This window comes from Bombina bombina, chromosome 4 (genome assembly GCF_027579735.1).
Source record: "Bombina bombina isolate aBomBom1 chromosome 4, aBomBom1.pri, whole genome shotgun sequence".
NCBI lineage: Eukaryota > Metazoa > Chordata > Amphibia > Anura > Bombinatoridae > Bombina > Bombina bombina.
The window spans coordinates 844,715,387-844,859,565 of NC_069502.1; the positions used below are offsets into that span (position 1 = coordinate 844,715,387).

The window sequence follows — 144,179 nt, forward strand, 5'->3', positions numbered from 1 at the left end:
TTAAGCTTACTAACTATATAGCCTCCTAGTAGGCTAACAATACAAAAGTTAAAATGGGGAGAGAGTAAGCGCTAAAAAGCTTAAAAGGCTAGTAAAAGGTACATTTTAATACATATAAAAATTTACAAATGGCAATCAGACGCATGGATCCATGTCTGACTTAACAAAAAAAAAATATATATATATAATAAACAAATCTAAAAATATCTAAAAATATCCAATGGAGTATAGCATGTGACGCTGACTTAGTGAGCCAGTGATGAGGAGTTAGGACATGTACATTCAATAATATAAACAACCTAAGTGAGTGATTGAGTGCACACAATAGCTTTCAACAAAGAAAAATAGCATTCACAAAAAATAGTGTTCACAAAAATTGGCGTACATAAAAAATGTTCAAATGTTCAACCGGTTATATGTAAGTGAATCCAGTAGTGTTTCCTCCAAAGTGACGTGTAGAAATATAACGTGAAGTCAATAATAGTAGAATGTAAACGTTGAGTGGGTCAAATTATTGTGGTTCAGCTGCTAAATTAAAAAATTGTAAATCCGTGAGGTGTATAAAGATAAAAATAAACATAACTTGTGAAAAAATCCACGTGGAAAACTTGAATTCAAATGATAAACAAAGGTCAAAAATCAAAAGACAAAAATCAAAAGACAAAAATATCAAAAGACAAAAATAGAAAATCAGTGATAATATTAAAAAGCACTAAAGATCTAGTGAAAACAAATCCTTAATTCAGATGTTAAAAATCCTTGGTAAGATCCATAACAAACAAATACATCGATAAAATACCTAAAAGGGAACAAAAGAGAAACAAATAGTGCAACACTATATATGATATATAATATAGGTAATTAAAACCAAGCTCACCAGTATGCCAACACGTTTCGGCCTAGACTAGGCCTTTCTCAAGACTATCATAGATAGTCTTGAGAAAGGCCTAGTCTAGGCCGAAACATGTTGGCATACTGGTGAGCTTGGTTTTAATTACCTATATTATATATCATATACAGTGTTGCACTATTTGTTTCTCTTTTGTTCCCTTTTAGGTATTTTATCGATGTATTTGTTTGTTATGGATCTTACCAAGGATTTTTAACATCTGAATTAAGGATTTGTTTTCACTAGATCTTTAGTGCTTTTTAATATTATCACTGATTTTCTATTTTTGTCTTTTGATATTTTTGTCTTTTGATTTTTGACCTTTGTTTATCATTTGAATTCAAGTTTTCCACGTGGATTTTTTCACAAGTTATTTTTATTTTTATACACCTCACGGATTTACAATTTTTTAATTTAGCAGCTGAACCACAATAATTTGACCCACTCAACGTTTACATTCTACTATTATTGACTTCACGTTATATGTCTACACGTCACTTTGGAGGAAACACTACTGGATTCACTTACATATAACCGGTTGAACATTTGAACATTTTTTATGTACGCCAATTTTTGTGAACACTATTTTTTGTGAATGCTATTTTTCTTTGTTGAAAGCTATTGTGTGCACTCAATCACTCACTTAGGACATGTACATTCAATAATATAAACAACCTAACTCCTCATCACTGGCTCACTAAGTCAGCGTCACATGCTATACTCCATTGGATATTTTTAGATTTGTTTATTATATATATATATATTTTTTTTTGTTAAGTCAGACATGGATCCATGCGTCTGATTGCCATTTGTAAATTTTTATATGTATTAAAATGTACCTTTTACTAGCCTTTTAAGCTTTTTAGCGCTTACTCTCTCCCCATTTTATCTTAACTTGTAGAACAATATAAGGTGGTTTAAAAATATAAATAGTACATAATATGGGTTTGAGACCTAAACCTTTATAAACCAAAACATAGCAAATGCCTCTAACATTTGAACCTAAGCATTAAGCCATAGAGGGGATACATCTTCTATGTGTCCATGACTAGGCATATTATGACATGGAGGTACAAACCTTACAGGTAACTAGGTCGCCAGCTAACTTTAATGGAAGTATTGTGTTTAACCTATGACACTAGGAAGCATAATGCCAGTATATACCAGGTTATAAAATAATTTTATTTATTATTATCTTAAAATAACCTCCAATTAAAATGTATATACGAAACAATTGAAATTAATATTTATTCCTTAATTCTTACATTAGTTAAATTTATATACACACTGAATTATACAGTTGTATGCAAACGTTTAGGCACCCCTGACAATTTCCATGATTTTCATTTATAAATAATTGGGTGTTTGGATCAGCAATTTCATTTTGATCTATCAAATAACTGAAGGACACAGTAATTTCTCCTGTTAAGTGTGGTCAGTCCACGGGTCATCATTACTTCTGGGATATTAACTCCTCCCCAACAGGAAGTGCAAGAGGATCACCCAGCAGAGCTGCTATATAGCTCCTCCCCTCTACGTCACACCCAGTCATTCTCTTGCACCCAACTAATAGATAGGATGTGTGAGAGGACTGTGGTGATAATACTTAGTTTTATACCTTCAATCAAAAGTTTGTTATTTTAAAACAGCACCGGAGTGTGTTGTTCCTTCTCAGGTAGAATTTGAAGAAGAATCTACCTGAGTTTTTGGATGATTTTAGCCGGCGTAGTTAAGATCATCTTGCTGTTCTCGGCCATCTGAGGAGTGAGGTAAACTTCAGATCAGGGGACAGCGGGCAGGTTAACCTGCAAGGAGGTATGTAGCAGCATATTATTTTCTGAGAATGGAATTGACTGAGAAAATACTGCCATACCGATATAATGTAAGTTCAGCCTTAAATGCAGTAGTAGCAACTGGTATCAGGCTGTCATGTATATATATTTACACTTCAGTATTCTGGGGAATGGCACTTCACTGGGATAATACTGTATGCATAAGACTTTAGCCTAACTTGCAGTGGGACTAGCAACAGGCTTTCTAATGACATTTCATTTATTTGATGTTAAACATTTTTGCTGGCATGTTAAAATCGTTTAATTATCTGAGGTACTGGGTGAAAAATTGTGTGGGCACTGTTTTTTTCCACTTGGCGGTCGTTTTATTTAATTTAAGACAGTTTACTGATCTCCTTCACTGTTGTGTGTGAGGGGGAGGGGCCTATTTTGGCGCTTTTGCTACGCATCAGAAAATTCAGTCACAAGTCTGTTTTCTTCCCTGCATGATCCGGTTCGTCTCTACAGAGCTCAGGGGTCTTCAAAAGTTAATTTGAGGGAGGTAATCACTCACAGCAGACCTGTGAGATTGTGCTTTGACTGTGATAAAAAACGTTTATATTCTGTACATTTTAAAAAACGTTTATATTCTGTACTTTTTTCTGCTATTCAGGGTTAGTTATCCATTGCTAATGGGGGCAATCCTTTGCTAAAATTGTGTTTTACCGGAAAGAATTTGATGTTATAGTTTCTCCGGTTTATTATTACTCAACTGTCATAACTTTTTTCTGTGCTTCTTAAAGGCACAGTACGGTTTTCATATTATTTGTAAATTGCTTTGAAAAGTATTTCCAAGTTGCTAGTTTAATTGCTAGTGTGTTAAACATGTCTGACTCAGAGGAATATCTCTGTGCTATATGTGCTAAAGCCAAAGTGGAGCCCAATAGAAATTTATGTACTAATTGCATTGATGCTACTTTAAATAAAAGTCAATCTGTACAAATTGAACATCATTCACCAAACAACGAGGGGAGAGTTATGCCGACTAACTTGCCTCACGTGTCAGTACCTGCATCTCCCGCTCGGGAGGTGCGTGATATTGTAGCGCCGAGTACATCAGGGCGGCCATTACAAATCACATTACAGGATATGGCTAATGTTATGACTGAAGTTTTGTCTAAATTACCAGAACTTAGAGGTAAGCGTGATCACTCTGGGGTGAGAACAGAGTGCGCTGTTAATAATAGGGCCATGTCTGATACTGCGTCACAGTATGCAGAACATGAGGACGGAGAGCTTCAATCTGCAGGTGACGGTTCTGATCCCAATAGAATGGATTCAGACATTTCTAATTTTAAGTTTAAACTCGAAAACCTCCGTGTACTGTTAGGGGAGGTATTAGCAGCTCTGAATGATTGTAACACCGTTGCAATCCCAGAGAAATTATGTAGGCTGGATAGATACTATGCGGTACCGGCGAGTACTGACGTATTTCCTATACCTAAGAGGCTTACAGAGATAATTACTAAGGAGTGGGATAGGCCCGGTGTACCCTTTTCCCCCCCTCCTGTGTTTAGAAAGATGTTCCCAATAGACGCCACCACACGGGACTTATGGCAGACGGTCCCTAAGGTGGAGGGAGCGGTTTCTACTCTGGCTAAGCGTACCACTATCCCGGTGGAGGATAGCTGTGCCTTTTCAGATCCAATGGATAAAAAATTAGAGGGTTACCTTAAGAAAATGTTTGTTCAACAAGGTTTTATATTGCAACCCCTTGCATGTGTTGCGTCTGTCTCGGCCGCGGCCGCTTTTTGGTCCGAGTCCCTGGAAGAGACTCTTGACTCAATAACTATAGATGAGATTTCAAACAAGCTTAAAACACTTAAGCTAGCTAATTCATTTGTTTCAGATGCCGCAGTACATTTAACAAAACTTACGGCTAAGAATTCCGGATTCGCCATTCAGGCGCGCAGAGCACTGTGGCTAAAATCCTGGTCAGCTGACGTTACTTCTAAATCTAAATTACTTAACATACCTTTCAAAGGGCAGACCTTATTTGGGCCCGGTTTGAAAGAGATTATCGCTGACATTACAGGAGGTAAAGGCATGCCCTGCCTCAAGACAGAGCCAAACCTAAGGCTAGACAGTCTAATTTTCGTTCCTTTCGTAATTTCAAGGCAGGAGCAGCATCTACTTCCTCTGCTCCAAAGCAGGAAGGAGCTGTTGCTCGCTACAGACAAGGCTGGAGACCTAACCAGTCCTGGAACAAGGGCAAGCAGGCCAGAAAACCTGCTGCTGCCCCTAAGACAGCATGAATCGAGGGCCCCCGATCCGGGAACGGATCTAGTGGGGGGCAGACTTTCTCTCTTCGCCCAGGCTTGGGCAAGAGATGTCCAGGATCCCTGGGCGTTAGAGATCATATCTCAGGGATATCTTCTGGACTTCAAATCCTCTCCCCCAAAAGGGAGATTTCATCTGTCAAGGTTGTCAACAAACCAAATAAAGAAAGAGGCGTTTCTACGCTGTGTACAAGATCTTTTACTAATGGGAGTGATCCATCCGGTTCCGCGGTCGGAACATGGACAGGGGTTTTACTCAAATCTGTTTGTGGTTCCCAAAAAAGAGGGAACCTTCAGGCCAATCTTGGATTTAAAGATCCTAAACAAATTCCTAAGAGTTCCATCGTTCAAAATGGAAACTATTCGGACAATCCTACCCATGATCCAAAAGGGTCAGTACATGACCACAGTGGATTTAAAGGATGCTTACCTTCACATACCGATTCACAAAGATCATTACCGGTATCTAAGGTTTGCCTTCCTAGACAGGCATTACCAGTTTGTAGCTCTTCCATTCGGATTGGCTACGGCTCCAAGAATCTTCACAAAGGTTCTGGGTGCTCTTCTGGCGGTACTAAGACCGCGAGGAATTTCGGTAGCTCCGTACCTAGACGACATTCTGATACAAGCTTCAAGCTTTCAAACTGCCAAGTCTCATACAGAGTTAGTACTGGCATTTCTAAAGTCGCATGGATGGAAGGTGAACGAAAAGAAGAGTTCTCTCTTTCCACTCACAAGAGTTCCCTTCTTAGGGACTCTTATAGATTCTGTAGAAATGAAGATCTACCTGACAGAAGACAGGTTAACAAAGCTTCAAAATGCATGCCGTGTCCTTCATTCCGTTCAACACCCGTCAGTGGCTCAATGCATGGAGGTGATCGGCTTAATGGTAGCGGCAATGGACATAGTACCCTTTGCACGCCTACATCTCAGACCGCTGCAATTGTGCATGCTAGGTCAGTGGAATGGGGATTACTCAGATTTGTCCCCTACTCTGAATCTGGATCAAGAGACCAGAAATTCTCTTCTATGGTGGCTTTCTCGGCCACATCTGTCCAGGGGATGCCATTCAGCAGGCCAGATTGGACAATTGTAACAACAGATGCCAGCCTACTAGGCTGGGGCGCTGTCTGGAATTCTCTGAAGGCTCAGGGATCATGGACTCAGGAGGAGAGTCTCCTACCGATAAACATTCTGGAATTGAGAGCAGTTCTCAATGCCCTTCTGGTTTGGCCCCAGTTAACAACTCGGGGGTTCATCAGGTTTCAGTCGGACAACATCACGACTGTAGCTTACATCAACCATCAAGGAGGGACAAGAAGCTCCCTAGCGATGATGGAAGTATCAAAGATAATTCGCTGGGCAGAGTCTCACTCTTGCCACCTGTCAGCAATCCACATCCCGGGAGTGGAGAACTGGGAGGCGGATTTCCTAAGTCGTCAGACTTTTCATCCGGGGGAGTGGGAACTTCATCCGGAGGTCTTTGCCCAAATACTTCGACGTTGGGGCAAACCAGAGATAGATCTCATGGCGTCTCGACAGAACGCCAAGCTTCCTTGTTACGGGTCCAGATCCAGGGATCCGGGAGCGGTCCTGATAGATGCCTTGACAGCACCTTGGACCTTCAGGATGGCTTATGTGTTTCCACCCTTCCCAATGCTTCCTCGATTGATTGCCAGAATCAAACAGGAGAGAGCATCTGTGATTCTAATAGCGCCTGCGTGGCCACGCAGGACTTGGTATGCAGATCTAGTGGACATGTCATCCTGTCCACCCTGGTCTCTGCCTCTAAGACAGGACCTTCTGATTCAGGGTCCCTTCAAACATCAAAATCTAATTTCTCTGAAGCTGACTGCTTGGAAATTGAACGCTTGATTTTATCAAAACGTGGTTTTTCTGAGCCAGTAATTGATACCTTAATACAGGCTAGGAAGCCTGTTACCAGAAAGATTTACCATAAAATATGGCGTAAATACTTATATTGGTGCGAATCCAAAAGTTACTCATGGAGTAAGGTTAGGATTCCTAGGATATTGTCTTTTCTACAAGAAGGTTTAGAAAAGGGTTTATCCGCTAGTTCCTTAAAGGGACAGATTTCAGCTCTGTCCATTCTTTTACACAAACGTCTGTCAGAGGTTCCAGACGTTCAGGCCTTTTGCCAGGCTTTGGCCAGGATTAAGCCTGTGTTTAAAACTGTTGCTCCACCATGGAGCTTAAATTTAGTTCTTAACGTTTTACAGGGTGTTCCGTTTGAACCCCTTCATTCCATTGATATCAAGCTGTTATCTTGGAAAGTTCTGTTTTTAATGGCTATTTCCTCGGCTCGTAGAGTCTCTGAGTTATCAGCCTTACATTGTGATTCTCCGTATCTGATTTTTCATTCAGATAAGGTAGTTCTGCGTACTAAACCTGGGTTCTTACCTAAGGTTGTCACTAATAAGAATATCAATCAAGAGATTGTTGTGCCATCATTGTGTCCGAATCCTTCTTCAAAGAAGGAACGACTTCTGCACAATCTAGATGTAGTCCGTGCCCTGAAATTTTATTTACAGGCAACTAAAGATTTTCGCCAAACTTCTTCCCTGTTTGTCGTTTATTCTGGACAGAGGAGAGGTCAAAAAGCTTCTGCTACCTCTCTCTCTTTTTGGCTTCGTAGCATAATACGTTTAGCCTATGAGACTGCTGGACAGCAGCCTCCTGAAAGAATTACAGCTCATTCCACTAGAGCTGTGGCTTCCACTTGGGCCTTTAAGAACGAGGCCTCTGTTGAACAGATTTGCAAGGCTGCAACTTGGTCTTCTCTTCATACTTTTTCCAAATTTTACAAATTTGACACTTTTGCTTCTTCGGAGGCTGTTTTTGGGAGAAAGGTTCTTCAGGCAGTGGTTCCTTCCGTATAAAGAGCCTGCCTGTCCCTCCCGTCATCCGTGTACTTTAGCTTTGGTATTGGTATCCCAGAAGTAATGATGACCCGTGGACTGACCACACTTAACAGGAGAAAACATAATTTATGCTTACCTGATAAATTCCTTTCTCCTGTAGTGTGGTCAGTCCACGGCCCGCCCTGTTTGTATGGCAGGTCTAAATTTTTTAAATTATACTCCAGTCACCACTGCACCCTTTGGCTTCTCCTTTCTCGTTGGTTCTCGGTCGAATGACTGGGTGTGACGTAGAGGGGAGGAGCTATATAGCAGCTCTGCTGGGTGATCCTCTTGCACTTCCTGTTGGGGAGGAGTTAATATCCCAGAAGTAATGATGACCCGTGGACTGACCACACTACAGGAGAAAGGAATTTATCAGGTAAGCATAAATTATGTTATTTCAGTAGTGAAATTAGGTTTATTGGATTAACAGAAAATGTGCAATATGCATCCAAACAAAATTAGACAGGTGCATAAATTTGGGCACCCTTGTCATTTTGTTGATTTGAATACCAGTAACTACCTAGCATTGATTAATTGGAACACACAATTGGTTTGGTGAGCCCATTTAGCCTTGAACTTCATAGACAGGTGCATCCAATCATGAGAAAAGGTGGCCAATAGCAATTTGATGTTCTCTTTGACTCTCCTCTGAAGAGTGGCAACACGGGGGCCTCAAAACAACTCTCAAATGACCTGAAAACAAAGATTGTTCAACATTATGTTTTAGGGGAAGGCTACAAAAAGCTATCACAGAGATTTAAACGGTCAGTGTCCACTGTGAAGAACATAGTGAGGAAAGATGATGGGCGTGGCCAAGGGGTGTAGGACTTGGTGTAACAACCATCGATAGTGGTCTTAATATTCTGCATTTGAAACAAAGTATCAGCATTTATTTCACCTTTTCCATAGCGCTTTTAGCAACAGAGATATTTTGTATAACCTAGGTGCAGTAAGCACTTATAAGCACGTATAAGCAGGATATAATATCCTGGTATACAACAAGCCCTGAAGGGAGATATTTGTTGAGCAGTGATCATTACAATAGCTTAAGCGCTCGAGAGCTATCCACTCCAATTAAAGTATCCAAGAGTGAGACACACTCATGCATATAAGTATCTGCACCTCGGTATAAGAGGAGAATTTTGATATATAATAGAAATAACAGTGTGACCGTTTAATAACGGTTGGTAGTATTTACTAAGTGTCTCATATTCAGTGAATAAGTGAACTGCTGAATGAACTTTGTTGTGTGTGAACTTAGAAATAGGTGAATAGCAAGCAATCGGCTGACTTTGTTCAATCAAAGCAGTACGCAGGCAGGAGGTTGCCTTTGAGCGCATAGTGTGTCTGCTACTTTGATATGATTTAATTGAACTAACATGAGTGTGATATATAGATAACCGATTTATATGCTTATGTCTACCCTTATATTTTAAGATCGTAACTCTCCCCTTGCCCACATAGCCCTTATGTTTTTATTTTTTATTCTTATGACATCTAACTTAGAGTATTGGAATAGTAAGGGGGGTGGAAGTAAAATGACCCATCCCTTAATACACCTCTTTAGTGTCAGAAATGTTTTGTCCTGTCCTTTTGCATATTTGTTTAATAAAGTGTTATTTTTTAATCATATATTTGATAATGTCAGTATATATCAGCTTATAAAATAATTTTATTTGTTATTATCTTAAAATAACCTCCAATTAAAATGTATATACGAAACAATTGAAATTAATATTTATTCTTAAAATCATATATTAGTTAAATTTATATACACACTGAATTATACAGTTGTATGCAAAAGTTTAGGCACCCCTGACAATTTCCATGATTTTCAGTTATAAATAATTGGGTGTTTGGATCAGCAATTTCATTTTGATCTATCAAACTGAAGGACACAGTAATATTTCAGTAGTGAAATGAGGTTTATTGGATTAACAGAAAATATGCAATATACATCCAAACAAAATTAGACAGGTGCATAAATTTGGGTACCCTTGTCATTTTGTTGATTTGAATACCTGTAACTACCTAGCACTGATTAATTGGAACACACAATTGGTTTGGTGAGCCCATTAAGCCTTGAACTTCATAGACAGGTGCATCCAATCATTAGAAAAGGTATTTAAGGTGGCCAATTGCAATTTGTTGTTCTCTTTGACTCTCCTTTGAAGAGTGGCAACATGGGGGCCTCAAAACAACTCTCAAATGACCTGAAAACAAAGATTATTCAACATTATGGTTTAGGGGAAGGCTACAAACAGCTATCGCAGAGATTTAAACTGTCAGTGTCTACTGTGAGGAACATAGTGAGGAAATGGAAGATCACAGCCACAGTTCTTGTTAAGGCCAGAAGTGGCAGGCCAAGTAAAATATCGGAGAGGCAAAGGATGGTAAGAACAGTCAAAAACAGCCCACCGATCACCTGCAAAGACCTACAACAACATCTTGCTGCAGATGGTGTCACTGTGCATCGTTAACAATTCAGCACACTTTGCACAAGGAGAAGCTGTATGGGAGTGTGATGCGGAAGAATCCTTTTCTGCACACACGCCACAAACAGTCGCTTGAGGTATGCAAACACACTTTCGACAAGCCAGCTTCATTTTGGAAGAAGGTGCTGTGGACTGAGGAAACAAAGATTGAGTTATTTGGTCATAACAAGGGGCGTTTTGCATGGCGGCAAAAGAACACAGCATTCCAAGACAAACACTTGCTACCCACAGTAAAATTTGGTGGATGTTCCATCATGCTTTGGGGCTGTGTGGCCAGTGCTGGTACTGGGAATCTTGTTAAAGTTGAGGGTTGCATGGATTCCACTCAATATCAGCAGATACTTAGGAATAATGTTGAGGAATCAGTCACAAAGTTGAAGTTACGCCGGGATGGATATTTCAACAAGACAACGACCCAAAAACACTGCTCAAAATCTACTCTGGCATTTATGCAGAGAAACAAGTACAATGTTCTGGAATGGCCACCCCAGTCCCCAGACCTGAATATCATTGAAAATCTGTGGGGTAATTTGAAGCGGGCTGTCCATGCTCGGCAACCATTACACCTAACTAAACTGGAGATGTTTTGCAAGGAGGAATGGTCCAAAATACCTTCATCCAGAATCCAGACACTCATTACAGGCTATAGGAAGCATCTAGAGGCTGTTATTTCTGCTAAAGGAGGCTCTACTAAATATTGATGCAATATTTCTGTTGGGGTGCCCAAATTTATGCACCTGTCTAATTTCATTTGGATACATATTAATCCAATAAACCTAATTTCACTACTGAAATATTACTGTGCCCTTCACTTATTTGATAGATCAAACTGAAATTGCTGATCCAAACACCCAATTATTTATAAATGAAAATCAATCTTGCAGAACAACTTGCCATGTTTGACTTGTTTGTTGTTAGTTTTCCGCATGCCATTTCTTTTCCAAGTTGGCAGGTATTCAACAAAATTGTCACGCACATAATTTAAGTCAGTAATGATCATAAATTCATGAATAACTTGTTCAATAACCATTTCAATGATTTTTAGAACAGCAGTGAGTTCTGCCACTTGACTGGATCTTGGTCCAATGTTGAAACCTACAGAAATATTTGGGAATCCATTTGCCCAAGTTATAGCAATGCCAGCGACTAATCGGCGCTCATTTTCAATAGTGGCATGGTAAGAACAACCATCAACATATACCCAAGGTAATGTTTGACAATGGTCCTCGTATATTTTATAAGGGGAAAGCAATTGTTCATCCAGGAAATCATCTTCTAATAACTTTTCCCCATGATCCTTAGCAGTACAGTCGTGGAGCTCAGCAAGCCTCTGTGCGACTGGATTCTTTTTATTTTGTTTGTAGCAAATTTCTAAATGCCAGTGTTGTAAGAAAAGAGTCCAAGCTGTTATGCGGCTATTAGACAAGTTCCCCTCTATTATTCTCTCACTTTTCAGGTATATCAAAGGCTGATGGGTCGTTTCTACAATGATTTTCTCACCCTGTATATAGCTGCCGAAATTTTGTAAAGCCCATACAGTAGAGAAGAGGGCTTATTCACAATCACTACATTTTATTTCTACTGGGGATAGAGTTTTGCTTGCATAAGCAATGACTTTGCTTAAATTATCATGTTTTTTTTGGTATAAAACAGCACTCCTGTTTATATCTGTGTAACCTGTCTATAAGTAGAAAGGTTTATCCCCTTTAGGGTACGCTAAGCAAGGTGGTTGAGTGAGTTTTCTCTTCAGCTCTCTGATGGCTGTCTCTTAATCTTCACTCCAGTGCCATTTCACATCCTTCTTTAGAAGAAGTAGCAGTGGTTTAGCTAATTCTGCACAATTATCAATACATTTGTGAGAATAATTTGTCATACCCAGGAATGATCTTAATTCCTTTAAGTTAGTTGGGTTCTTAGAATTTATTATAGCTTCCACCTTTTTCTTCTGAGGATTTAACCCTTCAGAAGTAACTTCATGTCCCAAGAAGTTTACGCGAGTGCGGCACCATTGAGCTTTTTGTAGGGATAATTTGACACCTGCCCTTTTAAGTTGGCTGAGGACGTGTTTAAAGGGACACTAAACCCAGATTTTGCCATTCAATATTCAAATAGTGCATGCAATTTTAAGCAACTTTCTAATTTACTCCTATTATTAATTTGTCTTCGTTCTCTTGCTATCTTTATATAAAAAGCAGGAATATGATGCATAGGAGCCGGCCTATTTTTGGTTGAGAACCTGGGTTATGCTTGCTTATTGGTGGGTAAATGTAAGTCTACAATAAGCAAGGGCTATCCATGGTGCTGAACCTAAAATGGGCTGGCTGCTAAGATTTACATTCCTGCTTTTAAAATAAAGATAGCAAGAGAACGAAGAAAAATTGATAATAAAGAGTAAATTAGAAAGTTGAATAAAATGTCATGCTCTATCTGAATCATGAAAGAAAAAATTTGGGTTCAGTGTCCCTTTAAGTTCTCTGATGTGTTTTTCAAAGTCTGTGCTTTTGACTAAAACATCATCAACAAAGTCCCCCTTTCTAGTGCATCAGGCATAGCCTAATACATGAATACAGCAAATTCATGTCCTGAATTTATGTATCCAAATGGGAGCCTTTGGAATGCATACTGGACCTTTTGGAATGAGAATGCGAGCTTATACTAGTCCTCCTCATGTACCTTTATGGTCCAATATCTCTGTGCACAATCAATGGCAGTGAATATTTTGGATCCCTGCATCTGCGCTAGGCACTATTCAATATATGGCACAGGCCAGCCAGACATGTATACTTGTTTGTTTAGCTGTCTTAAGTCAGCACACATGCGCCATTGTCCATTGGGCTTAAGAACACCTAGAATAGGATTGTTATAAGAGCTGTGCACCTGTCTGATGATACCTCTTTATTCCCGGTTCCTTATGATTTCTGCAAAAGAATCATATGAGGCTAAAGGAAGTCTGTATTATTTATCAAAGACAGGTGGTGCATTGGGATCTGTTTGTATTCTTGCAATGTTCAAGTCTGTAGTCCCACAGTCATAAGAATCCCTAGCAAAAAACAGAATTTATGTTTACCTGATAAATTACTTTCTCCAACGGTGTGTCCGGTCCACGGCGTCATCCTTACTTGTGGGATATTCTCTTCCCCAACAGGAAATGGCAAAGAGCCCAGCAAAGCTGGTCACATGATCCCTCCTAGGCTCCGCCTACCCCAGTCATTCGACCGACGTAAAGGAGGAATATTTGCATAGGAGAAACCATATGATACCGTGGTGACTGTAGTTAAAGAAAATAAATTATCAGACCTGATTAAAAAACCAGGGCGGGCCGTGGACCGGACACACCGTTGGAGAAAGTAATTTATCAGGTAAACATAAATTCTGTTTTCTCCAACATAGGTGTGTCCGGTCCACGGCGTCATCCTTACTTGTGGGAACCAATACCAAAGCTTTAGGACACGGATGAAGGGAGGGAGCAAATCAGGTCACCTAAATGGAAGGCACCACGGTTTGCAAAACCTTTCTCCCAAAAATAGCCTCAGAAGAAGCAAAAGTATCAAACTTGTAAAATTTGGTAAAAGTGTGCAGTGAAGACCAAGTCGCTGCCCTACATATCTGATCAACAGAAGCCTCGTTCTTGAAGGCCCATGTGGAAGCCACAGCCCTAGTGGAATGAGCTGTGATTCTTTCAGGAGGCTGCCGTCTGGCAGTCTCATAAGCCAATCTGATGATGCTTTTAATCCAAAAAGAGAGAGAGGTAGAAGTTGCTTTTTGACCTCTCCTTTTACCAGAATAAACAACAAACAAGGAAGATGTTTGTCTAAAATCCTTTGTAGCATCTAAATAGAATTTTAGAGCGCGAACAACATCCAAATTGTGCAACAAACGTTCCTTCTTTGAAACTGGATTCGGACACAAAGAAGGCACGACTATCTCCTGGTTAATGTTTTTGTTAGAAACAACTTTCGGAAGAAAACCAGGTTTAGTACGTAAAACCACCTTATCTGCATGGAAAACCAGATAAGGAGGAGAACACTGCAGAGCAGATAATTCTGAAACTCTTCTAGCAGAAGAAATTGCAACCAAAAACAAAACTTTCCAAGATAATAACTTAATATCAACGGAATGCAAGGGTTCAAACGGAACCCCCTGAAGAACTGAAAGAACTAAGTTGAGACTCCAAGGAGGAGTCAAAGGTTTGTAAACAGGCTTGATTCTAACCAGAGCCTGAACAAAGGCTTGAACATCTGGCACAGCTGCCAGCTTTTTGTGAAGTAACACAGACAAGGCAGAAATCTGTCCCTTCAAGGAACTTGCCGATAATCCTTTCTCCAATCCTTCTTGAAGAAAGGATAGAATCTTAGGAATCTTTACCTTGTTCCAAGGGAATCCTTTAGATTCACACCAACAGATATATTTTTTCCATATTTTGTGGTAAATTTTTCTAGTTACAGGCTTTCTGGCCTGAACAAGAGTATCAATAACAGAATCTGAGAACCCTCGTTTTGATAAGATCAAGCGTTCAATCTCCAAGCAGTCAGCTGGAGTGAGACCAGATTCGGATGTTCGAACGGACCTTGAACAAGAAGGTCTCGTCTCAAAGGTAGCTTCCAAGGTGGAGCCGATGACATATTCACCAGATCTGCATACCAAGTCCTGCGTGGCCACGCAGGAGCTATCAAGATCACCGACGCCCTCTCCTGATTGATCCTGGCTACCAGCCTGGGGATGAGAGGAAACGGCGGGAATACATAAGCTAGTTTGAAGGTCCAAGGTGCTACTAGTGCATCTACTAGAGTCGCCTTGGGATCCCTGGATCTGGACCCGTAGCAAGGAACCTTGAAGTTCTGACGAGAGGCCATCAGATCCATGTCTGGAATGCCCCACAATTGAGTAATTTGGGCAAAGATTTCCGGATGGAGTTCCCACTCCCCCGGATGTAATGTCTGACGACTCAGAAAATCCGCTTCCCAATTTTCCACCCCTGGAATGTGGATTGCAGACAGGTGGCAGGAGTGAGTCTCCGCCCATTGAATGATTTTGGTTACTTCTTCCATCGCCAGGGAACTCCTTGTTCCCCCCTGATGGTTGATGTACGCAACAGTCGTCATGTTGTCTGATTGAAACCGTATGAACTTGGCTTTCGCTAGCTGAGGCCAAGCCTTGAGAGCATTGAATATCGCTCTCAGTTCCAGAATATTTATCGGTAGAAGAGATTCTTCCCGAGACCAAAGACCCTGAGCTTTCAGGAGTCCCCAGACCGCGCCCCAGCCCATCAGACTGGCGTCGGTCGTGACAATGACCCACTCTGGTCTGCGGAAGGTCATCCCTTGTGACAGGTTGTCCAGGGACAGCCACCAACGGAGTGAGTCTCTGGTCCTCTGATTTACTTGAATCGTCGGAGACAAGTCTGTATAGTCCCCATTCCACTGACTGAGCATGCACAGTTGTAATGGTCTTAGATGAATGCGCGCAAAAGGAACTATGTCCATTGCCGCTACCATCAAACCTATTACTTCCATGCACTGCGCTATGGAAGGAAGAGGAACGGAATGAAGTGTTTGACAAGAGTTTAGAAGTTTTGTTTTTCTGGCCTCTGTCAGAAAAATCCTCATTTCTAAAGAGTCTATTATTGTTCCCAAGAAGGGAACCCTTGTTGACGGAGATAGAGAACTCTTTTCTACGTTCACTTTCCATCCGTGAGATCTGAGAAAGGCCAGGACTATGTCCGTGTGAGCCTTTGCTTGAGGAAGGGACGACGCTTGAATCAGAATGTCGTCCAAGTAAGGTACTACTGCAATGCCCCTTGGTCTTAGTACCGCTAGAAGGGACCCTAGTACCTTTGTGAAAATCCTTGGAGCAGTGGCTAATCCGAAAGGAAGTGCCACGAACTGGTAATGCTTGTCCAGGAATGCGAACCTTAGGAACCGATGATGTTCCTTGTGGATAGGAATATGTAGATACGCATCCTTTAAATCCACCGTGGTCATGAATTGACCTTCCTGGATGGAAGGAAGAATTGTTCGAATAGTTTCCATTTTGAACGATGGAACCTTGAGAAACTTGTTTAGGATCTTGAGATCCAAGATTGGTCTGAACGTTCCCTCTTTTTTGGGAACTACGAACAGATTGGAGTAGAACCCCATCCCTTGTTCTCCTAATGGAACAGGATGAATCACTCCCATTTTTAACAGGTCTTCTACACAATGCAAGAATGCCTGTCTCTTTATGTGGTCTGAAGACAATTGAGACCTGTGGAACCTCCCCCTTGGGGGAGGCCCCTTGAATTCCAGAAGATAACCTTGGGAGACTATTTCTAGTGCCCAAGGATCCAGAACATCTCTTGCCCAAGCCTGAGCGAAGAGAGAGAGTCTGCCCCCCACCAGATCCGGTCCCGGATCGGGGGCCAACATTTCATGCTGTCTTGGTAGCAGTGGCAGGCTTCTTGGCCTGCTTTCCCTTGTTCCAGCCTTGCATTGGTCTCCAGGCTGGCTTGGCTTGAGAAGTATTACCCTCTTGCTTAGAGGACGTAGCACTTGGGGCTGGTCCGTTTCTACGAAAGGGACGAAAATTAGGTTTATTTTTGGCCTTGAAAGACCTATCCTGAGGAAGGGCGTGGCCCTTACCCCCAGTGATATCAGAGATAATCTCTTTCAAGTCAGGGCCAAACAGCGTTTTCCCCTTGAAAGGAATGTTAAGCAATTTGTTCTTGGAAGACGCATCCGCTGACCAAGATTTCAACCAAAGCGCTCTGCGCGCCACAATAGCAAACCCAGAATTTTTCGCCGCTAACCTAGCCAATTGCAAAGTGGCGTCTAGGGTGAAAGAATTAGCCAATTTGAGAGCACGGATTCTGTCCATAATCTCCTCATAAGGAGGAGAATCACTATCGATCGCCTTTTCTAGCTCATCGAACCAGAAACACGCGGCTGTAGTGACAGGGACAATGCATGAAATTGGTTGTAGAAGGTAACCTTGCTGAACAAACATCTTTTTAAGCAAACCTTCTAATTTTTTATCCATAGGATCTTTGAAAGCACAACTATCTTCTATGGGTATAGTGGTGCGTTTGTTTAAAGTAGAAACCGCCCCCTCGACCTTGGGGACTGTCTGCCATAAGTCCTTTCTGGGGTCGACCATGGGAAACAATTTTTTAAATATGGGGGGAGGGACGAAAGGTATACCGGGCCTTTCCCATTCTTTATTTACAATGTCCGCCACCCGCTTGGGTATAGGAAAAGCTTCTGGAGGCCCCGGGACCTCTAGGAACTTGTCCATTTTACATAGTTTCTCTGGGATGATCAAATTCTCACAATCATCCAGAGTGGATAACACCTCCTTAAGCAGAGCGCGGAGATGTTCCAACTTAAATTTAAATGAAATCACATCGGGTTCAGCTTGTTGAGAAATTTTCCCTGAATCTGAAATTTCTCCCTCAGACAAAACCTCCCTGGCCCCCTCAGACTGGTGTAGGGGCATATCAGAACCATTATCATCAGCGTCCTCATGCTCTTCAGTATCTAAAACAGAGCAGTCGCGCTTACGCTGATAAGTGGGCATTTTGGCTAAAATGTTTTTGATAGAATTATCCATTACAGCCGTTAATTGTTGCATAGTAAGGAGTATTGGCGCGCTAGATGTACTAGGGGCCTCCTGAGTGGGCAAGACTGGTGTAGACGAAGGAGGGAATGATGCAGTACCATGCTTACTCCCCTCACTTGAGGAATCATCTTGGGCATCATTTTCAGTGTCACATAAATCACATCTATTTAAATGAGAAGGAACCTTGGCTTCCCCACATTCAGGACACAGTCTATCTGGTAGTTCAGACATGTTAAACAGGCATAAACTTGATAACAAAGTACAAAAAACGTTTTAAAATAAAACCGTTACTGTCACTTTAAATTTTAAACTGAACACACTTTATTACTGCAATTGCGAAAAAATATGAAGGAATTGTTCAAAATTCACCAAAATTTCACCACAGTGTCTTAAAGCCTTAAAAGTATTGCACACCAAATTTGGAAGCTTTAACCCTTAAAATAACGGAACCGGAGCCGTTTTTATCCTTAACCCCTTTACAGTCCCTGGTATCTGCTTTGCTGAGACCCAACCAAGCCCAAAGGGGAATACGATACCAAATGACGCCTTCAGAAAGTCTTTTTTATGTATCAGAGCTCCTCACACATGCGACTGCATGTCATGCTTCTCAAAAACAAGTGCGCAATACCGGCGCGAAAATGAGGCTCTGCCTATGATTAGGGAAAGCCCCTAGAGAATAAGGTGTCTAAAACAGTGCCTGCCGATATTATTTTACAAAAATACCCATATTAAATGATTCCTCAAGGCTAAATATGTTATATATGAATCGATTTAGCCCAGAAAATGTCTACAGTCTTAACAAGCCCTTGTGAGGCCCTTATTTACTCTGTAATAAAAATGGCTTACCGGATCCCATAGGGAAAATGACAGCTTCCAGCATTACATCGTCTTGTTAGAATGTGTCATACCTCAAGCAGCAAAAGTCTGCTCACTGTTCCCCCAACTGAAGTTAATTCCTCTCAACAGTCCTGTGTGGAACAGCCATCGATTTTAGTAACGGTTGCTAAAATCATTTTCCTCTTACAAACAGAAATCTTCATCTCTTTTCTGTTTCAGAGTAAATAGTACATACCAGCACTATTTTAAAATAACAAACTCTTGATTGAATAATAAAAACTACAGTTAAACACTAAAAAACTCTAAGCCATCTCCGTGGAGATGTTGCCTGTACAACGGCAAAGAGAATGACTGGGGTAGGCGGAGCCTAGGAGGGATCATGTGACCAGCTTTGCTGGGCTCTTTGCCATTTCCTGTTGGGGAAGAGAATATCCCACAAGTAAGGATGACGCCGTGGACCGGACACACCTATGTTGGAGAAATATCCTTGTACTCCATCAGGAGTTCTTGTAGCTGTCGGCGTTCATCATCACTGGAACAGCCATTAGCTAAGGAGATTTGCTCTTCGACTATTTGCTGAAATCCTGGAAAGATTTCAGGCTGTCCTATCTCATAGGCTTCTTCTAACCTAGAGGTGAGATCCCCTTGATTATAAATTTCATTGCCTCATGATTCTGGGTATTGGGGTATTCTTGCCCTTTGTTCAGCTCATCAAATACTAGGGAGGCTTCTTTAATTTAACAGATGCCTTATTCTGAGCTGAAGGGATAAATAGACTGAATTGTAAACAATCCCTCTGACATAGATGCAAAGGATTGTTCTGTTAACTGTTCTTTAGTTAAGTATCCTTCAGGTATTAGCCCAATTACAATATTCTTGAATTCAAAAGTATAGTAACTGGATTCTAGAGCATATCCTATGGTGGTTCCCTTGGACAGGGTTATATCCTGTGTGGTCATGTTATCCACAATAACATGTACTGGAATAGTTCCAATATTTACCATAGGAGTATGGGTCATTGTTATATCCAGGCTTTGCATTCTATGGGAGAGGCAAATTAGTGTTTAGAAGTTTTTAATTTCTGACCTCTTTTTACCTGTAAGGATAAGAGGATTTTACCAGCCCTAGCAGGGATTAAAACATTGTTGGACACCTGCATATTCACAGCATATGGCATATACCAGCTACCATCTAACAATCGGCTAGATTACGAGTTTTTCGGTATGAGGGGTGCGTTAATAACTTGCACATTATTGTCACCGCTCACTTTCCTACAGCGCTGGTATTACAGATTTTCATAAACCTGGCATCATTAGGCAAGAAGTGAGCGTAGAGCAAAATTGAGCTCCAGACCGCACTCCAATACCAGCGCTGCTGAAAAACGTACGTCTGGGAGATATGCTTCAGGAAAGTTCTTCTCTGTGAAAGGCACATGTTGAGCAAAAAGAGGCTGCTTCTTGGGTGGTAGCTAGCCCTAGAACAAGCTATTATGCTATTGTTCATTCCCAGGTTGAGCGCTTCTCTATTTTTATTTATGCAAATTATGACACTTAGGGAAGTCTCACTAAGTGTGATGCGGGAATCCAGACGTGGACCCGTTGCTCAGTGTGCCTAGAGGGATATGGCTGCACCTCACTGACGAGGCCCACAATAGGCTGGAATGTACGTCTGGGGTTTTGCTCTTTCTCTCGTTCAGAGAGGGATTGCCTGGTATTTCGGGGCTGTACTGTACTGTGCAGTCAGGATCAGACTGATATGCTTCTTGAAAGTTCTCTGTTAAAGGCACATGTTGAGCAAAAAGTGGCTGCTTCTTGGGTGGTAACTAGCCATAGAACAAACTATTATGCTATTGTTCGTTCCCAGGTTGAGCGCTTCTCTCTTTTTTTTTATGCTATTCATGTCATCTGTCTCTTCCTCTTCCTTCACATTTAATAGCCCAGTGCCCGGGTTTTCCTCTAGATGCCCTCCATGTGTATTTTGAAGGTCTAAGTCTTGGTTCTCAGTCTTGTTCAGCGAAACATGAATTTGTCAGATATTCTTATAATGTTTCTCCCTTACTGGCAAACGCAGTGACGTGTATTGTTATGTGATCTTCACAGTAACAGGAGCCTTTGTGAAACTGACATATTGGTTGCTGATAAACATCAAATATTTATATTTCTATATGTATAGTTAACAATGTTTAATATTATTGAAAGATTGATTTGAATCCCATTGAGACAATTTGTTCCTTACTTTGCTTATCATTTAAACGTTCAAGATTTTATTCTGAAGCCCCATAACTAAACTTCTGAAGTTGAAATAAATAAAGCTTTCTGCTGTTCATCAGAAACTATGGTATGGATAAAAGTATATTAATTGATTAATAGTGCCTTCCAAAAAAACTTGATAACATATTTAAAAATATATATATATCAATGAATAAAATAATAAAACAGAAATTGTATCATAAAATTGTGAATAAAATTAGAATAACATAAATCTAATTTTAAGTGAATTTACAAAGCAAAATAAATCTAATGTGTTTTAAGAATTTACTTCACTTACTATTATAGGTAAAACATAATTCTCTCCAAGCTTAGAGCTACAACTTTTAATTGACTGGATTAAGCGTGGCTTAATTAGTATATATCACATGCTAGATCCAATTAATAATAAAAGTTATTATTAAATTAAAAAAATTATAATTTAGTAATAAATTATTAAAATATGCACTTCTGGATAACCACATGTTTTACTTATTTACGAATAAACTTTATATAAACTTCATATAAATTATATTTTACGCTTGAACTTTAATAATTGGGAACCACTAGTTATTTTATTGGTGTCAAATTGTAAGTTTAATGAGTTGATAATTTGAGCATACTCATAGGGGTCTATTTATCTAACTCCGAAAGACCGCTGCTCCATAACCTGTCTGTCTGCTCTGAGGCGGCGGACAGAAATCAACCCGATCGAATAAGATCGGGTTGATTAACACCCCCTGCTAGCGGCCAATTGGCTGCGAATCTGCAGGGGGCGGTATTGCTATGATAAATGCTGACAGCGTATGCTATAGCGGATCATGTCCGTCCGCAGAATGATAAATTGACCCCGTAGGGTTAGTTCAACAGAGTTGTTATATAAAAGCAATAAAAAGTATAAAAGGTTTCCCTTTCTATGCAAGCTTGGGAGGAGCAAATTAAACTGTTAAAGGGACACTGAACCCAAATTTTTTCATTCGTGATTCAGATAGAGCATGCAATTTTAAGCAACTTTCTAATTTACTCCTATTATCAAATTTTCTTCATTCTCTTGGTATCTTTATTTGAAATGCAAGAATGTAAGTTTTGATGCTGGGCCATTTTTGGTGAACAACCTGGGTTCTTGCTGATTGGTGGATAAATTCATCCACCAATAAAAAAGTGCTGTCCACAGTTCTGAACCAAAAATAAAGCTTAGATGCCTTCTTTTTCAAATAAAGATAGCAAGAGAATGAAGACAAATTGATAAAAGGAGTAAATTAGAAAGTTGCTTAAAATTGCATGCTCTATCTGAATCACGAAAGAAAAAATTTAGGTTCAGTGTCCCTTTAATAAATAAAGCACATATTAAAACTAGATGAACTGCAAAATGGTTAATGTTGGTAAAAAATAAATGTTTAGAGAATCTTTACAAGGACCAGATATTACATTACTATTGGTTTTGCTATACCTACATGAGACTTTAGCTCTGACTCCTGACCCTGCAACTGCTCTGTCACCACCCATACCCACAATGGATCTCTGACCCTGCAACTACTCTCTCACCACCCATACCCACAACAGACCCCTGACACTGCAGCTGCTCTATCACCACTCATCCCCACAACAAACTCCTGACCCTGCAACTGCTCTATCATCACCCATACCCACAACAGACCCTGCAACTGCTCAATAACCACCCATACCCACAACAGACCCCTGACCCTGCAACTGCTCTGTCGACACCCATACCAACAACAGACCTCTGACCCTACAACTGCTCTGGCACCACCCATTTCCACAACTGACCCCTGACCATGCAACTGCGCTCTCACCACCCATACCCACAAGAGACCCCTGACCCTGCAACTGCTCTGTAGCCATCCATGCCCACAACAGACCCCTGACCCTGCAACTGCTCTGTCACCACCCATACCCACAGCAGACCCTGCAACTGCTCTATCCATAACCTCATCAGACACATGCATGACCCTGCAACTGCACTGTCATCCCAGTTCCCAACAGCCCTGCAACTGACTTGTTATTCCTATACCTACATCATTCTCTGACCCTGCAACATATCTATCAACCCCATATCGACATCAGACTTTAGATCTGACTCCTTACCCTGTAACTGCTCTGTCTGTGTCAGCACATTACACAGTACAGAGCCAGCATAAGGGGCCAGGCATGTCAGCACATTACACAGTAGCATCAGGGGCCAGGCATGTCAGCACATTACATAGTAGCATCAGGGGCCAGGCATGTCAGCACATTACACAGTACAGAGCCAGCATAAGGGGCAAAGAATATTAGCATATTACACAGTACAAAGCCAGCATCAGGGGGCAGGTATGTCAGAACATTACACAGTACAGAGCCAGCATCAAGGGTCATGCATGTCAGCACATTACACAGTACAGAGCCAGCATAAGGGGCCAAGAATATTAGCATATTACACAGTACAAAGCCAGCATCAGGGGGCAGGTATGTCAGAACATTACACAGTACAAAGCCAGCATCAGGGGGCAGGCATGTCAGAACATTACACAGTACAGAGCCAGCATCAGAGGCCATGCATGTCATCACATTACACAGTACAGAGCCAGCATCAGGGGCCATGCATGTCATCACATTACACAGTACAGAGCCAGCATCAGGGTACAGACATGTCAGCACATTACACAGTACAGAGGCAGCATCAGGGTACAGACATGTCAGCACATTACACAGTACAGAGCCTTCATCAGTATACAGACATGTCAGCACATTACGCAGTACAGAGGCAGCATCAGGGTACAGACATGTCAGCACATTATGCAGTACAGAGGCAGCATCATGGGACAGACATGTCAGCACATTACACAGTACAGAGCCAGTATCATGGGTCAGACATATCAGCACATTACACAGTACAGAGCCAGCATCATGGGACAGACATATCAGCACATTACACAGTACAGAAGGTTTCATGCTGCCCTAGGCACACAAAATTCTGCTGCCCCCAAGGTTTTAGACTTTTTTGGCCATAATATACACACACATATACAGTCACAGACATATACACACAAAGTTATACACATATAGACACACACACAGTCACATACACATAAACCCACAGTCACAGAAATATACACACAAAGTTATACACATACAGACGCACGCACACAGACACACACAGAAACCTACACAGGCACACACACACATATCTATTGCAGCAATATATATAAAAAGCCCCAAACACAGATTTCTTGAAACAATACTTCCCCAACACAATACAAAGTGCTGAAATCCAACAGAACTAAAGGCAATAGGTATCTGAATAAAAGAAAGTTTCAGAGCTAAACTGTAAGCTCCATGGGCAGTGTCTTATTATACCTCCCTAGAATGTTAGCTCTTTAGTCAAAATTTCCCATTATATACCTGTAAAATACTTCTAAAATAACTGTAAGTTTCTTGCAAATATAGCCACAAAAAGGTGCTGCCCCAGGCAAGTGCCTTGTTTGCCTAGGCCAAAATACGCCCCCCCCCCCCCTTCAGAACCAGCATCAGGAGCCAGGCATGTCAGCTAGTGACTCCCTGACTTTAAGCAGCTAGTTAGGGAGTGAGGGGAAAAAACATATCTCTATTTGTATTACATACAAATTCCTATACACTGAAAACAATGGATGTTTTTTTATTTTTTAAGAGCTTTAGCTGTAAAAGACATAATACACATATAGTGCAATGTTTACCTACAAATATGCTTTATTTAAATAGCCCACATGTGTTTTTGTCTAAACTGTCCCTGTAAAGATTATAGAGAAGGCTACATGTGTACAGGGGACAGCAGTGGAATGAAGAGCTGGGCTGAGGCAGAAATCACAAATTGTAGGAATAAGAGCACTGAGTAATACAAAGAGTTCGCTTTTAACCCTAATTTGATTTTATTAGTCATTGTGAACAGACAGGTTCTATGTTTTATTTCGTCTTCTCAGCTCTCCTTATTATTTACTGTATGGCCACATAACTGAGGTCCAATATCTATAAATGCGCAAGTGTAATAAATTATGTGCAAGTTATGAAAAAAATGCATTTCAGTTCAAACAGCCAATCCCAGGAGTTGCTAATACATTTTGGTGGTCTAAATAGTTAAATGAATTACTCAATTGGCACCTTAAAATAATATTTGAGGGTATTTTGAAATGATGATAAACTTTCTGAATTATTTATAATTGTGTATTTGGATTTTAAACTTTTATATTTTGGGTTCAAATTAAGCTTTTATGATTACAGCTAGAGATGAAATCCATCAGCTGTGAAATTAAAGTTTTTTTTTTTTATTACAGAGTGCCAACTTCTTAGCATTTGTAGTATGAATTAGGTAAAGGAGGATTCAAAAGATCCTCACAAGAGGTGCGCTTGTGACCACATGTCGAGTAGAATATCTAGCAAAAGAAGGCTGCTCGCTTCGAACGAAAGGACAAATCAAAAGGAACCTATAAAGGAAAAACAGAAGCGCCACATAGAACAGTATTGTCTGTTGAGAATAGAACAGAGAGAGCACGGAGCCTCTATTATAAGTCTCTTACCAGATATGGCGGCACAACCAGAGTGCCGTACAGGGCAGCACGGGACTGTCTCAGTCGCCCTTAAGACACAGTAACCGCGTCAGGACCCTTGTCAGAGGAGGCGAGTACCCGGGCAGGCCAATCAGGAGGTCCAAAACGAGTCGGAAGTAGGCAGATCCAGAGGTCCATGAGAATCAAACAGGAGCACGGATAGAGTAGAAGTACAATTTTTTATTTGTACATGCAAATAGCGATGCGTTTCTCAGCAAATAATACAGCTGTTTCATCAGGCTACATACACTGTAATGAAACGTGCTCCTTAATAAAACGTTAGTGGACCAATCAGAAGTCAGACAGGGGACAACTCCCACCGTGACGTCATAATGTCTGTCACTTCCACCTGCCACCAATGATTGGAACACAAACGAATACAGCGTAACATGGATAAAATAAACATAAAATACAAACACAATAAGTAAAAATGTATATAAGTGACATCACAATCTATTTCAGTTCAATTAAAAATCCTAATAGTAAACTATACATATCTAAATTAAGAGTCACAGATATCCATCTGACCATAACACAAGACCCCTACCTTCCATCCAAACAATGTGATTTTTTATTATCTTTAATATCATTCATATTAAGTCACAATTACCTACAGATCAAAGGAACTGCGATGGGTACCAGGTTCACCCCGAGTTATGCCAATTTATTTATGGGCCTCTTTAACGAACAATATATATATATGGCCCAGCGTATGGGGCGAACCTGGTACTCTACGCCCGTTATATAGACTATCTAATTTTTATTTGGAGAGGCGATATTACATCTGCTAATCTCTTTGTAGACCATCTTAACTCTAATGACAAGGGCATTGCTTTTACTAGCATTAGAGACCCTAATAGAGTCAGTTTTCTTGATCTTAATCTGGAGTTTTGTAACAACAAAGTTACTAGCACCACCCACTTCAAATCTGTAGACTGTAACAGTTACCTAGATTTCACCAGCAACCACTATTCACCATGGAAACGCAATGTCCCTTACGGACAATTCAAGCGGGTGCGCCGTAACTGTAGTTCCCTTGCTGATTATGACCAACAAAGTGGGATTTTGAAAGAACGATTCTTAGAGAAGAAATACCCCCCTTATATTATTGATAGAGGATACAACAGAGCCAGGTCTAATGATAGAAGTAAATACTTTGAGAAAACCAAAATAGCTCCAGACCCAATTGACAATTTTCCGCTGTTTATTACTCAATTTAACAGCAACCATCAACTAATCAAGAATGTTTTAAATAAACATTGGAAAATTCTGACTAAGGACCCGATTTTAGGTAGCCTGATAGGTAATACACCAAAGATCGTATATAAAAGGGCACCTAACCTTAAAACGATCTTGGCCCCCAGCAAGATCGTTAGGAATAAGAAGACTGTCACTTCTACTATCTATAAGGCTGGACGCCAACAGAATACATATGGCAGTTTCAAATGTCAGATGTAAACTATGTGATTTTCTATCACATAGAAAGTGTTTTTCTTCGACCGTCACAGGTCGCCAATATTCTATTATAGGCCATATATCATGTTCCTCCAAATATGTGTTCTATCTTTTGACCTGTTTTTGCAGGATACAATACATTGGGCGTACCTGTAGAAGGTTGAGTATTAGATGGTCTGAACAACAACATAATATTAAGAAGAATTATAAAAAACATACAGCTAGATTTAGAGTTTTGCGTTAGCTGTCAAAAGCAGCGTTAAGGGGTCCTAACACTGCTTTTGGCTGCCGACTGGTATTTAGAGTCAGCCAGGAAAGGGTCTACCGCTCACTTCTTTTCCACGACTCCAGGCTACCGCAGATCCCCTTACGTCAATTGCGTATCCTATCTTTTCTATGGGATTTGCCTAACGCTGGTATTTGGAGTCTTGGAACAAGTGAGCAGTAGACCCTCTACCGACAAGACTCCAGCCGCAAAAAAAAGTCAGTAGTTAAGAGCTTTATTGGCTAACAAAGGAATATAAAGCTCCTAACTACTGTGCTACAAAGTACACTAACACCCATAAACTACCTATGTACCCCTAAACCGAGCCACCCCCACATCGCCAACCCTCTAATAAAATTTTTTAACCCCTAATCTGCCGACCAGACACCGTCGTCACCTACATTATCCCTATGAACCCCTAATCTGCTTCCCCTAACATCGGCGACACCTATATTATATTTATTACCCCCTAATCTGCCCCCCCCCACGTCGCCGCTACCTTACCTACACTTATTAACCCCTAATCTGCCGACCGGACCTCGCCGCCACTATAATAAATGTATTAACCCCTAAACCGCCGCACTCCCGCCTCGCAAACACTATAATAAAGTTTATTAACCCCTAATCTGCCCTCCCTAACATTGCTGCCGCCACCTACCTACAATTATTAACCCTTAATCTCCTGCCCGCAACGTCGCCGCTTAGGGGTTCATAGCTATAATGTAGGTGGCGGCGGCGTCCGGAGTGGCAGATTAGGGGTTAATAGTATAATGCAGGTGTCAGCGATAGCGGGGGCGACAGATTAGGGGTTAATAAGTGTAAGGTTAGGGGTGTTTCAGACTCGGGGTTCATGTTAGGGTGTTAGGTGCAGACTTAGAGAGCGTTTCCCCATAGGAAACAATGGGGCTGCGCTAGGAGCTGAACGCTGCTTTTTTGCAGGTGTTAGGTTTTTTTCAGCCAGCTCAGCCCCATTGTTTCCTATGGGGATATCGTGCACGAGCACGTTTTTCCAGCTTACCGCTACCGTAAGCAACGCTGGTATTGAGGGTTGAAGTGGAGCTAAATTATGCTCAACACTCACTTTTCTGAGCCTAACGCAGCCACTCAGACAACTCTAAATACCAGCGTTGTCTTAAGGGTGTGCTGGGGAAAAAAGCAGCGTTAGCTACGCGGGTCTTTACCGACAAAACTCTAAATCTAGCCGATAGTGTTCCAAGACATTGTAATTTGAAACATCCTGGGAGACTCAACTGCTTTACTATATTACCAATAGAATTTGTTCCTAAATCTCATATGTATAATCGGTTCTTTAGGTTACGCCAGCGAGAAACTTATTGGATTCACATGCTCAAAAGCATGCACCCTAATGAACTCAATCTGAATATAGATTTGGCAGCGTTTATTTGATAACTTTATCTAGCACTCTGAAGTTCTTTTAGGGTCTTCGAACCTCTCACTCTTTGATAACAATTTGTCTTAGGTCCCTCTGATGGGGGCTGATTGTCTGATTTATTCCGATGGGGTCTTATAGAGTGTCATATTATATTATGTATACACATGTACGTATGTGTGATTTGTATATATGTGGGTATTTTAGTATTGTATAGCTATTTAATGTTATATTATATTTTATGCATTTTATACTTATATGCCCCTTTAATTATGTGTCTATATATACACTTTAGCTAGTACCCTCTGAGTGGGTCTATTTTTATTTTTGTTCTATACTTATATACGCATATTTTATCTGACAATTGACACGTTTCACACAGTATAATGACCCCTTCTGAAGCCTTAGTATCTATTTATACTGAATTTTTGTTCAGTTTGAGATATATAATTTACCTTATATCTGGGAGTCTACTGTATGAATATAGTACACATTATAACTACACGTAGATATCCCTACAGCCTTCACTTCTAAGGTGCTCAACGGCAAGCCTTCTGTTTCTATATCTATATAACAGATATTAATAACTTGCGATCTACCTATTACTTCTATTACACAAGCATACAGATGCTTAGTTGACTCCTGATCTGTTCCAATATAGTCAGTAGGTTGCCGATCTAACATCCTAGCATTTTTATTTCAATTAACTATTATTATTACTGTTTTTATCTTTAATTCGCAATCCCAATCTGGTACATTTAGACCTTTGTTAATTATTATTATTTTTTTTCCCTATATGCTCTACCAGCGTGTTATGGTCAGATGGATATCTGTGACTCTTTTAATTTAGATATGTATAGTTTACTATTAGGATTTTTAATTGAACTCAAATAGATTGTGATGTCACTTATATACATTTTTACTTATTGTGTTTGTATTTTATGTTTATTTTATCCATGTTACGATGTTTTCGTTTGTGTTCCAATCATTGGTGGCAGGTGGACGTGACCGTCATTATGACGTCACGGTGGGAGTTGTCCCCTGTCTGACTTCTGATTGGTCCACTAACGTTTTATTAAGGAGCATGTTTCATTACAGTGTATGTAGCCTGATGAAACAGCTGTATTATTTGCTAAGAAAGGGAACGCTATTTGCATGTACAAATAAAAGATTGTACTTCTACACTATCCGTGCTCCTGTTTGATTCTCACGGACCTCTGGATCTGCCTACTTCCGGCTTGTTTTGGACCTCCTGATTGGCCTGCCCGGATACTCGCCTCCTCTGACAAATGTCCTGACGCGGTTACTGTGTCTTACGGGTGATTGAGAAGGTCCCGTGCTGCCCTGTACGGCACTCCGGTTGTGCGCCATATCTGGTGAGAGACTTATAATAGAGGCTCTGTGATCTCTCTGTTCAATTCTCAACAGACAATACTGTTCTATGTGGCGCCTCTGTTTTTCCTTTTTAGGTTCCTTTTGTAGTATGAATTACAGCGATTACAACTTTATCAATGCTTTTGTCTACCCAAGAAGCCGTACTAAAATAAAAACAACTGAGCCATGATTGGCTGCTTCTTGCAATAAAATGCAGGAATATAGTGCAAAGCTGGCAGGTGATTGGTTACATTGACAAAGTTTAACCATCCCCAAGGTAGATAGAGCTGCGTAAACAAAGGAGATCAAATCCTGAGAGGCTCATACAGTGGATCAAGGAGCCTAGTGTTTATGTTCCTTAATCACATAGGTATACTGGTAAATACTTGAAGCCTTGAACACCTACAAACTAGATAAAATAAGACAATTTAAGCAGTTATACATTTTATTAAAATACAATTGTTGAGAAATCAATGTGACAGCCAAGATGAGGGCATACAGTATGGACAAGGAGGCTATAAATTCATATTAAAATCATATGACTCTGAAGGGAGAATTTCCCAACTCATTGTAAAGACATGAGGGGTTTGGGGGAATAAAAATTGGAAACATTTCATCTTCACAACAGTAACATACTGTACATTATGTGAATAGACCAATGTGAATCTGAGATATTTAGAAGAGAAATTACAACAAATAGGTGACAGATCCTATTGGTTTTGAGGAACCAGGAAAGAGAGGTCTAGGGGAAAAAAGTCAGGTTAATGACCTTTATAAAGTAATACAAAGTAAGTTTATACCATTAATAATCAGGTCTTATCAGCATAATGATGTAGCATATAACCAACCCCTAGCCTTGGCTGCCATTTACACCATTATGTTCTTTAACAATAACTCATCCCCCTTGGAAATCACCAGCTTCTGTGTGTCAGACTGGTAACAAATCAGCCAGATCTTTGTACTTGGTGCTAACAGTGCAGGTTATTCCAGCAGCTACAATTTCCTCCATTGTAAAGTGTCACTGGGGTTCATATCCTACTTAATGTCATGAGGAGAGTTACATATGTGCTGTGGTGCAGAATCCAGCATAAACCTGATTCCAGGGACATGTGAAGGTAAGAAAGTGACTTCACAAGATTGACTTGTGAGCATTTAAACTGTCAGAGATGCCCTATGCCTGGATTTTTAATGGGAGGTTACAATAAGAATTTTAAGTTATTGTAATCATGGGTAAGGGAATAGTGAAATGTATGTTATAAAACGTTACCAGAGAAGATTTGAGCTGCATAACTAATAAAACAAAAAAGTCTAGCAAGCTGCTTTCTACCTCCCCTGAGGGGTTTTATGTATTAAAAGCATGTGCGAATTAACAAGAAACCGCAGCCAGGAAAACCCAATGTTAAACTTTATAGAAAGTAAGCAACCCTCTGATTGGCTGAAACATATTCACTTGATTGGTTCTGGTTTTAGCTATTCAAGAGTTGAATTAATTACCAATCAGGAACTTATTCACTGGCTTACCATTGGGCTGCTAATTGTTCACAGTGCCTCAATTTTAGGTTCCCTGGCTGCTAATTGTTCAGTGTCTAAGAAAAGGGAGTTTCTTTTGTTTTATGGCACCTTGTGTAAGATAAGAAGTGCTATATATACCGCTGCAATTCCATTAATTTAAGAGACTTCCCAGGATACATCTCAACTGTGTCTATGGGATAATGTGTTATTATCACTTGTTTGCCTAAGCTATTATCACTTAAAGATTGTGTTACACTGAGCAGGCTGTGACCCACATGTCTGAGCTACAGACCCTGTACACTGAAATAGTGCAGGAGATTGCTGGAGTCTCCCTGGAAGTTGGTGCTTTTCATGACCCAGGATGGCCACGCTGACTGCAGGACTGACCGCTCTTCAGCAACAACCACCCTGTGACATAAACATAATACGTGTTCCACTGATACTGAAATTGATTTTGCTAGTTAAAATTATGCAATGTATGTAATTAAAAATGTACATTTTGAGTAGTTTTTTTCAGCATAACTTCACAATGCTAAAACTAATATTTTATGGTCCTATCAGGAATTTTTTCAGAACAAGAACACAGTTTCTAACAAAGTGCACAACACCTGCAAAACCTGACAGCTACATGGGAATATTATAGTAAAAAGAATCCTTAATAACATTGAGCCGGATTACAAGTTGTGCAGTAAACCTGTTGCGTATGCACTGCGCAAAATGGGGTTGTACCGCTATTTCCATAGTGCCGCCATTACAAGTCACCATAAACATTCTTTTCTTGTGTGGTAAGCAGCATGCAGCAAAAAAAAAAACAAGTCCTGACTTGACGTGCTCTTGCACATTTTCCCCCATAGAGATCAATGGATAAAAAAATTAGGAAAAACACCTGCGATTGCAAAATCTATACCGCATTTTCGCATTCCTTATTGCAGTCTAGAGAAAAGAAAGTTTTACAAAAACCTAACACCTTAACATAAGCCCCTAATTTAATAACCCCTAAACCGCCGCCCCCCCCACATCGCCAACACTAAATAAACCTATTTACCCCTAAACCTCAGTCCCCCACATTGTGACTACTAAAATAAACCTATTAACCCCTAAACCCCCCCTACCTAAATTAAACCCTAAACCTAACATCCCCTAACTTTTATTATTATCAGGTATTTGTAGAGTGCCAACAGGTTCTGTAGCGCTATGGACATAAGTAGTATGTAAAAACGATTACAGGGATAAAATGGGGAGAGAGGGTCCTGTCGAGAGTTGCACTGTTGTAGTCGGCTCTTATGAAGGTGAACTACAAACAGCTGGGCTCATAGGCTTACATGCTATGGGGTTTTAGGGGATATGATAAACAAAGGTACTCCCTGGCATCACAGGAGGTAAGCTTGACCAGGATATCAGCACATCCAAAAAGCAGCCTTCCACATAACAGGAATACTCACAAAGTCACCATCAATTTAAGATGTAAAAAACAGAATTTATGTTTACCTGATAAATTACTTTCTCCAACGGTGTGTCCGGTCCACGGCGTCATCCTTACTTGTGGGATATTCTCTTCCCCAACAGGAAATGGCAAAGAGCCCAGCAAAGCTGGTCACATGATCCCTCCCAGGCTCCGCCTACCCCAGTCATTCGACCGACGTTAAGGAGGAATATTTGCATAGGAGAAACCATATGATACCGTGGTGACTGTAGTTAAAGAAAATAAATTATCAGACCTGATTAAAAAACCAGGGCGGGCCGTGGGCCGGACACACCGGTGGAGAAAGTAATTTATCAGGTAAACATAAATTCTGTTTTCTCCAACATAGGTGTGTCCGGTCCACGGCGTCATCCTTACTTGTGGGAACCAATACCAAAGCTTTAGGACACGGATGAAGGGAGGGAGCAAATCAGGTCACCTAAATGGAAGGCACCACAGCTTGCAAAACCTTTCTCCCAAAAATAGCCTCAGAAGAAGCAAAAGTATCAAACTTGTAAAATTTGGTAAAAGTGTGCAGTGAAGACCAAGTCGCTGCCCTACATATCTGATCAACAGAAGCCTCGTTCTTGAAGGCCCATGTGGAAGCCACAGCCCTAGTGGAATGAGCTGTGATTCTTTCAGGAGGCTGCCGTCCGGCAGTCTCGTAAGCCAATCTGATGATGCTTTTAATCCAAAAAGAGAGAGAGGTAGAAGTTGCTTTTTGACCTCTCCTTTTACCAGAATAAACAACAAACAAGGAAGATGTTTGTCTAAAATCCTTTGTAGCATCTAAATAGAATTTTAGAGCGCGAACAACATCCAAATTGTGCAACAAACGTTCCTTCTTCGAAACTGGTTTCGGACACAGAGAAGGCACGACTATCTCCTGGTTAATGTTTTTGTTAGAAACAACTTTTGGAAGAAAACCAGGTTTAGTACGTAAAACCACCTTATCTGCATGGAACACCAGATAAGGAGGAGAACACTGCAGAGCAGATAATTCTGAAACTCTTCTAGCAGAAGAAATTGCAACCAAAAACAAAACTTTCCAAGATAATAACTTAATATCAATGGAATGTAAGGGTTCAAACGGAACCCCCTGAAGAACTGAAAGAACTAAGTTGAGACTCCAAGGAGGAGTCAAAGGTTTGTAAACAGGCTTGATTCTAACCAGAGCCTGAACAAAGGCTTGAACATCTGGCACAGCTGCCAGCTTTTTGTGAAGTAACACAGACAAGGCAGAAATCTGTCCCTTCAAGGAACTTGCAGATAATCCTTTTTCCAATCCTTCTTGAAGGAAGGATAGAATCTTAGGAATCTTAACCTTGTCCCAAGGGAATCCTTTAGATTCACACCAACAGATATATTTTTTCCAAATTTTGTGGTAAATTTTTCTAGTTACAGGCTTTCTGGCCTGAACAAGAGTATCAATAACAGAATCTGAGAACCCTCGCTTTGATAAGATCAAGCGTTCAATCTCCAAGCAGTCAGCTGGAGTGAGACCAGATTCGGATGTTCGAACGGACCTTGAACAAGAAGGTCTCGTCTCAAAGGTAGCTTCCATGGTGGAGCCGATGACATATTCACCAGATCTGCATACCAAGTCCTGCGTGGCCACGCAGGAGCTATCAAGATCACCGACGCCCTCTCCTGATTGATCCTGGCTACCAGCCTGGGGATGAGAGGAAACGGCGGGAATACATAAGCTAGTTTGAAGGTCCAAGGTGCTACTAGTGCATCTACTAGAGTCGCCTTGGGATCCCTGGATCTGGACCCGTAGCAAGGAACCTTGAAGTTCTGACGAGAGGCCATCAGATCCATGTCTGGAATGCCCCACAGTTGAGTGATTTGGGCAAAGATTTCCGGATGGAGTTCCCACTCCCCCGGATGCAATGTCTGACGACTCAGAAAATCCGCTTCCCAATTTTCCACTCCTGGGATGTGGATTGCAGACAGGTGGCAGGAGCGAGTCTCCGCCCATTGAATGATTTTGGTCACTTCTTCCATCGCCAGGGAACTCCTTGTTCCCCCCTGATGGTTGATGTACGCAACAGTCGTCATGTTGTCTGATTGAAACCGTATGAACTTGGCCCTCGCTAGCTGAGGCCAAGCCTTGAGAGCATTGAATATCGCTCTCAGTTCCAGAATATTTATCGGTAGAAGAGATTCTTCCCGAGACCAAAGACCCTGAGCTTTCAGGGATCCCCAGACCGCGCCCCAGCCCATCAGACTGGCGTCGGTCGTGACAATGACCCACTCTGGTCTGCGGAAGGTCATCCCTTGTGACAGGTTGTCCAGGGACAGCCACCAACGGAGTGAGTCTCTGGTCCTCTGATTTACTTGTATCTTCGGAGACAAGTCTGTATAGTCCCCATTCCACTGACTGAGCATACACAGTTGTAATGGTCTTAGATGAATGCGCGCAAAAGGAACTATGTCCATTGCCGCTACCATCAAACCTATCACTTCCATGCACTGCGCTATGGAAGGAAGAGGAACGGAATGAAGTATCCGACAAGAGTTTAGAAGTTTTGTTTTTCTGGCCTCTGTCAGAAAAATCCTCATTTCTAAGGAGTCTATTATTGTTCCCAAGAAGGGAACTCTTGTCGACGGAGATAGAGAACTCTTTTCCACGTTCACTTTCCATCCGTGAGATCTGAGAAAGGCCAGGACTATGTCCGTGTGAGCCTTTGCTTGAGGAAGGGACGACGCTTGAATCAGAATGTCGTCCAAGTAAGGTACTACTGCAATGCCCCTTGGTCTTAGCACCGCTAGAAGGGACCCTAGTACCTTTGTGAAAATCCTTGGAGCAGTGGCTAATCCGAAAGGAAGCGCCACGAACTGGTAATGCTTGTCCAGGAATGCGAACCTTAGGAACCGATGATGTTCCTTGTGGATAGGAATATGTAGATACGCATCCTTTAAATCCACCGTGGTCATGAATTTACCTTCCTGGATGGAAGGAAGAATTGTTCGAATGGTTTCCATTTTGAACGATGGAACCTTGATAAACTTGTTTAAGATCTTGAGATCTAAGATTGGTCTGAACGTTCCCTCTTTTTTGGGAACTATGAACAGATTGGAGTAGAACCCCATCCCTTGTTCTCCTAATGGAACAGGATGAATCACTCCCATTTTTAACAGGTCTTTTACACAATGTAAGAATGCCTGTCTTTTTATGTGGTCTGAAGACAACTGAGACCTGTGGAACCTCCCCCTTGGGGGAAGCCCCTTGAATTCCAGAAGATAACCTTGGGAGACTATTTCTAGTGCCCAAGGATCCAGAACATCTCTTGCCCAAGCCTGAGCGAAGAGGGAGAGTCTGCCCCCCACCAGATCCGGTCCCGGATCGGGGGCCAACATTTCATGCTGTCTTGGTAGCAGTGGCAGGTTTCTTGGCCTGCTTTCCCTTGTTCCAGCCTTGCCTTGGTCTCCAAGCTGGCTTGGCTTGAGAAGTATTACCCTCTTGCTTAGAGGACGTAGCACTTTGGGCTGGTCCGTTTCTACGAAAGGGACGAAAATTAGGTTTATTTTTGGCCTTGAAAGACCGATCCTGAGGAAGGGCGTGGCCCTTACCCCCAGTGATATCAGAGATAATCTCTTTCAAGTCAGGGCCAAACAGCGTTTTCCCCTTGAAAGGAATGTTAAGTAGTTTGTTCTTGGAAGACGCATCAGCTGACCAAGATTTCAACCAAAGCGCTCTGCGCGCCACAATAGCGAACCCAGAATTCTTAGCCGCTAACCTAGCCAATTGCAAAGTGGCGTCTAGGGTGAAAGAATTAGCCAATTTGAGAGCACGGATTCTGTCCATAATCTCCTCATAAGGAGGAGAATCACTATCGACCGCCTTTACTAGCTCATCGAACCAGAAACACGCGGCTGTAGTGACAGGGACAATGCATGAAATTGGTTGTAGAAGGTAACCTTGCTGAACAAACATCTTTTTAAGTAAACCTTCTAATTTTTTATCCATAGGATCTTTGAAAGCACAACTATCTTCTATGGGTATAGTGGTGCGTTTGTTTAAAGTGGAAACCGCTCCCTCGACCTTGGGGACTGTCTGCCATAAGTCCTTTCTGGGGTCGACCATAGGAAACAATTTTTTAAATATGGGGGGAGGGACGAAAGGTATACCGGGCCTTTCCCATTCTTTATCTACAATGTCCGCCACCCGCTTGGGTATAGGAAAAGCTTCTGGGAGCCCCGGGACCTCTAGGAACTTGTCCATTTTACATAGTTTCTCTGGGATGATCAAATTCTCACAATCATCCAGAGTGGATAATACCTCCTTAAGCAGAGCGCGGAGATGTTCCAACTTAAATTTAAATGTAATCACATCGGGTTCAGCTTGTTGAGAAATTTTCCCTGAATCTGAAATTTCTCCCTCAGACAAAACCTCCCTGGCCCCATCAGACTGGTGTAGGGGCATTTCAGAACCATTATCATCAGCGTCGTCATGCTCTTCAGTATCTAAAACAGAGCAGTCGCGCTTACGCTGATAAGTGGGCATTTTGGCTAAAATGTTTTTGATAGAATTATCCATTACAGCCGTTAATTGTTGCATAGTAAGGAGTATTGGCGCGCTAGATGTACTAGGGGCCTCCTGAGTGGGCAAGACTCGTGTAGACGAAGGAGGGAATGATGCAGTACCATGCTTACTCCCCTCACTTGAGGAATCATCTTGGGCATCATTTTCATTGTCACATAAATCACATTTATTTAAATGAGAAGGAACCCTGGCTTCCCCACATTCAGAACACAGTCTATCTGGTAGTTCAGACATGTTAAACAGGCATAAACTTGATAACAAAGTACAAAAAACGTTTTAAAATAAAACCGTTACTGTCACTTTAAATTTTAAACTGAACACACTTTATTTCTGCAATTGCGAAAAAATATGAAGGAATTGTTCAAAATTCACCAAAATTTCACCACAGTGTCTTAAAGCCTTAAAAGTATTGCACACCAAATTTGGAAGCTTTAACCCTTAAAATAACGGAACCGGAGCCGTTTTTAACTTTAACCCCTTTACAGTCCCTGGTATCTGCTTTGCTGAGACCCAACCAAGCCCAAAGGGGAATACGATACCAAATGACGCCTTCAGAAAGTCTTTTCTATGTATCAGAGCTCCTCACACATGCGACTGCATGTCATGCCTCTCAAAAACAAGTGCGCAATACCGGCGCGAAAATGAGGCTCTGCCTATGATTAGGGAAAGCCCCTAAAGAATAAGGTGTCTAAAACAGTGCCTGCCGATATAATTTCACCAAAATACCCAGATTAAATGATTCTTCAAGGCTAAATATGTGTAATATATGAATCGATTTAGCCCAGAAAAAGTCTACAGTCTTAATAAGCCCCTGTGAAGCCCTTATTTACTATCTTAAGAAACATGGCTTACCGGATCCCATAGGGAAAATGACAGCTTCCAGCATTACATCGTCTTGTTAGAATGTGTCATACCTCAAGCAGCAAGAGACTGCTCACTGTTCCCCCAACTGAAGTTAATTGCTCTCAACAGTCCTGTGTGGAACAGCCATGGATTTTAGTGACGGTTGCTAAAATCATTTTCCTCATACAAACAGAAATCTTCATCTCTTTTCTGTTTCAGAGTAAATAGTACATACCAGCACTATTTTAAAATAACAAACTCTTGATTGAATAATAAAAACTACAGTTAAACACTAAAAAACTCTAAGCCATCTCCGTGGAGATGTTGCCTGTACAACGGCAAAGAGAATGACTGGGGTAGGCGGAGCCTGGGAGGGATCATGTGACCAGCTTTGCTGGGCTCTTTGCCATTTCCTGTTGGGGAAGAGAATATCCCACAAGTAAGGATGACGCCGTGGACCGGACACACCTATGTTGGAGAAATAGCGCTTTATTGGGATTTAATAAAAACAAAAAGGAGCCTCAGCCCCATATATGCACAGAATGGGTCACAGCAAAAAGACTGCAGGCATATTTTATGTGGTGCTTCACGCTTGATCACTGCGTGGAGCACCCCGCAAAACATGTATGCAGTCTTTTTGCTTTGACTATATGGGGCTGAGGCTCCTTTTTGTTTTTATTAAATCCCAATAAAGAGCGCTATTTTTACATCTTAAGTTGATGGTGACTTTGTGAGTATTCCTGTTATGTGGAAGGCTGCTTTTTGGATGTTCAAGCTTACATCCTGTGATGCCCGGCAGTACCTTTGTTTCTCGTGGATCGATTGTACGCCCTTGACGGAGGCGTGTCTTCCTGGGCTCCAGGCTGGATTACACAGACCGGTGCCGTCGCTGAAGACATTGCTGCTCTTATACACGGACTCCCCATTATTGGCAAGCGCCATCGTCTTTTTCTTCTGTTGGTTTTAGGGGATAGCAGTGGAGATAAGAAGGTTAGTGTAGGTTGTAAGCGTCCCTGAATAGTAGAGTCTTCAGGGAGCACCTGAAGCTTTTAAAACTAGTGGAGATTCTTGTGGGGTGAGGCAGAGAGTTCCATAAGATGGGAGCCAGTATGGAGAAATCTTGTAGACGGGAATGTGAGGAGGTAACAAGAGAGGAGGAGAGTAGGAGATAATGAGCGGTGTGAAGGGGACGGGAGGGAGAGTATCTGGAGACAAGTTCTGAGATGTAGCGGGGAGCAGTGCAATTGAGGGCTTTGTGTGTCAGAGGGAGAATTTTGTGTTTAATCCTGGAGGCAAGAGGAAGCCAGTGAAGGGACTGGCAGAGAGGTGCGGCACATGAAGAGCGACGTGCAAGGAAGATGAACCTGGCAGAGGCATTCATTATGGATTCTAAAGGAGCTAGGCGGCAGCTAGGGAGACCCGAGAGGATAGAGTTGCAGTAGTCGAGGCGGGAAAGGATGAGAGAGTGGATTAAAATCTTTGTTGTGTCTTGTGTAACGAAATGTCTAAGTCAAGTGTCTGAGTCAAGTGTGACCCCAAGACATCGGGCATGTGAGGTTGGGGTAATGATGGAGTTATTAACAGTTATAGAGACATGGGGGGTGGAGATTTTGGAAGAAGTGGGGAAATAAGGAGCTCAGTTTTGGAGAGATTTAGCTTGAGGTAGTGAGAGGACATCCAAGATGAGATACGAGAGAGGCAGTTAGTGACACAGGTTAGCAAGGAAGGAGATAGTTATGGTGCAGAGAGGTAGATTTGGGTATCGTCAGCATACAAATGATAATGAAACCCATGGGACCTTATTAAGGAACCTAGTGAGTATGTGTAGATTGAGAAGAGAAGGGGACCGAGGACAGAGCCTTGCGGTAGCCAAACAGAAAGAGGTAACGGGGCAGAGGATGCCCCCAGAGAAGGCTACACTAAAGGTACGGTTAGACAGATAGGAAGAGAACCAAGAGGGAGCTGTGTCACAGATGCCGAAGGATTGGATGGTATGGCACTTTAAATTAAAGTTACAATATACTAACTACCTTAAAATAAATAAAACTTACTTGTGAAAAAAAAATAAAACCTAAACTTAAACTAAAAAAAACCCCTAACATTACTTGTTTGAAAAAATAAAAAATACCAAAAATAAATAAACCCAACATTAAAAACAATAATAAATCCTAATATTACAAAACAAAATTAAATCTAAAATGACACAAAATAAAAAAGCTAACATTACAGAAAATAACAAATGAAATTATTAAAAATAAAAATTATTATTCCTATTCTAATACACCCCGTTAAAAAACACCCCAAAAAATAAATAAATAAAAGAATATCTAAATAAACTATCAATAGCCTTAAAAGGGCTTTTTGTAGGGCATTATCCTAAAGTTAACAGCTCTTTTGCAAAGAAAATAAACACATTACCCTCTAACATTACAACCCCCCATCCCCCAAAAATAAAAAAAAACTGATCTACCCATTGCCCCAAAAAGGGCATTTGTATGAGCATTGCCGTTAAAGGGGCATTCAGCTCTTTTTAAGCAATTAAAAAATAAAAAAGCCCTAATCTAAAACACCCCAAACAAACCCCAAAAAATATTTACTCACCATTTCTAAACTCCGACGATCCATATTAATCAAGGAGGTGAAAGGTCTTCATCCAGACGGCTCCATCTTCATCCATCGCGGGACCATCTTCTTCTTGGCGGAGGTGGAGCGGTCGGCGGATGCGGAGATGATCAGCGACGCGGCCCTCTTCATGCGATCGTCTGCAGCACACTGAAGATTGAATGCAAGGTACCCCTTGTATACGGGGATACCCTTGCATTCCTATTGGCTAACAAATTCAATCATCCAATAGGATGAGAGCTGCTTACATCCTATTGGCTGATTTGATCAAAGTCAAATCAGTCAATAGGTCGTAAGCAGCTCTCATCCTATTGGCTGATTTTAATTTTTCAGCCAATAGGAATGCAAGGGTACCACCATATAAAAAGGGTACCTTGCATTTAATCTGAAATGTGCGGCAGATGATTGGCTGAAGTGGACCTCCGGTCTCCAATCATCAACGCTCCGCCGACTGCTCTCGTTTCAGGTTTTTTTTTAGATTAGGGCTTTATTTTTTCGGGCAATGGGTAGATTGTTCTTTTTAGTTCATTTTTTTTATTTTGTGGGGATTGGGGGGTTGTAATGTTCGGGGGTAATGTGTTTATTTTCTTTGCAAAAGAGCAGTTAACTTTAGGGCAATGCCCTAAAAAAGGTCATTTTAAGGGCTATCGGTAATTTATTTAGAGATTAGTTTTTTTTATTTTGGGTTTTTTTTTTTTAACGGGTGTATTAGAATAGGAATATTTCTTTTTATTTTAGATTATTTTGTTTGTTATTTTCTGTAATGTTAGCTTTTTTATTTTTGGCATTTTTTTATATTTTTAAAGAAGTATTTTTTTTAGTTTAAGCTTAGGTTTTATATTTGTTTTCACAGGTAAGTTTTTATTTATTTTAAGGTAGTTGGTATATTGCAACTTTAATTTAAAATTAGGGGGTGTTAGGTTTAATAGTTTAATTAAAGTAAAGGCGATGTAAGGGGGCGGCAGTTAAGAGGTTAATAGGTTTATTTTAGTAGTCGCAATGTGGGGGGATGGCGGTTTAGGGGTTAATATTTTATTTTAATAGTTGCGATGTTGGGCAATGGCGGTTTAGGGGTTATTAGGTTTATTTTAGTAGTCGCAATGTGGTTGGACGGCAGTTTAGCGGTTAATACTTTTTAGTAGTTGCGATAAAGGGGGTGGCAGTTTAGGGGTTAATAATGTACTTTATGTGTGTTAGTGTACTTTGTAACATATTTTTGATGTGTTTTGTGAAACTTTTTTGTTTCTCAAAACACATAACTACAGGTCTTTGAGTGCGGAATAGATTGTTAAGCTATAGGCCATAACGATCGCGGTAAAGCCATACCGCGTGACTTGTATAATCAAGTAGCTAACATTCCGCACGCAAAGTTTTTCAAGCGGTAAAGCCATACCGCACAACTTGTAAACCATCCCATTGTTTGCTATAAGCTCAGCACATTGTCTGAACTGTGCCAAGACACCTGCATCACCAGATCTGTTAATTTCTCCTTAAAAAATATTTTACTTGTTTATGTTTCTCAATCAGGATGTATTTTTCAAGGAGCGATAAACAGGTATGGTAAGGCAGGCTTCTTTGTAGAATAAACACATTGAGATGGCAGTGGATGGCATTTGACCATTAAAAATCAATTGCAGTTAACAAGGTGTTAATCTGTTCTAATATAGTTAGACTCCTAATATGTTAATCTAATTGTCCATTTAAAATCACATTTCCTAAGAAAATATTTCCCATATTCAGAAAATGTTTAAACGGTTTTCTCTCCAGCATGAATTTTCAGATGCCTAAGAAGATGTGATTTCTGAATAAAACATTTTCCACAATCAGAACACGAAAATGCTTTCTCTCCTGTATGGATTTTCTGATGCTTAATAAGAGTTGATTTTAGAGTAAAACATTTTCCACATTCAGAACATGAAAATTCTTTCTCTCCTGTATGAATTTTCTGATGTCTAATAAGATCTAGTTTGAAGAGAAAACATTTCCCACAATCAGAACATGAAAATTCTTTCTCTCCACTGTGTATTTTCTGATGAGTAATAAGAGTTGATTTCAAAGTAAAACATCTCCCACAATCAGAACATGAAAATTCCTTCACTCCTGTGTGAATTTTTTGATGAGTAATAAGATGTGATTTCTGAATAAAACTTTTCCCACAATCAGAACACGAAAATGCTTTCTCTCCTGTGTGAATTTTCAGATGAGTTGTAAGATAGGATTTCTGAATAAAACTTTTCCCACATTCAGAACATGAAAATCCTCTCTCTCCTGTATGAATTTTCTGATGAGTAATAAGATATGATTTCTGAATAAAACGTTTCCCACATTCATCACATGAAAATGCCTTGTCTCCTGTGTGAATTTTCAGATGAGTAATAAGATATGATTTCTGAATAAAACTTTTTCCACATTCAGCACATGAAAATGCTTTCTCTCCTGTGTGAGTTTTCTGATGAGTAATAAGATGTGATTTGTGAGTAAAACATTTCCCACACTGAGAACATGAAAATGCTTTCTCTCCTGTATGAATTTTCTGATGAGTTTTAAGATATGACTTCTGAATAAAACTTTTACCACATTCATAACATGAAAATGCTTTCTCTTTTACATGAATTTTCTGATGAGCAGAAAGATATGATTTGTGAGTAAAACGTTTCCCACACTCTGAACATGAAAATGCTTTCTCTCCCGTATGAATTTTCTGATGACAAATAAGATTTGATTTCTTGGTAAAACTTTTCCCACATTCAGAACATATATTGCCCATGTGATTACTTTGAGCTTGATAAAGTTGGAAAGAAGTAACTGCACCCAGGCCATGACTAGGGTAGCTGGAGTTTCGGAATCCACCTGTTGGAAAGAAACATAATGGGAGTTATGTTATTAATTATAATTATTTTATCTTTAGAACATTTAATAGTTCTAAATCAGTGTCTTCACCTTTCCCCAGCCTCTATGTTAAGGCTTAAGAGTAGTTCACTGGTAACTAGGGACTATTTAAGGACTCGCCAGCAGCCCAATATTTGTCAAACTGAAAAAAATTTTTAGTTCTATTTTCAAATGTATTGAATGCTTTTAAAATTCTATCCACAGACAATGTTAGTAATACAATTATTTCTGTCCCAAACCTAATCTTTATAACTACTGGTTGTTTGCTTTCAGCTTTATTTTTTAAAAGGTTTAAATCGTGTTCTTTACCTGTAATATAGTCTTTTTTTTACACTTATGATTATCATAACATACAAAAAAGAAAAAAAGAATGTTAAAATTCACTATATACTGAACTTGCACAAATACATATTTTTGGCATGGCTTATCATCAATAATGCTTAAAGCGACATCTAAAAATAAAAAGTCGGTATTCCCTTACAAGCCTAGTTATTAAATAATATAGCAATTAAAATAGTTATTCCACAAGGGTAAAAAGCAGTCCATTTAACACACCTGAGTTAGAATGAGGCATAACAAACATCCCTGGCTTTTTAAATAATTGATGTATTTAGACACAAAAGAATAAAGAGTCACCAGCACATATTTATAACCCCCATTTTATGATTATTATTAAGAATCACAAATAAGCATTTTATTATTGAATTTCTTTGACTGTTGTGCCTGCCTAATAGCAACTTTTCAATCCCTGAATATTTAATGGAAAAAATGGCCATTTGTAACGAATATTGCAATAATGTGAAAGGGGATACTGTGTTGTATAATGTTACCAGGTAAGGTAGTAGCTACAGCTGAAATAAAACAATAAGGTCCAGCAAGCTCCCTACCTCTACTGTTTTGTGTTTTAATAGCAGGTGGGATTAACAAAAATATACAGCCAGGAAAACTCAGTGTTAAACCTCATATAAAGAAGGTACTCCACTCTTTCGCTATATCATGAAGACTCACATGATTACCCAACACAGTATGATATGATATCATTAAGACAAACCTGAATACTGAACACAGTATAATGTGATGTCATGAAGACACACCTTATTACTCAACACAGGGTCAGATTATAAGTGGATGACAATATATCGCTTTTGCTGAAGCGATATTTGCACAACATTTTATAATACCAGCGCACGCTAATGTGCGTTGGTATTACAAGTTAGGTGCAATGTGAATGCGACCTCATGTTCACATTGTACTGAAGCACTGTGCTCACGAGAGCACGCTTCCATAGGCTCCAATGGGAGCCTCGTTCTGATGCCGTCAAAGACAGCATCAGAACATCGCACAGCGAAACGGTAAGTAGCTTAGTGATGGCTGAATATTTTAAAATATATATGTATATGACTATATACATATATACAGTTGTGCTCATAAGTTTATATACCCTGGAAGAATTTATGATTTCTTGGCCATTTTTCAGAGAATATAAATGATAGCACAAAAACTTTTCTTTCACTCATGGTTAGTGTTTGGCTGAAGCCATTTGTTATCAATCAACTGTGTTTACTCTTTTTAAATCATAATGACAACAGTAACTACCCAAATGACCCTGATCAAAAGTTTACATACCCCAGTTATTAATACCGTGTATTGCCCCCTTTAACATCAATGACAGCTTGAAGTATTTTGCGGTATTTGTGGATGAGGCTCTTTATCTTCTCAGATGGTAAAGCTGCCCATTCTTCCTGGCAAAAAGCCTCCAGTTCCTGTAAATTCTTGGGCTGTCTTGCATGAACTGCATGTTTGAGATCTCCCCAGAGTGGCTCAATTATATTGAGGTCAGGAGACTGAGATGGCCACTCCAGAACCTTTACTTTATTCTGCTGTAGCCAATGACAGGTCAACTTGGCCTTTTTGTAATCCTCCAAATAAGGATCAATAATAACATTACTTATTTGTGGCTACAGCCCCATTTAATTTAAACTACAGAGGAAAGACCCCCTTTTTTAGTTTTTTTAGTTTTACATGCTTTTAAGAGTGCGCACTCTATATTGTTATCCTACATGAATCGTGATTTTATGATTGTATTTTTAGAAGATAAAAAAACTTGTGTTTTAAATACTGCCTTTTTTTAGCAAATAGGTTTTAAAAGAACCAATTAAATACTGTTGTATATATTGAATTTAGCAAGTAGTGATCGTGTCAATTTTTCCATACATACCTTTAGCTGATATTTATTAGCGCTCACTCTGTAAGGTTTTTTTTTAGTCTAAGTTTTTAACTATCCACTTCAGGAGATAGTTGTGTAGTTTGGTTTCTTCTATTCAGTACTTTTTACCTTGCTTACATTTGCTCATAATCTTTTCCTGAAAACATAGTAACTGATTAGAAGTATGGATTTATTTGCTTTAACCCCTTAACGACGCATGTCGTACAGGGTACGTCGCACACAACCTGGTTTTTAAAGACCAGCGATGTACCCTGTACGACATTAGGGGTTTAAAGCGGCTGGAAGCGATCATTTTCCGGTTATTGCAGTGATGCCTCGATATCGAGGCATCCTGCAATAACACCCCTTGGCCACTCTGTGGCCCTCTCTGCACCGGACATCGATGGCCGGTATCGTTGGTGGGTGGGAGCTTACGTGGGAGGCGGGTGGGCGGCCATCGATGGGCCATATGACATCGAGGGGGCGGGATCGTGGGCGTGACCGTCGGGGGTGCGCACAGAGGCGCGCGCCCGTGCACGGGAGGGTGGGGGCGGGGGCGTGCACGGGGTCGAAGCGGGTGGGAACAGCTACACTACAGATATGTAAAAAAAATAAGTGGGATAGAGTGGGGTAAAAAATAATTTAAAAAAACATAATTTATGTAAGAACTTACCTACTGACCTGATAAATTAATTTCTTTCATATTGACAAGAGTCCATGAGCTAGTGACATATGGGGATATACAATCCTACCAGGAGGGGCAAAGTTTCCCAAACCTCAAAATGCCTATAAATACACCCCTCACCACACCCACAATTCAGTTTAACGAATAGCCAAGCAGTGGGGTGATAAAGAAAGGAGTAGAAAGCATCAACAAAAGAAATTTGGAAATAATTGTGCTTTATACAAAAAATCATAACCACCATAAAAAGGGTGGGCCTCATGGACTGTTGCCAATATGAAAGAAATGAATTTATCAGGTAAGTTCTTACATAAATTATGTTTTCTTTCATGTAATTGGCAAGAGTCCATGAGCTAGTGACATATGGGATATCAATACCCAAGATGTGGAGTCTTCCACTCAAGAGTCACTAGAGAGGGAGGGAATAAAAACAGCCATATTTCGCTGAAAAAATTAATCCACAGCCCAAAAAAATAAGTTTATTTTCATTTTTGAAAGAAAAAAACGTAAATCAAAAAGCAGAATAATCAAACTGAAACAGCTGCCTGAAGAACTTTTCTACCAAAAACTGCTTCCGAAGAAGCAAATACATAAAAACGGTAGAATTTAGTAAATGTATGCAAAGAGGACCAAGTTGCTGCTTTGCAAATCTGATCAACTGAAGCTTCATTCTTAAAAGCCCACGAAGTGGAGACTGATCTAGTAGAATGAGCTGTAATTCTCTGAGGCGGGGCCTGACCCGACTCCAAATAAGCTTGATGAATCAAAAGTTTCAACCAAGAAGCCAAGGAAATAGCAGAAGCCTTCTGACCTTTCCTAGGACCGGAAAATAAAACAAAATAGACTGGGAGTCTTCCTGAAATCTTTAGTAGCTTCCACATAATATTTCATTTTTTTTTTTTAATTCTCTTTTTATTGAGTTTCCGCATAATTACAAACAAATACTTTGTCCAAATACGGTGACAAAAGAAAAAAACAAAAACAAAAACATACATACAATAATCAAGTTAATATCGTACATCATAGGCTATATATTTTGTGAACCAAAGAAAAACATATTCATCATAAGTCCTTAGTGGGGGAAAAATGAATTAAAGTGCTGTGTAAACAAACCCCACTATATAGAAACATATATGTCCGTGCATTAAAATATGAGAAAACATTTACACTAAACAAATTACCTTCTTTCTTAACCTAAAAGTAGTAAAAAACAGTGATTATACACAAATCCATACATCATTAGATATCAACAACAACTAAAAACCTAACCAAAGAGCCAATAGTGTCCGTGGCTAATTAAAAAACAGTTCTTATTACCCTCTATTAAAGTGAACATTAAGAGTTGGCTGAAATTGTGTAGTATAACCAACTAGCCCTGGGTAAACTAGTTATGCTTTCTTCGACTCAGTGATTATCTCGTCTTCTATCCCCACATTATATGCACGGTGACCAAATATACAATATAGCCCGAAAGTCAAGTCCCCCAACCCAACACACAAAACAACAAAAAACAAAAAAAAAAAAAAAAAAAAAAAAAAAAAGGGGGAAGCGGGAGACGCTCCTCTCTACCCCCCACCCCCATCCCCACCCCGCCCCCAAGCACTCACTCAGTGTCCACTGCCCATTCGCCAGGGAAGTGACCTGCCAAGATGTTCACCTGTAAATATTCCGAATTACTAAAAGGTTTAATTAATTTTTTTTGATGCAATAAGGGTAGTGATCTTAAAAATATCTCCCATTTCTTGAAGAATACTACTAGATGTTTTTCTTGTGGGTAGGGTAAGTTAATTTGTTCTATTATGAACTGATCAGTCAAAGCCCTTTTAAATTGTGCCATTGTAGGTAAAGCAGCTGCTTTCCATGTCTTAAAAATAAGACTCCGTGCAGTTAGTATGATAGTATTTATCAAGTTATGATTCTTAATTGTATGCCGATATTTTACCAGAAAAAAGATCTCGATTGGGGATATTTTATAATCCACCTTCAGAACAACTGTCATCCAAAATATGATTTTCCCCCAATATTGCAATACCTTAGGGCAACTCCATAAACAATGGAAGAGATCAGCACCAGTATTTGAACATCTAGGGCAAAGAGCTTTTATTTTATACCATTTAGCTAATACCGCGGGCGTAAGATATCTCTGTAACCCGATTTTTATCTGGGACTCTCTCCAAGATGTCGGGACCCAGGGCTGTTGCGTTATTTTAAAGCTCTCTATAATACTCTGCTCATCTAAATCCGAGAATAGGTTAGCCCATCTACCAACCATCTCGTCTACTTGCGCTTTTGATGATTTCTGCTTTAATAGTAAATATAAAGGGGAAATTGCATATATTCCTGCGGCGTACATTGAAATCCTAGACTGCAGCTCACCCAGGGACCAAACATTCCCATATTTCGTGATTATCTCTTGGAGAAAGTGTCTAACTTGGAGGTAGGCATAGAACTCCCGTGGCCCTATATCAAACCGAGATACAATTTCTTGGAATAATAATGTATGCCCTCCCGTGTCCCGCATCTGACATAAGGTTTGGAGGCCTTTAGATTCCCAGTCTATGAATATCCGGTTCAAGAGGCCAGGACTAAATTCTGGGTTCCCCGCTATAGGTAGATATTGTGAAACATAGGGTGAGTTGCCCATTTCTGCGCATAGTCTTTGCCAGGCAATAATGACGTTTTTCAGGGTGTCTAAGTAAAATATATTAGAAGGAAGTGAGGTGAGTGGACAGTGTAACAGAGCTTTCAATTTAAATGGGGCCACGAGCTGTGATTCCCACATAAATGACGTGATTTGCTCCTTCCCAGTCAACCAATCAAATGCGAATCTAGCTATTATGACCAGGTTATATGTCTGAATATCGGGGAGTGCCAAACCTGCTGATGTCTTAGAGTTCATAAGCCTACCTACAGCAATCCGCGGTCTTTTGCCATTCCATAAAAATTTGGAACAGGCCTTATTATATATAGTAATGTCTCTCTTATGTAGGAACCATGGAATGTTTTGCATAATATAGAGGAGCTTTGGAAAGATGATTGTTTTAATCAGCGTCACCCGGGCTGTTAGTGAAATAGGAAGCCTAGTCCATTCATCTAGTTTACTCTTACAGGAGTCCAATACTGACCTATAATTTAGTCCATACCATTCCTCCGGGTTCCTAGATAGTCGTAAACCCAAATATGTAATCTGCGGGACTTCCCTAAAAGGGTGATTCAGCTGCAGTGCGGGATTTTTATCTATCCACATAAGCTCAGATTTAGATGTATTAATCTTAAACCCTGAGATTTCCCCGAACTCTTGGGTGATACTCTGTAAGATAGGTAATGACACTGCAAGATTAGATAGGAATAGGAGGAGATCATCTGCGTAGAGAAGAAGAATCAACTTCTCGCGCGCTAATGAAATACCCTCTAGTTCTTGCCGTATTAGAATAGCCAGTGGTTCTATACTGAGATTAAACAAGAAGGGGGAAAGTGGGCAGCCCTGTCTAGTCCCTCTGAATAAATTGAATCGCTGAGTAGAGGTATTATTAATAATTACCGCAGAGGAGGGGGTACTGTAGATTAAACGTATATAATTGTTAAAAGGACCCGAAAACCCAAATTCGTCCAATGTAGAAAACAAATGATCCCAACTGACCCTGTCGAAAGCCTTTTCTGCGTCAACTGTCAAAATAGCCTTGTCAATGCTTCCATAAGATTCCTTAGTTTTATATATATTCCAAAAAGATTCAATCAGGATTAATAATTTCCTTATATTCCTTGTCGACTTACGACCATGCATAAAGCCAGACTGATTCTCATGAATTAAATCGCCCATATAAGGTTTCAATCGTAGGGCTATGATAGACGCAAGCAGCTTGTAGTCGGTATTTAAAACCGAAATAGGTCTATAGGAACTTGGTAATTCAGGGTCTTTCCCCTTTTTAAGGATCAGTGAGATATTTGCAGCTGTGAAGGATGTGGAACATCTCGTATTCTCGGAAAAATAAGAATTAAATAACTTAACTAATATAGGCAGCACCTGGGGTTGGAGGATTCTATAGTATTCTATAGGTAGGGCATCTGGACCAGCTGCTTTATTAGGTTTCGCGTTTTTAATTGCCCACACTATTTCTTCTTCCGTTATAGGAGCATTGATGGCATCTCTAGCTTCTATAGATATACGTGGGGTTTTAATCTTCCCCCAAAATGTCTCTTTTTTCTGTAGATTAATAGGCTCTTGAGTATATAGATCCTGGAAAAAGTCAAAGAATACTTTTTCTATATCAGTATGACTTGTGTATCTCAAGGTTCCTTGTTTAATAGCGGTAATTGCGTATCTCGGAGAAGATTTAGTTAACCTTGCTAGAAACTTTGCTGATCTACCCGTGAACCCTCCATACCTTGCTTTCATTCTGAGTTCTTCCTGGGCACTAACCTGTTTCAGGAATAAATCCCGGAGTGTCTTCGCTGTGACATAGGCATCCCAACACTCTTTCGTGTGCCTAGTAATATACGCTCTATATGTATTCTTCACGCGGTTAGCTAATTGTCTAGCCCCTATACTACTACTTTTTGACAGGTAAAGTGTATAGGACTTAATCTCTCCGCGTAGAACGGCTTTAGAAGCCTCCCAGAATATCTCAGTCTTATCTATATAATTATGATTATTATTGAGATATTCAGCCCATTTCAATCGAAGAAAATTCTGAAATTTAATATTATTACTCAGATATCTAGGGAAAGAAATGTAGTTCTGACCAGGCCGTCCTCCTGCGGCCCTAAGCCCCAATACAATAACCGCATGGTCCGAAATAGCTATGTCTTCAATTCTGGTGGTCCAGCTCTGCGTTAGCATGGTTTCTGAAATCAAAAAATAGTCTAGTCTGGAAAAAGATCGCTGCGCATGCGAAATGCACGTATAAGAACGCACATCCGGATTCTGAACTCGCCATAAATCAACCATCCCCATATGAGAACATAATCTCTGAAATATTCTCATTTTTTTACCTCTGCTGTTTATCATCTTGTTATTAGAGTTATCCAGAAAGGGATCTGCTAGTAAGTTAAGATCACCTGCGATAATTAAATTCGCTCCTATGAAGCTGTGTAATTTTACCAATAGGACAGACCAAAAAGTTTGGTCAACTTGATTAGGGCCATATATATTACAAAGTGTATATTTAATGCCTTTAATTTCCAACTCCAATATTAAAAATCTCCCTTCAGAGTCACGTTCAACATTACCTATCCTGTATTCTAGCTTACGACTCAATAATATTGCCACCCCCCTCTTTCTGGAAGTAAATGGCGCTGCCACCACTTCTCCCACCCACTTAGATTTAAGTTTAGGTATTTCACTAGCTTCAAGATGCAATTCTTGTAGAAAGACTATATCCGGATTGAATTTACCCAAATGTTTTATTACAGTTTTTCTTTTAATAGGTGAATTGATGCCCCCTATATTCCAAGACAAGAAGCTAAGATTAAACATCATCAGTACTATTCATCATCATCGGTACTATTCATCTTACTGATCTAATATCAATCATGGTGGGAAAAAAGGATTCACAGCATTTTTCTTCCTAATGCAATGGAGACCCATCCCCACAATGGACCATGACCAAAACCCAGGGAGGGGGAGGGAGATAAGCGAGGGAGTAGGGGGGAGAGAGAGAGGAAGCAGAGAGGGAGAGAGAAAGAAAAAAAAAAAAAAAAAAAAAAAAAAAAAACCAACACACAACAATTGGACACGACCCGCACCCACACAGACCCCGAGACCAACATAAAAAATACCATTTCTACAACTATCCTATTCTTAAACTCCAGAACCATACTACTCATTCCATTAACTCTTAAATAATAAAAATATTCAGATTCTATGAACAAAAACCTTCTTCCCATTGTGTTCAAGACCTACTCATGGGACCCCTGCCTCCCTACAAAAGGTCTCGGCCTCCATGACATTGTTAAGAGTGTGTGTACTGCCGTCTTTCTGCACTATTAGCTTTGCTGGGTAAATTAACCTAATATTGTAGTTCTCTTTCTGTAGTCTCCCATAGAAAAAGGACATATCTCTTCTTTTGGTTAACGTTTCTGAAGAGAAATCCTGAAACAATAATAGTTTGTGTGAGCCCAGAGAGAGAGAACCACATTTCCTGTAATGCCTGAGAAATATTAATTTGTCCTGAAAATTGACAAATTTAAAGATTACTGGCCTAGGTCTCGAGACCTCAGTCTGTTCGCGCCTTTGGCCTATCCTATGAACCCTTTCAATCAGAAAGGGAGCAGCAGGAGCCGGGATCTGCAGGGCCTGTGGTAGTGTGACAGTGACAAAATTCATCAAATCTTGAAACTCAGAGGACTCGGGCAAGCCAATTACTTTGAGGTTATTACGCCTCGAACGATCCTCAAGATCTTCCACTTTGGCTTGCAACGCGAGAATATCTTTGCTATGCGTGACCATTATCGGATCACTGACATTAAGTCTGTCTTCTAAATCTGAGATCCGATTTTCTATTTCATCTAGTCTAGATGAAAACTGTCTAACCTCCAAAGTGAGGCTTGATATCTCATTTCTGATCTCCTGTTTGATCAAATCAAATTGCGGCGTCAATATCTTAGCTACTTCAGCTGCAAATTCCATCAAATTATTGGGGGAGGGATTGGAGACACTCTTATCCAGAGGGGATACCGCGCTAGAGTCCAAGTTCCTGCTGCTCCCCTTCTTTTCTCTAGATTTGGGGGGCATATTGGAAGGAGAATTCCTTTGCTGCATGTACTTATCCATGAATAGAGCACAACCAATGTTTATCTGAGAAGCGCTAGGTATCTAACTGGAAGATTTAGCACAATGGTGCAAAAAAAAAAAAAAAAAAAAAAAAAAAAACACACACAAACTAACAATACCTTAGTAGCTTGTCTTTAAGTGAAACTCTTTGTGTAGCCCTGCTTTGAGTACTAGCTCTTAGTATATATTATTACAATTTATTCTCCAGAAAGTGATACAATATTTTAAATCAAGAGTCGCTGTTAATCTTCAAATCTCAATGTTTTAATTTAATCCAGGGTGTGGGAAAATTATCCTTTACTTCTAAACCCTTTTAATTAAGTGAAACAGAAGCCAAAAAAAAAAAAAAAAAAAAAAAAAAAAAAAGTATGTGTCAATGTGAGTACCCAGTTTCCAATCTATAACCCCACAATAGATGATACCCAATACAGATTGTGTATGTCTGAACACTCTAATATATAATTCTAAACTTAATTTGCTAAGATGTGGACCAATGCCTAATATTTAAGGTTATTAATTCTTCAAGGATACACCTATAGAAGCCTTGGTGATATTAAGAGAGAGTTACATATAGCCACTGTATTCTAGTAACTATTGCCCTTCTGTAATCACCTTTTTATGTTTATATTATCTCCCTTCAGCCTGCAGTCAAACAAAAGCAGTAATTTGAGACAAGAGATGGTTTGTACTTGCTACGGGGTATATATAGATAATATATAGGTAATACCAAAAAACATCTAGATAGAGAGAACTGTGTTAAGGCAGACTATGCATGCATAAACGGTCCTCAACTTTCTCCTAGTGCAATTCAGTTCAGATTATGATATTTTTACAGCAGAGTCTTTACTGCCTTCACAGTCAATCTTTTCAGACGGTCTTAAGCTGTCCAAACACTCTGTGGCTCCAACCACAAGGCCCAATAGGTCGAATGAGAAAGGCTTTAGGACACTTAAGCAGGCTGTATATGTACGTTCAATGTACCCATAGAAATTAGTCCGGGCCAGCATATATTCAGAAATGTCAAAGTACAGTACCTTGCCGCTGTTACTCTGCCCAGGTGCCTTGCCGGTCTGTTCAGACTTCGATGCCCTGCGCTCACAGCAAACCCCCACTGCTTTCCAATCTGACAAACCTCTGCAAGGGGGAGCTTGCAGCCTGACAAGCGAACAACCCTGGTACTCCTCCACAGCAGAGGTGCCGGTCCTCGGCGAGGGGGGGACCGGGCACACCACAACCAGGGCCGATGTACTGCGTCGCCCCTCGATGACTCGGGTTGAAGGGGGCGGGATCACCTCCGCTGTCTGCCCAACCAGGGGGCCGAGATTCCTTGCGTCGGTCTCCAAGCCGCCACCGCTCCGCTCTCAGCCCTAGAGGGAGACTCCCTCCTCGCCTGCACCGGGAACTCCAAATGCCACAGACAACACCACCAACTAGCGGAGAGACCGCCGCCAGGTACACCGCGCACTCAACCAGGTGAGTGCCAGGATCCTCGATCTGTGACCTGTATGACGGCGTGAAGGTATGCTCAATCCAGAAGACAGCTCTTGTGCAGGTGAGCTTAGAGTCTCTCCACAGACGGTCTTTAGGTGTAGGGTATAGTAGGTAAAGAAGTTGACAATCACTGGTGTAGGGCCTTAGATATAAGAGAGGGTTTATCTTGAAATAGTGATATTTTATCAACTGGGAGTTTTTTGTAGAAATGGCGTGCACCAGCCACCGTGCACTTTTAGGCTGCAACTCGGACTTCCCATGCTGGATCGTAATCCATGTTCCCAAGCCTGGATATGGCCAAGGGAAACCAGTGCATCTGTTGGAAATTGATTTGGGCCTCTCCCAGAGGCACGGAGCGTCCTCAGCACCTGCAGCTACCTGCAACCACCTGCATGCCCCGCCTCCAACAGGAAGTCCGTTATCAGTTAATTCAGTATCCACACTCTCCACATAATATTTCAAAGCTCTTACCACATCCAAAGAGTGTAAGGATCTCTCCAAAGAATTCTTAGGATTAGGACACAAGGAAGGGACAACAATTTCTCTACTAATGTTGTTAGAATTCACAACCTTAGGTAAAAATTGAAAAGAAGTCCGCAAAACTGCCTTATCCTGATGAAAAATCAGAAAAGGAGACTCACAAGAAAGAGCAGATAGCTCAGAAACTCTTCTAGCAGACGAGATGGCCAAAAGGAACAACACTTTCCAAGAAAGTAGTTTAATGTCCAAAGAATGCATAGGCTCAAATGGAGGAGCCTGTAAAGCCTTCAGAACCAAATTAAGACTCCAAGGAGGAGAAATTGATTAAATGATAGGCTTAATACGAACTAAAGCCTGTACAAAACAGTGAATATCAGGAAGTATAGCAATGTTTCTGTGAAATAAAACAGAAAGAGCGGAGATTTGTACTTTCAAGGAACTTGCAGACAAACAGTTATCCAAACCATCATGAAGGAACTGTAAAATTCTAGGAATTCCAGGAGAATTTATGAGAAGAACACCATGAAATGTATGTCTTCCAAACTCTATAATAAATCTTCCTAGAGACAGATTTACGAGCTTGTAACATAGTATTAATCACTGAGTCAGAGAAACCTCTATGACTAAGAATCAAGCGTTCAATTTCCATATCTTCAAATTTAATGATTTGAGATCCTGATGGAAAAAAGGACCTTGAGATAGTAGGTCCGGCCATAACGGAAGTGGCCAAGGCGGGCAACTGGACATCCGAACCAGATCCGCATACCAAAACCAGTGTGGCCATGCTGGAGCCATCAGCAACACAAAAGACTGTTCCATGATGATTTTGGAGATCACTCTTGGAAGGAGAACTAGAGGCGGGAAGATGTAAGCAGGTTGATAACACCAAGGAAGTGTCAGCGCATCCACTGCTTCCGCCTGAACATCCCTGGACCTGGACAGGTATCTGGGAAGTTTCTTGTTTAGATGAGAGGCCATGAGATCTATCTCTGGAAGGCCCCACATCTGAACAATCTGAGAAAACACATCTGGATGGAGAGACCACTCCCCTAGATGTAAAGTCTGGCGGCTGAGATAATCCGCCTTCCAATTGTCTACGCCTGGGATATGCACCGCAGAGATTAGACAGGAGCTGGATTCCGCCCAGGCAAGTATCCGAGATACTTATTTCATAGCTTGGGGACTGTGAGTCCCACCCTGATGATTGACATAAGCCACAGTTGTGATATTGTCTGTCTGAAAACAAATGAACGGTTCTCTCTTTAGCAGAGGCCAGAACTGAAGAGCCCTGAGAATTGCACGGAGTTCTAAAATATTTATTGGTAATCTCGCCTCTTGAGATTTCCAAACCCCTTGTGCTGTCAGAGATCCCCAAACAGCTCCCCAACCTGAAAGACTCGCATCTGTTGTGATCACAGTCCAGGTTGGGCGAACAAAAGAAGCCCCTTGAACCAAACAATGGGGATCTATCCACCATGTCAGAGAGTGTCGTACATTGGGATTCAAGGATATTAATTGTGATATCTTTGTATAATCCCTGCACCATTGATTCAGCATACAAAGCTGTAGAGGTCTCATGTGAAAACGAGCAAAGGGGATCGCGTCCAATGCTGCAGTCATGAGACCTAAAACTTCCATGCACATAGCCACTGAAGGGAATGACTGAGACTGAAGGAGCTGGCATGCTGCAACCAATTTTAAACGTCTCTTGTCTGTTAGAGACAGAGTCATGGACACTGAATCTATCTGGAAGCCTAAAAAGGTGACCCTTGTCTGAGGAATCAAGAAACATTTTGGTAAATTGATCCTCCAACCATGTTTCCGAACAAACAACACTAGTTGATTCGTGTGAGATTCTGCAGTATATAAAGACTGAGCTAGTACCAAGATATCGTCCAAATAAGGAAACACCGCAATACCCTGTTCTCTGATTACAGATAGTAGGGCACCCAGAACCTTTGAAAAGATTATTGGAGCTGTTGCTAGGCCAAATGGAAGAGCAACAAATTGGTAATGCTTGTCTAGAAAAGAGAATCTCAGAAACTGAAAGTGTTCTGGATGAATTGGAATATGAAGGTATGCATCCTACAAGTCTATTGTGGACATATAATGTCCTCGCTGAACAAAAGGCAGAATAGTCCTTATAGTCACCATCTTGAAAGTTGGTACTCTTACATAACGATTCAAAATTTTTAGATCCAGAACTGGTCTGAATAAATTTCTTTCTTTGGTACAATGAATAGGTTTGAATAAAACCCCAAACCTTGTTCCTGTGGAGGAACTGGCATGAATACCCCTGAAGACTCCAGATCTGAAACACACTTCAGAAAAGCCTGAGCTTTTACTGGATTTACAGGGATGTGTGAGAGAAAAATCTTCTCACAGGAGGTCTTTCTTTGAATCCTATTCGATACCCTTGAGAGACAATGCTCTGAATCCAATGATTTTGGACAGATTTTATCCAAAAATCTTTGAAAAACCTTAATCTGCCCCCTACCAGCTGAGCTGGCATGAGGGCCGCACCTTCATGTGGATTTAGGGGCTGACTTTGGTTTCCTAAATGGCTTGGATTTATTCCAATTTGAAGAAGGCTTCCAATTGGAAGCAGATTCCTTGGGAGAAGGATTGAGTTTTTGTTCTTTATTCTGACGAAAGGAACGAAAACGGTTAGAAGCCTTAGATTTACCCTTAGGTTTTTTATCCTGAGGCAAAAAAACTCCTTTTCCCCCAGTGATAGTTGAAATAATAGAATCATCTGAGAACCAAATAAATTATTACCTTGGAAAGAAAGTAATAGTAATCTAGATTTAGATGTCATATCAGCATTCCAAGATTTAAGCCACAAAACTCTTCTAGCTAAAACAGCTAAAGACATGGATCTAACATCAATTTAATAACTATTGTACCTAGTTAAAATAAATACAAAGTTGCCTGTAAAATAAATATAAATCTTAAAATAGCTACAATGTAATTATTAGTTATATTGTAGCTATATTAGGGTTTATTTTATAGGTATTTATTTTTAAATAGGAATAATTTAGTTATTTTTAGGAATATTATTTCGTTTCATTTAAATTATATTTATGTTAGGGGGGTGTTAGGGTTAGACTTAGGTTTAGGGGTTAATAAATTTATTATAGTAGCGGCAACGTTGCGGGTGGGAGATTAGGGGTTAATAATTGTAGGTAGGTGGCGGCGATGTTAGGGAGGGCAGATTAGGGGTTAATACTATTTATTCTAGTGTTTGCGAGGCGGGAGTGTGGCGGTTTAGGGGTTAATACATTTATTATAGTGGCGGCGTGGTCCGGTCGGCAGATTAGGGGTTAATAAGTATAATATAGGGGTCGGCGACGTTGGGGGGCAGATTAGGGGTTAATAAATATAATATAGGGGTCGGCGGTGTTAGGGGCAGCAGATTAGGGGTTCATAGCTATAATGTAGGTTGCGGCGGTGTCCGGAGCGGCAGATTAGGGGTTAATAATATAATGCAGGTGTCAGCGATAGTGGGGGCGGCAGATTAGGGGTTAATAAGTGTAATGTTAGGGGTGTTTAGACTCGGGGTACATGTTAGGGTGTTAGGTGCAGACTTAGAGAGTGTTTCCCCATAGAAAACAATGGGGCTGCATTAGGAGCTGAAAGCTGCTTTTTTGCAGGTGTTAGGTTTTTTTTCAGCCAAAAATGCCCCATTGTTTCCTATGGGGATATCATGCACAAGCACGTTTTTCCAGCTTAGCGCTACCGTAAGCAACGCTGGTATTGAGGGTTGAAGTGGAGCTACATTAGGCTCAACGCACCCTTTTTTGAGCCTAACGCAGCCCCTTAGACAACTCTAAATACCAGCGTTGTTGGAAGGGTGCCTTGGGAAAAAAAGCAGCGTTAGCTGCGCGGGTCTTTACCGACAAAACTCTAAATCTAGCCGTAAGTCAGCATTCCATGATTTAAGCCATAAAGCTCTTCTAGCTAAAATAGCTAAAGACATAGATTTAACATCAATATTGATGATATCAAAAATAGCATCACAGATAAAATTATTAGCATGTTGAAGCAAACGAACAATGCTAGACAAATCCGGATCTGCTTCCTGTTGTGCTAAGCTGTCCAACCAAACAGTTGATGCAGCCACAACATCAGCCATATAAATGGCAGGCCTGAGAATATAACCAGACTGTAAATAAGCTTTCCTTATATAAGATTCTATCTTCCTATCTAAAGGATCCTTAAAGGGACAGTAAAGTAAAAAAATTTTTTCATGATTTAAATAGGGCATGTAATTTTAAACAACTTTCCGATTTACTTTTATTACCAATTTTGCTTTGTTCTTTTGGTATTCTAAGTTGAAAGCTAAATCTAGGAGGTTCATGTGCTAAGACCTCGAAGACTGCCTCTAAACTGAAAGCATTTTGACAGTTTTTCACCACTAGAGGGCGTTAGTTCATGTGTTTCATATAGATAACATTGAGCTCAGGCACGTGAAGCTCCTAGGAGTCAGCACTGATTGGCTAAAAATGCAAGTCTGTCAAAAGAACTGAAATAAGAGGGCAGTTTGCAGAGGCATAGATACAAGGTAATCACAGAGGTAAAAAGTGTATTATTATAACTGTGTTGGTTATGCAAAATTGAGGAATGGGTAATAAAGGGATTATCTACCTTTTTAAACAACAAAAATTCTGGTGTTTACTGTCCCTTTAAAAGTACTATCTTCCATAGGAATAGTAGTACGTCTGGCAAGAGTAGAAATAGCCTCATCAACCTAAGGGACTTTTTCCCAAAACTCCAAATTATCCCCTGGTAAAGGATATAACTTCTTAAACCTAGAAGAAGGATTAAAAGAAGCACCAGGTTTAGACCATTCCTTAGCAATCACATCAGAAACCACATCTGGAACAGGAAAAACCTCAGGAGTAATCACAGGAGGTTTAAAAACAGAATTTAATGTTTACTGGTTTTGTTATCAAGAGGACCCCAGAGGCAGAACTTTTTTTCACTTTCTGCGATGAGATTTTTTTAATGGAAAATATTTCTGCAGGTTATTTTTTAATAAAAGTCCATTTTAAATTAGGAACTAATACTAAGCACCAGTCTAGTTGCAATGTGTTGATTAACTGGAGAATAAAGCAATTGTAAAAGTTGTATAATATGTTGCAGCAGTTGAAAATTGGATTGCAAATTAGATTGATCTAAAATAGAAATGTAGCAATAAAAAAGGTGAATTGCTCATAGGAATGTCATTCAGAAAACACAGATTTGCAGACTGGAAAAGTTAGGGGGCTGAGAGCCAGTCAACACTGCATATTTGACTTTTCACTTCAAACCACACTTTGCTGTGGATGTGCTGTGTTAAGGACTTACACAGTGCTGCCAGAGCATACCTCTTTTTGAAGAGAACAGTCTGATGTGGAGCAGCGCTGCAAAGTTAAAGTACTAACAGTTCCTGCATGTGTCCTATTCTTTCTGCAGACATGATGCATTTTCTGCGATGACATCTCAGATCACTGCATGTTCTGCCTTGGGGAAGAGGACCAGACTCCTCAATATCCAAAGTAACTAATACTTCTTTTAACAAAGACCGAATATATTCAATCTTAAACAGATAAGAAGATTTATCAATATCAATATCTGAAGTAGGATCTTCTGAACCAGAGAGATCCTCTTCAGAGGAGGATATTTCAGAATGTTGTCGGTTATTACAAATTTAATCAGTTTTATGAGAAGTTTTAAAAGACCTTTTATGATTACTAGAAGGTGGAATAGCAGACTAGGGCCTCTATTTATCAAGCTATCTACTTACCTGCATTTGACGGCCCCAATACGCTCGCCTAAGTTTGCCTAACATCACCGCCGCGGACCTGAATACGTTTGTCAAATTTATCAAGAAAGCTGTCAAAAAGCCGCGCACCAAGTACTGTGCGATGAGCAGTGGACTGTTGTTAACTAACAGTCATCAATCTCGCTGCTCTTCGGCTTATTCGCAGCTTTCTTGCTACCCTGTCACTAAGCACCCACACTATACTATACAGTTTTACCCCCTAAACCGCCGCTACCGGAGCCCCCCGCAACTAAATAAACTTATTAACCCCTAAACCGCCGCTCCCGGACCCCGCCGCAACTATAATAAATATATTAACCCCTAAACCGCCGCTCCCAGACCCCGCCGCCACCTACATAAAGTTATTAACCCCTATCCTGCCGATCCCGTACCCCGCCGCAAATACATTTTTTAACCCCTAAACCACCGCACCCGGAGCCCGCCGCAACTAAATAAAATGTTAAACCCCTAAACCACCGCACCCGGAGCCCGCCGCCACCTACATTATATATATTAACCCCTATCCTGTCCCCCCCCTACACCGCCGCCACTATAATAAAGTTATTAACCCCTAAACCTAAGTCTAACCCTAACCCTAACACCCCCTAACTTAAATACAATTTAAATACATCTAAATAAATATTACTATTATTAACTAAATCATTCCTATTTAAAACTAAATACTTACCTGTAAAATAAACCCTAAGATAGCTACAATATAATTAATAATTCCATTGTAGCTATTTTAGGATTTATTTTTATTTTACAGGCAACTTTGTATTTATTTAACTAAGTACAATAGTTATTAAACTATTAACTATTTAATAACTAACTAGCTAAAAAACCTCGAAAGGAAAGTACTGGGCTATGGGTTAGGATTTGTCCCCTCTAGGAACTTTGATTTGTTCCAGACAATTCTTGACGTTAATAGATTAGTGAGGGATTTAACACTGAGAAAATTCTTTTCAGAAACTGACACAGTCAGATCACCCCCTACCACTGATCCACCAGCAGAAAATCTAAATCTTGATGTTGATAATATGTCTTTTGCTGACGTTTGTGCACTCACTAACCTGGAGGACTTATCAGGGTCCATAGGTCAAACATCCAAAGACATTATTTGTCAACATAAATTAAAGTCTGCATCAAACTTCTACCCCTTACATATTAGGGGTAGGAGTCTTGAAGTGTTTCACAAAAGGGTCATGGAGGACCTCACCACTCTTTCCCAGACTAATTCTAATTACAACTCAAACTTGACTAGAAAGGAAAGAGAGGCCATTACCAATCTACAGAATAACACCAACATTGTCATTCGACAATCTGACAAAGGCGGTAGTGTTGTTGTCATGGACAGGGATACCTATGTAGCGGAAGCACTGAGACAATTAGGTGACCATGAGGCCTATTCCATTCTACCTAGGGACCCCACCACATATTTTGGGCATATCTTAAAGGACCTCCTGGATGATGGACTGGAGAAGGGCATCATCGATAGACATACTTTTGACTGTTTGTTGGTTGAAAATCCGGTGATGCCTATCTTCCACCACTTCCCAAAGGTCCACAAGAGTCTTGAAAATGTCCAGGGACGACCCATTGTGGCAGGTATTGGCTCTTTAATAGAGCCACTATCTAAATGGGTCGATAACTTCTTGCAACCAATAGTACATAGACTACCCAGCTATGTACGTGACACTGCTCATGCCCTATCTAAATTGGAACAGATTAGATGGGAGCCGAACTATAGCTGGATAACCATTGACGTGGTGGCTTTATACTCCAGTATTCCCCACGAATTCGGACTCCAGGCTGTAGAATTTTTTCTGGATATGGTCACGGACCTGGATTCTCAACACAAAGATTTTGTTTTGAGGGTCATTAGGTTCCTGCTCCAACATAACTTCTTCAAGTTTTCTGACACTTTCTACCTCCAAAGGCGTGGAACCGACATGGGGGCAAAATTCGCCCCCTCCTACGCCAACCTTTTTATGGGGTGGTGGGAGCGGTTCCACGTCTATGGGGGTAGAAATACATTCACTGGGTCCATCCATAAATACCTGAGGTTCATAGATGACTTATTGATCATCTGGTCCTCAGGTGAGATACAAGCAAAGCAATGGGTGGACCAATTGAATTGCAATGAAGTGGGTCTCAGATTCACCTACCAGTGGCACCACAGGACTATGAATTACTTGGATGTAACTCTGACAGGCGATTCTGACACCCATAAAATCATATCTTCACTCTACCGCAAGCCTATCTCCGGCAACACATTATTGCACGCTAATAGCAGTCACCCTAAACATGTGTTTAGGGGGATTGCTAAAGGCCAGTTTATGCGTGTCAAACGTAATTGTACCCGGGGTGAGGACTGCGATAGAGAGAGTGAGGATCTGGAAAAGCGCCTACGGGATAGGAACTATCCTGTTAAAGCTATTAGGAGAGCACGAAATGAGGTGGATCGGATGGATCGGTCAGGGTTGTTCCACAGGACCATTAGCCCAGTTGATGAAAGAACCAAGACAGTACAGTCATGCAATACTCCTACCCTTATTACAGCCTACTCGAATCAATACCATCAGGTCTGTAATATAATTAGGAAAAACATTCCAATTCTGCGGGGAGATAAATCCCTACACAATGTTATTAAGGGTGGCTGTAATTTTGTTTATAGGAAGAATCTGACCCTAGGCAATCTGTTGTCCCCCAGCCTACTAAGGGAAGAACCAAGCAGAAGCTCTTGGCTACATTTCAAGGGCACTTTCCGGTGTGGAAAGAGGTCCTGTGGGTCCTGTGACTAAATCAAAGTAGCCACTCACTTCACGTCAGCCTCTGGGGCAGAATCATTCGAGACCAAGGGCTGTGTTAAATGTGGTAGTAAATTCGTGGTATACCTCATAGAGTGCACCCTATGCCACAGGCAGTACATGGGTAGAACCACCAGAGCAGTGGGTACACGCATTAAAGAGCATTTAGCCCACATTTCCCATGAAAGAGCAGTTTCTGCTCTTTCTAAACACTTTTTGGAGGTACATCAAGGTCGAGTTGGATCCTTTAGGTGGCAGGCAATCGAGCAGATAGTCAGACCCCCTAGGGGAGGCAACAAATTTGGCATTTTTTTTTTTTGAATCATAGGTTTTTATTGAGGTTTGATCATATAACATTGAAATGCAAAATATGTTCTAACATGAATATAACATTTACATGAGTATAGATTCTATAAAATAATTTTGAACAAGTTACGATACACATCCACTAAAACATATTTAGCTAAAGAACCTCAAGTTTTTCATTTTTTATATACCCCCTAATCAATTCTGTAGGTCACTCTTGAACCCATCCCTGATATATTATGACGCTGGAGGTGAATAGTATGATATATAACCCCTTATGGGTATGAATTATAAATTTGAGTAAATGTGAGGAAGCGGGTTAATACCGCAAAAGAAAATTCACCACGTTGGGTGAATGGCTAATATAACCCCCCAGGAACTCGCGTTAACCCGGAGGGGGGGGGGGGGAGGTGGTTTGAATATAGGCAGTGTAGATCTATCAGCTGTTTTTGGTCCCCAATGGCTCTATATATCTTATTGATTTACCTACTCTGTATCTAAGTACTAAGCACCAGCGAGGCCTTTCTATTCATATGACTTCATTTGTTCTGTACCCACACATTATTCTTTTAAGTACGCTAGTTGTGAAAACCTGGGTAGCTACACCCCCCAAAATACAATCTCTAACAGGGTAATAGAGAGGATGAATCACCCTCCTTGCAAGGGAAGGACACTCAACATACATATCTGAAAAGCATTAAGCATATAAAAAAACATAATTTATGTAAGAACTTACCTGATAAATTCATTTCTTTCATATTAGCAAGAGTCCATGAGCTAGTGACGTATGGGATATACATTCCTACCAGGAGGGGCAAAGTTTCCCAAACCTCAAAATGCCTATAAATACACCCCTCACCACACCCACAATTCAGTTTAACGAATAGCCAAGAAGTGGGGTGATAAAAAAGTGCGAAAGCATATAAAATAAGGAATTGGAAATAATTGTGCTTTATACAAAAATCATAACCACCACAAAAAAAGGGCGGGCCTCATGGACTCTTGCTAATATGAAAGAAATGAATTTATCAGGTAAGTTCTTACATAAATTATGTTTTCTTTCATGTAATTAGCAAGAGTCCATGAGCTAGTGACGTATGGGATAATGACTACCCAAGATGTGGATCTTTCCACACAAGAGTCACTAGAGAGGGAGGGATAAAATAAAGACAGCCAATTCCTGCTGAAAATAATCCACACCCAAAAATAAAGTTTAACGAAAAACATAAGCAGAAGATTCAAACCGAAACCGCCGCCTGAAGTACTTTTCTACCAAAAACTGCTTCAGAAGAAGAAAATACATCAAAATGGTAGAATTTTGTAAAAGTATGCAAAGAGGACCAAGTTGCTGCTTTGCAAATCTGGTCAACCGAAGCTTCATTCCTAAACGCCCAGGAAGTAGAAACTGACCTAGTAGAATGAGCTGTAATTCTTTGAGGCGGAGTTTTACCCGACTCAACATAGGCAAGATGAATTAAAGATTTCAACCAAGATGCCAAAGAAATGGCAGAAGCTTTCTGGCCTTTTCTAGAACCGGAAAAGATAACAAATAAACTAGAAGTCTTACGGAAAGATTTCGTAGCTTCAACATAATATTTCAAAGCTCTAACAACATCCAAAGAATGCAACGATTTCTCCTTAGAATTCTTAGGATTAGGACATAATGAAGGAACCACAATTTCTCTACTAATGTTGTTGGAATTCACAACTTTAGGTAAAAATTCAAAAGAAGTTCGCAACACCGCCTTATCCTGATGAAAAATCAGAAAAGGAGACTCACAAGAAAGAGCAGATAATTCAGAAACTCTTCTGGCAGAAGAGATGGCCAAAAGGAACAAAACTTTCCAAGAAAGTAATTTAATGTCCAATGAATGCATAGGTTCAAACGGAGGAGCTTGAAGAGCTCCCAGAACCAAATTCAAACTCCAAGGAGGAGAAATTGACTTAATAACAGGTTTTATACGAACCAAAGCTTGTACAAAACAATGAATATCAGGAAGAATAGCAATCTTTCTGTGAAAAAGAACAGAAAGAGCAGAGATTTGTCCTTTCAAAGAACTTGCGGACAAACCCTTATCTAAACCATCCTGAAGAAACTGTAAAATTCTCGGTATTCTAAAAGAATGCCAAGAAAAATGATGAGAAAGACACCAAGAAATATAAGTCTTCCAGACTCTATAATATATCTCTCGAGATACAGATTTACGAGCCTGTAACATAGTATTAATCACAGAGTCAGAGAAACCTCTTTGACCAAGAATCAAGCGTTCAATCTCCATACCTTTAAATTTAAGGATTTCAGATCCTGATGGAAAAAAGGACCTTGTGACAGAAGGTCTGGTCTTAACGGAAGAGTCCACGGTTGGCAAGAGGCCATCCGGACAAGATCCGCATACCAAAACCTGTGAGGCCATGCCGGAGCTACCAGCAGAACAAACGAGCATTCCTTCAGAATCTTGGAGATTACTCTTGGAAGAAGAACTAGAGGCGGAAAGATATAGGCAGGATGATACTTCCAAGGAAGTGATAATGCATCCACTGCCTCCGCCTGAGGATCCCGGGATCTGGACAGATACCTGGGAAGTTTCTTGTTTAGATGGGACGCCATCAGATCTATTTCTGGAAGTTCCCACATTTGAACAATCTGAAGAAATACCTCTGGGTGAAGAGACCATTCGCCCGGATGCAACGTTTGGCGACTGAGATAATCCGCTTCCCAATTGTCTATACCTGGGATATGAACCGCAGAGATTAGACAGGAGCTGGATTCCGCCCAAACCAAAATTCGAGATACTTCTTTCATAGCCAGAGGACTGTGAGTCCCTCCTTGATGATTGATGTATGCCACAGTTGTGACATTGTCTGTCTGAAAACAAATGAACGATTCTCTCTTCAGAAGAGGCCAAAACTGAAGAGCTCTGAAAATTGCACGGAGTTCCAAAATATTGATCGGTAATCTCACCTCCTGAGATTCCCAAACTCCTTGTGCCGTCAGAGATCCCCACACAGCTCCCCAACCTATGAGACTTGCATCTGTTGAAATTACAGTCCAGGTCGGAAGCACAAAAGAAGCCCCCTGAATTAAACGATGGTGATCTGTCCACCATGTTAGAGAGTGTCGAACAATCGGTTTTAAAGATATTAATTGAGATATCTTCGAGTAATCCTTGCACCATTGCTTCAGCATACAGAGCTGAAGAGGTCGCATGTGAAAACGAGCAAAGGGGATCGCGTCCGATGCAGCAGTCATAAGACCTAGAATTTCCATGCATAAGGCTACCGAAGGGAATGATTGTGACTGAAGGTTTCGACAAGCTGCAATCAATTTTAGACGTCTCTTGTCTGTTAAAGACAGAGTCATGGACACTGAATCCATCTGGAAACCCAGAAAGGTTACCCTTGTCTGAGGAATCAAAGAACTTTTTGGTAAATTGATCCTCCAACCATGATCTTGAAGAAACAACACAAGTCGATTCGTATGAGATTCTGCTAAATGTAAAGACTGAGCAAGTACCAAGATATCGTCCAAATAAGGAAATACCACAATACCCTGTTCTCTGATTACAGACAGAAGGGCACCGAGAACCTTTGTAAAAATTCTTGGAGCTGTAGCTAGGCCAAACGGCAGAGCCACAAACTGGTAATGCTTGTCCAGAAAAGAGAATCTCAGGAACTGATAATGATCTGGATGAATCGGAATATGCAGATATGCATCCTGTAAATCTATTGTGGACATATAATTCCCTTGCTGAACAAAAGGCAAGATAGTCCTTACAGTTACCATCTTGAACGTTGGTATTCTTACATAACGATTCAATATTTTTAGATCCAGAACTGGTCTGAAGGAATTCTCCTTCTTTGGTACAATGAAGAGATTTGAATAAAACCCCATCCCCTGTTCCGGAACTGGAACTGGCATAATTACTCCAGTCAACTCTAGATCTGAAACACATTTCAGAAATGCTTGAGCTTTTACTGGATTTACTGGGACACGGGAAAGAAAAAATCTCTTTGCAGGAGGTCTCATCTTGAAACCAATTCTGTACCCTTCTGAAACAATGCTCTGAATCCAAAGATTGTGAACAGAATTGATCCAAATTTCCTTGAAAAAACGTAACCTGCCCCCTACCAGCTGAGCTGGAATGAGGGCCGCACCTTCATGTGGACTTAGAAGCAGGCTTTGCCTTTCTAGCTGGCTTGGATTTATTCCAGACTGGAGATGGTTTCCAAACTGAAACTGCTCCTGAGGATGAAGGATCAGGCTTTTGTTCTTTGTTGAAACGAAAGGAACGAAAACGATTATTAGCCCTGCTTTTACCTTTAGATTTTTTATCCTGTGGTAAAAAAGTTCCTTTCCCACCAGTAACAGTTGAAATAATGGAATCCAACTGAGAACCAAATAATTTGTTACCCTGGAAAGAAATGGAAAGTAAAGTTGATTTAGAAGCCATATCAGCATTCCAAGTTTTAAGCCATAAAGCTCTTCTAGCTAAAATAGCTAGAGACATAAACCTGACATCAACTCTGATAATATCAAAAATGGCATCACAGATAAAATTATTAGCATGCTGTAGAAGAATAATAATATCATGAGAATCATGATGTGTTACTTGTTGCGCTAAAGTTTCCAACCAGAAAGTTGAAGCTGCAGCAACATCAGCCAAAGATATAGCAGGTCTAAGAAGATTACCTGAACACAGATAAGCTTTTCTTAGAAAGGATTCAATTTTCCTATCTAAAGGATCCTTAAACGAAGTACCATCTGACGTAGGAATAGTAGTACGTTTAGCAAGGGTAGAAATAGCCCCATCAACTTTAGGGATTTTGTCCCAAAATTCTAATCTGTCAGACGGCACAGGATATAATCGCTTAAAACGTTTAGAAGGAGTAAATGAATTACCCAATTTATCCCATTCTTTGGAAATTACTGCAGAAATAGCATTAGGAACAGGAAAAACTTCTGGAATAACCACAGGAGCTTTAAATACCTTATCCAAACGTTTAGAATTAGTATCAAGAGGACCAGAATCCTCTATTTCTAAAGCAATTAGTACTTCTTTAAGTAAAGAACAAATAAATTCCATTTTAAATAAATATGAAGATTTATCAGCATCAACCTCTGAGACAGAATCCTCTGAACCAGAAGAGTCGTCAGAATCAGAATGATGATGTTCATTTAAAAATTCATCTGTAGGGAGAGAAGTTTTAAAAGATTTTTTACGTTTACTAGAAGGAGAAATAACAGACATAGCCTTCTTTATGGATTCAGAAACAAAATCTCTTATATTATCAGGAACATTCTGCACCTTAGATGTTGAAGGAACTGCAACAGGCAATGGTACTTTACTAAAGGAAATATTATCTGCTTTAACAAGTTTGTCATGACAATCAATACAAACAACAGCTGGAGGAATAGCTACCAAAAGTTTACAGCAGATACACTTAGCTTTGGTAGATCCAGCACTAGACAGCGATTTTCCTGTAGTATCTTCTGACTCAGATGCAACGTGAGACATCTTGCAATATGTAAGAGAAAAAACAACATATATATAAAGCAAAATTGATCAAATTCCTTAAATGACAGTTTCAGGAATGGGAAAAATGCCAAAGAACAAGCTTCTAGCAACCAGAAGCAATGAAAAAATGAGACTTTAATAATGTGGAGAAAAAAGCGACGCCCATATTTTTCGCGCCAATAAGACGCCCACATTATTTGGCGCCTAAATGCTTTTTGGCGCCAAAATGACGCCACATCCGGAACGCCGACATTTTTGGCGCAAAATAACGTCAAAAAATGACGCAACTTCTGGCGACACGTATGACGCCGGAAACGGAAACAAATTTTTTGCGCCAAAAAAGTCAGCGCCAAGAATGACGCAATAAAATGAAGCATTTTCAGCCCCCGCGAGCCTAACAGCCCACAGGGAAGAGTCAAATTTTTGAAGGTAAGAAAAAATGATTAAATCAAATGCATTATCCCAAATATGAAACTGACTGTCTGAAAATAAGGAAAGTTGAACATTCTGAGTCAAGGCAAATAAATGTTTGAATACATATATTTAGAACTTTATAAACAAAGTGCTCAACCATAGCTTAGAGTGTCAGAGAAAGATTTACTTACCCCAGGACACTCATCTACATGTTTGTAGAAAGCCAAACCAGTACTGAAACGAGAATCAGCAGAGGTAATGGTATATATAAGAGTATATCGTCGATCTGAAAAGGGAGGTAAGAGATGAATCTCTACGACCGATAACAGAGAACCTATGAAATAGACCCCGTAGAAGGAGATCACTGCATTCAAATAGGCAATACTCTCCTCACATCCCTCTGACATTCACTGCACGCTGAGAGGAAAACCGGGCTCCAACTTGCTGCAGAGCGCATATCAACGTAGAATCTAGCACAAACTTACTTCACCACCTCCATCGGAGGCAAAGTTTGTAAAACTGAATTGTGGGTGTGGTGAGGGGTGTATTTATAGGCATTTTGAGGTTTGGGAAACTTTGCCCCTCCTGGTAGGAATGTATATCCCATACGTCACTAGCTCATGGACTCTTGCTAATTACATGAAAGAAATAACATTTTGCAAATAAAAGTATGTATGCATTACAGTTTCCCGTACATATTAATAGCACGCAACTATCTCATTACAAAAAAATAAAATAAAAATAAAATAATAATACAAGGAAAATATCTAGATAGAATCCCATGAGTCAGAGTAGAGGTAGTGTTAGAAGGGCATAATTCCATAATCACATAATGTTCTTTAACACCTGTGAACAATACCAAATCCGCTGGCTCGGCCGCAACCAGCGGGGCAGGTTTAGGTTAATATGCTGAACCCTCCCAAGGAGACACTCCATAGACCCAGGTATTATAGTGACCTAATATATAGTTGGCGTGTCTATAGTGGGCTTTCCAACTCAACAAAAATCAAAAATACATACGAGAGTTGCATCTCTAAGGTTAGGGAAGTCTAAGTAAGGAGCTTGAGAGATACACAAATTAAGGAGTGTCTAATCCCAAGTAGCATAGAGATTCAAATGGGGAAAAAACATAGCCACCCAAATATAACAGAGTGAGTGAAAAGTGAAGGACTACAGTATAATGAAATAGTGACATAAGTGGCTCAAATACAATATGATGACCTAATATTTCATCTAGCACTCATCAGCGTACCATGTTTCCCAGCTAGTATGTAGTAAAGCACCTACTGATGGGGTTATATGTTACATATTATTGTATTGTTAAGGGTAACTCACTAGACTATCTGTTCACATTTGTGCCAATTTGTATTCACCTGCATAGTCCCATAATAACTGATAGGCTCAACTACTGAAACACCAAAATATAACAGGTGAACCAACTTGAACCTTGATAACTTTAAAACAACATGCACTGCCTAGCAGTAGAGTACATTTTGAGGCGTGAGGCTAGAGAAAGAGAATGAAGCGGCTTCGTATTTACTGGAGAATGTCAACCAGTGACACGTCCCCAGCAAGCTGAATGGAACTGTTATAAGGAGCACTGATTACCCCTCCTAAATCCTATAATAAAATAAAATAAAGTGAAGTTCTATGGAAGCAAGAAACAGTATAAACATAAAATCACTGTAACTACACCTCCATTAATGGCATCAGAGCTATCCATATTTATAGTTATAGTTTGGAGGGAGATAGAACATTTAAATTATAGTTCCAGTTATTACTCTATCTTCCATCAGACAATAAGGTTTGATGGTAAGCTAACTTAAAATAATAATGGGGCTAAAGTGCATCTCCAGACAACATTAAAGCTTGGGTAATAAACAATAAACTTGTTGTCACAAGTGCACAGTCACATGTATTGGAACGGTTAGTAATGTCAGCCGATACCCCTTTTCTGAGAATGTCCCACACCAGATGCATTAGGGAGCGAGTAGGTCAGTTTGTAAGCGTTCAGCAACTCTGGGCACCTGGGTTGAGAATTAGAGATCGTATGCCTGCGATCTTGTAGCCATGAAGTTATATGGTAATCATCCTGTAATTACTTCATTGCAGTGAGACTCTGCAACTCATCGGTATGTATGATATCCAGAGCTTCGTTGAGGACTGGGATCCAGCTCCCCGGTAAGAGATATATGCCGTCGGCTTGCAGTGGAATAATAGTTATTCGTGACGGCCTGTCACCAACACATAGCTGATCTTTAACCGGCTCAGATGAGATTGGTTTCCTCTCAGCTGCAAAGCCCCCTTCTGCGCCGAGCTGTGTCTCCTGTACAGAGGAGCTCATGTATGTCCACGGCAGTTCTAGTGCTGGGATTGTAGCTCTGTTATTGATCTGCGCGGTCCCAACTCTCTTGTCAGGATTAGGAGGAACCGCCATTTTAGATAAGGTATTAGCCGCTGCATCACACTGGCCTCTGATTACGAGTGTGAGATCCTGGAAGTTAACGTCCATCTTCCGTGTCAATTTCTCTAGTGACTCTCTCACTAAGTCAATAAAGTCTGCCATGCTCGATGCTGTAGGTTAGAAACTAAAGCGGTATGTGTTGTGGCTATATATCAGGTAATCACCGCTGCCACATGGAGCTATCCTGTAGATTGTCGCCGCTCAAGGATCAAAGTAAATGCTTAAAATTGCATTAAATAAGGTTGTAAGAAAGTTGCTTTCCCCCTTATGTTAAAGGGAATCTAGTGTTGAGTTGAAAAAATCAAATATTAAATGTCCCATATACTGGATACTTAAAGATTTTGGAGGAGCTCAAAATGTAAACGTCCTGTCTCCTCTGCAGTTGGCTCCGCCCCCAAATTTGGCATTTTATGCCGACAGGAGATTTATTGGATCCATAAGCTCGGTTGCCTGTTACCAAGGGGATTCAACTCTGAATTCGACATCATTAATTATTGGCAACACTGATAGTCTTTATAACTCGAAGCGCATATCTCCTGTTGGAGTATCCATGTGTCCATCTTTACAAAACCATGTATACATTAGCTCATGGAGGAATTTTATTTTAGACTAGGCCTGTACCCAGACTATGTTCCCCCATTTTTGTTCCCACCGAGTCTAGACATATATATCTGGTTGTATTTTTTGAGATCATTAATGCCTTTTTTAGGCTATCTATTAATACATATCAAAAATGTCTCATTTTAGACTCGAAAGACTCCTATCTTATATACTTCTACCTTGCTAGCACATGTGTTTTGTACTATCTACATGTTAAAACTAGATATAAACACGATCATCATTCACATCCTAATACTTCATGTCCTTAAACTACAGTAGATTGAGCTTTTCATTCATCTTATATATATATATACACATTAGCTAGATATTATTATGATTTCAGCAAGGATGCTCTTTAGTACAATAAGCACAGGAGCTCGCCCTAGCATTAGTTAAATTAAATTTTATTATGTCCCTTTAACATCTCATACACTATTTATGATATTCTCTCTTTTTTTTTTGTATCATATGCATTTTCTTTTTCTTTTTTTGAATACACTTGATATGCTGCGGCTGTTGAGCTAATTGGGGCTGCAAATGTCTGACAGTAATGTATTCATTTTATGTTAGTTGTTTATTTCTTTTTATATGAATGTATATATACCGCTCTATTTATTTCTCCTCAAGGGGTTAAACATTGGGAGTCAGTTTTCTTTTATCACCTCCCTGAGGAGGAGTTAAGAATCTTAAATAGAGTGCACCTGCACAGGTGCAACATGTCTATGACTACAGCCTGTTAGGCTGAAACCGGTCAGACCTTTCTTACTCCCCATGTTTATTGGAGTCTGCCTATTTTTTCGTTTTTAATTGATCCTAATAAAGTACATTTTTATTTATTTTTCTATAACTCTCTTGTCTGCTGGAACATTTTCTTGGATCTATTTGTTATTAGCTAAAATAAAGACAAAATTACCTGTAAAATAAAACCTAAGTTACAATTACACCTAACACTACACTATCATTAAAATAATTACATAAATTAACTACAATTAAATAAAACTAATTACAATTAAATAAAATTAACTAAAGTACAAAAACCCCCCACTAAATTACAGAAAAAAAATTACAAGAATTTTAAACTAATTACACCTACTCTAAGCCCCCTAATAAAATAAAAAAGCCCCCCAAAATAATAAAATTCCTCTGCCCCTCTGGACCTCCAGAGGGGCAGAAGTCTTCATCCGATCCGGGCAGAAGAGGACATCCAGACCGGCAGAAGTCTTCATCCAGGCAGCAACTTCTATCTTCATCCATCTGGAGCGGAGCGGGTCCATCTTCAATCCATCCGATGCGGAGCATCCTCTTCCATTGACGTCCTAACGAAGAATGAAGGTTCCTTTAAATGACGTCAGCCAAGATGGCATCCCTTGAATTCCGATTGGCTGATAGGATTCTATCAGCCAATCGGAATTAAGGTAGGAAAAATCCTATTGGCTGATCCAATCAGCCAATAAGATTGAGCTTGCATTCTATTGGCTGATTGAATAGCCAATAGAATGCGAGCTCAATCCTATTGGCTGATTGGATCAGCCAGTAGGATTTTTCCTACCTTAATTCCGATTGGCTGATAGAATCCTATCAGCCAATTGGAATTCAAGGGACGCCATCTTGGATGACGTCATTTAAAGGAACCTTCATTCTTCGTTAGGATGTCGATGGAAGAGGATGCTCCGCGTCAGATGGATTGAAGATGGACCCGCTCTGGATGAAGATAGAAAATAAAAAAAATTACAAGAATTTTAAAATAATTACACCTACTCTAAGTCCCCTAATAAAATAAAAAAGCCCCCCAAAATAATAAAATTCCCTACCCTATACTAAATTACAAATAGCCCTTAAAAGGGCCTTTTGCGGGGCATTGCCCCAAAGTAATCAGCTCTTTAACCTGTAAAAAAAGAAATACAACCCCCCAACATTAAAACCCACCACACACCCAACCCTACACTAAAACCCACCCAAACCAGAGGGACAGAAGTCTTCATCCTATCCGGGCAGAAGAAGACATCCAGACCGGCAGAAGTCTTCATCCAGACGGCAACTTCTATCTTCATCCATCTGGAGCGGAGCGGGTCCATCTTCAATCCATCCGACACGGAGTATCCTCTTCCATTGACGTCCTAACGAAGAATGAAGGTTCCTTTAAATGACGTCATCCAAGATGGCGTCCCTTGAATGCCGATTGGCTGATAGGATTCTATCAGCCAATCGGAATTAAGGTAGGAAAAATCGAGACAAACCGATTGCTAGGGATAAACTTGTATTTTTCGCATAAGCTTCTGGAGACCTCTTCAGGGAATCCAGATGTAAATAATTCCGATTTTGAGTGGTTTAACTTATAGTACGACATGGTACCAAACGCCTCGAGGAGGAAGAGGAGTCTCGGGACCTCTCTCAGGGGTCTGGAGAGGAACAGGGTAGTGTCATCGGCAAATAGGGCCACTTTATGGACCGTACCGTGCAGGGTAATTCCCGTTATCTCTTTATCCGCCCTAATTGCCGCGGCCAAAGGTTCCATGGCTAACGCAAACAGGATCGGAGACAGGGGGCAACCCTGTCGGGTGCCATTGGAGATAGAAAAGGGGGTGGGATCGAATCCCAATCCTCTTACTGAGGCTATTGGGGAGGAGTATAAGGCCTTAACTGCGCGTATGATTTGCGAGGGGAACTGAAAGTTCTCTAAGACCCGCCAGAGGTATTCCCATCTGACGCGGTCAAAGGCCTTCTCAGCATCAAGAGAAAGCACTGCGAGTGGCCTATCTAGTCTCTTGGCTTCTAGGAGGATGTCAAGGAGCCTCCTGGTGTTGTCCGGGCCCTCTCTCCCTGGAATAAAACCAACTTGGTCCGGGTCAATAAGTGTTGGGAGCAATTTTGCTAATCGACTAGCGAGAATTTTGGCGTAGATCTTAACGTCAGTGTTGATGAGCGAAATGGGTCGGTAATTAGCGCATAGGGTTGGGTCCTTATTGGGTTTAGGGATAGTAATGATAGAGGCCTCTAAAAATTCACTGTCAAATTCCCCTGTGGACATTGCCTTGTTAAAGAATCTGGTGAGCATAGGGAAAAAAATAGCCGTAAAGCCGTCTGGCCCAGGGGCTTTAAGGGACTTCAACTTTTTGATGACCATCTTGATCTCTTGGCCAGTGATCGGGGTGTCAATACTCTCTATATGAGTTTTGTCCAGGGTGGGGAGTTTTAAGGATTGGAGGAATGAGCTTATGTTTTCCCGAAGGGGCTTTCCCAAGTGTCGTCTCGTCGCCTATATTATAGAGTTCAGAGTAAAACTTAAACTGTTGGCCAATTTGAGAGGGGAGTCTAAAGGATTGTGTGCCCTGCTTGATTTAGTGGATGCGGGCGGCACCCGTGCGTTGCCTAATTTTATTGGCAAGTAAAGAATCTGCTTTATTGCCTTTGGAGTACAGGAGGTGTTTTAAACGGAGGAGGTTAGATTGCGTCCTGTGGAATTCTAGCTGGCAGATGTGCCGTCTAATATCTTCCACCTCAGATTTGTGTGCTATGGGATCCGAGATCCGTCGTTGGGTCTCAAGAACCCTCAGTCTACAGTGTGCCTGGGAGAGGCCTGCCTGCTTCCTAAGGTAAGCCTGCTTGCGGATGAAGAGGCCATGAAGGGTAGCCTTAAAGGCTCCCCAAATTGTGTTCTCGCTAACATCTGGGGTATCATTAGTCTGGAGGGTGAAGTGGATCTCGTTCCTGATCTCCTCTCTGAATGGGACATCCGAAAGGAGATGGTGCGGCAGCCTCCAAGGGGCTCTGGCCCTAGTAGTGTGGCTGGAGACTATATCTAGGGTGACAAGGTCATGATCCGACCACGGGCAGGGATGTATGCTCGTGGAGCGGACCAGATCCAGATCCAAGGTGTGACAGAAGAAATAGTCTAACCTAGAGTATGTAGCGTGAGGGTGGGAGAAGTGGGTGAAGTCCCTGTCTAGAGGGTGTAAGGACCTCCAAATATCGAAGTAGGTAAACTGGCACATAAGTTCCCTAAATCTGCAACTGGTTGGGTCGCAGCTGGAGGAAAGTCTTTTAGAGGGGCCGGTTTTCCTATCGATCTTCCCATTCCACACCATATTCAGATCACCTGCAAGAATTACTCTACCCTGTTTGACTTTATCAACATGCAGGAGAACTTTCCTGAGGTACCTAGGCTGGAGCGAGTTCGGTAGATAGACTGAAACCAGAGTATATGTGACGTGGTCTAGATTGCAAATAAGAATGAGGTATCTGGCTTGAGGGTCTCTAAATATGAAGAGGGGTTCATAGGCCACTCTTTTGTGTATTAGAATGGCTACTCCTCTGGCTTTTTTGGCGTAGGAGGATGCCTCAAAAACTGGGTATTCTCTAGATATATGGAGAGGAGGGGAGTCCGCTAACAAGTGCGTCTCTTGGAGAAAAGCTACATCTGCCCTGTGATGGCGCGAGGATCGGGACAGGAGACATCTCTTGCCCACAGTATTAAGGCCTCTAACATTATGGGTAAGGAACCTAAGGGAGGTCATTGAGAGATCTTTTACGAAGGTGGAGGGAAGAATAGGGGTCAAAGATTAGGTGGGGGGGGGGGGTGTGAAGAGAAGCAAGTGGAAGTAGTCCACTTATGTGGGGCCCAGGGATGGGCACCAGAAATTGGGGGGGAGCTAACCTAGCCTAAGAGGTAGAGGGACTAGTGCTAGTAGTCCCACTCTTCTGCAAGAAAGAAACAAAGTTACTAAGTAAACATATAAATACTCAGGCTCTAACTAGAGCAAGATACAATAACATTCAACAGATAAATGAATAACATTATGTAAACATGGCAATGATAGTTAAGTGTGGTTCAACACCCTCAAGTAGGTGAGGCTTGAGGCCTCAGAATGTGGTCAGGGGGGGTTAGGTTTTGGTCGCTTCGGCCTCTGTTCTTTAATGGACCACTCCGGAGCTGTGACCCGCAATCTGGAGCGGACCTCTTGCTGGTTGTCAGGGGCAGTTTGGAGGCCCCAGTTGGCTAATAGTGTGCCCCCCATAGAGGGTGAGGAGATTATGTGGGTTTGGTTGTCCCTGGTCACAATCAATTTAGTGGGAAAGCCCCACCTGTATTTGATCCCGGCCTTCCTCAGCTGAGTGGTGGTTGGGGCATAAAGTTTTCGCTGTTGCAATGTATGTGATGAGAGTTGAATGTCCTTGAAATCATCAGGTAGAGTGGGTTTGCGGTATGCCGCTTGCATCAACCGGTCTTTAAAGGTAAAGTGGTGAAAGCAGACCACCACATCCCTCGGCTTGTCTGATGAAACTGAACGTGGCCTGAGAGCCCTGTGGGCCCTTTCCATAGAATGCATGTTGCCCTCCAGCGGGCCCAAGAGTGCAGTGAACAGAAAGATGAGGTACTCCTGTAAGCTTACCCATTATGGGTAAGGAACCTAAGGGAGGTCATTGAGAGATCTTTTACGAAGGTGGAGGGAAGAATAGGGGTCAAAGATTAGGTGGGGGGGGTGTGTGAAGGGAAGCAAGTGGAAGTAGTCCACTTATGTGGGGCCCTGGGATGGGCACCAGAAATTGGGGGGGAGCTAACCTAGCCTAAGAGGTAGAGGGACTAGTGCTAGTAGTCCCACTCTTCTGCAAGAAAGAAACAAAGTTACTAAGTAAACATATAAATACTCGGGCTCTAACTAGAGCAAGATACAATAACATTCAACAGATAAATGAATAACATTATGTAAACATGGCAATGATAGTTAAGTGTGGTTCAACACCCTCAAGTAGGTGAGGCTTGAGGCCTCAGAATGTGGTCAGGGGGGTTAGGTTTTGGTCGCTTCGGCCTCTGTTCTTTAATGGACCACTCCGGAGCTGTGACCCGCAATCTGGAGCGGACCTCTTGCTGGTTGTCAGGGGCAGTTTGGAGGCCCCAGTTGGCTAATAGTGTGCCCCCCATAGAGGGTGAGGAGATTATGTGGGTTTGGTTGTCCCTGGTCACAATCAATTTAGTGGGAAAGCCCCACCTGTATTTGATCCCGGCCTTCCTCAGCTGAGTGGTGGTTGGGGCATAAAGTTTTCGCTGTTGCAATGTATGTGATGAGAGGTCGGGTAAGAGTTGAATGTCCTTGAAATCATCAGGTAGAGTGGGTTTGCGGTATGCCGCTTGCATCAACCGGTCTTTAAAGGTAAAGTGGTGAAAGCAGACCACCACATCCCTCGGCTTGTCTGATGAAACTGAACGTGGCCTGAGAGCCCTGTGGGCCCTTTCCATAGAATGCATGTTGCCCTCCAGCGGGCCCAAGAGTGCAGTGAACAGAGAGATGAGGTACTCCTGTAAGCTACCCGTGGTAACCGTTTCTGGGATGCCCCTGAACCTGACGTTGTTCCTCCTAGCTCTATCCTCCACATCTGCTAGTTTTAGCTCAAGTTGGGAGATTTGCTCGGCTAGGTTTTCCGAATAGGCTAGCAGGTTCGAGTGATCAGTAGCTAGGTCGTCTTGTTGTCGTTCAAGTGAGTCTACTCGATCACCAATTTCCATTATTTCTTTTTTAAGTTCAGCTGAGCTTCTCTGAATCTCAGTGGTGATAGATTTGGTCTGGGCTGTTAAAAGTTTCTGCAGGGTACTTTCGGTAATGTAATGATTGAGGTGGGCGACAGACTGAGAGCTCGATTGGGAACCCTCATCCTGCGACTCAGGATCGCTAACGTCCTTGTTCACATGGGTAGACACCTTGCGTGGTTGAGAGAAATGGTCGAGCACAGTCTTTTTTGAGGCCGCTTGGGACTTGGTATTTTTTCTAGCAGAGTGCGACATATTTGGCTGAATAGGAGGACCAAATGATGAATCGTTAGTTACAATGAAGGACCACCCTGACCACTTATACACACATGGATCGTTGAACCACTGGATGAATCACATAGACAGAAAGAGGTATCTAGGTTATCACATAAGTTAAACTTCAACACCTTGTAAGAGCATTGACGGTAAATGTTACCCTGTAAGAGCGGGACCAGCACAGCCCTCGGCCTAGATTACACCTTGCACATGATATGAGAACCGCATATTTATGATAGAGAAGGTCCCGTAGGTGGACCGTGTGACGGTAATTGTGACGGCTCCAAAGAGCCCCCACGCACCTCAGGGAGGGGGGATACGACCAAGAGGAAGGGGAAAAGGGGAGTGGAAGTGACCAACCCAGACAAGCTGGGCCGGAAAGGAGGAGGCGCGAGGGGGACCAATGCAGCCAGTCCCGTGTAGCGAGACTTACAGGAATACCACAAAAAACTCAGTGTAATAAGGACAAGTAGTAACATACATCAATATTTAGAACAATACTAGGTAGCAAAGGCCCTGCAAGTAATTAAGGCAAAATGATGGGAAATACTATGGCCTGAGTATTGGAGCTTAAGTAATCAAAGGCCACAGCCAATGGGTTATCACTTAATTTAGAGGGAGAAGGGGATACTACATAAAGGGAGGGGGTGGGTAGGTGAAAGTGACCAGCTCGCCACTTGGGTGGGCCAGGGGTGTAAGAGTATACCAATTGTCAAGCTGGTTTAAGTATGTTCAATAGCACAACACATATCCACTGCACTGAGAAAATTAGGGAAATGAAGCATGAGAGCTGCAGAGAGAAATGAAGCAGACGTATGCACAGTATACAGAATGCATCTACAAAAACTAGTACTGTAGATAGAACCTGTAAATAAAAGTAAGCAGTAGTAAGATAGTTATAAGTAATAACACTCCACTTTGAGCTTAGAGCCCAAAGGCACATAGGCTGGCGCAGCAGCAGTGATTACACCAATTAATGGAACAGGCTATTGTGTTCAGACAGGCTCACTAGATACACTCTTAGAAAAGGCTGCAAGAGTAAGATCACTGTGGCTGCAGTCCCTCAGGTTTTAAACATTTCTGCACAGCATATGGATACAGGCTGCAGAGGAGGCCCAAGAGGTGGTTATTGGTAAAATTATTTTCCTGTGGGGGCTTTTTATTGATTTCACTGCTTGCAAATGTTCCCAATGTGATTAACAAATAGCCCTTGCTTCAGGAGAGTCCTCAGAGTAGGGATGTTTGCTTGGTCAGATTAAGGAGATAAATGTCAGTGGGCTGCCCAGTATGTGAATGCTCTGTCCCCCACACTAAGCAACCATGAAATGCAGAATAGCCTGGCTGCCTTAGTATAGCAAATGAGCAGTGCTTGATATGCTAATGGCTCAAGGTACAGTCCGGTTAGGATGACAGACAGCACATGCAGTTTAGGGGCCAGAGCCGCTTGTAAGAGTATATTGGAGGTACTCCGTTAATTACTGGGAAATAATTGTCCCGGTCCCTGGGGTTTTATCGTAGTGTGAGAGGGCAGATGTAATTATGAGGTGTTTTTAAACCCTCTTACCTCTCCTTCCGGTGATCTCTGAAGGGGTCTGGAGCAGGCACTTCATGTACGGCCCGGCAGCGCCTCACAGACTTAGGCCTCAAAATGGCGACTGTTCGCGCCAAAGCACAGATGGTGCCGCACAGCCTGCAGGGATCGCCCTCAAGCTCCTCAAGACCCGGTGAGGGCCAAACAGCAGTCGGGTTCGGCTCCGGGATCGTTCGCCTCTCAGCTGCGACTCAGGGACCCGAGGTGAGGAGGGGCTTTACTGCCGACAGTTCAGGTAGGCTTCGTTACACCAGGTGTCTCTGAGGTGTGGAGCTGCTGCACCGGAGCGGGCACCCTTATTATTTATGTTGCTTTGGGGTCTTCACCCTGATTTTCACCCTGATCCAGATGTTCACCTCCCCTCCTGGTCTGTAGATGTATCCGGCAGGTCAATAGTGAAAGGCCCAGCCTCAGCGGCAGGCTGCACAAGCTCCAAAGTTTACTCCTTACTCTCCTGACTTTTTCTGTCCCTTTTCCCAAGCAAGGGTCACTGGTGTTGCTCTTGAGCACTGTGCCTCAGTTTTAATGAACTTTTTTTATAACTTTTTAGCCGTAAAATCAGACTTTTCAGACTGTTATAGCTGGAGCTGATCAAAAGTGTGTCTTACCAGCTCGGCTGCCAGCTCCGCCCCCCCCTGGTACAACATTTTGCCTTGCATCATGACAAAAGTATAGAATCTTTTAGATGGCAGGTAATAGATAAGATCATTCTCCCCAAAAGAGGGGGTGACAAAGGCAAAATCCTGAATAGAAATGTAATGTTCTGGATTTTTAGGTTGGAGACCAGAGTTCCAAAAGGTTTTAAATCTGAATACGATTTAATAAACCACTGGCAAGTTTAAATTGAATTTCTTATGCAATTTGAATTTATCTCTCAAAATTCTATTTCTAACCAGGGCCAATAATGCCTTTATGGCCGTTTCCAATACCATTTTACAAATATAAATTTAAATACAGATAAGTATTTACTTATTTATTTTTTTCCTCTTTTTCCCTCTTATTTTCAATTATATTTCATTTGGCCAGTAGCATACTTGGACTATTACTAACTGTTGAATATCGCAAAAGCACTTGTTGGATAGGCATACAATAGTGACCCTATCTTGGTCTAGGGGACTAAACCTATCACTTATGAACACAATGTTCGTGGGTTCGATTCAATCCTCGCCAAGTAGGGGTATATATAAGTAATAAGTTTCAGATAATAGGAAAATTCAATCATTCTTTACCAGGTAGTTTATTTAACACTTAAGTATCCATGAAGAATGTATCATTAACATGTACATATAACTTTTTAACATATCCCACATTACTATATTTCTCTTAGGTATCAGCAAGTATTATGTATATCAATATTCCACGATGGTCTAGGGGTTTATACCTTGCCCTGGGACCTAGAGGTTGAGAGTTCGATCCTCCATAATCTTATTGGAATTTAACTTATAATTTTTGTTAATTAGTTACACATTTATATTTGATCTTTAGTATACTCTTTGGGTCTATTTGTACACTGGTTAGTTTAGTAGTTATTTATTTATTTTATTTCATTTCTAATACTTATATTGTGTATATTTCAGTTTCAGTTAGTAAGATTTACTTATATGTATTTTTTTCACTTATAATTACATGTTTACTAAGGGTAATACTAATGCAAAGGTGTCCCCTTTTCCCTCCCAGTTAAGTGAGTGTTAGAGTAGAGGGTTAAAATTAACGGTACAAATCAGCTGTTTTTAATTAGTTTTATCCAATGGCTGTGCAACTGGGTAAACAAAACTCAGGGCTGGGTATGCTTTAGTTAAGCTATGATTACGGCTTAGGCTGAAACACATATGCTTGTTATGCACAGCTGATTTCTTGAACCTTACACTGTTGTGTGTAATTTTATGGTGGAGTGACTTGTATTTTAATACCCACTTGGGTGAAAATAAATGTTATGTTTTATGCACTAGCGGATCGGCTCAGCTTCTTTGATTTTCTTCATTGCTATTTGTCCAGCAATTGAGCCTTTACCGCCCTTGCACGGAGTAGAGCCTTATAAGATTGCCGGATATCTCTCTACCCTTCGCCCATCGGCTCCTGTGACAAGCTTTCCCAGATGGACCTCCTGATTGGTGGAATCAAGCAACGCCTGGCACGCCCACGACTTGGCGTTCAACTATGGGCCAGAGGATCCTGTTGCCTTCCACCCGATACAGTGAAGCGGTTCGTAGAAGGAGCAAGTTACTACGGAGGGAACCCCTTGGATAAGGCAACCGCACATGTGAGGACCCGGTACTATCCGCATTTGGTCCGCAGCGGCGACGAGGGTCACAGAGCCCGTGAGTGTCAGCTGAACATCTGATCATCTTCCTGCCGACAGCACATAATCCTCAACGCCCAAGTCTTGGCGGTTTTCTAAAGGGGATACACGGACAGCTGCAGGGTAAGCCAGGCATAACAGCCTGTGTATTTGATGATGTTCTAACGTTACAAGAGAGACTTATATTTGCTAAATCTGGGAACATTTGATTTAAGGCTCCTCCAATTCATATTACTAAAGTAACCTTGTCTATGAGCCTATCTTAATTATACTTACAATAATAAGACCATATACTCTCTGTCTCTGCTATCTGTGTTTTTGTTGTTGTCCACTTTATTAACTCATGACATCCACATATATGCACAGGGATACCCTTACCAAGGCCCATAAACCGCAATAATAAAGCACAGTCTGTTCTGAGTATCTGCTTCCAAGCCCCAGAATAAAAAGACTGCACTTACCTTCATGCAGAGGAAAAACGCATGAAATACCCACAGTGTCAAGAGGTTCACTCTTCCTCCTGAGGTCCTGTGAATCGTGAAGGGGCTTAGGCAAATTCACTAAGTCCACATCCAGGCAGCACCAACAAGGGAGGCGCAGTGAGACTAAAATCCCACAAGTTCCCAAGCATAATTGGATTCCAGAAACTGCCCGGCAGTAAAATAGCACACTTTGGCACCATTTAAAAATAAAAAACTCTTGATTGAAGAATCTAATCTAACACCTCACTTTACCTCTTCCTATCACTAACACAGGCAAAGAGAATGAGTGGGAGGGAAGGGAGGAGCTATATATACAGCTCTGCTGTGGTGCTCTTTGCCTCCTCCTGCTGACCAGGAGGCGTAATCCCATAAGTAAGGATGAAATACGTGGACTCGTCATATCTTGTAAAATAAACTTTATATTAATACATAAAGCTCCAAACATAGCTGAGAGTGTCTTTAATAATGATACATACTTCCCGAAAGACAACCATCCACATATAGCAGACAGCCAAACCAGTACTGAAAACTATCAGCAGAGGTAATGGTATGAGAGTATATCTTTGATCTGAAAAGGGAGGTAGGAGGTGAATCCCTACGACCGATAAAAGATAACCCTTGAAAACTATACAAATCAACAGGCTATACTGTCTTCACATCCCTCTGACAAACACTGCACTCAGAGGAATTGGGCTTCAAAATGCTTAGAAGCGCTTATCGTAGAAGAATCAAAAAAATCAAGCACAAACTTACTTCAGCACCTCCATAGGAGGCAAAGTTTGTAAAACTAAAGTGTGAGTGTGGTGGGAGGTGTATTTATAGGGATTTTGAGGTTTGGGAAACTTTGCCCCCTCCTGGTAGGAATGCATATCCCATACGTCACTAGCTCATGGACTCTTGCCATTTACATGAAAGAAAACGCAACTTTTTTGGCGTTAGTTTCCCACCCTGTTTAGCGCAAAACTCGTAATCTAGGTGAAAATGATTTAACGTTGAATGTTACAATCAAACATGTGTTTGTCGTGTAACCATCTGAGTAAATAACTTAATATGCACTAATCACCTGTATCCATATTTATAGGAACTTCATCCTCCTCAGTCTTCACCTGATCCCACGTATACAGATCTTCTGTTATCTCAACTTTCACTATATCAGCGTTAACTTCATCTGTACAAATAAAGCAGATTCCGTTTTTTAATACCACATTATCTAGTTTTTATAACTTTATCATAAAATAGTTTTTGTATTTGCCAGACAGACAATGTCACCAGATACACACACTGTGGCGCTTTCTCTTGTATTCTATTATCTTACATCTTTTTGCCAGAAGGGAATTCTAGACATAACATTCATGCACACTCACTTGTAAACCACATGCCTCAGATACAATATGGGCCAGATTGTGCGCATGTATTACAAGTTAAGCGCAATGCAAACGTGAGCTAGCATTTGTATTGCTAGGAAGCATTGCGCTCACGAGAGTTATGCCCGCTCCATACTCTGTAAATACACATAGTAACACATAAATATATATGTATATAAGCATATACATATATATTTACAGGGAACACACAGTTCCCATATACCGCAATGTAAAGACACTTTTCACCCACCAACTTTAAAAACACTAAAAACTGCTTTTCACAGTTATTTTAATAAAAAATAAAGAGGCTGCTATCTTTATTGTTTTTAATAAAATAGATGACACTTGACTTTAGGAGCATTTGGGGGACATTTATAAAAAATTACCCAGAGATCTGATCTCTGGTTAATTTTTTAAGTGCTAATTGCTACCGCAAGCTCGCTGTGGCATAACCAGACACTTTTAAAAGATGGTTATTTATCCTGCGCCTGCAAATTTTCCCGTTTGCGAGCTCACAATAAATAAGAGCTCCACTTGCAATCTAGCCTTATATGTGTATTTTCATTTGGAACCCATGCACCTCAGTCACAATATATGTGCACACTCACTTGTAACCCACGTGCCTCAGACACAATATATGTGCACACTCACTTGTAACCCACGTCCCTCAGACACAATATATGTGCACACTCACTAGAAACCCATGCTCAGACACAATATATGTGCACACTCACTTGTAACCCACATGCCTCAGACACAATATATATGCATACTCACTTGTAACCCACTTGCCTCAGATACAATATATGTGCACACTCACTTGTAACCCCCATGCCTCAGACACAATATATGTGCACACTCACTAGAAATCCATGCTCAGACACAATATATGTGCATACTCACTTGTAACCCATATGCCTCAGACACAATATATATGCATACTCACTTGTAACCCACTTGCCTCAGATACAATATATGTGCATACTCACTTGCAACCCACTTGCCTCAGATACAATATATGTGCATACTCACTTGCAACCCACTTGCCTCAGACACAATATATGTGCATACTCACTTGTTACCCACATACCTCAGACACAATATATGTGCACACTCACTTGTAACCCACATGCCTCAGACACAATATATGTGCACACTCACTTGTAACCCACATGCCTCAGACACAATATATGTGCACACTTACTTGCAACCCACATGCCTCGGACACAATATATGTGCATACTCACTTGTAACCCACATGCCTCAGACACAATATATGTGCATACTCACTTGTAACCCACTTGCCTCAGACACAATATATGTGCATACTCACTTGTAACCCACATGCCTCAGACACAATATATGTGCACACTCACTTGTAACCCACATGCCTCAGACACAATATATGCGCATACTCACTTGTAACCCACATGCCTCAGACACAATATATGCGCATACTCACTTGTAACCCACATGCCTCAGACACAATATATGTGCATACTCACTTGTAACCCAATTGCCTCAGACACAATATATATGCACACTCACTTGTAACCCACTTGTCTCAGACACAATATATGTGCATACTCACTTGTAACCCAATTGCCTCAGACACAATATATATGCATACTCACTTGTAACCCACATGCCTCAGACACAATATATGTGCATACTCACTTGTAACCCACATGCCTCAGACACAATATATGTGCATACTCACTTGTAACCCACGTCCCTCAGACACAATATATGTGCATACTCACTTGTAACCCACGTCCCTCAGGCACAATATATGTGCATACTCACTTGTAATCCACATGCCTCAGACACAATATATGTGCATACTCACTTGTAACCCACATGCCTCAGACACAATATATGTGCATACTCACTTGTAACCCACATGTCTCAGACACAATATATGTGCATACTCACTTGTAACCCACGTGCCTCAGACACAATATATGTGCAGACTCACTAGAAACCCATGCTCAGACACAACATACCTGCATACTCACCTGCGTGTCTCAGACAAAATATGCATTCAGTCACATGTAACCTGCGTGCCTCAGACACAACATGTGCACACACTCATCGGTAACCTGTGTGTCTCAGACAAAATATGCATGAACACTCACATGTACATGACTCAGATACAACATATGTGCACACTCACTTGTAAATGCTATGTGCTTTGAACAAAACAAATGTGCAGACTTATTGGTAACCTGTGTGCTTCAGATAAAACAAAATGTACATACTCACTTGTAACCTGAATACCATATAAACAGCATGTGCGTGCACTCACATGTAACCTATGTCCCTCAGACACAACATACTTGTGGACTCACCTGTAGCCTATGCTTCTTAGACACAGCATTTGTGCACACTCACCTGTCAGCTGCATCCCTCAGACACAACACACGTACACACTCACCTGTAACCTGCAACCCTCAGATACGGCATATGTGCACACTCACCTTTATCTATCAGACACAAAACACGTGCACACTCACCTGTAACCTGCAACCCTCAGATACGGCATATGTGCACACTCACCTTTATCTATCAGACACAAAAACATAATTTATGCTTACCTGATAAATTCCTTTCTTCTGTAGTGTGATCAGTCCACGGGTCATCATTACTTCTGGGATATTACTCCTCCCCAACAGGAAGTGCAAGAGGATTCACCCAGCAGAGCTGCATATAGCTCCTCCCCTCTACGTCACTCCCAGTCATTCGACCAAGGACCAACGAGAAAGGAAAAGCCAAGGGTGAAGTGGTGACTGGAGTATAAATTAAAAAATATTTACCTGCCTTAAAAACAGGGCGGGCCGTGGACTGATCACACTACAGAAGAAAGGAATTTATCAGGTAAGCATAAATTATGTTTTCTTCTATTAAGTGTGATCAGTCCACGGGTCATCATTACTTCTGGGATACCAATACCAAAGCAAAAGTACACGGATGACGGGAGGGATAGGCAGGCTCTTTATACAGAAGGAACCACTGCCTGAAGAACCTTTCTCCCAAAAATAGCCTCCGATGAAGCAAAAGTGTCAAATTTGTAAAATTTGGAAAAAGTATGAAGCGAAGACCAAGTTGCAGCCTTGCAAATCTGTTCAACAGAGGCCTCATTCTTGAAGGCCCAAGTGGAAGCCACAGCTCTAGTAGAATGAGCTGTAATTCTTTCAGGAGGCTGCTGTCCAGCAGTCTCATAAGCTAAACGAATTATGCTACGAAGCCAAAAAGAAAGAGAGGTAGCGGAAGCTTTTTGACCTCTCCTCTGCCCAGAGTAAATGACAAACAGAGAAGACGTTTGTCGAAATTCCTTAGTTGCCTGTAAGTAAAATTTTAGAGCACGGACTACATCCAGGTTGTGCAGTAGACGTTCCTTCTTTGAAGAAGGATTTGGGCATAAAGAAGGAACAACAATCTCTTGATTGATATTCCTGTTAGTAACTACCTTAGGTAAGAACCCAGGTTTAGTACGCAGGACTACCTTATCCGAATGAAAAATCAAATAAGGAGAATCACAATGTAAGGCTGATAATTCAGAGACTCTTCGAGCCGAGGAAATAGCCATTAAAAATAGAACTTTCCAAGATAACAACTTTATATCAATGGAATGAAGGGGTTCAAACGGAACACCCTGTAAAACGTTAAGAACAAGGTTTAAACTCCATGGTGGAGCAACAGTTTTAAACACAGGCTTAATTCTGGCCAAAGCCTGACAAAAAGCCTGGACGTCAGGAACTTCTGACAGACGTTTGTGTAACAGAATGGACAGAGCTGAGATCTGTCCCTTTAATGAACTAGCAGATAAACCCTTTTCTAAACCTTCTTGTAGAAAAGACAATATCCTAGGAATCCTAACCTTACTCCAAGAGTAACCTTTGGATTCACACCAATATAGGTATTTACGCCATATCTTATGGTAAATCTTTCTGGTAACAGGTTTCCTAGCCTGTATTAAGGTATCAATAACTGACTCAGAAAATCCACGTCTTGATAAAATCAAGCGTTCAATTTCCAAGCAGTCAGCTTCAGCGAAGTTAGATTTTGATGTTTGAAGGGACCCTGTATCAGAAGGTCCTGTTTCAGAGGTAGAGACCAAGGTGGACAGGATGACATGTCCACCAGGTCTGCATACCAAGTCCTGCGTGGCCATGCAGGTGCTATTAGAATCACTGATGCTCTCTCTTGTTTGATTCTGGCAATCAATCGAGGAAGCAACGGGAAGGGTGGAAACACGTAAGCCATCCTGAAGTCCCAAGGTGCTGTCAGAGCATCTATCAGGACTGCTCCTGGATCCCTGGATCTGGACCCGTAACGAGGAAGCTTGGCGTTCTGTCGAGACGCCATGAGATCTATCTCTGGTTTGCCCCAACGTCGAAGTATTTGGGCAAAGACCTCCGGATGAAGTTCCCACTCCCCCGGATGAAAAGTCTGACGACTTAAGAAATCCGCCTCCCAGTTCTCCACTCCCGGGATGTGGATTGCTGACAGGTGGCAAGAGTGAGACTCTGCCCAGCAAATTATCTTTGATACTTCCATCATAGCTAGGGAGCTTCTTGTCCCTCCCTGATGGTTGATGTAAGCTACAGTCGTGATGTTGTCCGACTGAAACCTGATGAACCCCCGAGTTGTCAACTGGGGCCAAGCCAGGAGGGCATTGAGAACTGCTCTCAATTCCAGAATGTTTATTGGCAGGAGACTCTCCTCCTGACTCCATTGTCCCTGAGCCTTCAGAGAATTCCAGACGGCACCCCAACCTAGAAGGCTGGCGTCTGTTGTTACAATTGTCCAGTCTGGTCTGCTGAATGGCATCCCCCTGGACAGATGTGGCCGAGAAAGCCACCATAGAAGAGAATTTCTGGTCTCTTGATCCAGATTCAGAGAAGGGGATAAGTCTGAGTAATCCCCATTCCACTGACTTAGCATGCACAGTTGCAGTGGTCTGAGGTGTAAGCGTGCAAAGGGTACTATGTCCATTGCCGCTACCATTAAGCCGATTACCTCCATGCATTGAGCCACTGACGGGTGTTGAATGGAATGAAGGGTGCGGCAAGCACTTTGAAGTCTTGTTAGCCTGTCCTCTGTCAGGTAAATCTTCATTTCTACAAAATCTATAAGGGTCCCCAGGAAGGGAACTCTTGTGAGTGGAACGAGTGAACTTTTCTTTTCGTTCACCTTCCATCCATGTGACCTTAGAAATGCCAGCACTAACTCTGTATGAGACTTGGCAGTTTGAAAGCTTGAAGCTTGTATCAGAATGTCGTCTAGGTATGGAGCTACCGAGATTCCCCGCGGTCTTAGTACCGCCAGAAGAGCACCCAGAACCTTTGTGAAGATTCTTGGAGCTGTAGCCAATCCGAATGGAAGAGCCACAAACTGGTAATGCCTGTCTAGGAAGGCAAACCTTAGGTACCAATAATGATCTTTGTGAATCGGTATGTGAAGGTAAGCATCTTTTAAATCTACAGTGGTCATGTATTAACCCTCTTGGATCATAGGTAAAATTGTCCGAATAGTCTCCATCTTGAACGATGGAACTCTTAGGAATTTGTTTAGGATCTTTAAGTCCAGGATTGGTCTGAAAGTTCCCTCTTTTTTGGGAACCACAAACAGATTTGAGTAAAACCCCTGTCCCTGTTCCGATCGTGGAACTGGATGGATTACTCCCATTAACAAGAGCTCTTGTACGCAGCGTAGAAACGCCTCTTTCTTTGTCTGGATTGTTGACAATCTTGACAGATGAAATCTCTCTCTTGGAGGAGAGTATTTGAAGTCCAGAAGGTATCCCTGAGATATTATCTCTAGCGCCCAGGGATCCTGAACATCTCTTGCCCAAGCCTGGGCGAAGAGAGAAAGTCTGCCCCCCACTAGATCCGATCCCGGATCGGGGGCCCTCAATTCATGCTGTCTTAGGGGCAGCAGCAGGTTTCCTGGTCTGCTTGCCCTTGTTCCAGGACTGGTTAGGTTTCCAGCCTTGTCTGTAGCGAGCAACAGCTCCTTCCTGTTTTGGTGCAGAGGAAGTTGATGCTGCTCCTGCTTTGAAATTACGAAAGGAACGAAAATTAGACTGTCTAGTCTTGGCTTTGTCCTGAGGCAGGGCATGGCCTTTACCTCCTGTAATGTCAGCGATAATCTCTTTCAACCCGGGCCCGAATAAGGTCTGCCCTTTGAAAGGTATATTAAGCAATTTAGACTTAGAAGTAACATCAGCTGACCAGGATTTTAGCCACAGCGCCCTGCGTGCCTGAATGGCGAATCCTGAATTCTTCGCCGTAAGTTTAGTAAGATGTACTATGGCCTCCGAAATGAATGAATTAGCTAGTTTAAGGACTCTAAGCCTGTCCGTAATGTCGTCCAGAGTAGCTGAACCAATGTTCTCTTCCAGAGACTCAATCCAGAATGCCGCTGCAGCCGTGATCGGCGCAATGCATGCAAGGGGTTGCAATATAAAACCTTGTTGAACAAACATTTTCTTAAGGTAACCCTCTAATTTTTTATCCATTGGATCTGAAAAAGCACAGCTATCCTCCACCGGGATAGTGGTACGCTTAGCTAAGGTAGAAACTGCTCCCTCCACCTTAGGGACCGTTTGCCATAAGTCCCTTGTGGTGGCGTCTATTGGAAACATTTTTCTAAATATCGGAGGGGGTGAGAACGGCACACCGGGTCTATCCCACTCCTTAGTAACAATTTCAGTAAGTCTCTTAGGTATAGGAAAAACCTCAGTACTCGTCGGTACCGCAAAATATTTACCCAACCTACACATTTTCTCTGGTATTGCAACTGTGTTACAATCATTCAGAGCCGCTAACACCTCCCCTAGTAATACACGGAGGTTTTCCAGTTTAAATTTAAAATTTGAAATATCTGAATCCAGTCTGTTTGGATCAGAACCGTCACCCACAGAATGAAGTTCTCCGTCCTCATGTTCTGCCACCTGTGACGCAGTGTCTGACATGGCCCTAATATTATCAGCGCACTCTGTTCTCACCCCAGAGTGATCACGCTTACCTCTTAGTTCTGGTAATTTAGCCAAAACCTCAGTCATAACAGTAGCCATATCCTGTAATGTGATTTGTAATGGCCGCCCAGATGTACTCGGCGCTACAATATCACGCACCTCCCTCTGAGCGGGAGATGTAGGTACTGACACGTGAGGCGAGTTAGTCGGCATAACTCTCCCCTCGTTGTTTGGTGAAATTTGTTCAATTTGTACAGATTGACTTTTATTTAAAGTAGCATCAATACAGTTAGTACATAAATTTCTATTGGGCTCCACTTTGGCATTGCAACAAATGACACAGGTATCATCCTCTGAATCAGACATGTTTAACACACTAGCAAATAAACTTGCAACTTGGAAATACAATTCAATTAGAATAATATTAAAATGTACTGTGCCTTTAAGAAGCACAGAAGATCTATGACAGTTGAAAATTAATAAATTGAAACAGTTATAGCCTCAATCCTTGTAAACAACACAACTTTAGCAAAGGTTTAATCCCATTAGCAAAGATAACAAATTCTGAAAGCAGGAAACAAATTACAGAATAAACGTTTTTTATCTCAGTCAAACTATAATTCTCACAGCTCTGCTGAGAGAAATTACCTCCCTCAAAATAAGTTTTGAAGACCCCTGAGCTCTGTAGAGATGAACCGGATCATGCAGGGAATACAATGAGTTGCTGACTGAAATATTTGATGCATAGAAAAAGCGCCAAAAAACGGCCCCTCCCCCTCACACACAGCAGTGAGGGAGAACAGAAACTGTCAGAAAAACAGATTAAGCAACTGCCAAGTGGAAAAATAGTGCCCAAACATTTATTCACACAGTACCTCAGCAAATGAAAACGATTTTACATTCCAGCAAAAACGTTAAACATAATCTCTAGTTATTAAACAGCTTTATGTATTTCTTACAGTGTAATTCTAGTGAAGTACCATTCCCCAGAATACTGAAGTGTAAAGTATACATACATGACATTATATCGGTATGGCAGGATTTTCTCATCAATTCCATTGTCAGAAAATAAAAACTGCTACATACCTCTATGCAGATTCATCTGCCCGCTGTCCCCTGATCTGAAGTTTACCTCACTCCTCAGATGGCCGAGAACAGCAATATGATCTTAACTACTCCGGCTAAAATCATAGCAAAACTCTGGTAGATTCTTCTTCAAACTCTGCCAGAGAGGTAATAACACACTCCGGTGCTATTTTAAAATAACAAACTTTTGATTGAAGATATAAAACTAAGTATAATCACCATAGTCCTCTCACACATCCTATCTAGTCGTTGGGTGCAAGAGAATGACTGGGAGTGACGTAGAGGGGAGGAGCTATATGCAGCTCTGCTGGGTGAATCCTCTTGCACTTCCTGTTGGGGAGGAGTAATATCCCAGAAGTAATGATGACCCGTGGACTGATCACACTTAACAGAAGAAACACATGCACACTCACCTGTAACCTGCATCCCTCAGACAAAATATATGAGCACACTCACTTGTTATCCTGGTGCCTCACAACAACATACATGCATACTTACCTGCAACCGACATCCCTCACACACAACACACATGCATACTCACGTGGGCTGTTACTGGTTTCCTCATCTGTGGCTCCAATCTGACGCCTCACACACAGATCTTCTGTTATCTCAACTTTCACTATATCAGCGTTATCTTCATCTGTACAAATAAAGCAGATTCAGTTTTTATATCACATGATCTAGTTTTATAAGTTTACTATAATACAGTTTGTGCATTTCCCAGAAAATTGCACTAAATATGCACACTGGTACTTTCCAAGTATTTTACTTTTTTAGCTTAAAGTGATAGTAAATCCTAGCGTTTGTTAAACGCTACAGACAAATAAAGTAACTTTCAGCATGAAGTATTTTATACTTCACTTTAAGGCCTTTAAGATCCACTAAATTCCAGTCTAAAAATACAACATGAACTATACAAGGGTTACACTCATTTTGTTATCTGAACTTATAAACCAGACAGTTATCTACAAGGGAGAGCAGTAAGTAACTGTGTGCACAGCCCCGACAGACTCTCTCAGAATGTACTACTGTGTGATAACTTGCAGCACTTACTGGCAGCAACGGGGTTAATTTACTTTAAGTACTAATGGCGCTAGGCCAGAGCAGGAGGTCACTTGGGAGCTGATGGGATGCTTTGTGCTTACTTGAATTACTGGGGAGCGATTTACAGCTTTAGGCACAGTAGAAGGGTCACTTTATTTAAACAGAGTGTTCTACTAAATCTTGTAAACTATTAAGGCTGCAACTTATAAAGGCCACAACTTCTGTTTGTTTGTTGTGACTGCACACAGTGGCATAATAAAGCATATGTTGTTAAAGAGACAGTCTACTCTAAGGGGTCTATTTATGTCCGCTGCACATCGATAAATGCCGACAGGATATGCTTGTTCTTGTGAACTGCTGGTGCAATGCCGCCCCTTGCAGATTTGTGGCCGCTAGCAGGGGGTGTCAATCAACCCGATCGTATTGATTTCTGTCCGCCGCCTCAGAGCAGGCGGATAGGTTATGGAGCAGCGGTCTTTCAGGCTCGCCGGAAACAGAACGGAGCTTGATAAATTGATCCCTAAACCTCTAAATATCTGTTTCTAAGCCCCTGCGGGCCACCTCTTATCTCAGTACCTTTTTATAGTTGTTCACAGCTAGACAGTACTAGGTAATGCATGTCATGTAGATAACAATGTGCTCGCTCCTGTGGAGTTATTTAAGAGTCAGCACTGATTGGCTAACATGCAAGTCTGCAAAAAGCATGAGATAAGGAGGAAGTCTGCAGAGGCTTAGATACAAGGTAATCACAGAGGTAAAAGTTGTATTTATTTAACAGTGTTGGTTATGCAAAACTGTAGAATGGTAATAAATTGTTTTTAAACAATAACAATTTTGTAGTTGTCTGTCCCTTTAAAACTTGTGAGTATACTAAACTGTTTTTTGTGTTTTGTTTAACAATGATCTTCATGGTATATATTTAGTATTTGTTTTTAAGTAAAGTTTCGTAGCACAGGTGTTAGTTATGTCTAAAATTACATGTTAATGGTTATAGACAAATGCTGGCAGGTTGCTAGGCAACGGACGCTGTCTGATGACACGCGCACTGGGCCACGCACCTGCTGGACTTCACATGTGGGTTGATTGTTAATGAGGTAAGAGGGTATTTAAATCCTTGCTTAAGGTTTGGTTAAGTTGATTGAATAAAGTGTTTTCACCCCTTGTTAAATCCGGTAAGTGGCTTCTATTTTTTGTTATATTTACATATTTGTAGTGCACCCCAGTACAATAACGGTTGTCGAGAGTGCTAGGCCATACTGAACTTATATATATTTAATGTATATGCTTAGTCCACGGATTTCATCTTTACTTATGGGATATCGCCTCCTGGTCAGCAGGAGGAGGCAAAGAGCTACACAGCAGAGCTGCATATATAGCTCCTCCCTTCCCTCCCACTCCAGTCATTCTCTTTGCCTGTGTTAGTGATAGGAAGAAGTAAAGTGAGGTGTTAGTTTAGATTCTTCAATCAAGAGTTTTTTTTTATCTTCAAACGGTACCGATGTGTGCTGTTTTTTTACTACAGAGCAGCTTCTGAATAGTCTTACAGACTATGGGAACTGGGGGATTTCTGTATCCACTGTGCCTCCCATATGTTCTGCATTTTCTGTCCATGGTCTGGTGAGCTTGTAACCATGACCCTGCTCTTTCACAGGACCTCAGGAGGATGAAATGGGACCTCTTGATACTGTGAAGTTATCGTGCTGTATCTTCAGCACAGAGGTAAGTGCAGGTTTTTTTTATCTGGGACATACTTATACTCAGACTAACTGTACTGACTTTGATATACTGGGAGAGATCTCCCTTTATTCTTTCCCCAGACATTAGGGCAGTTTGCATAACTTGATAGCACTGGGGTGTGTATGCATAGTGAACTATTTTATGTGGCCAGATAATCTAAGGGTGCAGACCGGATAGAAATACTGGACGTTGTTTATTGAAGCATACACTGTTGCCAGACAGTCTAGTACATTTAAGGGCTAGAAGAGCTGGGAAACACTTGTGTATACATTTATTACGGGGCTGACGCTGGGGATGGCTGTGTATTTTTAGTGTTACGGTTCTTGGCGGTCTTTTGTGCTTGACGGTTACTCCCACGAAGGGCGGGACTTGCTTTTGCGCTCTCTGGTAGCGCAGCTCTCTCTGTTCCGACAGTGTTTACTAGGCCCATAAGTCCGCTTGTGGGAATTACAAGCGACTTAGGTGTTCAGTGTGGCAGTGTTTTTCTGCGGTCAGGAGGCAGGTAGGAGCCTGTGGAGTTTGCAAGAGTAAATTAGTAAACCTTTGTAACTTCGTGCAAATGTGAAATTGCCCTATTATACAAATGTGATATTGCCCTCTGCCTAAAGCAGTAGAAAACTTATAACGCGCTTTGCATTAGTTTTTTTTAATTTTATTCCGGATTACCATTGCAGTTAAATCCTTTACACAATATTTTATTATTAAAGTGTATGATTGCTGTTTTTAAAGATATAGTACAACAGATTTTTTCTGTGATTTCACCAAGTTGGTGGTTTGTTTACGTTATCATTATGGATGGCCTTGAACAAACTACCTGTCCTATGTGTTTGGATGCCATTGTGGAACCCCCTGTTACCTTATGTGACAGTTGTATAGAGAGAGCCTTACAGTGTAAAGAGAAAATATTTATTGATAAAGATATGCCTGGAGAAGGTTCTCAGACCAATGAGACTCATGGTATGCCGCTACTTTCTCCCCAAGCGCCACAGCCTTTAACGCCCATGCAAACGACGCCGTGTTCCTCAACAGCGTCTACTTCTTTCACTTTGCAGGATATGGCTGCAGTTATGTCATCCACTCTCACAGAAGTTTTATCTAAGTTGCCAGTGTTACAGGGCAAACGTAGCAGGACTGAGACCCATGCGGTTCCTGCAACTTCTGACGCCTTCATGGCTATTTCTGATGTACCCTCCCAGTGATCTGAGTTGGGGGTAGGGAAATTCTGTCTGAGGGGGAACTCTCCGACTCGGGGAGTGTGTTACCTCAGACTGATTCGGACGTCATGTCCTTTAGATTTAAGCTTGAACATCTCCGCCTGTTACTTCGGGAGGTTTTAGCGACTCTGGATGACTGTGACTCTATAGTGGTACCACCAGAGAAATTGTGTAAAATGGACAGATATTTAGACGTCCCTGCTTATTCTGATGTGTTTCCGGTTCCTAAGAGAATTTCGTAAATTATTACGAGGGAATGGGAAAGACCGGGTATCCAGTTCTCACCCTCTCCTAATTACAAGAAAATGTATCCTATAGCTGACACTGTTCGGGATTCTTGGCAAACAGTCCCTAAGGTGGAGGGAGCTATATCTACCCTGGCTAAGCATACAACCATTCCTATTGAGGACAGTTGTGCTTTCAAATATCCTATGGATAAAAAATTGGAGGATCTTCTAAAGAAGCTATTTATTCACCAGGGTTTTCTATTACAACCGATGGCTTGTATTGTACCAGTTACAACTGCGGCTGCCTTTTGGTTTGACGCCTTAGCGGAGTCTCTTAAGACTGAGACTCCTTTAGAGGAAATTCTGGACAGAATTAAGGCCCTTAAGCTGGCTAATTCTTTTATTAAAGATGCCGCCTTTCAGATTGCCAAGTTGGCGGCTAAGAATGCAGGATTTGCCATTTTAGCACGTAGAGCTTTATGGTTAAAATCTTGGTCTGCTGATGTATCCTCTAAATCAAAGCTTTTGGCTATTCCTTTCAAAGGCAAGACCCTATTCAGGCCTGACTTGAAAGAGGTCATTTCTGACATTACGGGAGGTAAGGGTCATCTCCTACCTCAGGATAAAGCAGCTAAACAAAGGGGTAAACTGAATAATTTTCGTTCCTTTCAGAATTTCAAGGGAGTCCCTTCTTCTTCTTCTGCTAAACAGGAAGGGAACTTTGCACAAGCCAAGTCCATTTGGAGGCCCAACCAGGCTTGGAACAAGGGTAAACAACCCAAGAAGCCCGCTGCTGCTACCAAGACAGCATGAAGGGGCAGCCCCCGATCCGGGACTGGATCTAGTAGGGGGCAGACTTTCTCTCTTTGTCCAGGCTTGTATAAGAGACGTTCAGGATCCCTGGACACTGGAAATCGTGTCCCAAGGGTATCGACTGGAATTCAGAAATTCTCTCCCAAGAGGGAGGTTTCTTCTTTCACAATTGTCTGTAGACCAGATAAAGAGAGAGGCGTTCTTACGTTGTGTAAAAGACCTCTCCACTATGGGAGTAATTTGTCCCGTTCCAATACAGGAACAGGGGCAGGGGTTTTACTCAAATCTGTTTGTGGTTCCCAAAAAAGAGGGAACGTTCCGACCCATTTTAGACCTCAAGAGTCTAAACAAATTTCTCAGAGTTCCATCCTTCAAGATGGAGACTATTCAGACAATTCTTCCTTTGATCCAGGAGGGTCAATATATGACTACTTAAAGGATGCATATCTTCATATTCCTATCCACAAAGATCATCACCAGTTTCTAAGGTTTGCCTTCCTGGACGAGCATTTTCAGTTCGTGGCTCTTCCCTTCGTGTTAGCCACGGCACCCAGGATCTTCACCAAGGTTCTAGGGTCTTTGCTAGCGGTTCTCAGACCGCGGAGCATTGCAGTGGCGCCTTATCTGGACGATATTCTAATCCAGGCGTCGTCTTACCGTTTGACAAAGTCTCATACCGACATGGTTCTGTCCTTTCTAAGGACTCATGGGTGGAAGGTGAATCTAGAAAAAAAGTTCACTAATTCCACAAACAAGGGTTCCTTTTCTAGGAACTCTGATAGATTCCGTATCCATGAAAATTTTCTTGACGGAAGTCAGAAAGTTAAAGATTCTGAATACATGCTGAACCCTTCAGTCCAATCCTCGGCCTTCAGTGGCTCAGTGCATGGAGGTAATTGGTTTAATGGTGGCGGCAATGGACATCATTCCGTTTGCTCGGTTTCATCTCAGACCTCTACAACTGAGCATGCTCAGACAGTGGAATGGAGATTATGCAGATTTGTCTCCTCAGATAGATCTGGATCAGGAGACAAGAAACTCGCTTCTTTGGTGGTTGTCGCAGGATCATCTGTCCCAAGGGACGTGCTTCCGCAGACCCTCATGGGTGAAAGTGACAACAGACGCCAGCCTAATAGGATGGGGAGCAGTCTGGAATTCCCTGAAGGCTCAGGGTGTGTGGACTCGGTCAGAGTCTCTTCTTCCAATCAATATTCTGGAATTGAGAGCAATATTCAATGCGCTTCAGGCTTGGCCTCAGTTGGCTTCGGCCAAATTCATCCGCTTTCAGTCAGACAACATCACAACTGTGGCTTACATCAATCATCAGGGAGGAACAAGGAGTTCCAAGATAATTCTCTGGGCGGAGGCTCACTCTTGTTATCTGTCAGAAATTTACATCCCAGGAGTGGACAACTGGGAGGCGGATTTTTTGAGCAGACCGACTTTTCATCCGGGGGAGTGGGAACTCCACCCGGAGGTCTTTACCACCCTGATTCTTAGGTGGGGCAGACTGAAATTGGATCTGATGGTGGCGTCTCGTAAGAATGCCAAGCTCCCAAGATACGGATCCAGGTCCAGGGATCCTCAGGCCGAACTGATAGATGCCTTGGCATTGCCTTGGACGTTCAACCTAGCATGTATACCTTATGTATTCCCACCGTTTGCTCTCCTTCCCCGGGTGATTGCTCGGATCAAACAGGAGAGGGCTTCAGTGATTCTCATCGCTCCTGCGTGGCCTCGCAGGACTTGTCATGCTGATCTGGTAGACATGTCCTCTCTGCCACCAGGGAAGCTTCCATTGAGGCAGGATCTTCTCATTCACGGACCCTTCCATCATCCGGATCTAAGTTCTCTACAGCTGACTGCTTGGAGATTGAACGCTTGATTTTATCTAAGCGAGGGTTCTCTGATTCGGTCAATGATACTTTGATTCAGGCACGTAAGCCTGTTACTAGAAAAATTTACCATAAGATATGGCGTAAATATCTTTTATTGGTGCGAATCCAAGAGCTACTCATGGAGTAAGATTAGGATTCCTCGGATTTTATCCTTTCTCCAAGAAGGATTGGAGAAAGGGTTGTCAGCAAGTTCCTTAAAGGGACAGATTTCTGCTCTATCTATTTTGCTACACAAACGTCTGGCAGATGTTCAGGATGTTCAATCTTTTTGTCAGGCTCTGACTAGAATCAGGCCTGCGTTTAGACCAATTGCTCTTCCTTGGAGTTTAAATTTAGTTCTTAATGTTCTTCAAGGGGTTCCATTTGAACCCATGCATTCCATAGATATTAAGTTATTATCTTGGAAGGTTTTATTTTTGGTGGCTATTTCTTCTGCTCAATGAATTTCTGAGCTTTCAGCTTTACAATGTGATTCTCCTTATCTTATTTCCCATTCAGATAAGGTGGAGTTACGTACCAAATCTGGTTTCCTTCCTAAGGTTGTTTCTAATAAGAATATTAATCAGGAAATTGTTGTTCCTTCCTTGTGTCCCAATCCTTCTTCTAAGAAGGAGCGTCTGTTACATAACCTGGACGTGGTCCGTGCCCTGAAGTTTTACTTGCAGGCGACTAAAGAGTTTTGTCAATCATCTTCATTGTTTGTTCTTTTTTCTGGAAGACGTAGGGGTCAGAAAGCTACGGCGACCTCTCTTTCTTTTTGGCTGAAGAGTATCATTTGTGTTGCATATGAGACTGCTGGACAGCAGCCTCCAGATCGTATTACGGCTCACTCTACTAGGGCTGTGGCTTCCTCATAAGCATTCAAAAATGATGCTTCTGTTGAAGAGATTTGCAAGGCTGCAACTTGGTCGTCTCTTCACACTTTTTCCAAATTTGATACTTTTGCCTCGTCCGAGGCGGTTTTTGGGAGAAAGGTTCTTCAAGCAGTGGTGCCTTCCGTTTAGGTTCCTGTCTTGTCCCTCCCTTTCATCCGTGTCCTATAGCTTTGGTATTGTATCCCATAAGTAAGAATGAAATCCGTTGACTCGTTATATCTTGTAAAAGAAAAGGAAATTTATGCTTACCTGATAAATTTGTTTCTTTTTATATGACGAGTCCACGGCCCACCCTGTCAATTTCTAGGACAGGTCTTTATTCTTGTCAAACTTTAGTCACCTCTGCTCCTTGGCTTTTCCTTTCTCTTCCTAACTTTGGTCGAATGACTGGAGTGGGAGGGAAGGGAGGAGCTATATATGCAGCTCTGCTGTGGAGCTCTGACCAGGAGGCGATATCCCATAAGTAAGGATGAAATCCGTGGACTCGTCATATCGTAAAAGAAACACATTTATCAGGTAAGCATAAATTTCCTTTTCATTTAATTGCACGCTGTATCTGAATAGTGAAAGTTTTATTTTATTATGTCCCAGTAACAGATTTAGCTGCTTCATTACACACAACAGACATTATCAGTTTGATTTTCCATGTTATCATGAACAGATATTTTATGGACATTTTCGGGTTTAAAGGGACATGGAACCCAAAATTTGTCTTTCGTGATTTAGATAAAGAATACAATTTTTAAAAAGTTTCCAATTTACTTTTATTATCAAATTTAATTTGTTCTCATGTTATTCTTTGTTGAAGAAATACCTAGGTAGGTAGTGTGCACATGCCTGAAGCACTATATGACAGGAAATAGTGCTGCCATCTAGTGCTCTTACTAATGTATAACATTGTTGCAAAATTGTAGACACGTGCACAACACTAAACTATCTTCCTGCTTTTCAACAAAGGATAACAAGAAGAAAACATGATAATAGAAGTAAATTGGAAAGTTATTTAACCCCTAATGACAGCAACGTACCATCTATGTCGGTCGTTAACGATTTTCTTGTTTTTAATAGTACTATTATATTATTATACCCTCCTTCCTCGTCACCGGAAATAGCGCAGTCTTGACGCTGGCAGCAAGATCACGCTATTAAAGGGACACTAAACCCAATTTTTTTTTTCTTCCGTTATTCAGATAGAGCATGCAGTTTTAAGCAACTTTCTATTTTACTCCTATTATTAATTTTTCTTTGTTCTTTTGCTACCTTGTTTTTTGCTATCTTGTTTATTGGTGGGTGAATTTATCCACCAATCAGCAAGAACAACCCAGGTTGTTCACCAAAAATGGGCCGGCATCAAAACTTACATTCTTGCATTTCAAATAACGATACCAAGAGAATGAAGAACATTTGATAATAGGAGTAAATTAGAAAGTTGCTTAAAATTGCATGCTCTATCTGAATCACGAAAGAAAACATTTGGGTTCAGTGTCCCTTTAATAACACAACCCCCATAAGAAAGACCAGCGATGTACAGGGCATGCTCTGTCTAAATCATAAAAGGAAAATGTTAGATTGTATGTCCCTTTAAGTGGTTACACTGTAACATCAGGTAAATGTGATTAAACATAATCTGCTGGGTACAACTACAGTATCAAGGTCACTACTCACCATGTAACTTTTTATCCATGGATGTGTCTACTGCTTTATTCAGAGTTGTTCCCTTATTTCACCCCTCACAGGTGCTGGAAGCGTCACATGTTCATACATCCTGGAGCTCACATATTGTCACTCACTGTGACAGAAGTGCTGAACACTCACAGATCAGTGATGTCACACATGTATCATGCGCTTCAGGTTATCACAACACAGAGCATGAGGTTTACATTTTGCATCAGCTGCGTCGCTCTATATTATTTACATGGCCTTTGTGTTTTGTAACTTTTAAACTTTGTGTACAAACTGCAGAAAATGTACATCTCATTCTCTGTATTGTGTGTGCTAAACGGAGGCGCATGTTACAGCTGTGAGAAAAACAACATCACTGGAGTGAGAATACGTGAGATCCAAGATGGCGGCGCCCAGTATGAAAATGCTTCCTGTAAAGGGTTCAAATAAGAACACAGCACAGAAGGAAAACAAATAACATGATGAGTAGTGACCATTGTGTCCAGCACTTTAATGTCCCTTTATTGCTAAATGGTACGGATATCTTTGTGCTCATATGAAATAGCAATCAGCTACATCTATAACAGAATAAAACTGCAGTGGGACCAGAACAGTAAAGAAGCAAACTTAAAGGGACACTCAAGTCAAAACTCTTTAATGATTCAGATAGAGCAGGCAATTTTAAACAACTTGCCAATTTACTTCCATTAACAAAAATATGCAAAGTATTTTTATGTTTACATTTTTGAGTCATCAGCTCCTATTGAGCATGTGCAAAAATTCACAGAATATACGTATATGCATTTGCGTTTGGCTGATGGCTGTCACATGATATATGAGGAGTGGAAATATACATAACATTGAAATTGTCAGAAATAAATATACTACTCATTTGATGATCTAAAATGTGTTACCACTAATTTAGTACTCTATGTATGTGACTAACAACACCACATACCAATTATAGTAACTACACAGCTCTGTGCCTATAAACCTTATTAAACCCTTGATTTAGTGCTCCCCGTATGTGACCAACAACACCACATACACATTATAGTAACTACACAGCTCTGTGCCTATAAACCTTATTAAACCCCTGATTTAGTGCTCCCCGTATGTGACCAACAACACCACATACACATTATAGTAACTACACAGCTCTGTGCCTGTAAACCTTATTAAACCCCTGATTTAGTGCTCCCTTTATGTGACCAACAGCACCACATACACATTATAGTAACAACACAGCTCTGTGCCTTTAAACCTTATTAAACTCCTGATTTAGTGCTCCCTCTATGTGACCAACAACACCACATACACATTATAGTAACTACACAGCTCTGTGTCTATAAACCTTATTAAACCCCTGATTTAGTGCTCCCTGTATGTGACCAACACCACATACACATTATAGTAACTACACAGCTCCAAGCCTATAAACCTTACTAAACACATTATTTAATGCTCCGTGTATGTGACCAACAAACATCACATACACATTATAGTAACTACACAGCTCCAAGCCTATAAACCTTACTAAACACATTATTTAATGCTCCATGTATGTGACCAACAAACATCACATACACATTATAGTAACTACACAGCTCCAAGCCTATAAACCTTATTAAACTAACTTAGTAAATGGACAGTTCATTGTAAAATTATTTTTCCCCAATTGTATTTCCCATAACTTGTAATACCAGCTGCAGTGTATAAAATGTATGTGAAATTGCTCATTTATGCGTCTTTTTGGAAAATAAATAGCTGGATTTGCTCTTTGAAACTACAGTCCATCTAAATAGGCTTGGTTTGCTGATAGATCAGATCTTTATATCTTATCATTCAAATGCTTCCCTTTTTTATCTCTGTACAATTCTTAGATAGAACAATTGAACATGAACATTTTAGAGTGTAATTTCTTCTGCTGGCTTTGTTTACATACGGCTAGATTACGAGTTTTTCGTTTTGAGCTGTGCGGTGCTAACGAGCAGTTTATGCTCACCGCTCACTTACAGACAGCGCTGGTATTACAGGTTTTTACAAACCCGGCGTTAACCGCAAAAAAGTGAGCGTTGAGCAAAATTTTGCTCCACATCTCACCTCAATACCAGCGCTGCTTACGTTAGCGGGGAGCTGGTGCTTGTGCACGATTTCCCCATAGGAATCAATGGGGGAGAGCCGACTGAAAAAAAACCTAACACCTGCAAAAAAACAGCGTTTAGCAACTAACGCAGCCCCATTGATTCCTATGGGGAAATAAAATTTATGTCTACACCTAACACCCTAACATGAACCCGAGTCTAAACACCCCTAATCTTACACTTTTTAACCCCTAATCTGCCGCCCCCGACATCACCGACACCTACATTATATTATTAACCCCTAATCTGCCGCTCCGGACACCGCCGCCACCTACATTATATGTATAAACCCCTAATCTGCTGCCCCCAACATCGCTGACACCTACATTATATTTATTAACCCCTAATCTGCCGCCCCCAATGTCGCCGCAACCTAACTACATTTATTAACCCCTAATCTGCTGCCCCAACGTCGCCACCACTATAATAAAGTTATTAACCCCTAAACCTAACCTAAACAGCAGATAGAATGCCAGCTCAATCCTATTGGCTGATTGGATCAGCCAATAGGATTTTTTCTACCTTAATTCCGATTCGCTGATAGAATTCTATCAGCCAATCAGAATTGAAGGGACGCCATCTTGGATGACGTCATTTAAAGGAACCTTCATTCTGTGTTTAGCCGTCGGAAGAAGAGGATGCTTTGCGTCGGATGTCTTGAAGATGGACCCGCTCCGCGCCGGATGAATGAAGATAGAAGATGCCGTCTGGATGAAGACTTCTGCCCATCTGGAGGACCACTTCTCCCGGCTTCGTTGAGGACTTCGGCCCGGTTGGGTGAAAACGTCTCCCGGTAAGGTGATCTTCAGGGGGTTAGTGTTAAGTTTTTTTAAGGGGGATTGGGTGGGTTTTAGAGTAGGGTTGGTTGTGTGGGTTTTAATGTTGGGGGGGGGGATTGTAATTTTTTTTTCAGGTAAAAGAGCTGATTACTTTGGGGCAATGCCCCGCAAAAGGCCCTTTTAAGGGCTATTTGTAATTTAGGGTAGGGTTTTTTTTATTTTGGGGGGGGCTTTTTATTTTGTTAGGGGGATTAGATTAGGTGTAATTAGTTTAAAAATCTTGTAATTTGTTTATTATTTTCTATAATTTAGTGTGGGTTTTTTTGTACTTTAGATAATTTTATTTAATTGTAATTAATTGTATTTAATTTAGGTAATGAATTTAATTGTAGTGTAGTGTTAGGTGTAATTGTAACTTAGGTTAGGTTTTATTTTACAGGTAAATTTGTCTTTATTTTAACATGGTAGTTATTAAATAGTTAATAACTATTTAATAACTATTGTACCTAGTTAAAATAAATACAAAGTTGCCTGTAAAATAAAAATAAACCCTAAGCTAGCTACAATGTAACTATTAGTTATATTTTAGCTAGCTTAGGGTTTATTGTATAGGTAAGTATTTAGTTTTAAATAGGAATTATTTAGTTAATTGTAGTAATTTTATTTAGGGGTTAATATCTTTATTATAGTGGCGGCGACGTTGGGGGCGGCAGATTAGGGGTTAATAAATGTAGGTAGGTGTCAGCGATGTTAGAGCCAGCAGATTAGGGGTTAATAATATTTAAATAGTGTTTGCGATGCGGGAGTGCAGCGGTTTAGGGGTTAATATATTTATTATAGTGGCGGCGATGTCCGGTTCGGCAGATTAGGGGTTAAAAAATTTATTTTAGTGTTTGTGATGTGGGAGGGCCTCGGTTTATGGGTTAATAGGTAGTTTTTGCGGTATTTCCGAGTCTGGCGAAAAAAGTGAGCGGTACACCTGTACCTGCAAGACTCGTAATACCAGCGGGCGTTAAAAAGCATCATTAGGACCGGCCAACGCTGCTTTTTTAGGCCTAACACAAGACTCGTAATCTAGCCAATAGTTTCTCAACAGCCTATAGGTATATAAACTATCAGTATAGGAAGGGATGCTACATGATAAATCAGCTATTTCAAATGCCAATATAAATGCTAAGGAACTATTTGTAAATAATTTAATATATTCCAACAGGTAAAATAAATAATAGAGAACAAATTAAAGGAGAGAAAGTTTTTGGGTAAACTGTCCCTTTAATTAAAGAGATATTGAACTGAGTAGTATGATTCAGACAGAGCACACTATTTTAAAAATGTTTCCAATTAACTTACTATAGGTAGGGTGCACTACATGGCAGGCGCAAGTGCTGCCATCTACTGCTCTTGTTAATGTATAACATTTTTGCAGAACTGCTGCCCTATAGTGCTGCTGACTCCTGAGCTTACCTTTCTGCTTTTCAACAAAGGATACCAAGAAAATTATTTTAAGTAAATTAAAAATGTGTTTAGAATCGTATGCTGTATCTGAATCCTAAAAGAAAAACGTTGGGTTTCATGTTCCTTTAACATTACATCAGACCCCGTGCAAGCACCTGGTACTGATCTTCGCACTAACAGAAGCAGTGATTAGTGGGTACAATGTGTGCACTGTGCACAGAGATTATCTACCAATTAGTCCACATTTAAAGTGAATGTCAATTTCCATTGGTTTTATGCCTCATTATTATTCCAAATGTGTCTATGAGATAAACCGTAACTTTTTTTTTCAAAAAAATAAATGCCTATGTATATATTTATCTCACCAATTTGCTGCCGTTTACAAGCCCAACTCCTCCCAGCCCCTACTTCCTACTTCTCCTCAGTGTAACGTATAGAGCGTTCTCTATACATAGTCTCCAAGCGCGCTCCTGTGGACTTCATCAACAGCGCATGCGTTGAAAGGCGATAATATTGACTAGCTACATAGTATTCAATGAATACATTCATTGAATATTATCGTGGCATAGAGCGCAACGGCATATTTTTTACCTCCTTAGACTTTTATTTATCGAAATCGCCTTGTAATGAATTAAAATCTGTTTTTATATAGCGCATGCGCAACCTGTGAACGCGCGTCTAAACTGAGTACAGGATTTCAGCTTTACCGCATGCGCATTCGGAGCAAGTGACGTATAAAAAAAGGGGTTTGTCCCCCTGTGGTAGAAGCAATGATTGGGCTAAAGCAATTATCATAATCTGTCACTCAAACAGGAAAGATGGCGGGCGGATGAGCATTACTGAAAACGAGCAGCTAAAAAGGTAAATTTAAGCAAAAACTAAGTAATTCTTTGAAAATGATGAATTAAAGTTCATCTATTTTTCAGTGACGATTACTGTGGCATTCCCGTGAGAGGCTGACTTTACATTCACTTTAAGGGGGCATAAATAGTACAAAAAGAAAATGCTCTTATATGTTACAGCTTTTTATTATTGCACTGTTGCAAAGGGATAAAACATATAGCTATTGTAGGTCCAGAGCAGTAGTGCACTACTGGGAGCTGGCTGAACACATCTGGTGAGCTAATGACAAGAGGCATATGTGTGTAGCGACCAATCACCAGCTAGCTCCCAGTAGTTCACTGTTTCCGCTGCTGAGGGTATGTGTATATTCTTCTCAACAAAATTAATAATAAAAGTGAATTTAAATGTGTCTTACAATTCTATGTTCTGTCTGAACCATAAAGGTTTACTTTTGACTTTCATTTCCCTTTAAAGGGACTGTCAAGTCCAAAAAAAAAAAAACTTTTATGATTTAAATAGGGAATGTAATTTTAAACAACTTTCCAATTTAATTTTATCACCAATTTTGCTTTGTTCACTTGGTATTCTTAGTTGAAACCTAGGAGATTCATATGCTAATTTCTTAGACCTTGAAGACTGCCTCTAATCAATGCATTTTGACCACTGATACATGACTAAGGGCCTAAAGCAGGCCTGAAACGTTGTATGTTTTGCTCTCTGGACCCTATGTGAAACAATAAAGGTCTTTCTAACTTTGGAGGCTGGAATACCCTTTTGTTGTTACTAGATTTTAATTTGGACGTGGCAGGTTCTACATTCCGTGCCCCTCAACTAAGAGACAGGTGTGCTGTTTTCCAAAACCTTGTGAAGTTACCATGGCTAAAATGCAAGTCTGTCAAAAGAACTAAAATAAGGGGGCAGTTTGAAGAAGCATAGATACAAGATAAACACAGAGGTAAAAGGTGTATTTCTATAACAGTGTTGGTTATGCAAAACTGGGGAATGGGTAATAAAGGGATTATCTTTTTTTTTTTTTTTTTTAACAACAAAAATTCTGCTGTTGACTGTCCCTTTAAGCACAGACTATCACGGACCGTGATCACCTGGTGCTTATTGTGTTGTTAACAAGAGTAAAGGTTTTTAAATGCTGCTTATAAACTTCTGTACAGCACAAGCTCACATCTGGCTGTTATATCCCTTTAAGGTGAGCAGATCACTGAGGTTTCTGGTTGGTTACTGTAAATATTATCCCATTCTAATGACAAATCCATGTGACATGCATGTGACGTCCTGCTTACCTCTGTGTGCATCAGGAAGGTCTGAGGTTTGGTTCTCGGTCTTGCCAGACATTTTCTTGTTCAGCAACTTAATTTTTCAGATATTCTTATAATGCGTCTCCTTTACTGGCAAACGCAGTGATGTGTATTGTACGTGATCTTCACAGTAACAGGAACCTAAACATAGAGAGGGGGGTCTCATGTACAGTTCATGATTGTTAACAAATGGATTAAAGTGAATAAAACTGATTAATCCAACAGAAAACAGTGCTTAACAAAAACTAAATCAACACAAACTTATCTAACAATACATACTTTATGTCACTAATTACAGATCTTTAACCTATTCATTTCTCTGACACTCTGTGCTTAAGCTGTTTTTAACCATTTGTACATCTTTGTATTTAAATATCAATTCCAGTTGTTTCTTTCTGTAAGTGACCCACAAAAATTATATGATGTTTTTTTGTTTTGTTTTTTTCCAACAGACCAAGCAGTTTTAGAAATCAACTTAAGTCTGTATTAAAGTGATGGTAAATCCAAGCGTATAACCAACGCTAGGATTTACCATAACAAAAAATAAACGTTAGTTTCTCTCATTGTTTCGTAAAAAACGATATTAAACTCACCCTATTTGTAAAGAAAGAAGATCGCTAACACAGCGCCTCTGGTCGCCCACGGCGCAGCGTTTTCTCCAATGAGTTGACTGTCACGGATACCGGGCTGCAAGGGTTAAACCCCTACCCCCTACTACCTCCCACCTCTTATTTCTTGGCGATTCTGGGCTCCTCAGAGCACCTCTAATCTAAATGCACTTTGACAGTTTTTCACCACTAGAGTGCATTAGTTAATGTGTGTCATATAGATAACATTGAGCTCACGCACATGAAGTTACATAGGAGTAAGCACTGATTGGCTAAAATGCAAGTCTGTAAAAAGAACTAAAATAAGGGTCAGTCTGCAGACTGTATTGCAGCAATACTGGTGTATTACTTGTATCCAATGGATTCAATCTCAGATATCTGTGTAATAAAAAGTGGTCTATGAGTTACTGTTTCCCAACACATTAAATTGATGCTGTTTGTATGTATGTACACACACACACATACATATACATATATATATATATATATATATATATATATATATATATATATATATATATATATATATATATATATATATATATTGTGACCTGGGATCTTGGAAACACACAGTCCTCAAAGCTGGAAACACCACACAAGGTTGTAGCTTTATAAAATACAGTCTGTTTATTATCAGGTCTGGCAAAAACAGGCAAAATAAACATAAACAAAACAAAAGAGGCTTGCTCCACTGAGCACTTACTAACAAGTACAACTGTCTGCACTAAGTAGCTTTTCACAAAAGTAATATTGCACAGACCTTTCAAACTTTGTCCTTTAGATATAATTCCTCTCAGTCTCTCAGGAGAGTGTTTGCAGTTTTCCTTTACTGCTGGCAAAAATCTACCTCTCAAACCCTGACTGGGGATTTTATTAGCACCTGCTGTCAATTACCATATGCAGGTGAGTAGCTAGCTGAGTCAGACAGAATTCCTGGACTGGACTTTTTGACATAATGTGCTACCTGCAAACTGCGGGGTGGAGCACTGGCCCACCCTACTCTCCAAATACTCCACCCCAGGGACCCAGAAATAAATCACATATTTTCTCTATGTGGCAAACAAACATAACAATTCTCCCTGGGGTTGTCAGACCATACTCCGCACTGCAGGACTTTTGAGGGAATATAGACACCTTCCATTACTATGCCTTGGGTTCTGTCACACATCCTCCCCGCCAGCTCAGACCTAGTGGGGTGAGCGACCATGGCCAAAAGCGTATGCATACGTGAAAGGCCATCAGCATTACCCTGTTTACTTCCTGCCCTGTGTTCTACTGAGAAAAGATAGGGTTGCAAACTAAGGAACCAGCGTGTAACTCTACTATTATTATCCTTATTTTGACTCATCCATTTGAGAGGTGCATGATCAGTAACTAGTCTAAATTTTCTGCCCAACAAATAATATTTGAGAGTTTCAACAGCCCATTTAATTGCTAGACACTCCTTTTCAACAATCGAATAGTTCTTTTCTCTAGGTTGAAGTTTACGGCTCAGGTATAGTATTGGGTGCTCTTCACTTTGACTTTCCTGGGAAAGCACTGCTCCAAGCCCTACATCAGAGGCATCCGTCTGTAAAACAAACTCCTTTGAAAAATCAGGGGTGACTAACACTGGTTGTCTACAGATGGCTTCCTTGAGATTTTGAAATGCCTGTTCAGCTTCAGAGGACCATTTCACTATTACTGGAGCTTTTGCTTTAGTGAGGTCAGTTAAAGGACCTGCTATAGTAGCAAAGTTGGAGATAAACCTTCTGTAGTAGCCAACAAGCCCAAGAAATGTTCTGACCTGTTTCTTCGTCATAGGTCGTGGCCAATTCCTTATGGCTTCAACTTTAGCAAGTTGTGGCTTTACTATTCCTCTTCCAATGGAATAGCCAAGATACTTGGCCTCCTCCAAGCCAATGGTACATTTACTCGGATTTGCTGTCAGACCGGCATTTCTTATGGAATTAAGGACAGCTTGCACTTTTGGCAAGTGAGACTCCCAATCTTCGCTATGTATGACCACGTCATCTAAGTAAGCTGCAGCATAATGAGCATGTGGCCTTAAGATCCGGTCCATCATTCTTTGAAATGTTGCTGGAGCACCATGTAGGCCAAAAGGTAACACCTTGTATTGGAAGAGCCCATCTGGAGTAGAGAAGGCAGTCTTTTCCTTTGCCCGTCCTGTAAGCGGCACTTGCCAATAACCCTTGGTCAAATCCAATGTGGTAAGGTACCTGGCTCTCCCGAGTCTCTCCACAAGTTCATCAACCCTTGGCATGGGGTATGCATCAAACTTGGATATTGCATTCAGCTTCCGGTAATCATTACAAAACCTGATTGTGCCATCAGGCTTTGGTACAAGCACAATTGGGCTACTCCAGTCACTTTGGGATTCTTCAATTACCCCAAGGTCCAGCATTTTCTTTACTTCCAATTTGATTGCTTCTCTCCGGGCTTCAGGTATTCTATATGGCTTTAGATTTATCCTTTTTCCCGGGTTCAGTGACAATGTCATGCTCTATTATCGTAGTTCTTCCTGGGACTGAGGAGAAAACATCTTTATTTAATCTGATGAAGTCTGTTACCTCCATCTTCTGGTGGATAGTCAGGGTTTCTGAGATATTGACTACGGGTTCATGCTCCTCCATTGTAGGGAGGTCTGCTGTTTTTATAGCCACAAGTGTTTCTCTTTCTTTCCACGGTTTAAGTAAATTCACATGGTAAATCTGTACCTCCTTTCGCCTCCCAGGCTGTCTTACTTTGTAATTTACTTCCCCCACTCTGTCAATGACTTCATATGGCCCATGCCATGTTGCCAAAAATGTGTTCTCTACAGTGGGAACCAGGACTAGTACTCTATCTCCTGGATTAAACACACGAACCCTGGCATTTCTATTATAGCTCTTCTGCTGGTTCTGTTAGGCATTTTCCATGTGTTCTCTAACTATGGGCATAATGGCTGTCATCCGATCCTGCATCTGAGTTATATGTTCAATCACACTTCTGTGAGGGGTTGACTCCTGTTCCCAAGTCTCCTTAGCTATGTCTAGCAACCCTCTGGGGTGTCTTCCATACAAAAGTTCAAAGGGCGAAAACCCAGTAGAAGCTTGAGGGACCTCTCGGATGGAAAACATTAAATAAGGCAAAAGGAAATCCCAGTTTTTTCCATCTTTATCAATTACTTTTTTGAGCATAGCCTTTAGTGTTTTATTAAATCGCTCTACCAGACCATCAGTTTGTGGGTGATATACGGATGTTTTCAAATGCTTTATATGAAGACGATTACACAACTCCTTTGTAATTCTCGACATAAATGGAGTGCCTTGGTCTGTTAATATTTCTTTGGGAATCCCAACACGGCTGAACATTAACATTAACTCCTTAGCAATTGCTTTTGCTGAAGTAGTATGCATGGGTATTGCCTCAGGGTAACGTGTAGCATAGTCTACTATTACCAATATATACTGGTGCCCCCTTGCAGACTTTACAATAAATCAGAAAAGGGAAAGTCACAAACAGCGCCCTCTACTGAATCCGGTGAATTTTCCTCAGCAGCATCCCATAGATTCAAAAAATGGGGAAAATCTCTGCCTATTATCATTTCATGGACTAATTTATCCACTAAACAAACTCTATGATTTATAGGGCCATTTTGAGTTTCAATAAGTACTTTAGCAGTTGGATACTTGTGTATGTCCCCATGGACACAAGCAATATCTAGGTTCTGGTAATTATCAATAGGAGTATTTCTCAACAGACCCCTGTCTATGAGCGTAACCATGCTACCAGAGTCCAGCAAAGCTTTAATTTCATTTCCCTCCACCCTTACAGTGCACCAAGGGTGGCCATTTAAACAATCATTTTTGGTAATTACATATACTGAGCGAGAGTACAATGAATAATTGTCTCTCATATTGCCAACATTACATTCCATAGCAACATCATTCTCAGGGCAGTCCTTTGCAAAATGTCCATACTCTTTACATTGAAAACATTTAATATTAGCATTAGACAACATCTTTGAGGCTATTGTAGACCCTTCCTGCCTCACAAAACTCTTGTCCCTTGCTGTAATGTCTCTCGGGTTGTAAAAACCCATCTGCTCCTCCCGATACCCCCTTTTCCCCGGAACAGTCTTACCCAATTTACTGGGACTCTGGATCTTCGAGGTTCTAGGTCTTTCCTGGTTGGGGATTTGTAGAAACTCTCCAGCAGTCAAATAGCGTTCCACCAGGGCAACTAGACCGTCAGCAGTTTTAGGTTCACTCTGGCTGACCCACCGCCGCAGGGAAACAGGCAATCCTCGCAGGAACCGGTCCATCACGAGCTGTTCCACAATGTGACTAGCTGAGTTGACCTCTGACTGTAGCCATTTCCTGGCAAGATGTATCAAGTCAAACATCTGTGACCGCATGGCTTTGTCTTGACTGTAAGTCCAGGAGTGAAATCGCTGGGCCCTTACTGCTGTCGTTACTCCCAGGCGGGCCAAGATTTCTGTTTTTAGCTTTTTATAGTCACTGGCCTGCTCAGGCTCCAAATCATAATATGCCTTCTGAGGTTCTCCACTCAGAAATGGCGCAAGGAGACTTGCCCATTCAGACGCAGGCCACCCTTCTCTTTCGGCTGTCCTTTCAAAAGCCATCAGGTAAGCCTCCACATCATCTGTAGCCACCATCTTTTGCAAATAGTTACTCACTCTCAGAGTCTTAGAACTGTGTGGAATTTCTGCAGCACACCTGCCCAGTCTTTCAGATAGGCCTCGAATCTCCTGCTGCATGGTACGTGTGATATTCTGCTGTTCCTCTCTTTGTGTTAATACCAGTTTTTGTAGCACTGCAATATTTTCTTGCTGGCTGGCAGTAGCTTGCTGCTGTGTGGCAGTGGCCTGTTGCTGTGAGGCCGTAGCCTGTAGTAAAGCCTTTACAACTTCCTCCATTTTAAGTGTGGTATTGTTTCCTTAACAGACTATCAGTGTGTTGCCCGCATTCTCCACCATATGTGACCTGGGATCTTGGAAACACACAGTCCTCAAAGCTGGAAACACCACACAAGGTTGTAGCTTTATAAAATACAGTCTGTTTATTATCAGGTCTGGCAAAAACAGGCAAAATAAACATAAACAAAACAAAAGAGGCTTGCTCCACTGAGCACTTACTAACAAGTACAACTGTCTGCACTAAGTAGCTTTTCACAAAAGTAATATTGCACAGACCTTTCAAACTTTGTCCTTTAGATATAATTCCTCTCAGTCTCTCAGGAGAGTGTTTGCAGTTTTCCTTTACTGCTGGCAAAAATCTACCTCTCAAACCCTGACTGGGGATTTTATTAGCACCTGCTGTCAATTACCATATGCAGGTGAGTAGCTAGCTGAGTCAGACAGAATTCCTGGACTGGACTTTTTGACATAATGTGCTACCTGCAAACTGCGGGGTGGAGCACTGGCCCACCCTACTCTCCAAATACTCCACCCCAGGGACCCAGAAATAAATCACATATTTTCTCTATGTGGCAAACAAACATAACAATTCTCCCTGGGGTTGTCAGACCATACCCCGCACTGCAGCACTTTTGAGGGAATATAGACACCTTCCATTACTATGCCTTGGGTTCTGTCACAATATATATATATATATATATATATATATATATATATATATAAAAAAAATTAGAAATTAACAACCAAATATAAGCAATTTCTATATGTTGGCCTATATCCCTGCGTAAAACTTACCACCAGGGATATAAGCCAAGATATAGAAATTGCTTATATTTGGAAGTTAATTTCTAGTTATCTTGGTCTTTCCTGGTGATACTTACCAGTGAAAAGAGTATAAAGCAATACACAATAAAAGATGGGTAGGAAACAAATACAAACATAAGATTACATGTAAAACAAAATTGTACAAAATTAAGCCACAGCAGATCGGCACATGTCAAGCCTAGAAGGAAACAAATGTATGATTTTTTTTTTTTTTTTTTTTTTTTTTTTAATTTTCAAAGAGCTTTATTAAAATAACTTGAGGTTTTACAGCAGATATCAAAAATACATGGAATTCTGCAGAGGTGTTACAAAAAGGTATTTCACATTGTTAAAACCATGCAACAGCTGTCGCTATGTAATACTCACATTTTACTACATTATTATAGTGCAAGTGTTATCTATTATGCATTAAAAATAAAAATAAATTATAAGAGAAGAAACAGATAAAATAAGGCAATGAGCATTAGTTATTAAACCTCTATTTTGCCCTCTGCAATCGAAATGGGCCTCTCTTGGACCCTATATGTATATAGGCAATGTGGGGGTTATATATGTGAATAAAACATATAAACAACAAACGAAACAATTAACAAAATAAAAGATCATAATTGAATTAAAGACCAAAACTGAGCAGACAGTTGTTCTTAGAGTGAATATTGAAACATGACACTTCTCATCTCTACTGGTCTTATCTTGATGTAATACCACCTTACCCCAATCTTATTTATTTATTTTTTAAATATTTGTGAATATGTGTAAGAGAGGAGGGAGATTGTGTCTTATTGTTTGTATAAATGCTGCTGGCCAAATGGCCGCCTATTTATAACATCAACTTTTCTCTAGTGATCAAAATCTTCCCCTTGGGCAGTGGTATATTGTCATCCCTCATCCCGTGGCCCCGGCCGCGAGCCGCGAAAAAAAAGGTCTACAGAAATAAGGGGAATACCTTATCGTGCTTTTCAGTGTATGTCTTATTACCACTACAGACGAGCTATCACTAAAAGGAGACCGCCATGAGCATTGCATAAACTTTATAACATTGGGGATTAACGTGTAAACTGAACGAAAATAGAAAAAAAAGATAAAAACACTATATGACCATCACACAACAATACAGGTCAACACCTTAACTTTATATGGTTACCGGAGTTTTCATCATAGGTATTTGACGGCCCCAAAGATAAATTAAGTCAATGTCAGTCCCCTGCAATAGACTGGTTGTAAAGTCCAGAGTCTGGAGTAATCAGTGTTACTTTTTTGGGAATGTCTAGGCAGGGGTCTTGCTAACCTGTCTTCGCGGTGCGGTTCCCTAGACAGCATAAGCCGTGTGAGGCCGCACAGACTGTCCGGTTCCATTTGCCCACCTCTGTGGTCTTTCTGTTCCCCAGCCGCCTGAGAAATATACTGCAAAAGGGACTGATGACTGAGCCCTCTTATTTGCTTAGGGAGATCCCCTTGTCCCTCTTTATGTCCGTTCAACACCAGCCTCTGGTCTGTGGGAGAGGACCGAGGCGGACCCCCAGTGCGATCCAGTTGAATTAGTGTTGCGATAGACACATGGTGATCTCCTGCCCGTGGGAGCCCATCCGCATGCCCGCCTCCGCTGCCAGGTAAGTCAAAGTGTTCCGACATCATTTCCCCAACAAGGGATGGTTCTTCTGGCCAGAAAACACTGAGATTATTCAAAGAGGGCTTCTGTTGAGGGTACATTGCGTCTGCTGTGTGTGCAGCCTGCACAGCGCCATTTTGACCGGCAAGTATTCGATCATCCTCAGTAACTTTTGTTTGTATATTAGTGGCACATAATTTGCTCATAAGATTATCAAATGGAGCTCTCTCTATCAGTGATATCATGAGTCTCTCGAAGTTTGCGAGACATAAGTCAATCTGTGTCAGTGCCTCCATTTCTTCCTTTGTCTCCGCTTTCTTTCAGAGCTGTTGGAGCAGACACCTTTATAAAAAAGACTCAGTTAGGCGGGAAGCTCTTAATTGTCTGCTTGGTGCACAGCTAGAATGATAGTGTCAGTTCAAACTTGGTGTTCTGCCCAGTTAAGGTTGAATCGATGTTAGGAGGTGAAGAGATTCAGTAAGCCAGGATCCCCAGCAGCACTGATAACCCGGCTCTTCCCGGGGGGGAGGTGAATGCCTATTAGTGGGCCGCCGCTCTAGGCCTTTAAGTTCCAATCTGTAGTCCCAGCGTCATACATACAACGAGAAGGATATATTTAGGGTCACAAGTGACTGTGCTGTAATACCTTTGGGTTATATATTTGCAATCTTGCTGTTATATATCGATAATCGGCGGATTATCTGAACTTCTGCTCAGAGCTCTCAGAGTGTGCGTCCTATTCAGAATGCTGCTTGGACACGCCCCCACAAATGTATGATTATACGTCAAACTACTGTTAAGTAAATCCCTTAAAGTAAAATCTTTATCTCCAAAGAACAAGACACTGCGACTGCTCTTATAAGATCACATCTCAAGACTATTCAAAACTTGATCACCTTCTACCTAAAGACTAAAGAAATAGTCCTTAAGAAACAGCTGAATATAATAAACTTCAGAGTAGAATTTTCTATCAATAGAAAGATAGCAAAATAATGATCTTGTATATCAATTGAATTTCTTACCAATATTTGAAATGGACAGACAATATCAGATGACCTTATACCCGTTTACCTGGTAAAAGGGTATGAGCAGGTCCAAAACAATTCTAGGCAAAAAGTCTAGAACAGTGCACAGAAATAAGTTGAAAATTAGGATACGTCTAACTGACATGATGATCAATAGAAATGAATAGTCTAAGCAGTAAGAGACACCCCAGAGTGGTTAAAGTGACGTTACCATAAATGCTACTAAATCATGAGGAAGGTCCCCAGACTGTACAATTATTCTATGGTAAGTACAGTGGGGCAAAAAAGTATTTAGTCAGCCACCAATTGTGCAAGTTCTCACACTTAAGAAGATGAGAGAGGCCTGTAATTTTCATCATAGGTATACCTCAACTATGAGAGACAAAATGTGGAAACAAATCCAGACAATCACATTGTCTGATTTGGAAAGAATTTATTTGCATATTATGGTGGAAAATAAGTATTTGGTCACCTACAAACAAGCAAGATTTCTGGCTCTAACAGACCTGTATCTTCTTCTTTAAGAGGCTCCTCTGTCCTCCACTCATTACCTGTATTAATGGCACCTGTTTTAACTTGTTATCAGTATAAAAGACACCTGTCCACAACCTCAAACAGTCACACTCCAAACTCCACTATGGTGAAGACCAAAGAGCTGTCGAAGGACACCAGAAACAAAAAATTGTAGACCTGCACCAGGCTGGGAAGACTGAATCTGCAATAGGCAAGCAGCTTGGTGTCAAGAAATCAACTGTGGGAGCAATAATTAGAAAATGGAAGACATACAAGACCACTGATAATCTCCCTCAATCTGGGGCTCCACGCAAGATCTCACCCCGTGGGGTCAAAATGATCACAAGAACAGTGAGCAAACATCCCAGAACCACACGGGGGGACCTAGTGAATGACCTGCAGAGAGCTGGGACCAACGTAACAAAGGCTACCATCAGTAACACACTACGCCGCCAGGGACTCAGATCCTGCAGTGCCAGACGTGTCCCCCTGCTTAAGCCAGTACATGTCCGGGCCCGTCTGAAGTATGCTAGAGAGCATTTGGATGATCCAGAAGCGGATTGGGAGAATGTCATATGGTCAGATGAAACCAAAGTAGAACGGTTTGGTAGAAACACAACTCGTCGTGTTTGGAGGAGAGAGAATGCCGAGTTGCAACCAAAGAACACCATACCTACTGTGAAGCATGGGGGTGGCAACATCATGCTTTGGGGCTGTTTCTCTGCAAAGGGAACAGGACGACTGATCCCATGTACATGAAAGAATGAATGGGGCCATGTATCGTGAGATTTTGAGTGCAAACCTCCTTCCATCAGCAAGGGCATTAAAGATGAAACGTGGCTGGGTCTTTCAGCATGAACATGATCCCAAACACACCACCCGGGCAACGAAGGAGTGGCTTCGTAAGAAGCATTTCAAGGTCCTGGAGTGGCCTAGCCAGTCTCCAGATCTCAACCCCATAGAAAACCTTTGGAGGGAGTTGAAAGTCCGTGTTGCCTAGCAACAGCCCCAAAACATCCCTGCTCTAGAGGAGATCTGCATGCAGGAATGGGCCAACATACCAGCAACAGTGTGTGACAACCTTGTGAAGACTTACAGAAAACGTTTGACCTCTGTCATTGCCAACAAAGGATATATAACAAAGTATTGAGATGAACTTTTGATATTTACCAAATACTTATTTTCCACCATAATTTGCAAATAAATTATTTCCAAATCAGACAATGCGATTGTCTGGATTTGTTTCCACATTTTGTCTCTCATAGTTGAGGTATACCTATGATGAAAATTACAGGCCTCTCTCATCTTCTTAAGTGGGAGAACTTGCACAATTGGTGGCTGACTAAATACTTTTTTGCCCCACTGTATAGGATATAAGCCAAGACATGAAAATAAGAACTGAATCTTTAAGGACCCTTGAGCCCACTATACCAGAAATAGTTGGGACTACAAACAACTGGATTTTCAAAATCTCAGAAAATCATAATCAAAACTGAAATAGCTTGGATAAAACTTACACTTACAGAAAAGGTGTCTGAAACACAAAAATAAACCCGAATAAAGTCTTCCTCTTATTCTTAATTACAAAAAATAAAAGATTTATACTACAGACATGAAATTCAACTAATTAAATCATCAAATTGAAAAAACTGTGTAATTCAGATGAATTACTAATTCTAAAAACATGTTCTGTAAGATCAGAAATAAAGGAACTACTGCCAAACTCCGGATTGCAAGATCAATAAAGGCCTAATAAAAACTGCTTTCTTCCCTTTCAATTGTTAAAGGGACACTAAACCCAACATTTTTTCTTTCATGATTCAGATAGAGAATACAATTTTAAACAACATTCCAATTTATTTCTATTATCTAATTGTCTTCATTCTTAAGATATCCTTTGTTGAAGAAATAGTGATGCACATGGGTGAGCCAATCACACAAGGCATCTATGTGAATCCACCAATCAGCAGCTACTGAGTCTATCTAGATATGCTTTTCAGCAAAGTATATCAAGAGAATGAAGAAAATGAGATAATAGTTGGTTAAAATGGCATGTTCTTTCTAAATCCTGAAAGAAAAAAAAATTGGGTTTCATGTCCTTTTAACTGCAGAAGAAGAAAAGTAAAAATGTAATTTCTGTAAAATAATCTTTATCCCCATGACTGTATGTAGCGGGAAGAGGAACTTCCCAGTAGCAGGAACAGAACCCAGTGGCAGAGAACAATAAACAAAAGTCCAAGGCGTCACAACAGGCAAGGGCTGAAGCAGAAATCAAAGTCAGGAATATCTGTGGTCAGTGCAGGCAGCAAAGAAGCAACATCAAAAAACAACCCAAAGTTTAAAAGCCATGGAAATCCAGAATACAAGGTTAAGGAAACAGGATAAGTGCTTAGTCTCTGTGAATCAGCCAGCAGAATAACTCAGCAATGAGTGAGAGAGCTGTCTGGGTTTTTAAACCCTGCAAGGGCCAAGAACACCCCCTTTGCTCAGGTAACGCAGGTGCCGCAGTTACCTGAGCACCTATGGGAGAAAAGGGTGTAACCACAGAACATTCCCCCTGACTGTCAGGCTCCGGGAACGTGTCGTGCACCCGCAGTCATCCAAGAACACCATGACAGTCGCAGGGGGGGGGGGGGTGCCACCACCGCACCCGCCCAGCCCCTGTCGGTGCCCAGGTAAGAGGGTACCCCTGGTACCACAACACTGTAAAATGTAAAAAAAAATGACAGAATGGGATTAAATGATACAAAATCCCTATTTACCTGCCTATCCATCGGAAATAAAATATCTAACCTGAAATGTTTGAGCAGGAATCAGGAATGATAACTAGAGATAGCACAAAATTGTGCACAGTAAGATTAGAAATGCTTCTATCAATAGCACCTAAGTTATAATATTTCAATTCTAGTTGCTCTAAAAACCATCCAAACCTACACTGTCTTCTTAAAACCAGAATTCCAGAAGTAAAACAGTATCTTACAAACAGCAATTAACTGTGAGCCAGATTACGAGTTTCACCGCTCACCTTACATAGCACTGGTATTAGAGGTTTTAAAAAACCCGGCTAGTGCGGGCGATATGGTTGCGTTGAGCTCCATACTTCACCCAAATACTAGCGCTACATTGACGTGCACGATTTCCCCATAGACTTTAATGAGGAGCCCGCAAAAAAAATCCTAACACCTGCGATCGTGGAAAAAAAATTCTGTAACGCAGCCCCATTGATGTCTATGGGGAAAGAAAAAGTTACCTTCAAACCTAACACCCTAACATAAACCCCACGTCTAAACACCCCTAATCTGCTGCCCCCAACATCGCCGCCACCTACATAAAACTATTAACCACTAATCTGCCGCCCTTAACATCGCCGCCACATAAATAAAACTATTAACCCCTAATCTGCTGCCCCTAACCTCGCCACCACTTATATTACAGTTATTAACCCCTAAACCGCCGCCCTCCCGCATTAAAAACACTATTTAAATATTATTAACCCCTAATCTGATGTCTGCCCACAATGCCGCTATAATAAACCTATTAAACCCTAACCCTAACACCCCCTAACTTAAATATAATTAAAAAAAATCTAAATAAAACTTACAATTATCTAAATAATTCCTATTTAATACTAAATACTTACCTGTAAAATAAAACCTGAGCTAGCTACAATATAACTAATAGTTACATTGTAGCTATCTTAGGTTTTATTTTTATTTCACAGCTAAGTTTGTATTTATTTTAACTTGGTAGACTAGTTAGTAAATAGTTATTAACTATTAACTAAATACCTAGCTAAAAAAAAAAAAAAAAAAAAAAAAAAAAAAACTTACCTGTAAAATAAAACCTAAGCTACCTTACACTAAAACCTAACATTACAATAAAATACAATACATTTATCTAAATTACAAAAAAATTAAACACTAAATTACACAAAATAAAAAACAAAATTATCAAAAATAAAAACGGATTACTCCTAATCTAATAGCCCTATCAAAATAAAAAATCTCCCCCAAAATAAAAAAAAAAAACCCTAGCCTACACTAAACTGCCTATGGCCCTTAAAAGGGCCTTTTGCGGGGCATTGCCCCAAAGAAATCAGCTTTTTTACCTCTATAAAAAAAAATACAAACGGAGGCGGAGCAAGCAACCGACAAAGATGGCCGCTAAACACTAGGGCTCTTAAAACAAGCCGAGAGCTACCAAAAATATCTCACGCTATTCAGCACTTTATTGAACTGTAGAGGTGTTACCAGCTTTGGAAATAACGCAGGACTACATAAATGTCCTTCAAAACCCACACTGACCCACCCTGACAGAGATCTGCAATACAGCGGAGCACGGAGGACCCATACATGTGACGCAGTTAACTTGCGATCCCTGGACCCGAGCTCAGCTACGACTCCAGCTCCCCTCTTGCCGAGGAATCGAGTCATAACACTTAGTCCAGGAGAAGCAACACAGCCGAAGACATCTACAGCAGGCGAAAGCTTCTCAAAGACATTTCGGAAGGCCGCAGCACCGGAGGGTCGGGGCTCCGCTCCGGCGCGCAAGTGACGGCTGCCATGATAGTAGGGGCAGACCTGTTTCAGCTACCGGTAAGCAAACTTGCAAGATCGAAGTAATTTCATGACTCTAAATGATCTAAGTTGTGGGACAAGAGGGGCGAAGTTGGCAAATAACGGAGATTTTATGCAGATGATATAACAATAAGCTTATAAAGCATAGCAAGGAAACTTTCTCTCCTACTAAAATAGATGGCAGTGGGCTGGGAAAACAAAGCAGTACACAGTCAAGATGCAAGTTAGTACACACATATGAAGGCCGGAGAGGACTCATAACTTTGCATAGAAGGCATGAATTATACTGCTTCTGATTATACAGCCCCATAATGAAGTGGATTACTAACATATAACAACATATCGCAAAGAGGATATGCTACATAACCCTTTTGAAAAGAGGATCTCTTAATAATTAACCGGAGCAGGATTCTACACATATTAACACGTCCTTGGTAGATTGTGCGCACTCCCATTGCTCAGTACTAGCATTATAGAGGACTGATTTCACTCATATAACCGTCAACATATGGCCTTTGCTCAAGAGACAGTGCTTTAGAGAAATATTTGCAGTCTTGCCAGAGTCTGAACTGTCTCCCTTAGACCTGAACTCAAGCCTCACTACGTGGAGACTATACTGTTTTTGCAGACCTATCAGCACATATTGACACGGTTTTGGTCATTACCATCTGCCTATAATACAGCAGACAGCGATATATCACAACCTGACCCCAAGTATAAACAACATACGGGAAAGACCATAAGAAGACACTTAGTATAACTGTGCTGCAGAGCCTAGCCTCAATCCCCTTCCCTTTCCCGCTGTCTTTAATGTCAGCAGGTCATACCCTCTCTCCTTTTCCCGTGATCACTCTGTGTGAGTAAAATCCCCGGGGATTGAGGCCTAATTAATTAATTGTGGTAAATTCAATCTTCTTTAATTTAGCCAATTCACCTAATTGAGAAAATGTCTCAAAGAAAGTTGGGAAAACCAGACAAACCACAGAAAGTGTCCCAAAGATCGCAGGAGGCCGTCAGTACCTTCTTCAAACAAGTAGATAAAAATAAACAAAAGAATGGCACGACCCCCCCACACCCCTCTGCCCCAGAAGATAGAGAGGATAGCACTGATACTTCCAGAGGGTCCACGCCTGAAGCTCCGGAAACAGCTACCGATCCCCCTATTACCTATAAGGCCATTAAAGCTTTAATAGACCAGGTCAAAACTTGCATAAAAGAAGAATGTGCTGACCTGAAAAAAGAAATTTCAGATTTGAACCACAGAGTCGACTCACTTGAGGAGCATGAATACGTATTCTCTCAGAAAATGGCGGACCTGACTACTAAAGTTTCGCACCAACACCAAGATCTCACAGAAATAGAGAACAAACTGGATGACCTCGAAAACCGCACCAGACGACAAAACCTGCGTTTTCGGGGCATTCCTGAAACAGTGCAAAATAATGAAATACGTGAATATCTGCAGGGTCTCTTCTCAGAAATGGCTGCGTCAGAATATATGGATCTGACAAATGTTGTTCTAGATAGGGCTCATAGGGCTCTACGCCCCAAACCTGATGAGGACTCCCCACCCAGAGACATTATTGTAAGATTCCAGAATTACCAGCACCGTGAAGATATATACAATTTATCCAGAAAACAACAAACAGTGTCTTATCAAGGCTACCGTATACAGATCTACCAAGATTTATCCATAAGGACACTACAAAAAAGGAGAGAATTTGCGGCCTTAACACTTCACCTTAGGCAGCTCAAGATCCCTTACAGATGGGGATTCCCCACCTCAGTGATTACCACAAAAAATGGGAAAAGATTTGAATGCCGAGACCTACTGGACGCTGACAAATTCTGTCAAATGCTGGGGATTCCTGCCCCAATTGGAAACTCAGAACTACCACCTCAAAATTCCCTGTTAGGGAAAATGGCCCCCAAACCACAGAGAAAAATTGGGCCAGCAAAATCCACAAGTTACCTCAAGAGGAAGCAAACCAGCCCGGCAGACTCTGATCTGTCACAACCTGGTTGACCGAACCAGGTAACTCTGTATTACACCAATCAGCAAGCTATGTCCCGTGTGTTTAACAATGCGGGCTCTTTTATGTTTGGGCTTGGACTTGGACTATAACTACTGGTAAGCAGAAGCCGACTGACACTCCGTAGAAAGCGGCAAGTATGTTGTTTGGAGATGTTTTGCTGGACTGTATACAATCCAATTGTAACAATGTATTAGTTGTTTATTCTGATGTCCTTGTAGCTTAAACACAGTTGTGAATTTAGATCACCACTATATTTTCACAAAAGTTCCTGAAATGTAATGTTTATTTTTTGTTACATGCTTAACCTAGTTTACCTAAAAGTTCAATTTGATTATTTATTGATTTTCTAAGAATGATTTTGCCTGAATTGTTAGTACTGCCATCCATAAGCATAACAATTATTTCTTGAGTAAGTCTTTTTTTTTTTCTTCTTTTTTTTTTTTTTTTTTTTTTTTTTGAGTGTTTTATTCATGTTGTGCTGAATATAAGATATGCAATGAAAGTAGCTACTAGGCTTGTCATCCTGCCTCACCTATTGAAAGTTTTTCAAGTTTGTAAGTTATTGAATTTATATATACTTCCACACTACTGCCTGTGAATGTAACAGACACTTAAACACACTAAGACTTGTCCACAAATTACAGTTTAGTACTTTTGCTTTGATCCCCTCCAAGTTTCCTTTCCTCCCTCTTTTTCCCTTTTTCTGCTTCCCTTTGTCCTTTCTCAGTAACCAACTAAAAAGAGAGACCTTCTCGACCTAAACACTAGACTATAGATCTTACATAACAGAAATGAATACCATTTCTGTAGCAAGCCAAAATGTAAAGGGGTTTCTATCCGCTGAAAAGCGCTCCATAGCTTACTTTGACTTCCATAAAAAGGGGATTGATGTGATTATGCTTCAGGAAACCCACTTTAAGAGACAAAGGGAACCTCGTTTGGCCGAGCGCTATTTTGATAAACACTTTTTTAGTTCAGGGTTAAGTAAGAAAAAACAAAATGTATGCTTACCTGATAAATTCCTTTCTCCTGTAGTGTGGTCAGTCCACGGGTCATCATTACTTCTGGGATATTAACTCCTCCCCAACAGGAAGTGCAAGAGGATTCACCCAGCAGAGCTGCTATATAGCTCCTCCCCTCTACGTCACCTCCAGTCATTCGACCAAGGACCAACGAGAAAGGAGAAGCCAAAAGGGTGTAGTGGTGACTGGAGTATAATTCAAATTTTTTTTTACCTGCCATAAAAAACAGGGCGGGCCGTGGACTGACCACACTACAGGAGTAGTGTGGTCAGTCCACGGGTCATCATTACTTCTGGGATACCAATAACAAAGCTAAAGTACACAGATGACGGGAGGGACAGGCAGGCTCTTTATACGGAAGGAACCACTGCCTGAAGAACCTTTCTCCCAAAAACAGCCTCCGAAGAAGCAAAAGTATCAAATTTGTAAAATTTGGAAAAAGTATGAAGAGAAGACCAAGTTGCAGCCTTGCAAATCTGTTCAACAGAAGCCTCATTCTTAAAGGCCCAAGTGGAAGCCACAGCTCTAGTAGAATGTGCTGTAATTCTTTCAGGAGGCTGCTGTCCAGCAGTCTCATAGGCTAACCGAATTATGCTACGAAGCCAAAATGAGAGGTAGCCGAAGCTTTTTGACCTCTCCTCTGACCAGAATAAACGACAAACAGGGAAGACGTTTGTCGAAAATCCTTAGTTGCCTGTAGATAAAATTTCGGGCACGGACTACATCTAGATTGTGTAGCAGACGTTCCTTCTTCGAAGAAGGATTAGGACACAAAGATGGAACCACAATCTCTTGATTGATATTCCTGTTAGTGACCACCTTAGGTAGGAACCCAGGTTTAGTACGCAGAACTACCTTGTCTGAATGAAAAATCAGATAAGGAGAATCACAATGTAAAGCGGATAACTCAGAGACTCTTCGAGCCGAGGAAATCGCCATTAAAAATAGAACTTTCCAAGATAACAGCTTGATATCAATGGAATGAAGGGGTTCAAACGGAACACCCTGTAAAACATTAAGAACTAAGTTCAAACTCCATGGTGGAGCAACAGTTTTAAACACAGGCTTGATCCTAGCTAAAGCCTGACAAAAAGCTTGAACGTCCGGAACTTCTGACAGACGTTTGTGTAAAAGAATGGACAGAGCTGAAATCTGTCCCTTTAAGGAACTAGCGGATAAACCCTTTTCTAAACCTTCTTGTAGAAAAGACAATATCCTCGGAATCCTAACCTTACTCCATGAGTAACTCTTGGATTCGCACCAATATAAGTATTTGCGCCATATCTTATGGTAAATCTTTCTGGTAACAGGCTTCCTAGCCTGTATTAAGGTATCAATAACTGACTCAGAAAAACCACGTTTTGATAAAATCAAGCGTTCAATTTCCAAGCAGTCAGCTTCAGAGAAATTAGATTTTGATGTTTGAAGGGACCCTGGATCAGAAGGTCCTGTTTCAGAGGTAGAGACCAAGATGGACAGGATGACATGTCCACTAGATCTGCATACCAAGTCCTGCGTGGCCATGCAGGCGCTATTAGAATCACTGATGCTCTCTCCTGTTTGATTCTGGCAATCAATCGAGGAAGCATCGGGAAGGGTGGAAACACATAAGCCATCCCGAAGGTCCAAGGTGCTGTCAAAGCATCTATCATAACCGCTCCCGGATCCCTGGATCTGGACCCGTAACGAGGCAGCTTGGCATTCTGTCGAGACGCCATGAGATCTATCTCTGGTTTGCCCCAACGTCGAAGTATTTGGGCAAAGACCTCCGGATGAAGTTCCCACTCCCCCGGATGAAAAGTCTGACGACTTAAGAAATCCGCCTCCCAGTTCTCCACTCCCGGGATGTGGATTGCTGACAGGTGGCAAGAGTGAGACTCTGCCCAGCGAATTATCTTTGATACTTCCATCATTGCTAGGGAGCTTCTTGTCCCTCCCTGATGGTTGATGTAAGCTACAGTCGTGATGTTGTCCGACTGAAACCTGATGAACCCCCGAGTTGTTAACTGGGGCCAAGCCAGAAGGGCATTGAGAACTGCTCTCAATTCCAGAATGTTTATTGGTAGGAGACTCTCCTCCTGATTCCATTGTCCCTGAGCCTTCAGAGAATTCCAGACAGCGCCCCAACCTAGTAGGCTGGCGTCTGTTGTTATAATTGTCCAGTCCGGTCTGCTGAATGGCATCCCCTTGGACAGATGTGGCCGAGAAAGCCACCATAGAAGAGAATTTCTGGTCTCTTGATCCAGATTCAGAGTAGGGGACAAGTCTGAGTAATCCCATTCCACTGACTTAGCATGCACAATTGCAGCGGTCTGAGATGTAGGCGTGCAAAGGGTACTATGTCCATTGCCGTTACCATTAAGCCGATCACCTCCATGCATTGAGCTACTGACGGGTGTTGAATGGAATGAAGGACACGGCATGCATTTTGAAGCTTTGTTAACCTGTCTTCTGTCAGGTAAATCTTCATTTCTACAGAATCTATAAGAGTCCCCAAGAAGGGAACTCTTGTGAGTGGAAAGAGAGAACTCTTCTTTTCGTTCACCTTCCATCCATGCGACCTTAGAAATGCCAGTACTAACTCTGTATGAGACTTGGCAGTTTGAAAGCTTGAAGCTTGTATCAGAATGTCGTCTAGGTACGGAGCTACCGAAATTCCTCGCGGTCTTAGTACCGCCAGAAGAGCACCCAGAACCTTTGTGAAGATTCTTGGAGCCGTAGCCAATCCGAATGGAAGAGCTACAAACTGGTAATGCCTGTCTAGAAAGGCAAACCTTAGATACCGGTAATGATCTTTGTGAATCGGTATGTGAAGGTAAGCATCCTTTAAATCCACTGAGGTCATGTACTGACCCTTTTGGATCATGGGTAAAATTGTCCGAATAGTTTCCATTTTGAACGATGGAACTCTTAGGAATTTGTTTAGGATCTTTAAATCCAAGATTGGCCTGAAAGTTCCCTCTTTTTTGGGAACCACAAACAGATTTGAGTAAAACCCTTGTCCTTGTTCCGACCGCGGAACCGGATGGATCACTCCCATTAATAAAAGATCTTGTACGCAGCGTAGAAACGCCTCTTTCTTTATTTGGTTTGTTGACAACCTTGACAGATGAAATCTCCCTCTTGGGGGAGAGGATTTGAAGTCCAGAAGGTATCCCTGAGATATGATCTCTAACGCCCAGGGATCCTGGACATCTCTTGCCCAAGCCTGGGCGAAGAGAGAAAGTCTGCCCCCCACTAGATCCGTTCCCGGATCGGGGGCCCTCGATTCATGCTGTCTTAGGGGCAGCAGCAGGTTTCCTGGCCTGCTTGCCCTTGTTCCAGGACTGGTAAGGTCTCCAGCCTTGTCTGTAGCGAGCAACAGCTCCTTCCTGTTTTGGTGCAGAGGAAGTTGATGCTGCTCCTGCTTTGAAATTACGAAAGGAACGAAAATTAGACTGTCTAGCCTTAGGTTTGGCTCTGTCTTGAGGCAGGGCATGGCCTTTACCTCCTGTAATGTCAGCGATAATTTCTTTCAACCCAGGCCCGAATAAGGTCTGCCCTTTGAAAGGAATATTAAGCAATTTAGATTTAGAAGTAACATCAGCTGACCAGGATTTTAGCCACAGTGCTCTGCGCGCCTGAATGGCGAATCCGGAATTCTTAGCCGTAAGTTTAGTTAAATGTACTACGGCATCCGAAATAAATGAGTTAGCTAACTTAAGGGCTTTAAGCTTGTGTGTAATCTCATCTAATGGAGCTGATTCAAGTGTCTCTTCCAGAGACTCAAACCAAAATGCTGCTGCAGCCGTGACAGGCGCAATGCATGCAAGAGGTTGCAGTATAAAACCTTGTTGAACAAACATTTTCTTAAGGTAACCCTCTAACTTTTTATCCATTGGATCTGAAAAGGCACAGCTATCCTCCACCGGGATAGTGGTACGCTTAGCTAAAGTAGAAACTGCTCCCTCCACCTTAGGGACCGTTTGCCATAAGTCCCGTGTGGTGGCGTCTATTGGAAACATCTTTCTAAATATTGGAGGGGGTGAGAACGGCACACCGGGTCTATCCCACTCCTTAGTAACAATTTCAGTAAGTCTCTTAGGTATAGGAAAAACGTCAGTACTCGACGGTACCGCAAAATATTTATCCAACCTACACAATTTCTCTGGTATTGCAACTGTGTTACAATCATTCAGAGCCGCTAACACCTCCCCTAGTAATACACAGAGGTTTTCCAGTTTAAATTTAAAATTTGAAATATCTGAATCCAGTCTGTTTGGATCAGAACCGTCACCCGCAGAATGAAGCTCTCCGTCTTCATGTTCTGCAAATTGTGACGCAGTGTCTGACATGGCCCTAATATTATCAGCGCACTCTGTTCTCACCCCAGAGTGATCACGCTTACCTCTTAGTTCTGGTAATTTAGCCAAAACTTCAGTCATAACAGTAGCCATATCCTGTAATGTGATTTGTAATGGCCGCCCAGATGTACTCGGCGCTACAATATCACGCACCTCCCGAGCGGGAGATGCAGGTACTGACACGTGAGGCGAGTTAGTCGGCATAACTCTCCCCTCGTTGTTTGGTGAAATATGTTCAATTTGTACAGATTGACTTTTATTTAAAGTAGCATCAATACAGTTAGTACATAAATTTCTATTGGGCTCAACTTTGGCTTTAGCACATATAGCACAGATATCTTCCTCTGAATCAGACATGTTTAACACACTAGCAAATAAACTAGCAACTTGGAAATACTTTACAAGTAATTTACTATAATATGAAAACGTACTGTGCCTATAAGAAGCACAGAAAAAGTTATGACAGTTGAAAATTGATAAACTGAAAAGTTATAGCATCAAATCTTTGTAAAAAACACACTTTTAGCAAAGGATTGCTCCCATTAGCAAAGAATAACTAACCCTGATAGCAGAAAAAAAATACAGAAATAAACGTTTTTTATCACAGTCAACTACAATCTCACAGCTCTGCTGTGAGTGATTACCTCCCTCAAAACAAGTTTTGAAGACCCCTGAGTTCTGTAGAGATGAACCGGATCATGCAGGGAAGACAATAAACTTCTGACTGAATTTTTTTGATGCGTAGCAAAAGCGCCAAAAAAGGCCCCTCCCCCTCATACACAACAGTGAGAGAGATCAGTAAACTGTCATAAATTAAATAAAAACGACTGCCAAGTGGAAAAAGTGCCCAAAACATTTTTTCACCCAGTACCTCAGAAAATTAAACGATTTTACATGCCAGCAAAAAACGTTTAACATAAATAAATTAAGTGTTATTAAAAAGCCTGTTGCTAGTCCCTGCAAAATAGGCTAAAGTCTTATGCATACAGTATAATTCCAGTGAAGTGCCATTCCCCAGAATACTGAAGTGTAAAATATACATACATGACAGCCTGATACCAGTTGCTGCTACTGCATTTAATGGCTGAGTTTACATTATATCGGTATGGCAGAATTTTCTCATCAATTCCATTGTCAGAAAATAATAAGCTGCTACATACCTCTTGCAGATTAATCTGCCCGCTGTCCCCTGATCTGAAGTTTACCTCTCCTCAGATGGCCGAGAAACAGCAATATGATCTTAACTACGCCGGCTAAAATCATAGAAAAAACTCAGGTAGATTCTTCTTCAAATTCTACCAGAGAAGGAATAACACACTCCGGTGCTATTATAAAATAACAAACTTTTGATTGAAGGTATAAAACTAAGTATAATCACCACAGTCCTCTCACACATCCTATCTATTCGTTGGGTGCAAGAGAATGACTGGAGGTGACGTAGAGGGGAGGAGCTATATAGCAGCTCTGCTGGGTGAATCCTCTTGCACTTCCTGTTGGGGAGGAGTTAATATCCCAGAAGTAATGATGACCCGTGGACTGACCACACTTAACAGGAGAAATGGAGTATGTATTTCTATCAAACGCAATGTCCCCTTCGAACTAATCCAGAAACATTCAGACAAAGAGGGAAGACTGCTAATTTTGGTGGGACGGTGCTATGGTTCCTTAATTACCTTGGTCAATGTCTATGCCCCTAACAGACCTACCCCCAGGTTCTATAAATCAATCATCAACTCCATTTTGGATGTCTCAAAAGGCCCAATTATACTAGGAGGGGATCTTAACTTTACCATGCACCCTTCCGTAGATAACTCCACAGGGAAGTCATATCTCAGCAACAGAATATTGAAAGCTAATTGCGCTGCTCTTCACTCTATCTCTCTGTTTGACACTTGGAGAATAGCTCATCCCACACAGAAAGACTACACATTCTTCTCCCACCCACAACATTCCTACTCCAGACTAGACTACATATTTTGTAGCCAGACGCTCTTAACCAACCTAGTCCAATCTAAAATATCGCATACCTCATGGTCGGACCACAGCATGGTCTTATCCACCTTCCAATGGCATGCTAAACCAATAAATACGTTAAATTGGAGACTGGATGAAACCATTCTGACGAACCAAGCTGCAATAGATGAACTGACTAAGGCAACGTATGAATTTTTTCTTGATAACAAACCTGAAGATACATCAGCAGGAAACAACTGGGAAACATATAAGTGTTATATCAGGGGGTTTCTTATAAAACATACGGCTAAGCTACGGAAAATGAGGAGGGCTCAGATGACATCCCTGACTGACACCCTGACCACAGCAGATAGGATACATAAGAATGACCCGACCTCGACTCAAAAACTTGCAGACCTTACATCAGCCAGAGAAAGTCTAAACAAATTTCTAATTCAAAGAGCACACCTAAGGGCCTTAACCACTAAAGCCAAATTCTATGCAGACAGCAACAAGGCTGGACGCCTTCTAGCAAGGTCACTTAAAAGACAACAATATAAATAGTTTATTAGAACTATTTCACATCCTTCTGGCAAAATGGTCAGCAGACATGAAGAAATAGCGGATACATTTGTATCCTATTACTCTAAGCTATACAACCTTAACCCCAGCACCACTCAAGAAGTTAACAATAAAATCGCACACTACCTCCACACTACAGAGACCCCTAAAATATCAGAGGATGATAATCGCATACTAGAGGCTCCCATAACAAACCTAGAAATAATGAATACCATTAAAGCACTCCCTAATGGGAAATCTCCCGGGCCAGATGGCCTATCGGCTAAATTTTATCAATTGCTTCAACCGCAACTATGTCCTCCTTTATATACATTATTTACATCAATAGACAAGGGAGAGACTTTTTCTAAATCTTTACTGGAGGCCACAATCACAGTAATTCCGAAGGCAGGCAAGGTGGGAACCCTGGCGGGCAACTATAGACCCATATCACTCTTGAACATTGATATAAAGATATATGCTAAGATACTGGCGAACCGCCTCAATTTGATCCTACCCAAGATTATACATCCAGACCAGGTGGGGTTTGTCAGGGGCAGGGAAGCCAAGGATAATACAATTAGAGTTCTGCACTCTCTATTGATTGCACACAATGACAAAACACCTCTCACGCTTCTCTCAACGGACGCTGAGAAAGCCTTCAACAGGGTCAGCTGGCAATTTATGTGGGGGGCCCTGTCGAGGTTTGGATTTTCTGAGGCTTTTGTAGATAGGATCCAAGCGCTATATTCTCACCCTCAAGCTAGAGTACGAGTCAATGGAACTCTATCCCACCCTTTCCCAATTACTAATGGAACCCGCCAGGGGTGCCCCTTGTCGCCACTTTTATTTGCTATAACCATCGAAATTCTGGCTTTTAAAATAAGAGACAATAATGAAATATTAGGCATACACTTAAATCAGATACACCAAAAATGCTTACTATTTGCTGACGACGTGATCTTTACCCTCTGGACCCCCTCTACTACATTACCTGCCTTGTTACAAACCTTGAACGAATACGGACAGGTATCTAACTTCTCCATTAATATGGAGAAGTCCGGAATCATATTACTGAACTCACCTCAAAGTGACAGAGACTTTGTTAACCAACAGACATCTTTCCAGATTGTTGATAAATTAAAATACTTAGGACTGATAATTCCACATAATCACTATGACTTATTCCAAAATAATTACATCTGCCTCCAAAACTCGGTAAAGACATTACTAGAAGGTCACCTGTCATGGATGGGAAGAATTAATACTATAAGAATGATGATAATTCCAAAATATCTATTCCTATTCCAGACATTGCCGATGGCCCTGCCAGTCTCATACTTAAAAACCCAACAGAGTTTGTTTAATTCATTTATCTGGTCCTACAAGAAGCCTAGAGTATCCCAACAGACACTATATATGTCTAAAGCAGACGGTGGACTCAACGCCCCCAATCTCCTAAACTACTATAGAGCAACACACTTGACCAGAGTGATCTCCTGGTCTCACTCTGACGACTCTGCATTATGGGTGCAAATCGAAAATTCTCTCCTGGGGGCTAAACCTATGAGAGATATAGCATGGCTCCCCAAAGCTCACAGACCACCGCAAGCATATCGAAACACATACATTAAAGCTACCTTAGACGTTTGGGACTATGTGATAACCCATAATGTAGGAATCTCCACTCCAATATCGCCTCTTACCCCTCTGTTGCACAACCAGATTTTTTTGAAGGACCCATCCTTTTCCCACACACACACAGAAGAACATTTAAAAAACCTACCGATTTCCCTCATGGTAGAATCAGGAGGGATCAAAGATAGACTAAAATTACAAGAGGAATTAGGCTCACCCTTCCATAGCTGGTACCCTTATATGCAGATAAGACATGCACTATCAGACAACACTTACAAATCTAACGTGTTTAGACCACTGACCACATTTGAGAAACTATGTGTTAACTCTGATATTAAAAAAGCACACTTGTCAACAGCTTATAAACTGTTACGAAACTCTTTCCCAGACCAACGCCCTTCTTTCATTGGGAAATGGGAATCAGAACTGTCAGAAAATTTTACGGATGAGGACTGGAGAAATAGCTTTATAAGGACACACTCCGCCTCTACTTCGATGTTAATATCTGAGTCGAACTATAAAATACTCGCCCGATGGTATCTGACACCCCAACGACTTAGATATATCTACCCTACTACCCCATCATCCTGTTGGAGACGATGCGGAGGACAAGGTACCATAACTCATATCTGGTGGGACTGTCCTCTTTTATCTGACTTTTGGCGTGGGACAGAACAATGCATTAATAAAATTTTGGGTCTAGACATCACCCTGAACCCGAAACTCATCTTACTCAATGTTCTCCCACACTTACATTGCATATACCGCACAAGGCTCCTCCAACTGATGTTGACATGTGCAAAGAGATTGATACCCAGACTGTGGAAGACCCAAAAGACCCCGACACACACACAGTGGGTGGATGAGGTAAGACACATACTAGAGTTAGAAAAACAACACTATTACTATGTGGGAAAACGAGAGTTATTTGCCGATATGTACTTTATCTGGGAACAAGGCCTTTATAATCTGAATATCTAAAGGTGCATCAGTATTTCTGATTTTACAGACCCTTTCTCACTTATATGAAATTTCTACTTCTACCCTTTCTTCTTCTTTTCCTTCCCCTTCCCCCCCCTTTCCCCCCCCCCTTGGCTAGGAGTATCAGTACTGGACAATATCTTATCAAATGATGGTAAACAATGATTTTGATGTCTCTTGTGTTCAACTTAATGTCTTTTTCTTTTATTTTTCCTGCAATGTATGGAAGATGTTTACAGTTATGATTTTGAATGATGATAAATACTACTGTATTTAAAAGATGTTTCACCTGTTGAAATTAACCATTTCTTTTTGATGTAATGTTTTGAAATTAAAAAACCAATAAAAACTATTGAATAAAAAAATAAATAAAAAAAAATACAAACAACCCCCAACAGTAAAACCCATCACCCACACAACCAAACCCCCCAAATAAAAACCTACCTAAATAAACCTAAGCTCCCCATTGCCCTGAAAAGGGCATTTGGATGGGCATTGCCCTTAAAAGGGCATTTAGCTCTTTTACTGCCCAAACCCTAAGCTAAAAATTAAACCCACCCAATAAACCCTTAAAAAACCTAACACTAACCCCCGACGATCCACTTACAGTTTTCGAAGACCGGACATCCATCCTCATCCAGGCGGCAGAAGTCTTCATCCAAGCGGGCAGAAGTCCTCATCCAGATAGCATCTTCTATCTTCATCCATTCGGCGCGGAGTGGGTCCATCTTCAAGTCATCCGTCGCGGAGCATCCTCTTCTTCCGATGGTCAACGAAGAATGAAGCTTCCCTTTAAGGTACGTCATCCAATATGGCGTCCCTTACATTCTGATTGGCTGATAGAATTCTATCAGCCAATAGGAATTAAAGGGTAAAAAATCCTATTGGCTGTTGCAATCAGCCAATAGGATTGAGCTTTCATCCTATTGGCTGATCCAATCAGCCAATAAGATTGAGCTCAATCCTATTGGCCGATTGCAACAGCCAATAGGATTTAAGGGAATGTAAGGGATGCCATCTTGGATGGACCCGCTCCGCATGGATGAAGATAGAAGATGCCGTCTGGATGAAGACTTCTGCCCGCTTGGATGCCGACTGGATGAGGTTGGAGTCCGGTCTTCAAAAACTGTAAGTGGATCGTCGGGGGTTAGTGTTAGGTTTTTTTTAAGGGTTTATTGGGTGGGTTTTAATTTTAGCTTAGGGTTTGGACAGTAAAAGAGATAAATGCCCTTTTAAGGGCAATGTCCATCCAAATGCCCTTTTCAAGGCAATGGGGAGCTTAGGTTTATTTAGGTAGGTTTTTATTTGGGGGGTTTGGTTGTGTTGGTGGTGGGTTTTACTGTTGGGCGGGTGTTTTTTTGGGGGGGGGTTTTTTCACACGTAAAAGAGCGGATTTCTTTGGGGCAATGCTTTAGTGTAGGCTAGGGTTTTTTTTATTTTGGGGGAGCTTTTTTATTTTGATAGGGCTATTAGATTAGGTGTAATTCGTTTTTAGTTTTGATAATTTTCTTTTTTATTTTGTGTAATTTACTGTTTATTTTTTTTTGTAATTTAGATAAATGTATTGTATTAATTTAATTTATTTTATTGTAAGGTTAGGTTTTAGTGTAAGGCAGGTTAGGTTTTATTTCACAGGTAAGTTTGTATTTATTTTAACTAGGTAGTCAGTAAATAGTTAATAACTATTTACTAACTAGTCTAAATACAAATAAATAAATACAAACTTACCTGTGAAATAAAAATAAAACCTAAGCTAGCTACAATATAACTTAGTTATATTGTAGCTAGCTTAGGTTTTATTTTACATGCGAGTATTTAGTTTTAAATAGGTATTATTTAGTTAATAATTGTAACTTTAGTTTAGCTGTATTTTAATTATGTTAAAGTTAGGGGGTGTTAGGGTTACGTTAGGAGTTATTAGGTTTATTATAGCGGCGGTGTGGGTGGACAGCAGATTAGGGGTTAATAATATTTAAATAGTGTTTGTGATGCAGGAAGGCAGCAGTTTAGGGGTTAATAAGTTTATTATAGTGGCGACGATGTCGGGAAGCGACGGAATAGGGTTTAATAAATTTTTTAAATGGCGGCGTTAATCATTTTATTATAGTATTTGTGATGCGGGAGGGCCTCGGTTTAAGGGTTAATATGTAGTTTATGGGTGTTAGTGTACTTTGTGACAGTTTAGTTATGACTTTTATGCTACAGCATTGTAACGTAAAACTCATAACTACTGACTTTAGATGGCGGTATGGATCTTGTCATTTTAGGCCGTACCGCTCACTTTTTGGCCTCACAGCAAAACTCGTAATACCGGCGTGACTTTTCTTAAAGTGCGGTACTGACGTTGCGTGATGGCCAAAAAAGTGTGCGGTACACCTATTCTGACAAGACTTGTAATAGCAGCTTTATGGAAAAAGCATTTTTATGGGCCATAATGATGCTTTTTCACTCAACGCCAAACTCATAATCTAGCTGGGTATCACTAAAGTTCATAAACACTAAACAGGATAAGATCTAGACCTCTGAACCAGGGAAATTTATTAGACTCTAGAAGTTAGAAAAATATTCAAGAGTCAGATAAAAGGTACCTCATAGAGATTTATGAAAAATAACACAGATTCGAATTTTAAAACCGCTAAGTGAATATCCCCCATAACTAACTTAAAAAGGCTATGCAATGGGAAGGATCTTCAATTGACAAACAGATTAGTACTGGAAAAGACATGGGGGCCTATTTATCATATGTCTGTCGGACCTGAGTGCGGATCAGGTCCGACAGACATCGCTGAATGCGGAGAGCAATACGCTCTCCGTATTCAGCATTGCACCAGCAGCTCTTGTGAGCTGCTGGTGCAACGCCGCCCCTGCAGACTCGCCGCCAGCAGGGGGTGTCAATCAACCAGATCGTACTCGATCGGGTTGATTTCCGGCGATTCCTGTCCGCCTCATCAGAGCAGGCGCACAGGGTTATGGAGCAGCAGTCTTTACACCGCTGCTCCATAACTTGTGTTTCTGGCGAGTCGGAAGACTCGCCAGAAACACGGGCCCACAAGCTCCTTACGGAGCTAGATAAATGGGCCCCATAGCCTCCATTTACTCAAATGTTTTTTATGAACTGGATTTTCAAAATCTCAGGACCAACAATGCTTTAAAAATCTACAGGGTACGATGCTGGTCCTTAAGGGCTTAACGGTGAGCTTTGTACAGGGTATGACGCTGGTCGTTAAGGAGCTAAAAGTAAGTGTTGTGTATGCTAGCACGTTTATTTGTTTAGAGGTGCATACATCACCTCATTGGTAGAAGAGCCCTGTACTGTGAGAGGTGCAGTGGCAAAGTTAGGGTGAGTTTAACACCCTTTTTTAAATAAATGATGACTTAAACTCCACTTTATTTTTAGTGAAGGTAAATCCTAGCATTTGTTAAATAAATCTGATTTACCATCACTTTTACCATAAATTAGCGGAAACAGCATAATATTTAAGCAAAATGTAAAATATATAAAATATCATGCAATGAATATTATCCAATTTGCTGAAAAACAGCCCTGCCTTGTATACATAGATATAATACCTAATGCTGTTACAATTATAATCATAAATTGCCATTAATAAATACATCTTAAAAGTATTTGCATGGCTTAAAAACAGTTAATTTATAGCACACAGTTTAAGTGCATAGGGACAGATTTAAAACCCAAATTAATAAAAATGCAACAGTATAAGTACTGTTTAAACTTAGTACTAATATATATATATATATATATATATATATATATATGTGTGTGTGTTGTAGAATTAATGCTTCCAATAACTGCATAGTAAAGAAGGCACAAACCTTCCATTTCAAAATAAAAGTAAAAAAATGGAAGCCTAGTATAGTACTAGAGAGAGGGCTGTGTGTCTGAGACAGAGGGAACCACTCTCCCTGGTGCCAAAAAGGATCATCTACAGAAGCCATGCCTGAGGAGAGTTTCCTAGCCCTGTCCACCTTGTGGCTGGACAAAACTAGGAAGAGGAAAGGTAGGTGCCTGAGGATTACATTTATAGGTAAATCAGGAGAGTGGTGGTTCTGTCGACGTCCCTTCGGGGAGGGATTCTTCACTGATAAATATTACCAGGGAATATTATATAAGCTATAATATTTTAAAGAGGTTGCCTCTGATACACCACCCTCCGCAGTACCTTATATATGATGAGACATATAATATTATAGAGAACTTCCCTCTGCCTCACACACAAACACAGTCCCCTCCCCAGTACCTAATTTACAGATATAATATTATAGAGAGCTCAGAGATTCCTGCTTCCCCACACACACACCTACCTTCCCTCCCAAGCACCTTATATAAGGTATATAATATTATAGAGGCTGCCTCTGAGAAACACAAACACACACACACACACCACACCCCTTCACAGTACCTTATATATATATATATATATATATATATATATATATATATATAATATATTACAGAGAGGTTCCCTCTGTTTCAAACAAATATATAATATTATAAACAGGTTCCCTCTGCCCAGCCCCTGTATACAGATATATATTATAGAGAGGCTCCCTCTGTCTTACACACACACACACACTCTCCCTTGGACCTTATATACAGATATAAAATATTAAAGACAGGTTCCCTCTGTCTCTCACACACAGCCCCTCATCAGTACTTTGTATACAGATATATAACATTATAAACAGATTGCCTCTGTCTCACATACACAGCTCTCTCCCCAGGACCTTATAAACAGATATTTAATATTATAGAGAGGCTCCTGCTGCTTCACACACAGACCCCTCCCCAGTATGTTATATACAGATGTATAATATTATAGAGAGGATCCCTCTCCCTCGCACACACACAGACCCTCCCCAGTACGTTATATACAGATGTATAATATTATAGAGAGGCTTGCTCTGTTTCACACACATAGCTTCTCCCCGGGACCTTATACACAGATATATAATATTATAAAGAGGTTACCTCTGCCTCACACACAAACAGCCCCTTCCCGAATACCTTATATAAAGATAAATAATATTATAGAGATGTTCCCCCTGTTCCACACACACACAGCCCTCTCCCTAGTACCCTATACACAGATGTATATATTATAGAGAGGTTCCCTCTTTCTCAGACACACAGAACTCTCCCAGTACTTTATACATAAATATTATAGAGATATTCCCCGTTTCACATACACAGCCCTCTCCCTAGTACCCTATACACAGATATATATTTTAGAGAAGTTCCCTCTGTCTCAGACAAACAGTAGATATCAAAGGGATTCCACTTGTAATAGCACAAAGAACAGATAGGGGGCGCCCTTGAAAGATTAGAGTGTAGATAAATAGTAGTTACAATTGTGATACAATAAATTTATAAATTAAACTCAAATGGTGAAAGATATGTACAAGATAAAAAAAAAAAAAGAGGAATAAAAATAGTGATACTAAAATAGACGACCAGTAATGGTATAGATATCTCAAGTGAATATGCAATAGTAGATTGGAGATAAGCTAGGTACTTAATAAATATTACTAGCAAACAATAAATATCATAAAGCATATGAGTTTGTGAATAACTTAGAATGGTATCAATGCAGATATAAAAGGTTTCCAGGAAGGCAGCTATCTGTAGAGGATCAAGGCCACGATCCAACGTCAGTAATCTGTAGTGGAAGGAGAAGAACAGAAGCGCTACATGGCCCAATATAGTAGGGTAATGGAAGTCAGGAAAAAAAAAAAAAGGTGATGGTTTCACTCACATGTGGTAATACACCCCTAATGGTGTGGAAGGAGCAGTCTGGGATCAAATGACAGTCACCCAGAAGACTGGCCTCCGACAAGGTATAGTGACCTGTAGAGGGTAGTATAAAGCACAAGAGGGTACCTACATAGCCTAGTACTGTTGATAGAGATAATAAGGTGTAAGTGTGTTGTAATCACTCAAATTTGGTGGAGCACCTCCCTTGGTACTGCAGAGGCAAGCTGGGATCAATAATGTCACCCAGTAGACTTAAAACTCCAGCAGATCAGGAACTCTCGGTAGTCCACAAAATCAGATTAACAAGGTAAAACATATTTGAAGACAGGCAGCAAGTGGTAAGTAATAACTTACTTTATTAAAAAGATTAAAAAAAAATAGCAACGCGTTTCTCAGCCAGACAAAGGCTGTTTCATCGGTCTTAATAAAACATGTATAAAACACTTGCTATATATGCCATACAAACAAATCTAATTAGTTTAGAAAATAGGATGCACCTGAGGGCACCTGCATCTGTTCTAATAACATTATGTTTATATATTTATGTTATAATATATCATGACTCTATATTTATCCATTGATCAATTGTAATGTTTGTGAATACCTCTTGATGTCATTGTTTATGATCTATACAGCATACACTCTAAGCCACACCCCCCTCAGGTGCATCTCATTTTCTTAACTAATTAGATTTGTTTGTATGGCATATATAGCAAGTGTTTTATACATGTTTTATTAAGCCTGATGAAACAGCCTTTGTCTGGCTGAGAAACGCGTTGTTAATTTTTTTATCTTTTTAATAAAGTAAGTTATTACTTACCACTTGCTGCCTGTCTTCAAATATTTTTTACCTTGTTAATCTGATTTTTTGGACTACCGAGAGTTCCTGATCTGCTGGAGTTTTAAGTCTACTGGGTGACATTATTGATCCCAGCTTGCCTCTGCAGCACCAAGGGAGGTGCTCCATCAATTTTTTTTCCTAGATTCAAGGGACAATCTACTTTTTATCCCATACATAGTCGAGGGAAATCCCTTGAACTGTTCCACAAACGAGTAGTGGAGGATCTCACATCACTACATCAGTCTAAAAGTGTGAAAAAACACAATCTAACCGTAAATGAAAAATTGGCATTAAATAGTCTTAAAAGTAATGAGTCTATTGTCATAAAGAACTCTGATAAAGGCGGAAGTGTTGTCATTATGGACAAGGTATCATATATCTCAGAGGCCAAAAGGCAACTTGAGGATACAAGTACATATACTATACTGACATGTAACCCCACCTCTAGATTCCAAAGAGATCTGTATAGTCTATTGGATGATGGTGTACAATATGGCATTATGGATGGTGAAACACTGAAGTATCTTAATGTGGCTAATCCTATTACTCCAGTGTTTCACCACTTACCCAAAGTACATAAAGGATTGACGAATGTAAAGGGGCGCCCGATCGTTTCAGGCATCGGCTCCCTTTTGGAGCCGTTGTCCGAATGGTTGGATGCCATTTTGCAACCCATTGTCCTTGATCTACATAGTCATATCAAGGACACTACCCATGTTTTGCAACTTTTTGATGATTTTACATGGACAGCTGACCACAGTTG

General features: G+C 40.9%; 1 protein-coding gene across 1 annotated transcript; it reads right to left on the reverse strand.

The window, feature by feature from the left end:
• Window positions 1-41,754: 41,754 nt before the first annotated feature.
• LOC128657252 (gastrula zinc finger protein XlCGF57.1-like) lies at window positions 41,755-94,822 on the reverse strand. The gene is made up of 3 exons (XM_053711525.1): window positions 94,728-94,822; window positions 85,818-85,922; window positions 41,755-43,997 (listed from the first exon to the last, which is right to left on the reverse strand). Exons 2-3 carry the CDS (start codon window positions 85,825-85,827, stop codon window positions 42,895-42,897), a joined length of 1,113 nt encoding a protein of 370 aa, XP_053567500.1. The 5' UTR covers window positions 85,828-85,922; window positions 94,728-94,822; the 3' UTR covers window positions 41,755-42,894.
• Between the last annotated feature and the right edge of the window lie 49,357 nt (window positions 94,823-144,179).